This window comes from Lygodium microphyllum, chromosome 10 (assembly GCF_053477565.2).
Source record: "Lygodium microphyllum isolate KBCC chromosome 10, Lygodium_microphyllum_v1.1.10, whole genome shotgun sequence".
In the NCBI taxonomy this organism is placed as follows: domain Eukaryota; kingdom Viridiplantae; phylum Streptophyta; class Polypodiopsida; order Schizaeales; family Lygodiaceae; genus Lygodium; species Lygodium microphyllum.
The window spans coordinates 120338355-120482533 of NC_141144.1; the positions used below are offsets into that span (position 1 = coordinate 120338355).

Here is a 144179-nt window from a genome sequence, read left to right on the forward strand (position 1 = left end):
TCATTGCTGCATTAGAATTCTCCCATGATTCCTTTCTTCTTTGTCTCCCCAAATGTTGCATTGTTTTATTCATTTCAAATATTCTTGGTGCTTCTTTTCTATTAGCTCCATGGACAAGATTTCTATAGGTCCTTTGATGCAATTCTTCTAAATTGTTAGCTTTCTCTACTCCTCCACCATGTCTTGTATGGTTGAAATGGCATGTACAAGCTTAATAGTATTTTTTCTCCATGCCTTGAGTTGACCATACCGATAGACTACCATATTCCTTAGCAAACCAAGGGGTGTGATCATATACAATGTGTTGTCAAATCATTAGAAAGGATGCCAAATTAGTACCACACTTTCAATTAAGTGATGATACTTTATCAAACAATATGGAAACAGCATATCATGTAGTGGATAATGTGCTAATTTTTCCATGCATTGACCATTGACTTTTTAAAATCATTCAATGCTATTTCAAAGCCCTAATAGTCATGTGAGTTCCATACCCGCATTTCAAAAAACTTAAGGATTAAACCGAAAGATTTCCAAACATTGACCGTGCGTGATTATGCTTCACCACTATCAACGTGCTCCACAACCACATTATAGATGCACTTTGACCTATTTAATTGAATTCTTTGAGTGGACTATATTCCTCAATAAGGATTATCTAAGGATAGTATAGATAAAAAACTTTGTGCTTTCACACCTCCAACGGAAAGTTTCTTTGGCATGTCTCTACCATCCTTTGACCTTTTCTCATTCTCTTAACTCTTTATATTTCCACCACGCAAACCAACGTCTAATAATTCCTTCTCAAGTACTACAATTGCCTTGACCTACGTAGACCTAGGTCGTCGCATTGTCCAGGAAAAACATATTGAGAGCTGAAAAGATGAGTGGATTGCCTCTTACCCACCCAGCCTCCAATCCTTATTAAGAGAGCTAAAGAATGGCACCACCTAGCCAAAGGGAGGATAGGCTAGGACATCCCTTTCCTGAGTGAATGAAAACAACCAAAACACAACTTCACAAGACAGAACTTGTAGCCCATCTTAAGGAAAATGAAGATGATGGAATGTTAAGAGAGGTGATGGCTCCTAATTTCTCCCATGAATATATATATATAACATGAGAAAATAAGGATTCCCCACCAATAGAGCATATGGAAAGTCTTACTTAATAAGTTTAAGTATAAATGTAGACGGAGAATTGGAAGAGAGTACATATGATCTGGATACCATATAATATAAACGTCATATTAGAACATGAGAGAGAGAGAGAGAAAGAGATGAGAAGAGAGGGAGACAACAAGAGAAGAGAGAGATGAGAAGAGGTAGAGGAAGCTTGTCATTATGTATTCATGGAAAGCTATATAAAAAAAGAGACTCACTCATAGCTTATCTCAAAGAGATGGACTATCATGAGGGTGTTGCATAATGTGCTCTTAGTGGCTCCCTTTTGGGCTTGGTGATCTAGAGTGCTCTCATATGCTTGTGATTGTCTTTCTTTGCAGCTCCATGGGCACCTTATATAACCTCCATGAGGGATTAGATTAAGCTAATCTTCTTCATTAACATAATCCTAGATTAAATATTGCATCTTTGATAATAATGAGAATAGTGGATGCGACAAGTCCTCACCTCGGTCATCATACAAGAAGCCAAGGGTGGTGGTAGACAAGCTAGAGAAAGGGAGCTAGATTATAAGAGATGGGTGCCCAAAGCACATTATTATAATATATTTACAAGAAGAATAAAATGGAAAGTTGATGTGACAAGGGTGAAAAAGAGAAGAAATTTGCCTGCAACCAACAGTTTATGCCTTTGTACCTTCAAATTGGTGAAGAATCTGAAAAAAGTTTCTTCTGCAACTTTGTAAACCAGATTGAAATCGGTTGGGAAATGCAAAAATTTTCTTGAAATTTTATTTTTCTTGGGATTTATTAAAATTATTAAAAACGGCTTCCAAAAGCTGCTTTGACTTTATATATATATATATATAAACACATATAAGCATGTGATAGAGGGGATCCATGCTTGTAAGCTTTTTTGTAAGATCCAAATGACACCATGATGTAGACATTGACTTGTGTACAAGGGTGAGGTGTCCTCTAATAATGGTGACAGATCTCAAATCTTGGTGATGCAGGTGGAACCCAAGTGTAGTTGGAGGTTAGTCCTTTGAAAAAATCTATGTACTCACTCAACCCTGAGGTGTAATCCATTTCCATCATCACTAAGATAACCTATCCCTTTTACGCTTTACACTGACATCCCTCCTAAGAACTTGTTTCTCCACTTTCTAGAGTTATCATAACTGAGAAGCACTGTAGCATACCTAGTGCTTGAAGAGTAAACTCAAAGTGATAAGATGTAGGGTTTAAGCTATGGGTAAGGCTCTTGATAGGGGTTTTGGCCAAATTTTGTGGTAGAAATCCGATTTGTAAAAAACCCAAATCATTAGCCCTCCCCTTAGGCTAGAGGCATTCATACCTCTAGCTTGCTAATGATGGTCCAATAAAGCAGGAAGAACTACATCCCCTCATTGGTGGCTCTTTGTCAAATGACTACTCTAAAGTGTCCCTAATTCTTTGCAAATAAGGCTTGAGTCGCCATCCATTTACCCTTGTCTTGTGAACCCTCCCATCCATGTCACCTAGCTTATAGCTGCCATTTAGATATCTTCTTATGACCATCAATGGCCCTTCTCACTTGAACACAAGTTTAGCATGCTTTCAAAAGCGGTTATCATAGTGTAGCACAAGTGATCCTTTCCTTATGTGCTTGCTAGCCAGCTTCTTATTAAATGTCTTCCTCCTCTCTTTAGCCTGCGTAGAATAGTGTTGGACTATTGCTTCTCTATCTAACTCCAGTCTCTCTAGATCAAAGATCCTTTCCTCTAACTTCTTATCTTGATTCTTCTCTCGACTAGCTACTAAAACATGTAAGCTGGCCAGTTCTACCTCTATAGGAAGCAAAGCCTCTTGGCCATAAACAAGGTGAAATGGAGTATAGCCAAGTGAGGTCCTAAATGAAGTCCTGTAGGCCCAAAGAGTTACACTCAATTTTTTATCCTAGTGCTTGGGGTGCATGTGTACTTGCTTGGTAATTATCTTACAAATCAGTCCATTCACCTTTTTGACCAAACCATTATACTATGGGTAGTAGGGAGCAGAATGCCTGCGCTTGATTTTTAGCTTTTTCATTAGCTCCCCCACTAGATTAGCCCTAAAACCAAGACCCTGATTAGAGATAATTTCTAAAGGTGTGCCAAACATGCAATAAATATTTTCAAACACAAATTTTTCCACTTCTTGGGTTGTGATCCTACTAGTTGTTGAAGCCTCAACCCACCTTGTCATGTAGTCCACACCCATTATGATGTATTCCTTGCCAGATAGAGTTCATGGGAGTGACCCTATTGCATCAATCCCCCGTTTCTTAAACTGTCCATATGTAGTTATGGGATTTTGTTCCTCATGCACTAGCTTCCTTGGTCTAGCCTTTTGGCAAGCATCACAAGTGCGGCACCAATGTTGCATATCTCGATGCAGACTAGGCCACACAAAACCAACTTGGAGAATCTTTCTGATGGTTATTTCTTGAGCAAAATGTCTGCCACAAACCCCCTCATGGTAACTCTTAATCACATCCATAATCTCCTTTATTGTTGACACCCTTCTAAGCATTGCATCCTTTCCTTTGCAATACAACACATCATTTATCAAGTGGTATTTAGTGGCCTTAGTAGCCAACCACCTTTTCTAACTCTTATTCATATGTGTAGGTGTCTCACCATGCTTAAGAAAATAAAGCACATCTTGTAGTTAAAACTTACCCTGAAACAAGGAGAGCTTTATTGCAATGATACCCACCATTACCTCTTTCAATTTTTAACTACTAGAGCATCTGCGTCGTTGTTTGTGCGCCTTGGCACAAAATAGATTTGGGCTTTCTGTACCTTCCTCGTGAGAGTTTTAGCTTCTCTCATTTTCACGACTAAGTTATCATTTTTACAAGCCCAAATTCCTTTCATTTTCTTAACAATTAGCATAGAATCGCCAAAAACATTAAGTTGAGTGACACCATGTGAGAGACCACCTCAAACCTAAAAGCAAGGCTTGATATTCTGCCTCATTGTTAGAATGGAAATCCTCTAGGCTAATACCTTCTCCATAAAGTTTGTCACCTTTGGGACTAAACACCACTATTCTTGCTGCCACTTTGTCTTTAATACCCTTGTAGGCCCCATCAAAGTAGAGGGCATGGGCATTCTCCACCCGTGGCGGGTCCTCAAGAGGAGGTGTCTCATCTTTTACCTTTCCCTTCTCTTTTTCCTTCTTTTGATGGCATCTATGAGTCAACAAATCAGCTAGGCAGGTCCGAGTAGAGTCCTCCACCTTGAAGGTGTAGTCACACTCTTGGAGTTGTATCACCCACTTAGTGATTTTGGCTGAAACATCCATATGTTGTAAGGCATAGGAAAAATGCTCTTCTGTCGTAATCACTGTGAAAGGCCTAGGGAGAAGATAAGGATTAAACTTACTTACAGCAAACATTAGAGACAAAACCATCACCTCCACCATCTTGTACCCTCATTCTAATGCTGTAATTACTCTGCTGCTAGAAAAGTAAATCGACCTCATCAGGCCAGTTTTAACATCCTTTTGTATTAGTGATGCCCCTAGAGCATCTTCCCCAAAACTCGAGTTGACAAAAAACTCTTGATCTTAGCAAGGCTGTAAAAATTTTGGGAAGGGTACTGAGAGCCTTCTTCACCTTGTGAAAGCGCCTTTCACTTTCGTCACTCCATAGGAGCTCCTTAGAGTGGGTCAACTATTGCAATAGAAACACTAATTGGGAGAGGAGATGAATGAACCGCCCCATATATCACACCTTCTAAATGAAAGAGGTTAGTTGCTTTACAAAAGATGGTGATGGCACTACCAACAGGGCCTTAATTTTATTTGGATCTGCTTCAATGCCCCTCTCACTTACGACATGCCCTAACAAAGTTACACTACTTTCGCCAATACGACACTGCTCATGGTTTCTGCCTCCCCATTTGTGTGAGGCGGTTGAAATCTTCATCTACCTTCCCTAGATGTAGAGCCTTAGAACTATAAATACAAAAATCATCAATAAAGACCCTGATGGACTTACCAAAATATGGCGGAAGACATAATTCATGAATTGCTGGAAGGTAGCTGGGGCATTTGTTAATCCAAATGGCATTACTTTGTAAGCAAAACACCCCCAAGGCATGATGAAGGTGGTCTTCTCTGTTGATCCTCCTCAGCTATTTGGATCTGGAAATAACCTGAATATCCATCACAAACAGTGTATCTCTCATGCACGGCCACCTTATTGAGTATTTCATCCTGAAAGGGAAGAGGGAAATGATCTCTCTTTGTTGCAGCATTTAGGGGCTTGTAGTCCACACAAATCCATCATTTGTCATTCTTCTTAGGTGCCACCACTACAGGTGAAACCTGCTCTAAGTCCCCTACTGGATAGATGAAGCCTATCTTCAAAAGTCACTGCACCTCAATGACTAGAGCGTTTTGTTGAACTACTCCCAACCGTTATAGTCGCTGCACCGCTGGCCTTGCTCCATCTTTTAGATTAATGTGATGTTGTACTACCGTCACACATGTGATATGTTCATAATCAGAAATAAAAAGTGCAGAGTGTTTTATCACCACTTCCATGTAGGCTGTCTTCTCCTCAACTGATAGATCCTTAGCCAACATTTCTTCTAACCCCTCCTTCTTGACCTTTGGAGGCTGTTAAGGAATTTCACTACTAGAAGGCCCTTTCAATGTAATTCCCATCACTTCTAGAGATCTTTTTTCCTCCTCATTAGAAGACTTGCCCTTTGTCATAGATGACCAATCCTCACTGGAACTCCATTCATTAGTGGTGGTTTCTAACGCAAGATCCTCCTATCGGCCCTCATTCATGTTGTAGATAGTGCTCTTTCATTTTTTTTGCAACCCCTTATGTGGCCTTAGCTCTAAAGCCCCTGTCTCCCAATCTTGTCTCGCTTTCATTCCCATTAGCCATGGTCGCCCAAGAATGAGTGAATAGCCATCCCCCTCACTGGCATCACATACATGTCAAGCTCCAATTTCACTCCACACACCTTTACCTTGACTTTCTTTATAGCTCCTAAACAATTTACTACTACATTGTTAGCCATTTTTGTCCCAAATTTAGTAGTTTCACTTGCCTCTAATCCCAAACGATGCATCAACTTTTCCATCATGACACAAATCTATGCACCTCCATTCACATATATCTTTGATACTCTCTGTTCATTGATTGCATTCACGTGTCTTTCGTCTTTCTAGCCTTAATTGCATTCACGTGTCTATTCTTCATGGATCTAATGCTTACCATCTTTGGCCATTGTCGTCGCACTGTTGGAGATAGATGTAATAATTGTGGCCATGAAATTTTTAGCCCTTGATCCCTCACATCAACAAGAAAATCATAAGCTCTAGTATCTTTACCCAGGGAAAAATCATCTAGCTCAATGCGTCGGAGTGAGCAAGCCCTCCTCTTTTTACTACTGCATGTCTTTGAAGCCTTTAAAAACTCTACCTCTTCTTCCCTATTTTCAATCTCCTTTGGTGGTGTAGGCTTCATCTTCTCAATTCTACGGGCTTTCTTCACCAACCTCTGCTGCTTTGGCCTTCCCTTTGACATCACTCTCATCCAAACTGATCATCTTGACGTCACGATTCTCTGGCGGCTAGACAGGCAAGGGTGGCACCTCTGCAAGAGGTTGAGGATATTGGAGAACTTGAACCGGTGGTGGAGACCCTAGATTCAATGGAATAAGCCTCTTACTAGGTGGTGTCACTTGTTGTCCCCTCCTGAGTTGGAACCCATTTCCTAGCAGACTCCTGGGATGAGGGCAAAAGTACATACCATGGCCGATCTCCCCACAATTATAGCAAAAATACTCTCTTTCTTGTCTCCTTGGTCCCCGATTGCCTTCATTTGTTGGGGGAGGAGAGCTGTACTCCTTGCACTAAATTCAACGAAAGGCTTTCAAATTGATTAGTAATGAGTTGTAGGAGCTCTTACTATGGCATTTCTGGTTTGGGTGGAACATCTGCTATTTCTCTAGGCCTTGGCATGGTTGGTAGAACTTGCATAGGCTCAACTCCCTTCTTCAACTGGGCTTGATACTTCAATTTCCTATCTTTCTCCCTAGCATAAGTGACTGATTATTCATAGGATGTGGGAAACTTGCCTTTGACCTTCTCTCTTAGTAGAAGGTAGAGTCCGACCAGAAAAAAATCTTTCTTAAGGCAATCAGGTACTCTCTCTCCCTCGGCTAAGGAGGTTGTCTATATATCCCACAATTTTATTAACATGCATTCATATGCTTGGTACTCCCTTGATAAGGTTTGGTGAAGATCTAGGAGTTGTCTCCAAATATCTTCAGGAGGCTTTGTATCTTAGTACTCGTGCAAGAATGCGGTCTTGAGATCCTCCCAGTTACCCCCTGTAGCCTTCGGGAGAGCTTGATACCACACTCGAGCATCACCCTTTAGAACTAAAGAGAAGGCCCATACTTTGGTTGCTTCATCATCCCGGCCTGTGACTAAAAAGGCCATTTCTAATTCATCTAGAAAGTCTAGAGCTTTCTCCCCTTGGTGCCCAAAAAATCTTCGAAAAGTTATAATATGAAGATGTTGATCTAGCTCAATACAAAACAAAGATGAACACGTCTAGGCCCAAGTCATATCTTATTAAAAGTAGAATAAATGGATTCATAGATGCATTAATCTCAACAAGACGATGAGGGACCAATAAGTCCCTTGTGATATTTTGGAACTTGAGCTTTGTGTTAGCTATTATGTGCACGGTTTGCCTAGCAAGAGGACGGATAGATCCATACAAATCCCTATGGTTCATGGGATGCACTTACAGTAGAATAAATATTATGTGCACATTAAAGGAGATGTTATAGTCCAAAATATGTAATATTATGGGGTCAGGGGACAACAAGATCTCTCTCAACCTCTCAGCTCCAAAATAGAAGACCAACCTTTGCTGAAAATGTATCTTTCTACTAATGTAAACATCCACCCTAATGTTTTGAACCAATTGAAAGTTATAAAAAATAATATTATTCATTTATGCATTAACTACAAATTTCCACTAAAAACTTTCATGAAGCGTGTTGTTGAAGATCTGGCCTCTTAGATCCCATCACTCAAGACATGTGAAGGATTCACCAGTGATTAGCCTAGCTTTCATGTGACCATCATCAACCTTGTAAAGTTCATAAGCTTTGATAGCTACCTTCTTAATTACTTTGAGCCTTCTTACTAGTAATAGTTGAAGCACATCACCATATGTAACCTCTCGCCAATACCGCATACCATTGATGTGTAACTCCCCCTCCAAAAACTTGTTAATTCCTGAATTTAAAAATGCCTTCACCACTTGAAGACCAGGCTCCTTAGGGAGTGTCTTTACACTAGACACAAAGCACTCAACGTAATGCATTGACCTAGAGAGTTGATGAAAGCAAGATTTCTCTTGAAGTAAAGAAGGGTGTGTAGAGTTAACTTGCTTTACCCGCATACGTGCCGTTTGCCGATAAAGATTATTCTTCTCTTGAGCTTATTTTCAAGACCATAGTGATACTCTTGAGCAATAAATCCCTTAAACAAGGTTTGATGAAGATTCCTCCATAGTAATCCCTTGATAAACACTCGTTGAAGACGAGGATAACTTCTTAGATGTTTCTTTCTTCATAGAAATTATAGAGCTTAGCTTGAGAAGTTCCTCATCAGGGGCACCAAAAATGACAAGTGAAAAGATGAGTGGATTGCCTCTTACCCACCCAGCCTCCAATCCTCACTAAGAGAGCTAAATAAGGACACCACCTAGCCAAAGGGAGGATAGGCTAGGACATCCCTTTCCTGAGTGAATGGAAACAACCAAAACACAACTTCACAAGAGAGAACTTGTAGCCCATCTTAAGGAAAATGAAGATGATAGAATGTTAAGAGAGGTGGTGGCTCTTAATTTCTCCCATGAACATATATATAACATGAGAAAATAAGGATTCTCCATTAATAGAGCATATGGAAAGTCTTACTTAATAAGTTTAAGTATGAATGTAGACGGAGAATTAGAAGAGAATGCATATGATCTGGACACCATATAATCTAGACGTCATATTAGAATATGAGAGAAAGGATAAGAGATGAGAAGAGAGAGAGACAACAAGAGAAGAGGTAGAGGAAGCTTGTCATTATGTATTCATGGAATGCTATATAAAAAAAGAGACTCACTCATAGCTTACCTCAAAGAGATGGACTATCATGAGGATGTTGCATAATGTGCTCTTAGTGGCTCCCCTTTGGGCTTGGTGATCTAGAGTGCTCTCATATGCTTATGATTGTTTTTCTTTGCATCTCCATGGACACCATATATAACCTCCATGAGAGATTAAATTAAGCTAATCTTCTTTATTAACATAATCCTAGATTATATATGGCATCTTTGATCATATGGAGAATAGTGGATATTAGGACAAGTCTCCACCTTGGTCATCATGCAAGAAGCCAAGTGTGGTGGTAGACAAGCTAGAGAAATGGAGTTAGATTACAAGAGATGGGTGCCCAAAGTACATTAAGAATCTGAAAAAAGTTTCTTATGTAACTTTGTAGACCAGGTTAAAATCGGTGGGGCAATGCAAAAATTTTCTTAAAATTCGATTTTCCCTGGGACTTATTAAAATTATTAAAAATGGCTTTCAAAATCTACTTTGACTTTAATTTCTTATATATATGTAAACACATATAAGCATGTGATAGAGGGGATCCATGCTTGTAAGCTTTTTCGTAAGATCCAAATGACACCATGATATAGGCATTGACTTGTGTACAAGGGTGAGGTGTCCTCTAATGATGGTGATAGATCCCAAATCTTGGTTATGCAGGTGGAACCCAAGTGTAGTTGGAGATTATTCCTTTGAAAAAATCTATGCACTCACTCAACCCCTAGGTGTAATCCATTTCCATCATCACTAAGATAACACATCCCTTTTACCCTTTACATTGACATCCCTCCTAAGAACTTGTTTTCCCACTTGCTAGAGTTATCATAACACCGAGAGGCACTATAGCATACCTAGTGCTTGAAGAGTAAACCCAAAGTGATAAGATGTAGAGTTTAAGCTATGGGTAAGGCTCTTGATAGGGATTTTGGCCAAATTTTATGGTAGAAATCTGGTTTGTAAAAAACTCGGATCAATATATACAAAAATAATAATTTCTCAATTATTCTGCACAAACCATGCATTGTGCAGATATAGACTCGAGACAAGGGAATATCCAAAATTTCTCTAAAATTTGGATTTTTGAGATGCGTGTCAGGTGCCTTTTTTAATATATGCATGGGCCCTTTGAATTGGCCCCATTTGAGATATTATATATGCACTATAGGATCTTCAGATTACTTGCTAGATATCACTCTTCTTTGAATCTTCCAAAACCTTCCACATCCAAGATTCTTCCATTCCTTTGCTCACTAATGATTTAGGGTATATTTTTCTTATTGAAAAATCCAATGCAAGGTTTTGAAATTCTCGTACATAACCTGGAATACACTCGTATTATAAGCATGTCACACACCTAGACTATTAACACAAGTAAGCTTTCAATATAAATATATTTCTCATCTCAAAGGATCATAGGGAAAATATATTATTCTCTGACTAGACACTAAATCATTTTTGATTGTGCTTTGAAGTTATTGGATCGAGTTTTGTATCCTTCACAATCTCACACTCATTTAGCCTGAGCACAAATTTTAGGACACCATCACATTTATCAATCACCTCAAATAATTAAACAAAGTATGACTATAAGGCCTCCAAGCTGAAAAATATATTGTTATATTTATTATAAACTATTGCCTCCCATGTTGCTCCATAGTACATATCTTTGATATGAAATTGAGCTCCTAGGAGCTATAGAGCTTGATCATTCACTTGTTTTTGCACTCTTTTGAATAATGTTGGGTTTGGCAATATTGATCCATGCAGCTTGCATTCCTTCAACTTTGATTGAAGAGATTGTTAAATAGTTGTGCATCCCTTGCTACCTGCCTCATCTAACAAAGCCTACATATCACATGAGCTAAGTTGGTGCCCTCTCAAAAAGGCCTCAAACTCTTGTTGTGTAAGCTTTTGATACTTTGGATCCTTCATGATCGCTTTGATATCTTCCTTATTAAGAAACATTTTAATGTGTTCGATTGATGCCTCCATGTTTGAAGCCTCTTCTTCATTAGACCATAGAATATCTCTGTATTCAAAATCAAAATGTTTAGTTATCATACGGTATGTTATAAATACTTTATTAGATGGATATGAGATGGAGAAAGAAGTAACGAAGAGCTTACTTACTTCAATGTGTGTATCCTTTTCTTAATGATGCTACTTTGTAACTTCGTATCTTGAATATTTTGAAGTTTCCTACACTGTTTGTGAACCCCCAATACTATTACTTGAAGCCTCAACTGATCTCTTTGTTTCTCTAGCTCTAAAATATTCTTCTTGTTCTACAATAGTTTGTGCTTACATTGATCTAATGTTAGCCTCAAAGAGGCATTCTCCTTCTCTAACAAATCTATTTCTAACTTATGTACATTGCTAATGGCATCCGAATAGTGTGTATAAACTAAAAGGTCATTATAACCATTTCCATCAAAGCTTACTAAGGATGTAATATCCTTGAGGAGAGGCGTGGAGTAATGCAAAGGATGTTTTGGATAAAATTTCCCATCATTCCATAGATTTGTATTTCTCTTTCCTTGTAACCTACACAATTCATTAAAAGTAGAAGAATGAGATAAGGTTTGTTTTTCTTACTCAATGGCGCATACTCACAATCATGCTCGACATGGACATGATATGCCCCTCCCATGTATCTCTTTAATTATAATTTGAGCACCGCCATCTCCATTTGTGATGTTGATTTGGCCCAAGTCATCCATGTTGATTCCACCCTAGCCATCTCTGTTTGTGATGTTGATTTGGCCATGGTCGTCCATGTTTGTGATTGTTTGTGATGTTTGTGAAGTTACTTCCAAAAAAGAGAGAGAACATGGAATGTTTCAAAACATAATGTGGCGAGCAACTCAAGGCTTCATGTTGTCTTTGGTTCATCTTTTCATAAGCAGAGACTATGTTATCAATCCCAATTAATCTTGATACAAGCCATCAAGTACTAAGCATCGGGTACTTAATTCCAAGAACTTACATCTAGACTCTTAATTAAGGCTAATTGAAAACCTAAAGACTATGACCTAATTCGTGTAATTTGAAAAAAAATTGAAATTTTTTACCTTTTGTCATTTTTAATGATTCTTGAACTACATCTCTCTATGCTGAGGTGGAATTTCTTACAAGGCCCAAACTTGAGTCCAAATCTCTCCTAATGACTAAGAGCAATAAGAGACATAGAGCTAGTAACAATGGGTCTATCCCACTGACACCAACAACAATGAGAATGCTATTCAACCTTAAAATACTCTAAGGTTTTTCTGGGATTTTCATTCCACACGTTTTTTGGTGCAAGAAAAACGTGCACTATCGATGCACAATGCACAGGCATTTGCAAATGAAAGTAAAGACTCTAATGGAGCAATGGGAGGATGTGGCACAAAGGTGTGAGGAGAGGGGACTTGTGCTATCTTAGGAACAAGCATGGTTAAAGTGGACCCAATCATGGCTTGCTTATCAATAGATATGTGATTGGGATCATCACATTCCAAATGGGAAGAATAGCTAATGGATTATGACATTCTAGGAGAGGAAGATGGAGGACTTCCACTACTTGAACTTTTGAGCATCACCTACATGATTACATGGAGTGCATATTTGGGTATGAGTGAGTTGTGGACCTCATAGTAGATGTTATAAATGCATCACATCCCCAAGGTTCAGTTTAATGTCTTTATTTTTGTTTTCATGTAGTATTGTATAAATGTAAATTGAAGGTCAATCTACCTAATAAAATGTTTTTGTACAGGTGCTGCGCCTTCTCTAGATCCATTGCAACGCCAATGCTTAAACATATCTACAGGTGTGCCCAAGCACACAAGGAAAAGGCTGCATGAGGTTAATGTTGGCCCAAAATCGACCAGATCAAACATTCTATGAGGAATGGAGCTTCAAATATGAGGATCACGCAAAATTCCATGAGAAGGGTCTAAAGGCAACCAAAGACATAGCTTTACACGCTACTAGTATCATTGCAAGTTCCATTGTTGAGGTCACCAAATCTATTGATAACAATAGCATATAGATTTTAAGAATTCACATTGTATCCATTGGTCTTGCCTCTACCATATTTTAGGCAATCTTCTATACTTTATCTTCCACTATAATGGATATACATTCTTGAATCCATGAAGTTCTTTTGACCATTGAATGCAACTATTTGATTTCCAACCTCTATAATAGTGTTTTCTACAAGTGCAAATTGTTCAAGTGAGTGTAAAATTGTGTCTTAGGGGTTTAATCTAGTGGAAAAATTGTGAACATGTGGATATTCATGCAATGCCTCATGCATCAACCTAAAATAGAAATACTTATTTTCTATATAGTAAGACATGGCAACTACTTCAAAATGTGTGGAAGCAACTATTGAGGAGATAGCATTGAAGAACACATTAGTGCAGGCAAAGAACAACCTCAATAGAATGGTGAATCAAGAAAATGGGTACAATAATGTCACTTTGAAGGAGGCATTATTGTATATTTGGGAAGTGATCTGGATTGTTTAATAAAATGTGACAATGATCTAGATTACACAAATGTAGAGATGTTGGATCTACGCTTACCTATGGTTGTAGGCTACATGGATGCCTTTGACATAATGCCTCTAATATCAAAGAATATGAGATTTGAGAGGCAATTAATATGATCATGATATGTCAACACTTGAATGAAACACCAAGCAACAATACTTAGTTTTTAGTTTGTATGGTTGCATATAGAACATATTGTAATTTGCTAGAATTATGGAAATCAAGAAACATAAATAAGCACATTAAGAAATGTAGCCGCACAGTAGTTGGCCTTATTTTACATTGCAAACCTATCATATTTTGCTTAAATGTTGGTGCAAGTTGGCATCTATTCAACTCCATAGACACAATTTGTACGATAAATATTTTCACATTGTGATCATTGAAGGAAATGTGCTACTTGGTTAGTATTGGAGCTTATAAATTTTCCCAAATTCTTTTCAATGGATGCAACCAAAAATTAATGTGTAGAAGAATGTTTACAATGTTTATGTGAGATTGACAAATGTGCATGGTGCACATAGGATTACAATATCCCTCAAAAGCAAAGCATGGTTGCATTGCACGCTAAACTAGATTGTCCTTTGATTCTTTGCAATTTAACAAAGGGGTATTGATAACCTTTAAAGATTTAGGTAAATGCTAGCATCTTGCTTCTCTTTTGCATCGAACATATTGACCAAATAGTACTGTTGAAGTTTTTGCAACATCTTATACAAAATGGTATGTACTCTGTTCTCAAATGCATCAATTCTAAAGTCTAAACATGCTTCCAAGTCTAATGCATTTTGCTCAAAGAGGTCTGTGCACCAGGCATCTTTGCATAGACCTATATTTGCAATGGTGACTCAACTTTTAGTAGATCATATTAATTTCTATACTTGAAAGGTCCCATCAAACGCTTGCATCTTGCTGAAAGGGATCTTGTAAATTCTAAGATTTTCGGGGCCGAACATGGGGTTGGCAACAGTGGATGTATGAGGCTTAAGCCATGCATGCATTGATAGTACAACAACATGATTATCATAAGCAACAATCATATGGAGTGATGTTTCCCTTATCAATGCAAATGCAAGCACCTCATTCCAACAATAAACTCCACCACATGGTCTTCTCTTGAAGTTAGGGGTTTACTTTCATGGAAGCTCATGCAAATCACATGGTACAATGCACAATACAACTCCATCAAATGTACATTAACTCCCCTCAAGCCTTAATTCAACCCAAATGGAACATCTTTCTAGGGAACAACCTACAGAGTCTAAAAGTGTGTAGCTTTTTTACTTAGAACTCACATCCAATATTTGTTATTCAAAGGTAAGAAACAATGTAGTCAAAAAATTTCCCTGAAGGATGAAAATTTCAATTGTTCAAAAAGGTAAGGGCTCATACATAAACAAACTTATGTAGCTCGTTCATGAATGTGTAGAAATGAAATTGTGTGAACATACTTGTATTTCTCACAAAAACACATGGCGTAAAGCCAGTATTTTCTATGGCATTGGGAAGAACACATGAATCATAGATGTACCTAAAAGATTTGTTATTTCAAATACAAGAATGATTCAATATCTATGCAATCTTTGTTATGTACTTCCTCATTCTTATGCTGCCATGAAGCTCCAACGTGAATCATTGTACGGTTGTTCTACAATCTATTTTTTTGCTATATCAGTGGCAGGAAATAGTTGTTCGCTCATACCTCACACAATCTTACTACACCTTGTGACAATGGTGGTCAAGGTTGCTTAGAAATAATATGTACTATCAAATGCATTAATGATTTATCCCTTCATAAGGTTAAAGCAAATTTTAAAAACATCATCCCACACCATTAGTCTAGAACATGGATGAAAGCTTCCATAACAATATCATATGCACAAGTCTCTTCGAACCTTTCTCTTATGCTTTTTATAGAAATGTTTATGTTTGAAGCAATGTGGCTCCATAGATGGGGATTATTATTGTTAAAATGAAAAGAGAAAGGGGCTTTGGAGTTTTGCAATATCTATAATGAATTATGATGCATCTAAACTTGTCGACCCACATGCAAAGAAGACTAGTTCTCTTAAGGTGGTGTGGGGGGTCCACTAGGGTTTACCTAATGGTACCATGTGAGTGTAAGAGAGGGTGGTTATTTAAGGGAAGGAAGGTACATTTTACAAGGTAAGGTCCCATAAATAGGGGGTAGATAAGGGGTATTTTCATATATTTCTTGCATGCAGGTGATGTCTCATTATTACTACTAGTGAATCCCCCGTGCAAGGTGGAAAATAAGTTGTTTGCGATACAAAAGTCACCATGTAGAAGATGCATGATGAAATCCACAGACAACATAGGCAATTGCATTGACATAATACAAATGCTTTCAAACAAGGCTTTGTTGGATCGGGTGGAATAAAGGCTATATTTTATAAAAAGTATTGTATTTGGGTACGGTCAATAGCATCGAGAAATTTTGAACATGGACAAGGCTAGTTGATACTACTAGCACGTGAGCGCTGGTGTCAATAGCTATGGTTAAAAGCATGTTGGTTAAGGTCTCTTCACCAAAGCGTGGTGTGGCTCTAGGCAACGGGGCAGGTGGTCAAGTGGACTATTTTGATGGACGTAATGAGTGTAGATACGATGGAGTCCTGTGTGCCTTCTAGCGCACTCTTCAGTGCTTTTAACTCCAATTATCCCACAAAAAGTACTAAGAGGCCCCTTCCCACAATGTGTTTCACTAAGGAACAACCAACAAAAAGGTTCAATTTTTTCCATTTCCCACAATGTGTTATAAAACATGCATCCTTGATTTTCAAGGCAAAGCAACAACATCGTGATGAGCAGGTGACTTGGATCAACCAGTGGTAGTGAGTGATGTAATATATTGTACAAAGGCAATCGTAAAACCGACAATGTTATGTTCAGTTCGTCTAGGTACCATGACAAAACTCCTCATGGGAAAGTCCCCCTAAGAGCTTCCCAAAGGGTGCTTTCCAAAGACTACACAACTTGCTTCTTCCCTTACAAAATCCAATCTTCTCCAAACCCTCAAAAGTCAATGCAACTTGCAACCTATAGAAGCTTTTCTCCCTCCCTTATTACTCCATTAAATGTTATTTCGATTCTTTCTTTTCCAACTCATTCAGATCTATAGATCCACCAAATACTCGACTCAACAATATCACTTTAACTATTCTTATTGATTGAATCAACAAAACAAACAGTCAGACCACAACTCTTTTTCCTACTCTAACCATGCATGTTTCCAAGGCAAGCAACATGCACATAAAAAGGCCAATTCCTCACAACTCTTATCTCGTACATTTCCATAAGCTTCCTATTCTTACGCATGGTTATTTCAGGAATATGTTGAAATACCCATGCATAGACATTAGTCACAAATATGTTCTAGCATCCTTATTAGGACACGTAGGTGCACACATTTTAATAGACTTTAAGACATATTCAGACATACAAGTGTTTTTTTATTTTTTAAAAATCATGTGTGTTATGTCAATTATTTATAATCATTTTTGGAAAGGTAAGTTTAGATATCCATACCTAGAGGGACTTTGACATTCTTTCCTTTTTTAGGAAACGTGTTTGGATATCCATACATGGACTTTGGAATTCTTTCATATTTTAGGATGCATCTATGTCATATGTTAATATATCATACTTGGCTATGTATATATGGGTATGTTTTCAATAATCATGAGAAGTGTGGGGTCCATGTTCATTCTAGATCTAAGTCAATTTTCATTAGTATGCCTACTTAGTATTGGCATGATGGCTTCTTGTTAGATTATCAAGCCACTATTATAGCTACTAGTCGATGAAGGCACCAAATGGCATGAGGATATACAAAATTCAAATTTTTTCATTGCCAAGTCCCCTTGATATCAATAGTGAATAAGGGTAGAATGTGCTCATTGTTACAAAATCTCTTTATTGCATTGTCATGAATTCCAAGATCCCTAAGCATGCGCTAGGCTTCTACATATAAGGTTTGTAGGGAACAAGGTAGGATGGCTCTCTCACTAGCACAACATATTTTGGGGCTCTTAAAACACTTTTTCTTGCTCAAATCTTGAGATTCTAATCTTAGAGCTTCCTTTGCAAGTTGATAATGATACTATAGGATTTTTTATTCTCACCAAGTTTTGAAAGTACAAACGTTTGAGATGCAATTGTGGGCGAGGCTCATAAGCAAAGAGGCAAACACCATAACTCCAATTCCCCATCCCCCTTTGTAAAGCCCCCAAATTCAAGAAAAATGATTATCAAACATTTATCCAATCCCTTGGAAAGTGTCTAGCCATGAGACTGGATGGTTGCAAGGTATCATTCATGGAGTTGACAAGCGGTTCATGAGAAAGAGCAATGAAGCTAGCAAAGGGGCAACTCAAGAGCAATCTAATGATACTTAACAATCGTTGGTCAAACACCCACATATTAGAACCCAAACACTATCATTGTCTCCTGCAATATAGGACACTAGATTATATTTACTTCAATGCTTACCCTTCATTTAGCATCTATGTATGATCACTCTAAGATCTTTAGAGCATACAAGCCACTTGCATCTTCAACTTGGTGTATTAATCAAATTACCCCACATCAAACAAACCAATTGATATCTTAAGAGTGCATTGATGGATAGCATTAACTATACTGCTTGTATCTTCAATCTGGTAATCCAAATTTTCCCTGATTCATTTTTATCCCTAACTATGATCAGCAATGCACCACTGTAGTAGCTTCCATATGGACCTTACAAATGTATTCATCATCTTTGTAAAAGACAAGCTTCACATAATAAACACCCTTGGAAAGCTACATCCAATTTCAAAATGATGTTTTCCAAAAAAGGAAGTCACATCATCAAGCATTGAAAGTAACATCCTTTTAACATTGAATTTATCAATAATGTTTATTACTCTCTAATTGTTCCAAAAAATACTGCGCTTCTATCACTTGCATATTATAATGCCCAAACAATGATTACCCAACAATGTATCTACATGAACTATCAATGGTAATAGATATCACACAACTTTTTCTCCTCGTGAACTCGTCAACCTTGATCTACAATATTCCACATATTCATCTTCATTCACAACATTTCCCATTTCCTTGCTGATTCTTTCTACTTCTGCATCAGGAGTCTTGCTAAGTCTCTAAATTGCCTTTTGTTTGCGAGACCTAAGATATGTTTTTGCCCTTTAGACTGAGAAGCGTCAGCATGCAGGGATCTGAAGTGTCGTCTTCCAAAAAGACACAAGCCATTTAGATTATGATGCACTCATGTTTTTCGTAGCTTTTCATCCCTCATATGCCTTCCCCTGCACTTGTGTTTCAGCTAAATAATCACTCATGCCTTGTTTTAGCATTTAGTTTTTCCTCTCTCATATGAGTTCACTTGCAGTTATGTTTTAGCTAAATATTCAGTTGTGCCACATTCTAGCATAAATGTCAGTGATGCATTAGGGGTACACAATGAGTTTGAACTGATCGCACTCAGTATCTTCTTACCACTAGATTGGCATCCCATGTTTTGTGGATCAAGGCCCCATCTAGATCCATTTACAAGCACCACCTCCAAATACATCCCCAAACCCTCTGGCCACAAGGGATGTTGAAGATTGTGAAAGGCTACACTCTCCAAAGAATTCAAGAGTATCATTGCAAGTCTGCATCTCTGAATCCTCATGTATAGGAGGATTTATTTAGATGATTCAGCTGAGACAGTAAATTCTTCCTGCTAAAGACTTCAGTGGAAGTATTCTTAACAAGAAAACTTTAACTCCTGTGTACAGGAAATTAATTTCATTATTCCTATCAGGTCCCATCCAAGCATTGAATCCTACCACATAAAGCACTCGAAAACTAAACTACATATTGCTGTGAACACTTCAGTACTACATAGAATTGCAGTTTTCAGTCTTGTCCAAAGATCTACTTTACCACTAAGTACAAATCAGGAGAAGAAAAGCACCACCATGCTATGTACCAAAATATAGTCCAGAAAAACATCAAGCTTGACAACCAAGCCAAAAAGACTTAACAATATAATGTCATGTCTACAAAGTGAACCGTCATATATAGTCGGGTGGAGTCTTACAGAAGCCAACTCTTCCTTTTGCCTGACACTGGTACTTCGGTTCTTTATATGATATAACCTTCTGAACAGTATTTCAATTGATCTTGCCCTAAAACATGTGCACCAGGTATAAGAATCTCCAGCTAGAGACCAAGGCCAACTGTTCGACCATCTCGCCTCCTCAGACCAGCAGTGAATTGCTTCTCTAGATCTTGCTGAAGTTCTTGTTGCCTCTGTGCCGCAAACAATACAGAGGGTTTCTCTTTGTCTTTTGCTACATCCACTGAAGGATCTCCTTTGACACCCTGCAATTTGTGGGAGGTATGACCAGACACTCAGACTCTAAAAGCATGTTAGCATCAGGTGATGATAATGTACAGAGTCCCAAAAAGAAAAAATCAGCAGCATCGTGCATAAAAGCACAAACAATGGGTTACTTTGTAATATTCAAGCTAACCACGTAATATATTGATAACAGCAAGAGGAGGATACCATGAGCTTGTTGAATTTCTCCTGCCTATCACGATCTGCAAACTGGACTGTGTCCCATCTATTCGTTCCACTTGGTGCTGCAGCTTCCTATTACAAGCAGCAACCAATACTTCATAAGAGTGCTATGACAATAGTCTGCAAAGACTTTTTTTTTAATACCAAACAAAGTTCCTGTGCATTTAAACATAACTGCTAAATTTATATACACATAATGCACATGTGAAGCGGATGGTTAGAAGAAAAAGCTCTCCTCATGAACATCTGCTTGGGGGGCTTAGCTTACTGCGAGATCATAGAGCAAACTAGAAGGGACAGGAAGAAAGGATAATCTTTCTTTGTTTGGATAAAACATAAAAGGGAGATGGGTGAGTGCACCAGTCATGTGCAATCTTGTCTTGTTAAAAGATAGCTTGTTTGCACATGTATGTATCAGCAGCCCAAGGATCAGAATAGTCTAATTTTTGGATATCTGTTAAAACCTTGGACATCCAAGATGCGTGCCCTACATGTGAGCACACCCTCAAAGTTAGGGCAGTTAGGGAGCCTGACAAAAAGCAGGGTCATCTGTGCCACATCTTATATGATCACCACACTAGGACTCTTCCCTTGGACGGTCTAATTATCACAAAGGGATGGTGTTCCTGGTGATATTGGAAACTACTCCAAGTGAACATCCGTATAAAAATTGAGTTTGTGATGGAACCTGTCCAAACATGTTGTTTGTGACCATATGTGAAACAAGTGGCCTACAATCAAGTGCACAAAGAATGAACTAACTCCAGTAACAAATGATCACAATATTCTATAAGATACAATGAGGGTGAAAATGAATGAATTGGTAAAATAACTTAAGCAAGATACAATGCAGTAGTGTATAAACCAACTACAAAAGGCGAAGCAAGAGCGAAGGCTTGACGCAGAAGGTCATAGAAGCTTAACACCACTATTGATAAGCCACATAACTTATCCATGCTTAAAACCACGATTCTTACGCCAGGCTAATTTTATCAGCTCTAAGACAGCCCCAAAACATTATTTTAATCAACTATTTAATGAAACGTGAGATATGAGACACTAGGGCAAAAAGGGGGCCAGTGTGTGACCACCCCTTCTATACCTAACCATAACTTTCATCCACCAGGTATGCTGCCCATTTTTAGTTCCCAGATTGCAGCCTATCTCCACACCCTACAAGTGGTCACACCATGCCCTACTGCCCATCACTTGACTGCCCTATCAACACCTACTACAGCTGCCTTCAGCCCATTGACATCTTTCACACCGTGTCACCACCTGATGCTACCTTCAGCCAGCCTGTTGTCAACAAGCCATTTTCATAGGTCACATCATTGGCTACACATTAATGCCATTTGGTAAATGGATTGGGCAACCTAGCTAGCCAAAATTGTCACTTATGACAATTAGGAAACTTAGGACCCTACTATCTTTAGGGCTAGGGTTTCTTATGACAATTAAGACATTTAATGTTATGGTTATCTATAAAACATTATCATAGTTGTCAGGTACAAAAGGTATGGTACGATAAAATATGGTACTAAATGGTACCTTATGATTTTATCACATACGGCACAATATTAGTACAAAGAAAATTTAGCATGATTTTTTTAAAAACCATAAATCGTTACATGATAGAATACATGTTTAAAGTGGAAATAGCCATTTCATTACAAAATAAGATGAATACATGAGGGTGACCATCGCGGTCACATGGGTTGCGCAAAACATGCGATACAACTACAGTCTAATGTATTATAGTGGTATCATGCATGTGGATACAATGATAGATCATAGTAGATACAAAAAAGAGAGAGACCTATGAATCTATGATGAGTCATCACTATCATTATCGTCATCAAAACCATCTGAGTGCTCATCAAGAGAGTTTGAAGATAACTCCTCGGCACTCGATGATGAGACACACTCATACTCATCCTCATTGATGAGATTACCATCATCATCAGATGATGACTCCCTAGGTGACTACTGTGTAGGCAAGGGGGGAATGTCATCATGAGGCACAGGATGTAAGCTACTAGAGCCCCACCTTCCATATGTCTGCAAGCCACTCGAACCACCCCTCCTCGATGTTGGAGGGCGTCGAATGACCATGCCCCTACTACCACCTACTCGAACTCCTCGCCCACGAGCACGCTGACTGTGAGTGTCACGAGTATCTACTACTATAAGCTCTCTATAGAGCTCTGCAAAAATCATCTCCTCCACCTCCTAATGTACACTTGGAAGAGTGTCGCCCATCAACTTGAATGTATCAACATTCACCTACACAATGCACATAAGATTGTAAATGCTAGAGTCTAAATTGTATAGTATAAACTTCAAAGTTCAAAGTTTAAAACAACAAATTTTAAATTTTATGGTTAAGTGTTTAAACTTTACTTGCTTCAGACTACCCACACTCATCATAGCCCTCATCATGCATAAGTTAGTGCAGCAATAGACTAGCCGATTTAACTGTCATGTGCTAAGCCGATTGCAAATCTTTGTGTGAATGAGAGAATAGACACTCCAGTTTCTCTCACATGCACCCGAAGAGCAATCTTGGGCAAGGACCCTCATGGCTAAGGGCTGAAGGATCTCCAATGCATATCCAAATTTTTGCCACCAAAATAAAGGCTTCACAAGTGACTCTCTCCTCCAACAAGTGGGAGAAGCAAAAGCCATATGCCCTCTCTGATCTCCATAGCATCCTGGCTCCTCCAGCACTGCATTCTGGTCATCCACAAGGACCACACGAGTCAAATAAGTAAGTTGGTTCGAACGAAACTCTCTATCATCCATGACCGTTGGCAACTTGTAGGTCGGATATACCAATGCGCAAAACCATGGATGGGCTTATGCATCCATGCCCATCTTCTCTCTGCTATCTCTAAAACATGTGCACGCTATGTCTCTATGATCACTGTACAAGCACATGCCTCCTCCAATGCCGATCTAAAGAAGTGAATGAGAAGGCCCATGGTAGACCCCTCGTAATCAATCATATGTAACACCCTATAAAAGGAAGTCACGACACGGACTTTTTGCCAAAACTACTCATTAAGACACAAGTGTTGCATGGCTTTTGTCTCCTCTGTCTCATGCTCATCCCACTCGTTTCATAGAGTGAACACCACTGTCTGGGCAGACCGCACCTCATAAAGGTGCTCTAGTAATAACCACATGTAAACAAAGCGAGTTGAAGAAGACTTCTTCAACTCTAGTATGCTATGTCTACGATACATCATGAGCACCTTTACCTTTACCGTGAAGAAGGTGACAACTGATGTAGCTTTGCGGACCACCCTCTTCACCCACTTGAGCTTCCCAATGTTCTCTATTGAGCAAGTCCAAACAATGACTTGCACATGGAGCCCACACAATCGTAGGAGACTCGCACTCAAGCAAACATCCCATACACCGACAATTCAATGCATTGTCGGTAACAACTTCAGCCACATTCGATGGACCCGCCTACAACCACAATTTACAAATTACAAGTATACTAACAATACTTGGAGGTTAGAGAGAGAAAGAAAGAGTTGAGCCTTTCAAGTTTCAACTTTCAAGATTCACGAATAAAGAGAGATGGGGGTTAGGGCCCGAGGGAAAAGAGAGAATCAAGATAGATATTAGAGAGAAATTAGAATAGGGAGATAGATAGTTATACATAAATCAATTATCATAATAAAAGAAAGTGAAACAAATGTGGCGGTAGATGAATGCGCCTATCATTTTCTTCCCCCTCTTGCCAGTATCTACAGCCCACAAAAAGTAGGTGCCGAGCGGACATGAGACAAGTATATTGATGATGCCCCATTTCTTACAATCACTCCATCCGTCAATGAGAATGAAGCAATCATATTTTATCCATGCGGCCCAAATAGGATCAAGGGCTCTATCAATCCTCTTCTCTTCGTCAATCTTTTTTGTCATGTCGTTGTGTGTGACATCGATCCACCCATCCTTCACATGGACCCACATTGGCAATGGCTTTTACCATCTTCTTCCATTGCTCTTGCTTTAGGACATTGAATGCAAGATTGCACTCAATCACCATGTGTGCAATTTCGATGACCGCAAGTCGTTACCTTTCTCTAAGAAAGGCAACCGATCCACATATATGACCGGAGCTTCAGAGGGAGAGAGAGAGAGAGGATTGTCTCTCTAGCGCCGCATAAGCCTCCACTCTTTGTCTTTTACCAGAGGCAGATGCAGATGTGAAGCCCCACCACCAATGGTAGAGGCTTCACTTGCATCAGTTAAGGATATGCCCACCAACTTTCTCGTTAGTAGACATAGGGGTTGGTGCCAATAAGCCACTTCCTCCTCTTGTGGATCCCCTCTCATCTTAGCGTAAATCTCCTCCGGGATGTTTTGAGGGATCTCCTTGCATGGATCAACTTGCTCCCCCGTCTTGGAAGGATGTTGGAGAAGCCGAGTTACACTTGTATAGCGCTTTCTGCAATACTTGCATATCCAATGGTGGGAGTTGAACTTCTTCGTGTCCCTCTCCACATGGATTGCGTGCAAATTGAAGGCCATGTTTTTTAAAAAAATTGCTCCACTAGAATGGCTGTTCCAAACAAGAAACGGCCAGTAAACGAGACAAAACAGGCAAAAACGGAGCATGAAACGAGCTAGAACATTCCGCCAACGTTACATGAGTTCAGTCATCCTAGAACGAGTTAATCCGTTTCTAAGTGTTGGAACGCATGTTCCCTATCTCTATGGCCTAGTGACTTGGGATGTAGACTTATTAGAGCTTTTTAGACAAGCTTTGTCAAATTTCGGCAACACCCAATCTCCTCCTTGTAAAATCAATTGCCTTTTATACTTATCTGCTCCTTCCTTTTGTTTTTCTTGAGATCTTTGGATAGCTAGTCTAACTTGGGCGAAAGTTGTATCCATATCACGCACGAACTCATTGGCATGAAATATCTCCTCCTTGGTTTTGAGAATAGGTAATAAGAATGGTTTTCCATATATGATCTCAAATGATGCTTTACCCGTAGAAGTATGAATTGTGTAGTTATAAGCATACTCTACCAAAGGCAAATATTTTTTTCATTGTTGGTTGGCTTCATGGCAATAGCACTTCAACATATCCAATATTATCAAATTGGCTATCTTATTTTGAGCATTTATTTGAAGATTATAAAAAAAAGAAAAGGTAGGCTTTGTACCTAAATTTTCAAAAAAAGCTCACCAAAAGATACTAATGATTCATTGATCTCTATAACCTACAATGGATTGTGGTAACCCATGACACTTAAAGATTTGTTGAATAAATATTCTGGCCATATGTCGAGACTTGATAGTCTTCGTAACTAGAATAAAATGAGTCTATTTGCTAAAGCTATCAATAATAGTCAATATGTCATCATTGCTATTTGCTGATTTTGACAAGCCAAAAATAAAATCCATCGCAATGCTTTCCCAAGGTTGCCTTGGAATCGGTAATGGTTGCAAAAGTTCTGCAAGCTTTTGGCGATCAAACTTAATCTTTTGGTACACAAGACATTCTTTGATAAATTGCTCATAGTCTCGTCCAAGACTTAACCAAAAGAAATATATTTCAAGTGCCTTGATTGTGGCCAGAATACCACAATGAGCCATATAAAGTGCCGCATGACATTTTTCCATTACTTTAGGCCTGAAATCTTTAGTAACATATAACTTATTCTCCATCATAAAAAACCCATCTTTAATAACATAAGAGTTTATCCTTTTACCAAGTTGCAAATTCTCCCTAATGATTTTAAAATCTTCATCAAAAGCATACATGTTTCTCATACTAGTGAAATCTGTGATGAATCATGGACACTACATGAACCTGAGACCTTCTCGACACGGCATCAGCTACCTTATTTTGTTTTTCAAAAATATGCAATATTTGAAAGTTAAATTGAGCTAAATAATTGGCCCATCGAATATGCTTTTCAAGAATCTTTGAATGGTCAAAAAAATATCTCAAACTGTCATAGTCTGTCTTGAAGAGAAATTCTCCAGCTAAAAGATAGTATCTCTAATCTTTTAAAGCTTGAATGATGGCCATTAACTCCTTTTCATAGGTAGTAGTATTTTTTTCTGCATTTTACAACCTTTCTACTTACATACGCAAATGCATGCCCTTCGTGGATTAAGATTGCACCAATGTAGTCTCCTAAAGCATCACATTCCATAAGAAAGGTTTCAACAAATTCGATATAATCAAAACATATTCTTTGCTGATATAGAACTTTAGAGTTTTTAAAGCTTTCTTTTCTAGTTTGGTCAATCGAAATGCCACCGCTTTCTTAATAAATGATGCAACAGTCTAGCAGCCACTACAATTCATTTAATGAAATCTCCTGTAATAATAGCATAATCCCAAGAAACTTCGAATTTCATGAACACTAGTCAATTTTGGCTGTTCTACAATAGCCTTGACTTTTTCTAGATCCATCTAAATTTTATCTTTGAGTATGGCTCGAGTAGTAAATCTTTTCAAGGAAATTTTCACTCTTTTTGCCATTGGCATAAAGTTTGTGTTGCAGTACTTGAAACACTAATTTCAAGTATTACTTATGCTCTTTTTCATATTTTGAAAGAACCAATATATCATCAAAGAAAGTGCATGTAAAGTTCCAATGTGCAATAGAGATTCTTTTCATCGTTCTATTAAAGATTACAGGAGCATTGGTGAGACCAAATGGTAGCATAAGAATCTCATATAAACCAAAAGTTGTCCTGAAAGCTATTTTATGAATATCTTAAGGAGCAATCATTATCTAATGGTAGTCACTCTTCAAGTCAATCCGGCTGAATACTTTGGATCCATCCAATCTATCCAAGATATCATCAATTCTTAAGACAGGAAATCTATTCTGAATTATAATTTTGTTGAGAGCCCTGTAGTCCACCCATATATGTCAAGATTCATCTTTCTTTTGCACTAAGAGGGCTAAAGAGAAAAAAGGTAAGGAACTAAGTCTTATTAGACCCCTCTTCAAGAGCTCATTCACTTGCTTTATGATCTCTTGTTGTGTTGGACTCACACGATAGGGTGGCCTATTTGGAGGTGGGTTTCCACGAATGAGATCAATGTGATGATCTTCTAGCCAATTTGGTGGTAACTTGTGAGATAAAGTATCTACAAAACAATCTTCATACTCCTTTAAGAAACTCATTCGGTCCTCGTTCATATGTGAGATGGACTCTTCAATTCCAGACTGTTTATTAGAATCTTTGATAAAAATCAAGTACGACTCACAAGGAAATAAACTTTTTCATTGCTTTACAAATTTGTACATGGGATAAGATGGGAATAGAGTTTTCTTCCATCTCCACATCAAAAGATACATTTTTATCCTTAAAAGAAAATCTAAACTTATTTTGATTCAAATCAATGGTTGGATTTATTCTTCTATGCCAAGGTATTCCTAATACAATATCACAATGACCAAGATCTCCCATAACAAAACTCTCATGACCTATATAATCTCCTATTTCAATTCGAAGTTTCCCAATAATGGGAGTAACTTCAGACTCCATTCCTTGAAAAGCAACACATGACACTTCTAGTGTTCCAAACCTCTCCTTTGGTAGATGTAGAGCTTCAACAATCCGAGGATGGATATAATGAAATATAGCCCCTGTATCAAAATGAATAAGAACAAGTTGATTAGCAATTTTATCCCAAGCCATAAAAAGCTTTCTTTTCTCTGACAGAGTTTCATCCTGTCGCAAGGACTCCCTAGGTACAATATTTGCTTGAGATGTCTTTTGGGGCTAATTTTCCTTCTTTGCCTTATTAGGGCATTGAACAACCATGCATCCTTTTTCTCCACAAGAGAAGCATCATCCTTCTCTTGTATATTCTGCTAACTGCTGACATATTAGCTTCTTTTAGAATGGCAAATGTGGTCTGCCTCCATCCTTATGCTTTAATTCTTGTGTATCTACCTTCTTTTAATCAAACATCTTGATCTTCTTTCTTTGTGGTTCTTCTTTTAAGTCTTTACTAAGCATCCATGTGACATTAATGTGACATTAAGGTAAATCAAGGGAAACATGCACGAGGATGACCGTCCGGGGTCTTAGGCGTCCGAACGGGGTTTAGGGGAGCCTAGAACCAAAGAGAGTCCAAGAATAGTAGGACTCACCAAGGTTTGACGGCTGGCAATCGGATCACGATGGGTCTGGCCAGCAATAAAGTAGACAAGGCTGGGAGGTGAAAGGATCGCTCGTGCTCATTAATTTTAACTGCTTTTCCTCTAGCTTTTATGGTCTTCTTCAGAGCCGTCTGACATTGGTATCAGAGCATATGGTTCAAGGGACATGATCCGTCATCCGCCAGGTCGCCCGTCACTTGTCAGGTCGTCTGTCATCCGCTAGGTCATCCGTCACTCGCCAGGTCGTCCGTCATCCGCCAGGTCGCCCGCCATCCGTCAGCCATCGAAGACCTTTATTCGAAGTGGTAACTTGTGGTGTGCCACGTCCCGTAAGTGTGACACTTTGCGGACAAAGGAAAGGCGTAAGGCGGAGCATCAAACGGTGGTTAACTGAGGCGAAACGTAAAAAAAAAAGGGCGCCAGAAATGAGACGCGATTGCTGTGCACCAGAAACGTGAGACGATTTCTGTGCGTGAGGCGACTGCTGTGGGACGGACGGAAAAACGTCATGGGATGGACGGAAAAACGTCAGATGATACACAACTGAAGTCAGGAAACTTCATTTCCAACATGACTGCTTTACTGCTTTAGCCCAGGAAGGTAAAATTTGTTCCTTACTCTTCGGGTTTATTTACAAAACCAGCAACAGTAGCCTGCCATTAAAACCAGGGAAGTATTTTACTTTGTATGCAAATTTCTTATCTTTGCTTTCCAATTCCAGTGTATTAATGGCAGAAAAAGGAAAAGAGGGAGTAATGGAAGGTTCTAGTTCTGGGGACCACCCTATGGTAGATCCCCATGAATCAGAGATGCAAGAAGAACAGTGGGAAGAATTTTTTGCCACACGAGAACAATTTGATGATCTTACTGCTCGTGTGCAGGCTCAGGGGTTTCAAATGGAATTTTTAACTCAAACACTCACTGAAATAAAATCTCAATTAACTTTATTGTTAGAAAGAGATAAAAATAAGATAGAAACCTCGGATGTACCATCCTCATCGAAAGATTTAGATGTGACTATGCAAGACCCTAAGGAACCCCACCACAAGTTGAGGGATAATCCAGTTCTAAAGGATATGAAACCCCCTCAGTTTCACGGGGAGGAAAAAGATAGAAATAAAGATACAATCTTTAATTTCCTCCAAAAATGCGAAGATTTACATAAACTTAAAAATACTCCACCACATCTCCAAGCACTGGAGGCTAGTTTAACTTTGGGGCCCAAAGCATATAAATGGTGGCGAACTTTAAAGGAGGCCAATAAAATACCTAAAACTTGGGCTCAATTTGAATCCGTCTTTTTGAAAGAATTCCTTCCTGAAAATGAAATGGAAAGAAATTGGGAAGATTGGGATTATGTCAAACAAAAGGAAAGACCCCTGCTGACATATCTGGAGGAATATCGTGAGATAATCCTCAAATTGGAAGGAATAGATGAATTTCAAAAAACAAGAGGATTCATTAGGGGACTAGATAAAGCCTGTAAAAAGGAAGTAAAAAGGAGTTCACCTAAGACGCTGGAAGAGGCAATTAAATTTGCATTAATTAATGAAGATAGTATGCGTCCAAGTACACTCACTAGTCTCACTGATACGGAGCCCAAGTCTAAGGAATTGGAAACCTCAAAATTTGTGGGCAAATTTAAAAGAAAAATGCCATTTTTTAAGGGTAAAAAACAACCTTTTGAAAAGAAGCAATATGTGAGGCCAAAGTTAAGTCCTGATGACTTTGATAAGGCTAAAAAAGAAAAGTTGTGTTTCAATTGCCTATCCCCTAACCATGCTGCTTGGAATTGCCCTCAAAAGAAAAAGGGGGAAGACAAAGGAAAGCATAAGGACAAGGGCAAGGGAAAAGAAAAACAAATCCATGTAGTGCAGACCTTAGAATTAAAGGGGCATGAAAGGTATAAATCTTTAGAGGTCTTACACATGGATGTACAACACAAGTGTTGTATGTCAACTTCTATGTGGCAGCCTACTTTTAGGCCACATGATTTAGTTAGAGTACATGGATTGATAGCTGGAAAGAGAGTTAGAGTCATGATTGATGACTCTGCTACACATAATTTTATAAATTATGCACTTGTAAAAAAATTGAAACTTTCCCAACAAAAGAGTGGGCATCAATATGTTGTTCGTATGATGCAAGGCCAAGACAATAAAATATGGGATACAATGGTATCCAATTTGAAAATTGAGATTCAATGATATAAAGATAAACTTCATTTTCAAATTATGAACATGGAAAGAGCGGATATTGCTCTAGGGAGGGAGTGGCTATGGGGATTGGAACCATCCTTAAAACGTAGTTATCACCATAATACACTGGAATTTGAAAGGGATGGTAAGACTTTTGTCATTCAAGTTGAACATGAAGTATCTGATAATCCTTTGCTGTGTTCTACTGAAGTTCAGAAGCTGATAAAGAAGGAAGTTTGTGAGATATATATGTTATGGTCTCTTCCTGTACAGAACACTTTCACTTTCTGTAATATAAAGCAACAATTTTCTTATGTTTGTGAGTTGAATGTAAATAATGAATTAAGTAGTTTGTTAGATGATTTTAAAGATGTGTTTCCTTCTGATTTACCAAGTGGCCTTCCACCAGATAGGGGTGATATAAATCACCCTATTGACACAAATAAGGATACACACCCTATTTCTAAACCACCGTATAGGTTAAGTGAAACACAGCATCAAGAAGTTGAAAGACAAATTAAGGATTACCTTGATAAAGGGTTTATACAACCCAATAATTCACCTTGGGCTTCACCAATTTTATTAGTAAAAAAAAAGATGGTTCTATGCGACTTTGTGTTGACTATAGAGCACTTATTAAAATAACGGTGAAGAATAAATTTCCTATGCCCAGAATGGAAGATCTTTTTGATCAATTACAAGGGGCAAAATTCTTCACAAAGATAGATTTAAGATCAGGTTATCACCAAGTAAGAATTAATACACAAGATGTTCCCAAGACAGCAATTCGTACTAGATACGGGCATTATGATTTTTTGGTGATGCCTTTTGGTCTCACTAATGCACCAGCTACCTTTATGAAGCTCATGAATAGTGTTTTACGGCCCTATCTATGACATTTTGTAGTAGTCTTCTTGGATGATATCTTAATCTTTAGTAAATCAAGAGAAGAACATTTGGAACACTTACAATTAGTATTCCAACTGTTAAGAACACATTCCCTTTATGCGAAGAAAACTAAATGTGAATTCTTTGCACAAGAGGTCAAATATTTGGGGCATATTATCTCGAAAGAGGGAATCAACATGGATCCAGAAAAAGTAAGGGCAATTATTGAATGGCCATCTCCAAGGAACCTGAAAGAGCTACAGATCTTCCTAGGTTTATCTGGATTTTATCGTAGATTCATTCAAGATTATGCCAAAATAGCTGTTCCAATGACAGACCAACTTAAAGGGAAAGGAAAGAGCTTTAATTGGGGAACAGACCAAAATGAAAGTTTTCAAAAACTTAAGGTAGCTATTGCTACAGCTCCAGTATTATTAATAGTGGATCCCAATAAACCATTTGTGGTTGAAGCTGATGCCAGTGATAAGGCGATAGGCGCGGTCTTATTACAAGAAGGTTGACAGTTGCTTTTGAAAGCAAGAAATTAGACCGTGCAAAACAGAATTATTTTGTTTATGAGAGGGAGCTATATGCAATAGTACATGCAATGAAAAAATGGAGGCACTATCTGTACGGTGCCAAACTTTTGATTTTATCGGATCATGAAAGCATTAAGTGGCTTAATGATCAACCGGATTTACACGGGCGTAAAGCCAGATGGGCCGAACTCCTCCAAGAGTTCGACTATGAGATAAGATATAGAAAAGGAAAGTATAATATAGTAGCTGATGCGCTCAGCAGAATGCCCATCATTAATGAATTGAGTTTTACTCAGTTCACTTCCAACTTGCTTGAATCTTTAAAAGGGAAATGCCAGGTTGATCGGCATATTCCAATATATGGGAAGCAATAAAAAATGGGGATCCAAATGAAAGTGCTTCTACTGAGGAAGGAATATCTGAGGATGTTCAACAAGGAAATGGAGCATCAGGGGTTGCTCAAACCGGATTCAAGTGGAAGAATTTTACCATTGATAATGGTTATTTACTCTACAAGGGTAGAGTATTGATGCCAGGAGGCATATTCCACGGTGGATTCCGTGCCACGGTGGATTCTGTGAGGTTTTACGGTGGATTCCGTAAACTTAATGACCGGGGCTCATACACAAAGAGGATTCTTTGTGCGAGAAGTTGATGGGGACGCCTGTCCTTTTCGGGCGTTTCATTAATTTAGTGTGTACATGGGTGATTCCATAGCGGGTGATTCCGCAAAATGCATATTAAATTAATAAACGTTTATGAGTTTAGAGTGCGCACTCGTAATAAATTAAGGTTAGGATTTATTTCTAACCAGTTGATTTATTTATGTAGCTGAAGACTGCTAGGTATTCACTTTTGTCGGTTTAATTGTATTATTTTACTAATGATTGTGAATGCTTCAGTTGATGTGTAGAGATAGCAGCAGTGGCGGAGGAAAGCATTGGAGTCTAGCGGGTATTCGACATTTGGACTATATTTTGATAGGCGCCACGCCTATATTTTGTTATGTCTATTGAGACATTGATTATTGATTATTATTTTGTATGCGCTTATGCGCCCGGATATGTTATTTCTATTTGGACATTGAGATTGGGCGTGCCAGACTCTATGGGCACCGTCCATTAGCTTTATTTTCCTATTTTTGTAGAAAGCAAACTCAAAAGCTAAAAGCTTGTCATATTTTTGTAAATTGGGCTATTATTGAGCATGAAGATTGGAAATATACATTAAATACATGCTTTGTAAAGCGCTCACACAAGGCATGGGGGAGATTGAACCCAATTTGTCTCTTGCCTCTTGTCGTGCATGCTTTTACATTGTTTTTTGTGCAAAAAAGGTAGAGTTCATTGTTCTTGGGGACCTTCAAGGATTCACTACGTGAGCTATCTTCGACCGATCTGCGCACCAGGTATGTGTCCCGAAAGATATAGAAATAAGGCGCCAGATACTCTTTGAGTGTCATGATATCCCCTAGCGCGGGACATCCAGGAGTTAATAAGACTTATAGTCTTATTAAAAGGCAGTTCTATTGGCCTGGAATGAATAAGGACGTCCTTGACTATGTGGTCAAATTATGCCAGGTTAATAAAGCTGAAAGATTGAAAATGGGAGGACTTCTCCATCCACTAGAGATTCCTTCGGGAAAATGGGAGAGTATCTCCATGGACTTTATTATTGCTTTACCCAGAACACAGAGGAGGCACGACTCTGCGTGGGTGATTGTGGATAGGTTAACCAAAATGGCTAGATTCATTCCAACTTTAATTGATGTTAAAACACTAGAATTGGCTAGATTATTCGTAGAGAACATATACCGATTGTATGGCCTTCCGGCAAATATAGTTTCTGATCGGGATAGAAAATTTGATAGTCAATTTTGGCGTGCGGTATTTAGGAAATTGGATACTAAACTTAGCATGAGTACGGCGGATCACCCGGCGGATTACCGGCAAACAGATGGGCAAACTGAAAGGGTTAACCAAATCCTTGAAGATATGCTTAGGGCATATGTAAGTAAAAGGCAAACAAATTGGGAAGAATATTTACCGATAGCAGAGTTTGCATATAATAGTGCCAAGTACTCTTCCACTGGATATAGTCCATTTATGTTAATGTATGGATTTCAGCCCAAAGCTCCTTATGCAGTAGGACTGCATAAGGAAAAGGTTCAAGCAACTAAAGACTTTTTGGAGGATATGATTAGTATGTTAAAATTTGCTCAAAAAAATATTAAAAAAGCTCTAAATCGAGCTAGAGCATATGCAGATCCTCATCGAAGGGACATCTCCTTTAAAGAAGGAGAATTGGTCTATCTTAAAGTGCCTGAACAAACTAAAACTATGAAAAAGGGACAATGTCCAAAGCTTTCACCGAGGTATTGTGGTCCTTTCATAATACTTAAAAAGGTGGGAGAATTGGCTTACAAGCTCCAACTACCTGCTGGTAGTAAAATACATCCAGTTTTTCATGTAAGTAAATTAAGGAAGAAGCTGGGTGATTTGGATAATCTAATCTTAAATGATGACATTGAGGAGCTATTAAATGACCAATCTAATCCACATGAACCAGAAAGAATATTAAATGTTCGTAATAGACGAACAAGGAATACTATTTATCAAGAATGTTTGGTTAAGTGGAAAGATTGTTCAGAAGAAAGCTCAACATGGGAGCGAGTAAGTACTTTAAAGAAAAGGTTTCCCAATTTACAGTTAAACCTTCCAAGTATCGTTTTCGAGGACGAAACCGATTCTTAAGGGGAAGGAAATGTGACATTAATGTGACATTAAATGTGACATTAAGGTAAATCAAGGGAAACATGCACGAGGATGACCGTCCGATGTCTTAGGCGCCCGAACGGGGTTTAGGGAAGTCTAGAACCAAAGAGAGTCCAAGAATAGTAGGACTCACCAAGGTTTGACGGCTGGCAATCGGATCACGATGGGTCTGGCCAGCAATAAACTAGGCAAGGCTGGGAGGTGAAAGGATCGCTCGTGCTCATTAATTTTGACTGCTTTTCCTCTGGCTTTTATGGTCTTCTTCAGAGCCATCTAACAATCCATGGCATATGCAATCCTTTAGCTTCTAAGGCTGCATCTTGGCCTACTTTCTAAGTATCAAGCTTTGTCATCTTGACAGCTCATCATACCGTCCGATGTAATGCATGGATAAACTTTCTCATCTCCATATTGGAAGAAGCTTCATTAAGAGATGTAAACTTAAGAGAAACGGCTGCAAATCTATTGAGATATGTTTCAACATTATATCCATAGCTTTGCTTTAGCTCATCCCATTTTTGTTGCACATTAACTTCAAAGGATGAAGGCAAAAACTTCTTGTTGAACATCTCCTTAAACTCTTTGCAAGACTTAGGTTCCTTTTCCTCTTGAACAACTTCGAGCCACCAATTCAAAGCGACATCCTTTAGGTGCATTTTACCTATTCTAATTTTTTATTTTGCCGTATAATCTTCACCACCAAAAGCAGCATAAAGCTGTCTAGTAAAAGATAGCTTTTTGAGAATCTCTCTTACCATTGAAAACATCAAACTTTACGCTCTTCTCTCCACGATTGAAGTCTCTTGTAGCATCATTTTTCTTTGCTAAAAGCATCTTCGGAGATTCGGCTACCATGGAAATAGCTGATTCTTTGACTTTCTTCATGCCCTTCTCCATGGAGAGATTCTTGGGACAAGAGGAGTCAGCTTGTGTATGATGAGCTTTGAAGTCATCGCTTAGGTGGATCCTCGAATGATAGGTAATATATTACCTTTCGTAGACTTAGTTACATCAATAATATTGATACCTTTCATGCTAAGGTAGGCCTTCGCAACCGTAATACCATTTGTCTCAAGAGCCTTCTTGCTAAGGAAATATTCAAAGACCTTCGCTTCAATGCATGCTTTAGCTCTTCTCTCTATCAAGCCTTGAATTTCTAGATCGGCTTTCAACTCCTTGTATCTTTGTAACTTCTCATAATCAGAGAAGCATACAGATACAGAGTGGCGGGAGCCTTCCGATTGTTCACCAAAATTCTCCTCTTCGTCTATTGATATGGTGAGAAAATTAGGTCCAAAGATATTGTCACTCAAAAAAGTTCTTGCAAAGAAGAAGTCATTGCTCTAATACCAATGTAAATGCGGGGAAGAATGTGAGAATGACAATACTTTGAACTTAACCAACTTGATCAATTATCACCGTGAAAATTAGAGAGAGAGAGAGAGAGAGAGAGAGAGAGAGAGAAGCTAACGCCACGTTGAGAGGGGAACCGACCTCTCCCCCTATTCAAGAATTTGTTGAAACAAAACCAAAGCCACCAAATGCTTGAACCATATACAAAAGAGCTGATTTGCTACAATTCTGAAAATTAGGGTTCTGAAACCTTAATTTTTGCAAACTCTGGGCAGCAAGTTAATTATTTTCTTTAATGCTTGGATTAGATCAAGCTAAGTAAAAAGTGTTTCTTGGATGAGATATAGATAGAAAAGTACAAGATATGCGACAAATTTCAGCATAAGAGCTTGTTCCAAATGAAGGGAGAGACATCCAATATATAGGTGTGGGGCTTGGGTACTCAAAAGTGAAAAGTAGAGGCTATAAGTGACAAGTGTGTTAGAATTTGCCGATTCTATTGGCTTGTGTGGTGTGGACACTTGTTAAAGTGTCAATGTAAGGTGTGTACACCTAGTGTCTTAGAAACTTTAAGTAGTGACACTAGGCTCTAGAGTAACATAAACCTAATAGGTCAACCCTTGACCTAAACATAAGTTGTACTTTCACTCTATCCTTCATTCTAGCAAGTACACTCTTCACTTTTTGCTTCAGCTCACTCTCTTGCTGTCATTGTCTCTCCTCTCTATCTCCATAGCTGGCTGCCATTTTCCAACATTTGGTATTAGAGCAGCTCGTACGCGCGGATTCCATTCAGCCACCATCAGTTGGTGCCATCCCGCCCAAGGTCCTACTACTGCCAGCTTGGTTCTCAGCTCGAGGAAGAGTTTTCAGCCGTTGTGAGGTGCTCCTGAAGTGGAGGAGGAGCTGAGGAGCTGTAGCTGAGATGTCTCTTGTCTACTCCAGATCTGTCCAGTTCGGACATCAGCTCCAAATCTATCCATTTGCTCCAGATCTGTTCAGCTCAATCATTTGCTCCAAATCTGCTGTTTTCAGCCTGCACGCAGTCCAAAGCACAGTCCCACACGCAGCCCAAGGAGCTGCTGTTTTCAGCTCTGCCTGCCATTTTCTCAGTCTTGCCTACCAATTACTGCAAACCCTAAAAACTACAAAAACCCTAATTTTCAGATTTGGGGTTTTCTCGAAATTACTGGAATTTCCAGCCTATTTCAGCCATCTCTTCTCGAATCTCAGCTCGTGCTGCCCAAAAATTTGGGGCTTTTGCTAATTTTTTCTCTCAAAGTTCGAATTGACAACAAATTCGAAAAAATTTCTCAATTTCTTGGACATTCCCACCAAAAATTTGGGGCTTTTGCCCAATTGGAGGCCCTTTGAGCAAATTGTTACTAAACTCATAGACATTGCGCAATTTCTTCCACATTGGCTCAAGAATATTTGGGGCTTTTCAATTTTCTGGATCCGGCACGCATCACAAGGCAGATTTCAGCTGTTGCTCACTATTGGCACGCATCCCGATGCAACATTTCTGCAGAAATTCCAATTGTAAGGTATAAATTTCTTCAATTTCTTTGAAATTTTAGAAAGAAATTTGGGGCTTTGCCCGACTCGCACTCCAAGGCAAGCAACAAGCAGTACAGCAGCATTTAATTGCTGTTATAGTCAGATTGGGCAAAGAATTTTGGGAAATTTTGGTAAGAATCAGCATTAAATTGCTGTATTTTGTGCTTTTGTGGGCACACATTTCGAGGTAGGTGTGGTACAACAGTATAGTGCTGTAATTTACTGGTTCAATGCTGATTTGGGTGGCACTGTGCACACTTTGGCATTTGAGTGACAGTTTGGTACTTGTTTCGTAATCCCATGGGGGATTTTGGTACGCTGGGAAGTATACTCTATACTTCAGCATTGAAGTATTTGGCTACAAATTTTTGTCTAACATTGACAGAATGAGTACGACAGGGGAATAATGATCAGAGCAACATCCTTGGTGTCCTCACTCAGGAGGACAAACTTAATGGCTCAAAACTACCCACTGTGGAGTTTTATGGTCCATAACTTTCTTGTGGCAAAGGACTAGTGGGACTATGTTACAGGTGATTTGCAGTGACCAGGAGGTCTTGCACCTCAAACACCTCAACGTAACACTCGAGGACAGGTTGTTGGTGTTGCTGGTGGTGGTATTGGTGCTACTACTGTTGCTGCCCCTCCTCTCCCTCCTACCGAGGATCAAAGGAAATGGGACTCAAAAAGATGCACATGCACTTTCTTTGATTGCCTTCTCAGTGAAAAGGGCAATTATTCCGCACATTCGGTCTTGTAAGACCTCAAAATCAGCATGGGATATACTTGAGCGTATGTTTGCAACACGCAATGAGGCTAGGATATCCTATCTCTGCAGAGAGTTGGCCAATGTAACCATGGATAAAGGTGATAGCATGACAAAGCACCTTACTCACATACAAGATTTGCGTGAGCAGCTACTCAATGTTGATGAGGTCATTCAGGATGCTGAATTGGTAAACATGGGGGCGCAGCAACCCCTTGCATTTGTGGAGTTGAAAGGCCTCTTGTTGCAACATGAACAAACTCGGAAGAATGTGGCATTGCGTTTAGGTAATGTGGTTATGCTTTCCAAGTTCAAAAGCAAAGGAGAACTCAAGCAAAATGTAAAAAATCAGCAAAAGGGTGATGCCGGACAGCCATCAAATAAGGTTGTCCAATACACAGAAATGACTAAAAAGAAGGGAAAATGCCATTATTGCAAGAAGCCCGGTCACTATATCGATAAATACAAAAAGAGATTGGCCAAAGACAAGAAAAAGAACTCCGGTTTGGCTATCCAAGAAACATCAGCCAGCAAATCTACTGATGATGATACTTTAGCCAACTTTATAGAGGAGAACTATGCATTTCTCACATGTAGTTATGATTCTTCAATGGCTGATTCAGCATTTAATGCTGCTAAAACGCAGCAAACATGGTATTTTGACAGTGGGACGTCAAAGCACATCACTTCCAAGAAATGTTTGTTTACCTCTTTGCATTCATCCCTGCTGGGAAGCATGTTACATGTGCGAACAGTAGCAGTTATGATGTGTGGCATTGGGACAATCACTATTACTGCTTCAAATGGTTGTGATTTCATGCTTCTAGATGTCTTGTTTGTACTTGGCATTACAAAGAACTTGTTGTCTATCCCTGCTTTTAATAAGCATGGCTTTTAGGTCATCTTTAAGGATGACAAATGCATTGTTAGAGACACAGAGATGGATTATGCACTTAAGCTGTTCGGCACCCTACATAAGGGTCTATTTTTGTGGGATACATATGACAGACAGTCTCATGATGCTTTAGCAATTACTACTCTTTCACCCGCTATACAAAATGTGGAGTTATGGCATGCCCACTATGGACACATGAGCTTTGGGAGTTTGATGACCCTTCAAAGGTGTCATATGGTAGATGCATTGCCTCCAGTGGAGATTCCACCTCCTCAAGCATGTGAGGGATGTATTTTGGGCAAGATGCATAGGTTTGCCTTCAAAAAAGATGATGCAGTGCGTGCTATGCGAAAAATGCAGCTTATTCACTCTTATGTTTGTGGTCTCATGAGGACACGTGCACTTGGAGGTCATCAATACTTTGTTCCATTTATTGATGACTACTCACGGTATACATGGGTGTATGGGTTGAAGGCAAAATCCAATGTATTCATGCATTTCAAACATCTTGTTGCAAAGCTTGAAGCTGAAACTAACTTAAAAGTGCAGACACTTCGCACAGATAGAGGGGGAGAGTACATGTCTCGTGCTTTTGAGACATATTTGCTTGATCATGGCATTACGCATCAAGCCACTGTTAGAATGACTCCTCGACAAAATGGTGTTGCTAAAAGGAAGAATCGGACTCTTATGGAGATGACTCGTTATACGTTAAAAAGCAAGGGGGTACCTCATAAATTTTAGCTAAAAGGCCTTCAATGTGCAAATCATGTGTTGAATCGTGCACCCACTACGGCACTGAAGACCATCACACCATTCAAAGCTTGGCATGGCAAGAAACCCAAAGTAGACTACTTTCGGATGTTTGGTTGCATAGCCTATGCACATGTTCCGAAAGAGCTTTGTGGGAAGCTTGATGACAAGGCTGTAAAATGCATATTTATTGGCTACAATTCGGAGAGCAAGGGCTATCACTTGTATGGCCCACGCACGAAGAAAGTCTTTGTCAGTAGGGATGTCCTATTTGCTGAAAATGTTGCATTTTCACATGATCGGTTTCAAATGCCAGCCACCCATGACATTGGTGATGTGTTTGAGGGTCTTTTGCCACTTACTTTGGAGTCTGTGCCTGCTGTAAACGGCAGGACAGACTTAATACAGCAGCTGTTGCTGCACCATATGCTCCCGAATAGCAGGGTATCAATGATGGTTTGCCACATGCAGTGGAAGAAGCAATACAGCATGAAAGGGCTACTGTAAATGCAGTCAAAACAGTCCCAAGATGGTTGTTACAGACTCTCCAGGAGAGTAAAATGGATGCTCCTATACCTCAACACACTAGAAGGGCTGCCAGAAATGCAACAAATGATGCAAGGGGGGGCACATTTGATTGATTTTACGGAAGTAGATGATTGTGATGAGCCTATGTTTATGAGCTTACTACTAGATGATGATGAGCCTCCTTCCTTGGACAAAGCTCAGCAAGATGTACATTGGATGCAGGCCATGCAGGATGAGTTAGACTCTATTGCCACTAACTCTACATGGAATCTTGTGGATTTACCACCTGGCAAGAAGGCCATAGGCACAAATCGGGTTTTTAAACTCAAACGCAAGGCTGATGGTACAGTTGACAAGTACAAAGCACGGTTGGTAGCAAAAGGCTATGCACAGAAGAAGGGCATAGATTATGAAGAAAATTTTGCAACTACATCTCCTATGAGTACGGTGAGATGTGTGATTGCTATGGCTGCAAGTTATGGCTGGAAAATACATCAATTGCACATTAAGACAGCATCCTTAAATGGGGATTTGCATGAGGATGTTTATGTGTCACAACCTCCAAGGTTTGTGGTTAAAGGAAAAGAGCACATGGTATGCAAGCTACATAAAGCTCTTTATGGTCTCAAACACGCTCTTCGTACATGGACTCCAAAATTGATGCTTATTTGGCTAGCAAAGGGTTCAAAAATAGTCCAACAGCTCCCACTCTATACATTATGGGGGGGGGGGGGGGGGGGGGGGAGGGGGGACTTGCTAATTATTATTCTTTATGTAGATGACATGCTGCTCATTGAACCTACAAAAGAAAAAATTGCAGATTTTAAGGCTCAATTAAAACATGCATTTGCTATGTCAGATATGGGCTGCCTACACTACTATTTGGGGATTCAATTCACCCAAAATCAGTATGGTATCATCATGTCACAATCACAATATGTGGATAAGCTGTTACATAGGTTTAGTATGCAAGATTGCAAACCTATGTGCACTCCTATGGAGCTAGGCTTAAAGCTGTCTATGCATGATGGTGAAGAGATGTCTGATGTTGCAATTTACAACCAGGCTTTTGGCTGTCTTATTTATCTTTGCAACATACGCCCTGACATTCAGTATGCAGTATCTCAGGTGAGCAAGTATATGCATAGCCCACGAACCATACATTGGCAAGTTGTTAAGCGGATCTTCAAATATTTGCAAGGTACTCAGTCACATGCATTATTATTTCCTAGGGGGGGAGACTTGCACTTACAAACTTACAGTGATTCAGATTGGGCTGGTGATGTAGACACTAGACAGTCTACTAGTGGACATTGTTTCTTTCTAGGCCGTTCATGCATTTCACGGCTAAGCAAGAAACAGCCTACAATGGCTACCTCATCTTGTGAGGCTGAGTACAGAGCAGCCTTCACGGCAACAGTGGAATGTGTATGGTTGCACAGATTGTTCGTTGATCTACATTTACCATTGGAGGGTCCTACACCCATTCGTCTTTATAGTCAGGGTGCTATTGCATTAGCACAAAATCCTTGTGTTAGGTGCGTTACCATTATGTTAGAGAGAGATGCTATGCAGGAGAGATCAGCTTTATGTATGTACACGCACAGAAAAATGTTGCAGACATTTTCACCAAGGCACTACCACGTGAGAAGTTTGAGGCTTTTCGAAAGTCCTTAAACTTGTTACCCTTTGGTGATTGATCATCCTTGTACTTCATCACATTGGCACTATAGGGGGATGTTAGAATTCGCCAATTCTATGGGCAACGCCTGATGTAATTTGTGTAGTGTGGACCCTTATTAAAGTGTCACTGTAAGGTGTGTACACCTAGTGTCTTAGAAACTTTAAGTAATGACACTAGGCTCTAGAGTAAAATAAACCTAACTCAAGTTAGTTGGTGGAAGGCTGGTTAGGTCAACCCTTGACCTAAACATAAGTTGTATTTTCACTCTTTCTTTCATTCTAGCAAGTACACTCTTTTCTTTTTGCTTCAACTCACTGTCTTACTGTCACTGTCTCTCCTCTCTCTTTCCATAGTTGGCTGTCATTTTTCAGCAAAGTGTTTGCTGAAAATGACAAGCGTAGGGATATTTGTCTCTTCAAAATGACATGTCCTCTTCTAGATGTCACATGTCACTTTTCTAGAGAAAGAACTACTCTAAAAATCTCTCAAATGGTTAAGGATTTGAGATAGCAACTGAAAACAAAAATTGTTCCTCGCAAAATTTCAGAGTCTTTAGCGTGAACAGAATTTCCATTTGAGCAACTTCTAAAAATAGTAACCTTCTAAATTTTAAAAGTTGCTGAATTTCCCTTTTGGAGAGCTTCATTTTATAGGTTCACAGGTTCATGGTTTGTTTCTTCGATCATGAGCATCTAATTTCACTTTCTAAAACCACTTATTATATGTTAAGACAAAGAGCGCGAGGATCGAGACGCGCAATGCTTTCTCATAGAACAAAGAGAGAGAGAGAGTGTGTGTGTGCAAAGTAGAGAGAGAGCGCGAGGATCAAGACACGCAATGGTTTTGTACAACAGAGAGAGAGAGAGAGAGAGAGAGAGTGCAAAGTAGAGAGTGAGAGCGCGAGGATCGAGACACACAATGCTTTCTCGCAGCAAAGAGAGAGAGAGTACAGAGTAGAGAGTGAGAGTGATGCACGACATGATGTTCCGTACAATGACAAGTGTACTACTTTAGGATTTTAGATAGATATATATATATATATATATATATATATATCAAAGTACAAATGTGCTAAGGGTGTATTCACACCCGTGCACATATAAAAGGCACGATGGTCCTTTATTCCCAACAATCTCCCACCTAAAGGCAATGTGTCTTAAGGAGAGAAGAGAATCAACTAAGTCTAGGTATGTACAAGCTGAAATACATATATCTATCCAACTCCCATCATTTGTTGGCTACACACTTTTGTAGCCTGAAGATCCAAGAGACTGCTCCTCCTGTGAAGGTAAACACATATCCAGAAGTGGAGTTTCTGCAGTCCACATGACCAACATAGTTTGCATCCGTAAAGCCAACGATAGATGCCTTTTACTTTCCAAAGCAGATGCACAAATCCTTTGAACTTTTAGGAATCTCATAATACCTTTCATTGCTTCCCAATGCTGTTTACCAGGGTTTGCCATGTATCTGCTAACCACTCTCACTGCAAAGGCAATGTCAGGGCATGTAGCAACCATAGCATACATCAAACTACCAACAGTTGAAGCATATGGTATCTTGGCTATTTCAGCCTTCTCTTCATCAAATGTAGGGTTGTCCTCTGCACTGTGTTTCACATATAGAGGCAATGGAACCCCGATTGTTTCCCCCCTCCATATTGAAACACTGCAAAACTTTGGAGATATACTCCTGCTGAGATAGATAGAGTAATCCTTTTAACCTATCTCTGAGTATTCACATGCCAAGAATGTGATTTGTATCACCAAGATCCTTCGTGTCAAAGCTGCTATGAAGACTTTGCTTCAATGAGTCCAAGGCATAAGTATCCCTACCAGCAATCAGCATGTCATCAACATACAAAACCAAGATAATCAAGCTATCATCTGTTGCCTTCTTAGTGTACAAGCAGTGATCCACTTGACTTCTATGAAAGCCTTAAGACTGCATAAATGTATCAAACTTATGATACCATTCTCTTAGTGCTTGTTTTAGCCCATACAAACTCCTTTTGAGTTTACATACCATCTTCTCTTTCCCTTGTGCCACAAACCCTTCACGCTGCTGCATATATATATCTTCATGCAGATCACCATGTAAGAATACAGTCTTTACATCCATCTGTATCAACTCCATATTCTTAGCTGCAACCAAGCCCAAAATAGTTCTCAATGTAGTCATCTTGACTACAGGAGAGAAGACCTCATCAAAATCAACTCTATATTCCAACTTGTCTCCTTTCGCAACCAATCTTGCTTTTTACTTAGGCGAGGAACCAAAAGTGACCTTCATCTTGTAAACCCATTTGCATGGAAGGGTTTTCTACCCTTTAGGCAACTACACCAAGTTCCAAGTGCCATTTTTCTCAAGAGATTCCATCTCTAACACATGGCTTTATACAATTTCTTACTGTCCAGTCTGTTCATTGCTTCCTTAAAGCAAGACGGTTCACCACAGTCTGTCAACATGACATAATCAGCCACATTGTTTACACCAGGAACGAATCTATCAGGTTGTCTAATAGCCCTAGACGATCTCCTAACCCAATGATCATTATTTACTGGCTATTGAGCCTGCAAATTTCCATTTTCAGCTTGTTGTCCTGGCATTTCAGCCTGCAAATCAGCATTAACAGCTTGTTGTTGTGGTTGTTCCTACACATCCAGCATCTCATTATTACGAGCAATGGCTGGCTGATCATTTCTAGCATTATTTTCTGCATTTACAGGTTCATTTATGGTAGGTATTTGTTGTTGTACAACGGGCACATTTTGCTATCCAAAAGGTATTTCTTTCAAGGATACAACCCTACGGATCTCTGCAATCTTTTCAAGCTGTTTATGCATGCGATCTTCCCAAAAGATAACATCGTTGCGTACTACTTTCATTTTCTCAGGATCCCATAATCTATAACCCATTTCAACTTCATCACCATATCCTACGAAAATACATTACAGGACTTTGGCTCAAGTTTGATGTGTTTTTCCTTACGTATGTGCACAAATGCTTCACAGCCAAACACTTTCAAGTGTGCATATGAAGGTGGCTTGCCTGACCACGCTTCTTGAAGAAACTCCCCCCCCCTCCAAAGACATGTTTGGTGACTAATTAATCAAGTGTACGGCTATTCTAACAGCCTCTACCCAAAAACCATGGCGTAATGCAACATGAGACAACAACGTACAGACCTTATCCTATATGGTCTGATTCATATGCTCTGCAACTCCATTTTGGAGATGGATTATGAGGGGCAGTGAGCTCCCTCTTTATCCCGTTGATCTCACAAAATGCCTGAAAGGCCTTGGACACATATTCCCCATCATTGTCAGAGAGAAGACACTTAAGTATCTTATAAGTCTGATTTTCAACCAATGCCAAGAATTTTTTAAACTTGCCAAGCACCTCCTTGCTACGAATAGGATAAACCCATACCTTCCGTGTAGCATCATCGACAAAGGTGACTAAGGATTTTTTTCCTCCTAAAGATAACCCTAGCATCTAACATGCATCGGAATGAACTAACTCTAGAGGAGAAGATTTCAACGAAAGAGACTTCTTATGAGACGTCTGTGCATGTTTACCATAAACACAATGATCACAATGTTCAAAATCAGCATAACAAAGACAAGGCAAGTAACCCAAACGAGAAAGCATTTTCATTCCAATTTGACTCATGTGTCCCAACCGGCCATGCCACAAAGAAACACTTAGCTGCTCGGTCACGGTAACAACATGGTCACGCACACTAGATACATGGAGAGAATACAATGTATCACTTTTACAACCTCTTGCAATCACTCTAGATCCCTTACAGATATGCCATTTCCCATCACCAAAGGTGGTATGAAATCCATTATCATCTAGCTGTCCTCCTGCGCTAATCAAGCTCTTCTTGAGCTGAGGTACATGTCGTACATGCTGAAGTGTGAAGACAGAACTATGCTGAAACTGCAACTGCACACTGTAAATACCTGCAATGTCACATGCATAGTTGTCCCCAAGATATACAACACCATGTCGACCCCCTGTATAGTCAGAAAACCACTCACGATGAAGGGTGACATGAAAGGAAGCACCTGAATCTAGAATCCAAGTATGCATGTCATCATCTGTATCTGCAAGTAAAGCATGTATAATAAAGTGTAAAGAGACAAAGAATACGTCATTCCCACTATCATTGTCATGAGTGACTACATTCACTTCTTCCATTTCGACACTGCTTTTCTTAGACTGACTCTCTTTCTTCTCTTCCTTGCTATCTTCTATCTTCTTGTCCTTTCCTTTCTCTTTCTTCCATTTGTAGCAATCACATTTAAAGTGACCCTTCTTGCCACAATGATGGCATTCAACATCCTTACCATGTGATTTGCTGCATCCCTTGCTATCAAATTTGCCTTTTTGCTGTGATCTGTCCCTAGTATGCAAAGCACTAGAAGACTCACTAGATGCATTGTTCTGCCAATTCATTTGTTCCATGAGTAGAGCCCTCTCTACATCAACATACAAAAGGATCACATTAGAAATGCTCATAGCAATCCTAAATGTATCCCAACTCTCTGACAGAGTGCAAAGCAAGAAAGTAGCCTTAAATTCCTCATCAATCATGAACTTCAAGGCAACCAGCTGGCTGAAAATGGAGTTAAACTCACTCAAGTGAGTAGACATTGTTGTACCCTCTTTCGTACAAAAATCCATAAGCCTTTTCAGCCAATAAACTTTGCTTGCGGCACTCTTATGGGCATACAATTCTTCCAGTCGAGTCTAAATAGCATAGGCGAAATCCAAACCTTCAATGGTAAACAGCAAGGCATCAGAAATCGATAGCTTGATGGTTGAGCATGCGAGCTCATTTAACTCACCCCGGTCTTCTTGTTCCATGTCTGCGGGCTTTGCCCCTTTGGTCTTAATCGGCTTTGCCTACTTCTTCTGCGCAAGAGGATATTATATCATTGTTTTTGCCAGCCAAAGTTATGTGCTCCTTCAAGCTTGTTAATGTGCATGAGATTATTGATGTCACTGCTTCCAGCCATGATTTTCAGCCCAAATATGACCAAAAAATTCAGCGAATGCAGGCCCAAACTGCACACAAGTGACCAAGGTACAAACAAGTACCAACCAGCAGTAAATAACCACGTACAAGTAGAAATTTCAGATCTGCAGATAAATTTTCAGAAGCACTAAACCTTGTGCTACAGCACTCCACAACTGATTACAGCTGTTTCAAGGGCAAATACATCACATTACATGAGAAGTCCGAAGTTTTAGCTGCAATTTCTGTTGTACATGCACCCACGAGCATAGAATTTGACACGCACGGTCAAAAGCCCAAAATTTTTGTGCTCGAAGCATCAACCATACATCTGCACTGTCTTTGACATGCATAGAATAGGCCAATTTTGCCAAAATAGAGTAATTTCAGTAAAACCCCCAACTTTTCCAAGTGCTAGATGTCCAAATTGCATGGAATTAAACCCGCATTACATAAAATGACCAAATGGCGCACAAAATTTCGCCCAAACAGCAAAAGCCCCAAATTGCACGGGGTCCAATGTGAATCAATGTCGAGAAATTGGGTAAGTTTCAGCCTAATTCTTGCATGTACATGAAAAGCCCCAAATGTCGGAGACGAAATGTCACAAATCCTTGCAATTTCTGAGACAAATATCAATGTTTTGTCTTGCTCACATCAAATGTGGACAAATCCCCATATTTCTGGCACAAATCTACCCAGAATCATGAACTGTGCTTACACGCACGAACGCCTGTAAAGGAAAGGGGGGCAAAACTGATTTTTCTTTTTTAATGTGACAAGGGGGTCCATTCACCCGCCGTGCAGGTCGCCACGCGCTCGTCGGCTGTCCAATTGCCTATCGACTATCGCCTTGCCCACGCCTGCAACGTGTCGTCGCACGACTGCTGCCCCACTGGTCCGTTGCCAGCTCGCATGACCTACCTGACATTTTGACCTGCATGCAGCCCGTCGAATCCAGCCTGGTCCTAGTCGCCCATCGACTAGTTGTCACATAGTCCTGTCGCCCATCACACACGCCTTCATCAATCCGTCCAGCCGCCTATCAAAGGACCCGTCACGCAGGTCGCCCGCTCTCCAGCAGCAACTCTAGCAGTCACAACTGTTGCCCCGTCAACCTGCAACATTTGTCGCCTGTCACACTCTCACCTGTCACACTCTCAACCAGCCCGCCTTCTGCAGCCCACAACCTCACGTCTCGAGAAGCGTATACTCCTTGCCTGCTCAAATACCAATTTGTTAAGACAGAGCGCGAGCATCGAGACACGCAATGCTTTCTTACAGCACAAAGAGAGAGAGAGAGAGAGTGTAGAGTAGAGAGTGAGAGTGATGCACGACACGATGTTCAGTACCACTTTAGGTTTTTAGATAGATATATATATGAAAGTACAAATGTGCTAAGGGTGTGTTCACACCCGTGCACATATAAAAGGCACGATAGCCCTTTATTCCTGACATTATTTAACTATCTGATATAAAAGTCTTTAGTCATCTGAACTTTCTAGTCAATCTAACTATACGACTAAAACTATTAATTTCTCTTGGACATCTTGTCAATGACAACCTAAGTACAACCCGAGTATAATTATAGGGTGTTCTGACCATTGGCCACCCTTGAATAGAAAGATGAACATTTAATCATATTTTGAAATACTTAAATAATACAAATCACCTTTCAAAGTACATAACATCAAATTAATTTGGAATCATTGAGCTAGTATGTCTTGGTAATAATTGATTTACAAAATGTTTGTTATACTATTTGTGAGAGGAACTCTGTGGGACTGCATGGGAACTATGCATGGGAGTTATCTCAATAAATGCTCCGTGGGATTGGGTTCAAATGCTTAATGTCATTTTAGGATTTGGCAAGCTAAAGTGTTCATTTGCAGTTTTAAATACTCTATAGTTGATTGGAGGCAAACAATGAAGGTGTCAAGGCCATTGTGTATCCGTGGATCAGTTATGTTGCGAGAAATCGCTAAAATACAAACATTTGTAACAGATTTCGAGCATATTTTAATAATCTAAAGAAATACCGAAATGGGTGCCAAGCTTTAGGACTAAAAAGTGTCAATGTGTGGTGCAAGAGCACTCTAGCTCCAATTGTGTGTTGAGTTTTCCGTTGAATTTACTATTAACCTGAATTAAGTATTTGTTAAAATGTGGTTTACTACCCTTTGGGCTTTCAAAGGCCAGTTTCATGGTTCTGTTGCTTGGACATCACCAACTTTTTGAAGGAGCTGAGCTTGTGGTCATCTGGAGGAGCAAACACATGCATTCTAGTTTGCTGTAATTCAGTTCGAACAAGGTTTATCCTCACTGAAAACAATGTTCAGCAAGGGGCAAATAGTGAAAGATGTCACACAACATGGTACCAGGAGTGAGAAACAGGAATCCCCTCTTGAAAGGCACTCAACACATGGTTTTGAGTCTCCAAATGCTGAAAATACTTTAGGACAGTGAGTAATAAATGTGATCAGTGAGCATGCAGCTCAATCACATGTAATTCCACGAGTCCAAGGTGCTCAAGAAGCAAATGCAATGTTTACGGCACAATTAGCAAGTGATGTTATGAACTTGCAACAATTAATTCAGCAACCTTGATTTGCTGAATTTATGTGCAAGGAACTCTAGTTCAACAACATGATCATCCATTATGGAATAATGTGTAGCATATTCCTCATGGACAACAAACAATTCCTCTGCCATCAAGTTATTTTGGGGATGGATTAGTGTTTCAAGCTATGGATGCCATTGCACCTACCAAAGTTGGCATGCAAAATGCAGCTAGTTTTCAGCCACCTATGTTAGGTATTCACGGGAACCATCATGGGGCAATGCAGCCCCAAATGCATACCGGCATGTATGGTAACATTGGTATTGCATCCAAGTACGCAAACTAGAATATTTGGTCACTTGGGAGGCACTATTGAGCATATGTCAAATGGAAATGCAGCAATGGCATCACCCAACCACCATTTTTGCAACCACCAGTATATGATAACTTGACTCCTTTGGAAAGAGTTAAAGACTACAAAGAAGGTGGGGCAATAGTCAAATTTGAAACCTTTAATGGTATACAAGAGAGATTGAAGGCTTTGGCATTCATTCAACAATTCGATGCAGCCTACTTTGGGGACAATTTTTCCGAGCCTTCAAAAGTGCGCAAGGCAGCCCCCTTTTTAAAAGGTAATGCACTTCAATGGTGGACAACCCTTTTGATGCAAGGCAAGGTCTCAACAACGTGGGTGCAAATCAAATAGGTTTTCTCTTCTCAATGGCTCACAAACACTTTTGAATGGATGTTACAACAACTTGGCACAAATGGGATGCAATTGATTGTGTTGATTTCGAAGAGTACACAAACGAATTTTAGGCAGCTTTGTTGTGAGTTAGCTCTTTTCGTGATCCTTTAGACTTAGCCACACGTTTTCAAATCTTCTAATGTGTACTTCCTTCTTTCATTCACTTCTATTGCACCTCACTCACACAACATCCAAAGCATCTCAATATGAAACATCCGATATTAGGTTTTGTATTTCGATTTAGGACTAACATTGCAGGTCCTACATAGGCTAAAAGTTTGTTTTTCCAGTTCTTGCCTTAGTGAGTATTGCCTCCCTCAGCATGGAGATGAAGATAGTATCTTCTCTCTCAAGATCAAGTCTTGGGCATCCTTCTTCTCTTGGCATCCAATTTTTCTTTCCTTTTTGTTGAGGCGTTTTTATCATTTAACCATCATTTTCTACACTTCCAGTTCATTTTTTCATGATAGGTAGACTACTACCATGGTGGTTATGCCTTCCTACTCCTAGCTAGCATCAGAGCCATCTCCCGAGGTTGAGTTTTATGCATATCTACGATACTTGGTCAACAATGGAACCCTCTCCCAAGATCAAGTATCGCCTATCCTGATTGCCTTTATGGCTAATTTTTCCCTACTCTTCCAGTTAGGGAGGGTTAGTTTTTCCTCCTCCATCCCTTCAATCTATATGCATAGTGGACTGCTCTCTTGGTACTTCTCAATTAGCATGGAGCTCTCTCCCCACGTTGAGATTTGGGGCTTGCCTATGCCACTTGATCAACATTAGATCTGCATTGGAGCCCTCTCTCGAGATCAAGTACAAGCATATTCTACATACCCAAAGAATTCATTCTCCTTTGGTCATTCCGGCTAAGGGATGTCACATCTACCTTCATCATCAGATTCCACATGGTTCTCAGCAACATATGAAGACCGACATCAAGTTCCTCTTTCTCCTTCGACATCAACATTCATGGTTGGGAGAGAGGGGCTCCTACCCTTCTTGGTATTCTCGAAGTTTTGGCATTTATCTTCAACCTATTTCATGGGTATTCTCATCATGTAGGACACTCCACATCTCATTGTGCAGGGCACACATGGGTGGATCCCGTGTTGTCTCCATTAGTGGTTCTTTATCACCATATCACCATACTTCTATAGCACTCTTTATCCACTCGATGCCTTGGCCTCTTTGGGGTGATCACTTGGGCTCCCTTGGTCCATTGCCTCTGTAGTCTTGGTAGGCCACTGGGCAGCCAACATGCACCCTTTGTCCGATGCCCTAGAACTACTTTGGGGTGGGATGCCTTGGGGTAAAAATGGACTTGAACTTTTCTTCCATTCCCTTCTTAGTTCCAACTTTGGGTCTAAGAGCGCATGTTGAGCTAAAAATGCATTACAAACTAATCAGCTCTTGAAAACATCCCCAAAACATATAAATTACAAAAACATTCATTAAATAGTACGCAATCCTAGAGAGTTTCGATGTCCCATAAGCAAAACTCTAATTTGAGGGTATCCTTCTACATCTATAAATAGATAGGCTGCCCATCATTCAATACATCCTTGTCTTGCAAGTTTCATCCATCAGCCCTCTTCCCCTAGTTGTCTAGCCTTGAGCAACTGCTTCTATGTGGTCTACAATTGTGGCCCAACCAACAAGATAAAGCATAATTTTGATGTCTCCTATAAGCAAGTACGCCGACATAAATTTACTAATAGCATTCAACGTAAGGTTGCTTTGTTGCAATTTCCAATTCGAACCCCAAAGACTACTACATTTTGGTTTCCAGCCTGCTCCCATTCCATTTTCAGTTTCGGCCTTATTTGTGTTTATATCTACACCATATCATTTTTTGTTTGTAGCACTAATTCTTCATCAACCTCTGCTCCAACTCGAGGTTATTGCACTCAAGATTCCTCTCCAGTATACCACATACATCGACCCCTCTCTCAGCCCGCTCCCTTGAGAGCCACCAACTCTTGGATAGCTCTGCCCTTGAGCATTCTGTACATTCTCTCATTCATTTACAGCATTGATTCATTCACTTTAGAGTTCTCTTTCTTCTCTATTTGTGTTTGTTTTTAGCATTTTGTGTTTTGTGTTTAGAGTTTGTATTTATTGCATTATTGTCTAAGTTATTATGTTTCAACCGTATTCGTACATTTTGTGTTTTCTCTATGCATACCCTTGCTACTTCTTAAAGTGCCTCTATGATCAGCCCCTAATCATCATGGCTACAAGGCAAGATAGATGTAGCTTAAGTAGGAACTCAACTCTAAGGTCTGTTATCGAAAGGGCGCAACTAATATGGTTGCTAATACCCTTACTTGGACCCCTGAGTTAATGCATTATCCTTCTCCGAAATTTTGACCAATTTCTATCTTTGTCTCAAATAGCATTGCCAAAATTATCCTCAATTTGGTAAAATCTGGCAATTAGTCCAAGACAGACCAAGTAATCCAAGAAGCTTTGGTGATCCAAACACCTGAAGCTGGTTACTGAGAGAAAGATGGTGGAAAAGTATTCCATTCATGATGGAATACTATTTAAACAAGGCAAAGTGTATGTGTTTGATGACTAGGGTATCTACAAAAAGATTTTAAATAAGTGTCATGATGCATCAAGCACAAGACACTCTTCACACATCAAAATTTTGCATTGGCTACTTGTGCATTACCTTGTACAAATGGTCATGATGCAATCTGGGTCATGGTCAACCAATTGACGAAAATGACTCAATTCATTTGTACAAAGACGACTATCAAAAGCCACAAGATGGTTGGTCTCCTTGTTGAGCATCTTTATAGACTTTGTGGTTTGCTCAATCAAATAAGTCATTGATCAAGATTCTACATTCATTGGCCATTTTTAGTAAACGGTCCTCCAAATTTAGAAACTCAATTATCCATTGTTAGAACTCAATTGACTATTGTTAGAACTCACCAATTCTAGGCAATGCATAATGTTTGAGTGAGTGGTCTGAACAAAACTAAGTAGTTGTGTCACTATCTCTAACGTCAATTTAACTCCCGTTGAGTAGGTATAAGTCTAACTTACTTTAGACCTACAGTACTTTCATTCTATCATTCTAGTACTTGCATCTCTCAATGTGGGAATATTGCCTACCCTTGCTCACTAAATCTCTCTCCCTCCTCCATTTCCAACAATTGGTAGCAAAGCTAGACACGCAAGCTCTATCTTGCCACTGTTGCCGGTACCACCTGCCCAAAGTTCGGCCAACCAAAGGAGCAGGTGCTATTATAGAAGCTACTCCCTTCAAAAGAGGAGTAGCTACGTGCCAATTTAACCTCCACCACAAGCTGCCCTGCAAGCACCACCAACCTACTTGCAATGCTCTACTTTGCCCGCTAGCTAAGGCTTGAGCTCCCCCTATACCTACCCTACCACCTATGCCTACCCTTTTGCATAGCCTACCATTTTCTTGTGCTTACCACCAACACCACCTTTACCACCAACTGCATCAATGCTGCCTTGATCCCATCCTGTCTATCACCGCCCCTACAAAGTTGCTGCCACCTACCTATGAAAATTCACCACTTGTACTACAAGTGCCATGAGCTACAAATGCACCTGCCCATCTGCATCCACCAGCTACACCTATTCCATCCACAGCGCTAGCTATTCTGTCTACACACTATTGTCTTCAACTCCAGCCAGTGCCACCACAGTCATGCCGGAACCAGGGTGCTCCAGCTGTGGTTATGGTGCTCTAAGTGCCACCCAAAGTCTACCAAGCACATCTTTGATCCATCCATATCTTCACACATCTTGAGGACACGAAAATTAGGACCTTTTGCCCAATTCGAGGTCCTTAGCACACGACATTATCAAAATCACTGATACTCTGCAACTTCATTGACATTTGCACAAGAAATTCAAGGGTTTTGCTAAGATCCACTCCAATTTGTGCTACCTCAGGATTCATCATCAACATTAATAATTGCTTGCAAGTATTTTTGAATTTCTGCGATTTTTCAAATTTTAGGTAAAATCTTTGGGGCTTTTTGCTTTTGTGCCTTCAGAGGCATACTACAACTGGTGGTACAAAATTAAATTGCTGTTTTGATCAACATGGGCATGGAAATTAAGGCATTGACAATCATTGTTTGGCTACAAGACAATGATTCAGCACTTAGTTTTGGTACAGCAAGCATACTTGTTTGCATTGGAATCCCAAAGAGGATTTTGTTCGCTTTACACCTCTTCCGTGTTGGAAGTTTTGTTTACAGCTTCCATTCAATCTTTATTAAGCAATGGCAAGGAATAACTCGTGTTCCTCCTAAGTTCTAGAGTGAACGCTCTCTTATCCACATGCACTTTTTACCTTCTAGCTGGAGAAGGGTTTTTTTCCTCATAAGAACACCCATCAATGCACGTGGATTGTACTTTGATATCATTCTCACATAGTGGATGTGACCTTCCAACACTCTCCTCTTGTTGTTCACTTGTTCACTATGAGTGTGAGAGTACATGTGCTGCCAAACCCTAACCTAACAGTGGTACCAAAGCCATACCTCTTCTCAGCCACCACTTGCTCGTCCACTGCCATAATTACTGTTGAGCCTCAAGCATGTCTACTCTCCTTCTCAAACTGCGTGGCACCTTCAGCTCAAGCTCAGCTACAAAGAATCTCTTATCAGACAGGTCATCTCAGGCCGCTTCTCTCTCCTAAAATTTGCTCTGTTTTGAATGCTAGTTGCAGCCACGTTACCCATCGATGAAGTTGTCTACCTGTTAGGGCAACCAACAGTTGATGCGACAGCTCCAAGCATGTCGCAGTCTACCCATCACCATCTTTAGTGAGTCCACTGCCCCCCAACAGACCATGACACCAACATGAAGACCCAATAGCTACACACCCATTGAAACGCAGTTCACAAGCACCTGGACTACACATGCCCTACATGTGTGCTCAACAACTCATAGCAAACAAAGGCTCTCACATCTGCCCCGTCACATTGCCATGTCACGTCTGCACATAAAGGCCCCAACAGCCAACGCAAATCTGCCGATGAGGATGACTTATCAATTGACAATGATGAGCATGTTGAGGATGTGGATCACGAACAGTTTTGTGACCCGGAGGATGGGTTCCTCTTTGACCTGGGCAGTTGTCCATCCCAATCCCTAGAATTGGCATCCCACCTAACTACCACCTCCCTTTGCTCCATCTCCTTGGATACTTGGATGGGTTCTTGGAGCCCCAACACCCTACGTATTCAAGGCAATATTCATGGGAAGTATGTCTTTATCCTTGTGGACAGTGGTAGTACTCATAGCTTTGTCAATAAATCAACCATTGACCAGTTGAAATGCACCCCTATGGAATTACAACACCCCCTGAAAGTTCAAGTAGCAAATGGAGAGGAAGAAATCAGCACACATGTATGTCCTACAGTCCCCCTATGCTTGGCTGAAAATTGTGTGGCATTTATTGACCTAATTGCCTTAGATATGGGCCCCATTGATGTTGTCTTGGGTTGTGATTGGCTAAAACAATTGGGCAAAATTGCTATGGACTTCTCTTAGCTCTATATAGAGTTTTTGATGTATGGACGGCTCATCCGCTTAGAGGGAATTCAAGATAATCCATATTTTCAGCTCATTACAGCAAATTAACTCAAACGGGAGTTTAAGAAATGCTCACAAATCTTTGTCTTGCATTTGAATAAGGAAATTTCATATCAGCCCTCCAAAGCATCTAAGGATTCAGCCTTGCAAACCTTACTTGAGGCATACAATGATTTATTTCAGATGCCTACATCCCTTTCCCCTGAGAAACAAGTGGATCACCCACTTGATTTAGAGCCCCATTCCAAGCCAGTGAAAAAGCCACCTTACAAACCCTGCAAGTGTGAGCATAAAGAGGTTGCAAAGCGAGTCAAGGAGTTGCTTGAGATTGGTTTCATTGAACCGAGTTCTTTCTCTTATGCATTCCCTCTTCTATTAGTCAAAAAGAAAGATGGCTCTTTCCACACGTGCATCAACTACAGAGACGAACAAAATCACAATGAAGAACTGCTATCCCATCCCACGGATTGATGACTTGCTGGATGAGTTAAAAGAGACATGCTTTTTCACTAAGATTGATTTGTGCTCACGCTACCATCAAATCCGTATGACAGAGGGTGATGAGACCAAAAACCGCTTTCGAAACTGATCGTAAACTCTATCATTTTCTAGTGATGCCTTTTGGGTTGACTAATGCCACCTCCACATTTCAGAGCCTCATGAATAAAATTCTTCACCCCTTCCTATTCAAGTTTGTGCTCGTTTTCTTTGACAGCATCCTCATTTACAAAAAGTCACAAAAGGAGCACTTGACACATGTCAAAAGGGTGTTTGATATGCTAAGGAAAGTAAGTGTATCTTCATGATGCAAACATCTATGGAGTACTTGGGACACATTGTTAGTAAAAATGGCAGACAGGCTGATCCCCAAAAGGTGCAATGTGTTAAGGACTGGCCCATTCCATCCACCACTACTTCATTATGTTGGGAATAAAGGGTCATCGTGTCTTTTGTATGTGTTCAGGAGTGAGCACACCCTTAGCACATTCGTACTTTCTTATATATCTATCTAAAACCTAAAGAGGTATACTACTCTTTGTGCCGAATAAGAAAGATGTCGTGCTCTGTGTGTGTGTGTGTGTGTGTGTGTGTGTGTGTGTGTGTGTGTGAAAGCATCGCGTGTCTCGATCCTCGCGCCACTGTCATATCAAACTGATATCAGAGCAGGCAAGGAGTACACGCTTCTCGAGACGTCAAGCGTGAGCTGGGTAAGCAGGCGATTGCCAAGGCAACAATTGCTGTAGGAGAGCAGGCGGGGAGGTACAGTGGTTGTGTGCAAGCAATGACCATGACTAGGCGGCAGATGGCTAGGCAAGCGAGCTGCTGGTTTTGCAGAAGGCAACCGCATGAGTCAAGTGCCAGGGTGGACAATCGACAGGCAACAATGTCGACTGCGTGACGACCAGTCAACGAACGACACCAGACAGGCGCCACATGAGGCTCCAACGAGGAGACAAGTCCAACATGTGGCAACCGCCAGCTGCACGGATGCATCCCACATCGGCGGGTCAACGAAACCCCCCCCCCCCCCCCCCCCGAGCACTTTTTTTTCAAAAAATCAGTTTTTTTTTTACACCCCTTTTCCTTTGCGGCCGTTCGTGCGTGTAAGCACAGTTCACGATTCTGGGCGGATTTGTGCCAAAAATTTAGGGATTTGTCCAATTTAATACGAGCAAGACAGAACAGTGATATTTGTCTTAGAAATTGTAGGGATTTGTTACATTTCGCCTCCGACATTTGGGGCTTTTCATGTACATGCAAGAATAAGGCTGAAACTTACCCAATTTCTCGACATTGATGCACATTGGATCCCGTGCAATTTGGGGCTTTTGCTGTTTGGGCGAAATTTGTGCACCATTTGGTCATTTTATGTATATGCAAGTTTAATTCCATGCAATTTGGACATCTAGCACTTGGAAAAGTTGGGGGTTTTACTGAAACTACTCTATTTTGGCAAAATTGGCCTATTCTATGCATGTCAAAGATAGAGCAGATGTATGGTTGATGCTTCGAGCACAAAAATTTTGGGCTTTTGACCGTGCGTATCAAATTCTATGCCCGTGGGTGCATGTACAATAGAAATTGCAGCTAAAACTTGGGACTTCTCATGTAATGTGATGTATTTGCCCTTGAAACAGTTTTAATCAGTTGTGGCGTGCTGTAGCACAAGGTTTAGTGCTTCTGAAAATTTATCTGTAGATCTGAAATTTCTACTTGTGCGTGGTTATTTATTGCTGGTTGGTACTTGTTTGTACCTTGGTTACTTGTGTGCAGTTTGGGCCTGCATTTGCTGAATTTTTTTGTCACATTTGGGCTGAAAATCATGGCTGGCAGCAGTGACATCAATAATCTCATGCACATTAACAAGCTTGAAGGAGCACATAACTTTGCAGTCTGGCAAAAATAGTGCTATAATATCCTATGGCAGAAGAAGAAGGCAAAGCCGATTAAGACCAAAGGGGCAAAACCCGCAGATATGGAACAGGAAGACTGGGATGAGTTGAATGAGCTTGCACGCTCAACCATCGAGCTATCGATTTTTTATGCCTTGCCGTTTACCATTGAAGGTTTGGATTCTGCCTATGCTATTTGGACTCAACTGGAAGAATTGTATGCCTAGAAGAGTGCCGCAAGCAAAGTTTATTGGCTGAAAAAGCTTATAGATTTTCGTATGAAAGAGGGTACAACAATGTCTACTCACTTGAGTGAGTTTAACTCCATTTTCAGCCAACTAGTTGCCTTGAAGTTCATGATTGATGAGGAATTTAAGGCTACTTTCTTGCTTTGCACTCTATTAGAGAGTTGGGATACCTTCAGGACTGCTATGAGCAATTCTAATGCGATCCTTTTGTATCTTGATATAGAGAGTACTCTACTCATGGAAGAAATGAATCGGCAGAACAATGCATCTAGTAAGTCTTCCAGTGCTTTGCATACTCGGGGCAAATCACAGCAGAAAGGCAAATCTGATAGCGAGGGATGCAGCAAATTACGTGGTAAGGATGTCGAATGCCATCATTGTGGCAAGAAGGGTCACTTTAAACGTGATTGCTACAAATGGAAGAACGAGAAAGGAAAAGATAAGAAGACAAATGATAGTAAGAAAGAGAAGAAAGAGAGTCAGTCTAAGAAAAGCAGTGTCAAAATGGAAGAAGTGAATGTAGTCACTCATGACAATGGTAGTGGGAATGACGTATTCTTTGTCTCTTCACACTTTAGTACACATGCTTTACTTGCAGATACGGATGATGACATGCATACTTGGATTCTAGATTCAGGTGCTTCCTTTTATGTCACCCCTCATTGTGAGTGGTTTTCTGACTATACAGGGGGTTGACATGGTGTTATACATCTTGGGGACAACTATGCATGTGACATTGCAGGTATTGGCAATGTGCAGTTGCAGTTTCAGCATGGTTCTATCTTCACACTTCAGTATGTATGGCATGTACCTCAGCTCAAGAGAAGCTTGATTAGCGCAAGGCAACTAGATGACAATGGATTTCATACCACCTTTGGTGATGGAAAATGGAAGATCTGTAAGGGATCTATAGTGATTGCAAGAGGTTGTAAAAGTGATACCTTGTATCCTCTCCATGTATCTAGTGTGCGTGACCATGTTGTTACCGTGACTGAGCAGCCAAGTGTTTCTTTGTGGCATGGTTGGTTGGGACACATGAATCAAACTGGAATGAAAGTGCTTTCTCATTTGGTTTAACTTGCCTTATCTTCGTTATGCTGATTTTTAGCATTGTGATCATTGTTGACAGATGACTCAGAAGAAGACTATGAAGCCAGAAGAAAACAGTCGAGATGGGTGAGCACGAGTGATCTTTTTTTCCTCCCAGCCTTGCCTAGTATATTGCTGGCCAGACCATCGTGATCCGATTGCCAACCGTCAAACCTTGGTGAGTCCTACTATTCTTGGACTCTCTTTATTTCTAGGCTTCCTTAACCCCGTTCGGGCGCCCAAGAGCCCGGACGGTCATCCTCGTGCGTATTCCCCTTGATTTACCTTAATGTCACTTTAAATGTCACTTTAATGTCACATTCAATGTTTGTGACCTTAATGTCACATTAAATATCACTTTAATGTCACATTAATGTCACATTTCCTTCCCCTTAAGAATCGATTTCGTCCTCGAAAACGATACTTCGAAGGTCTAACTATAAATTGGGAAACCTTTTCTTTAAAGTACTTACTCGCTCCCATGTTGAGCTTTCTTCTGAACAATCTTTCCACTTAACCAAACATTCTTGATAAATAGTATTCCTTGTTCGTCTATTACGAACATTTAATATTCTTTCTCGTTCATGTGGATTAGATTGGTCATTGAACAGCTCCTCAATGTCATCATTTAAGATTAGATTATCCAAATCACCCAGCTTCTTCCTTAATTTACTTACATGAAAAACTGGATGTATTTTACTACCAGCAGGTAGTTGGAGCTTGTAAGCCAATTCTCCCACCTTTTTAAGTATTATGAAAGGACCACAATACCTTGGTGAAAGCTTTGGACATTGTCCCTTTTTCATAGTTTTAGTTTGTTCAGGCACCTTAAGATAGACCAATTCTCCTTCTTTAAAGGAGATGTCTCTTCGGTGAGTATCTGCATATGCTCTAGCTCGATTTTGAGCCTTTTTAATATTTTCTTGAGCAAATTTTAACATACTGTTCATATCCTCCAAAAAGTCTTTAGCTGCCTGAACCTTTTCCTTATGCAGTCCTACTGCAAAAGGAGCTCTGGGCTGAAACCCATACATTAACATAAATGGACTATATCCAGTGGAAGAGTGCTTGGCACTATTATATGCAAACTTTGCTATCGGCAAATACTCTTCTCAATTAGTTTGCCTTTTACTTACATATGCCCTAAGCATATCTTCAAGAATTTGCTTAACCCTTTCAGTTTGCCCATCTGTTTGCGGGTGATCCGCCGTACTCATGCTAAGTTTAGTATCCAATTTCCTAAATACCGCACGCCAAAATTGGCTATCAAATTTTCTGTCCCGATCAGAAACTATATTTGCCGGAAGGCCATAAAATCAGTATATGTTCTCTACGAACAATCTCGCCAATTCTGGTGTTTTAACATCAGTTGAAGTTGGAATGAACCTAGCCATTTTGGTTAACCTATCCACAATCACCCACACAGAGTCGTGCCCCCTCTGTGTTCTGGGTAAAGCAACAATAAAGTCCATGGAGATACTCTCCCATTTTCCCGAAGGAATTTCTAGTGGATGGAGAAGTCCTCCCATTTTTAATCTTTCAGCTTTATTAACCTGGCATTTATTACATTTGACTACATAGTCAAGGACGTCCTTATTCATTCCAGGCCAATAGAACTGCCTTTTAATAAGACTATAAGTCTTATTCACTCCTGGATGTCCCGCGCTAGGGGTATCATGACACTCAAAGAGTATCTGGCGCCTTATTTCTGTATCTTTCGGGACACATACCCTACCCTTGTAGAGTAAATAACCATTATCAATGGTAAAATTCTTCCACTTGAATCGAGTTTGAGCAACCCCTAATACTCCATTTCCTTGTTGAACATCCTCAGATATTCCTTCCTCCGTAGAAGCACTTTTATTTGGATCCCCATTTTTTATTGCTTCCCATATGTTGGAATATGCCGGATCAACCTGGCATTTCCCTTTTAAAGATTCAAGCAAGTTGGAAGTGAACTGAGTAAAACTCAATTCATTAATGATGGGCATTCTGCTGAGTGCATCAGCTACTATATTATACTTTCCTTTTCTATATCTTATCTCATAGTCGGACTCTTGGAGGAGTTCGGCCCATCTGGCTTTACACCCGTGTAAATACGGTTGATCATTAAGCCACTATGCTTTCATGATCCGATAAAATCAAAAGTTTGGCACCGTACAGATAGTGCCTCCATTTCTTCATTGCATGTACTATTGCATACAGCTCCCTCTCATAAACAAAATAATTATGTTTTGCACGATCTAATTTCTTGCTTTCAAAAGCAACTGGTCGACCTTCTTATAATAAGACCGCGCCTATCGCCTTATCACTGGCATCAGCTTCAACCACAAATGGTTTATTGGGATCCACTATTAATAGTACTGGAGCTGTAGCAATAGCTACCTTAAGTTTTTGAAAACTTTCATTTTGGTCTGTTCCCCTATTAAAACTTTTTCCTTTCCCTTTAAGTTGGTCAGTCATTGGAACAGCTATTTTGACATAATCTCAAAAGAACGAATCAACATGGATCCAGAAAAAGTAAGGGCAATTATTGAATGGCCACCTCCAAGGAACCTGGAAGAGCTGCAGATCTTCCTAGGTTTATCTGGATTTTATCCTGATACCAATGACAGATGACTCAGAAGAAGCCTATGAAGCCAAAAGAAAACAGTCGGGATGGGTGAGCACGAGTGATCATTTTTTCCTCCCAGCCTTGCCTAGTATATTGCTGGCCAAACCATCGTGATCCGATTGCCAACCGTCAAACCTTGGTGAGTCCTACTATTCTTGGACTCTCTTTATTTCTAGGCTCCCCTTAACCCCGTTCGGGCGCCCAAGAGCCCGGACGGTCATCCTCGTACATGTTCCCCTTGATTTACCTTAATGTCACATTAAATGTCACTTCAATGTCACATTCAATGTTTATGACCTTAATGTCACATTAAATATCACTTTAATGTCACATTAATGTCACAATTGTGTTTATGGTAAACATGCACAAACGACTCATAAGGAGTCTCTTTCGCTAAAATCTTCTCCTCTAGAGTTAGTACATTCCGATGTATGTCAGATGCCAGGGTTATCTTTAGGGGCAAAGAAATACTTAGTCACCTTTGTCGATGATGCTACACGGAAGGTATGGGTTTACCCTATTCGTTGCAATGACGAAGTGCTTGACAAGTTTCAAAAATTCTTGGCATTGGTTGAGAATCACACTGATAAGACACTTAAATGTCTTCACTCTGACAATGGTGGGGAATATGTGTCCAAGGCCTTTCAAGCATTTTGTGACAACAAAGGAATAAAGAGGGAGCTCACTACCCCTCATAATCCACCTCCAAAATGGAGTTGCAGAGCGTATGAATCGAACCATATAGGATAAGGTCCGTACGATGTTGTCTCATGCTGCATTACCCCATGGTTTTTGGGTAGAGGCTGTTATGACAGCCGTACACTTGATTAATCGGTCACCAAACAGGTCTTTGGGGTGGGTGGGATAGGGGAGGGGGGAGTTTCCCAAGAAACGTGGTCGGGCAAGCCACTTTCGTATGCACACTTGAAACTGTTTGACTGAGAAGCATTTGTGCACATACGTAAAGAAAAACGCATCAAACTTGAGCCAAAGTCCTATAATGTATTTTTGTAGGATATGGTGATGAAGGTGAAATGGAATATAGATTATGGGATCCCGAGAAAAGGAAAGTAGTACGCAGCAATGATGTTATCTTCTAGAAAGTTCACAAGCATAAACAGCCCGAAAAGACTGTGGAGGTCCATAGGGTTGTATTCCGGGAAAAAATACCTTTTGGACAGCAAAATGTGCCCGTTGTACAACAGCAAATACCTACTATAAATGAACCTACAAATGCAGAAAATAATGCTGAAAATGATCAGCCAGCCATTGCCCGTAATGAGGAGCCATTGGATGTGTAGGAACAGCCAGGATAGCAAGCTGTGAATGCTGATTTGTAGGCTGAAATGCCAAGACAACAAGCTAAAAATGGAAATTTGCAAGCTTAACAACCAGCAAACAATGATCATTGGGTTAGGAGATCGTCTAGGGCTACTAGACAACCTAATAGATTCGTTCCTGGTGCAAACAATGTGGCTGATTATGTCATGTTGGCAGACTGTGGTGAACCGTCTTGTTTCAAGGAAGCAATGGATAGACAGGACAGTAAGAAATGGTATAAAGCCATGTTGTCAGAGATGGAATCTCTTGAGAAAAATGGCACTTGGGACTTAGTGCAGTTGCCTTAAAGGATAGAAAACCCTTCCATGCAAATGGGTTTACAAGATGAAGGTCACTTTTGGTTCCTCGTCAAAGTACAAAGCAAGATTGGTTGCAAAGGGGTACAAGCAAGAACATGGAGTTGACTTTTATGAGATCTTCTCTCCTGTAGTCAAGATGACTACATTGAGAACCATTTTGGGCTTGGTCGCAGCTGAAGATATGGAGCTCATACAGATGGATGTAAAGACTGTATTCTTAAATAGTGATCTACATAAAGACATATATATGCAGCAGCTTGAAGAGTTTGTGGCAAAAGGAAAAGAGAAGATGGTATGTAAACTCAAAAGGAGTTTGTATGGACTGAAACAAGCACCAAGAGAATGCTGATTGCTGGCAGGGATACCCATGCCTTGGACTCACTGAAGCAAAGTCTTCATGGCAGCTTTGACATGAAGGATGTTGGTGATGCAAATCACATTCTTGGCATGCAAATACTCAAAGATAGGACAAAAGGATTACTCTATCTATCTCAGCAGGAGTATATCTCCAAGGTTTTGCAGCGTTTCAATATGGAGGGGGGGAAAACAATTGGGGTTCCATTGCCTCCACATGTGAAACACGGTGCACAGGACAACCCTACATCTGATGATGAGAAGGCTGAAATGGCCAAGATACCATATTCAGCTGTTGGCAGTTTGATGTATGCTATGGTTGTTACACGTCCTAACATTGCCTTTGCAGTGGGTGTGGTTAGCAAATACAGGGCAAACCTTGGTAAAAAGTATTGGGAAGCAGTAAAAGATATTATGAGATACCTCAAAGGCACAAAGGATTTGTGCATCTGCTTTGGAAAGCAAAAGCACACTGTCGTTGGCTTTACGGATGCAGACTATGCTGGTTATGCGGACTACAAAAAGTCCACTTCTGGGTATGTGTTTATCTTCACAAGAGGAGCAGTCTCTTGGACCTCCAGGCTACAAAAGTGTGTTGCATTGTCTACTGTAGAGGCAGAGTATGTGGCTGCCACTGAGGCATGCAAGGAAGCTTCATCGCTTTCACATCTAGTGGGAGAGCTTGGTATTATAGAGTTACCTGTTCTCCATTGTGATAGTCAGAGTGCTATCATGCTAGCACGGAATCTCGTCTTTGTTGCAAAGACGAAGCACATACAAGTGAAGTATCACTTCATTAGAGATGTACTTGACAATAAGAGCATTGAGCTTGTCAAAGTGTATACAGATGATAATCCTACAAATCTTCTCACGAAGGGTCTTCTAGTAGAGTCGTTTGCTCATTGTCGACAGATGATGGGAGTTGGATAGGTATATGTATTTCAGCTTTATACATACCTAGACTTAGTTGATTCTTTTCTCCTCTTAAGGCACATTGCCTTTAGGTGGGAGGTTGTTGGGAATAAAGGGCCATCGTGCCTTTTATGTGTGCTTGGGTGTGAACACACCCTTAGCACATTTGTACTTTCTTATATATCTATCTAAAACCTAAAGAGGTACACTAGTCTTTGTACTGAACAAAAAAGGTGTCGTGCTCACTCTCCTCTCTCCACTGCTCTCTCTCTCTCTCTCTCTCTCTCTCTCTCTCTCTCTCTCTCTCTCTCTCTGTGTACTGTGAGAAAGCATTGTGTCTCGATCCTCACGCTCTCTATCATATCACATTACGCGGTTTTCTTGGTCTCTCCTCATTTTATAGACGCTTCATTACGCATTATGCCACCATTGCAGCACTTTTGACTAATCGACTAAAAAAGGAATCCTTCTTTTGGGATACCACTGTTGATCATAGCTTCAAACAATTCAAGGAAATGATAACTTCAGCCCCATCCTCATATGCCTTGATTTCTCCAAGATGTTTACCATTCAGTGGTGATGCCAATGGCAAGGGTATTGGTGTAGTCTTGCTACAAGAGCATGGTGTGATTGCTTTTGCGAGCTGCAAGCTTGATGACAAGGAGATACAAATGAATGTGTATGACTAGGAGATATTGGCCATTCTCCATGCTATTAAGAAATGGCACCACTATTTGTATGGCAGCCACTTTCAAGTAAAGAGTGACCATCGAGTCCTCCAATACTTCTTGGCTCAGTCTACTGTAACTTCTAAGCAAAGGAGATGGGTGGCGACATTGCAAAACTATGATTTTGACATTTCTCACACTCGGGGCAAAGATAATACCGTGGCTCATTAACTCTCTTGGATGTAGGCATGCAAAGTATCCTCTATTTCAGAGTTGTATAGTGATTGGATTGAGAATCTTCAAGAAGCCTATATGTTGGATGAGGACTGCAACCACATCTTCCAGAAATTACAACATGGGGTAATGGCTGAAAACTCCCAATATCAGCTCATGCATGGCCTTATTTGGTCCCATAGCAAGATTTTCATCCCCCACACTTCTCCTTTCACACAGAAGATCATGGAAGAAATGCATTCTTGCCCCACTGCTGGTCAATTGGGTGTTTTCAAAACATATGATAGGATTGTCAAGAGCTTTCACTAGAAAGGCTTATGGAGGGATGTCAAGGATTTTGTGACCAAATGTGTTCCATGCCAGCAGAACAAGGACAATACGCTTAGGTCCACTCGCCTCTTACAACCCCTTCCTATTCCTAAACGAAAGTAGACACATATCACCATGGACTTTATCACGAGCCTCCCCGTTACCAAGAAAGGTTGGAACATTAGATACATAGTAGTTGATCGCCTCACCAAAGCAGCCCACTTTATCCCCACTAAGACACAATACACTACCTCTCAAGTGGCCACTCAGTTTATGGAGTATGTCTTCAAGTTGCATGGCTTGCCACTAGTTATAATGCACAATAGGAATGCTAAGTTTATTAGCAACTTTTAATAGACAATTTTCACATCTATGGGCACTAAGTTTGCTCCATCCACTACATACCACCCCCAGACAGATGGCCAGCAGACTAAAAGAGTAAATAAATGGCTTGAGATGTACTTGTGGCACTTTTACCAAGATGTACAACATAGTTAGGATACATGGCTCCACTTGGCTGAGTTTATATATAAGAACTCCACCCAGTCTAGCATTGGGGTTTCCCTTTTTGAGGTATTATACGGGTATAAGGTTTCCCTCCCTACAGTCTTATTCAATGATAATATCAACCCTTAGAGCAACGCCGAGTTGGATCGCATGCAAGCCCTGCTTCAGCAATACAAAGTGAATCTTCAAAAGATACAAACTCACATGAAACTCTATGCTGATGAGAAAAAAAGGCATTTGGAATTCCAAGAAGGGGAGCTGGTCCTCTTGAAAGTGCCTAGTTATCGTTACTCCACTCTCAAAGAGGGCAGCAGTAACAAGCTGGCCCATGTTTCTATGGCCCCTATTGGATCCTTAAGAGAGTTTGTGAATTAGCCTATCGATCAGAGCTTCCCCCTACCACCAAGATTCACAATGTGTTTCATATCAGCCAGCTGAAGCCCTTCATTGGCACCTTAGTGGACTATATGGAAGAATTTCCCCCCCATAGACGAAGAAGGTATCATTCAATATATCCCTGAGGCAATCATTGGGCAACGAGATAAGTACTTAAGATCTCGATCCATCAAGGAGTACCTTATCAAATGGCAAGGCCTACCCCTAGAAGAAGCCTCCTGGTGCTCAGACACCCTTGTCAATGAATTTCCCCACCTCCAAGAGGCCCACAGGCTAAAGACTAGCCAATTATACCCTCTTTTGACCACACCCTGCATGTAGACTGCACACTGATTTAGAACAGTTTTGTACTTGCCCAAATCTCAGCAATGTGCTTCCTACATGGACTGAAAGTTCTGCATCTTTTGCCCGTGCAATGGCTGGTTAATGTACAAACAGCAGATATTTATTTTTGGTTGAGAAAAAACAGCAGGGTATTTTGCTGGTTCAGCTTGTGCTTCCGCAGATTAGTGCATTTACTCTTGTGTTCGTGATAAAATGGCTGCAACTTATTCCAGTTCAGACATCAAGAGTTTGATGGAGATTAAATGGTTTGATGGTCATGGATTTGACCTTTGGAAAGACCGTATGTAGGGCATTTTGTTCCTAAAGGATTGTGAAGATGCTTTGCAAGAAGATAAACCCGCACTAATGTCCGATGTAGATTGGGCCAGAGTAAATAAAAAGGTTGTGGCTTACATAAAGATGGGTGCCACTGATGACATTCTAACAGACATTAAGGGTTTAGACACAGGTTATACAATATAGGAGAAGCTGAAAACTACTTATGAGATCACCACACCTGTTAATCAAGTACATTTAATGCGCAAGTTGGTGAATATGCTATTGGATGAGTCAAAGCCTGCAGCTGAGCACTTGAGTGCATTTACAGGGATTCTAAATCAGCTCAAAGATGCAAACTTAGACTTTGATGATAAGTTGAGGGCGATCTTTTTGATCATGACATTGCCTGACTCTTGGGAAACCTTGGTGGTTTCACTCAGCAATAACCCCAATCTCTCATATGATGGGGTGAGGGGTTCTATCTTGAATGAAGAAATTAGATGTATGTCTAGTGGAGAAGGCAGCAACTCAGCTTATAATGTAAGAGGCAGGGCTGAAAAGAAAAATGCAAATGCAAGACAGAGAAATAGGAGCAAGAGCAAAGGAAAGGATAAGAGTGACATTACTTACTATCACTGTGGTCGGAAGGGCCACAAGAAACCTGATTGCAGGTATTACAAGAAGGAACAAGAGAGAAAGAAGAAGGAAGAAAAGACAGATGCATTGGAGACATCCAAAGACAAAGAAAAGGCCAATGTGGCCTCTAGTGTGGTCATAGAGGAGCTTTCAGATACAGAGGCTGATGTATTATGTGCAGTTGATTATGATGCCCTTGTATGTCACATGTAGGACATGCAGATTACCAAGGCTGATGTGATTGATGCACTCTTATCAGTTGATGATGGTGTCACTCAGACTTGGATTGTAGACTCTGGTGCCTCTTTCCATGTAACTCCTTGTTTGGAGTATTTTGCTATGTTCAATGCAGGCAGTTATGGAAAAGTGTATCTTGGAAATAACCATGCTTGTAGCATTGATGGGATTGGCACAGTACACTTGTCTTTAGACAATGGTCAAGAGCTTGTGTTAAAAGATGTTGATATGTGTCTGGCATTAAAAAGAGTTTACTATATGTTGGTCAGCTTGACTTGCATGGCTACACCACACTGTTTGGTGGTGGTTTCTGGAAAGTGAAAAAGGGTTCCATGCTGATTGCAAAAGGAACCAAGAAGGGCACTTTGTATTGTTTGCACTGTAAAGCCTTGAATGGCAAGTTTCTTGCAATTGCTGAAATTTGCAGCCACTTGGAGTTATGGCATAAGAGATTAGGCCATATGAGCCAAAAAGGACTTGATGTCCTTACCTCTTTGAAGAGGGTTGATGGAAAAGGCTCTAAACTTGATTTTTGTAATGAGTGTCAGTTTGGAAAGCAAATAAAATTTTATTTTTACTCTGGTGTCTCACGTAAGTCCAATGTCTTGGACTTAGTGCATTCTGATGTATGTAGTATGCCCGTGAAATCATTGGGTGGTGCTGCATATTTTGTCTCCTTTATTGATTATTGTTCCAAGAAGATTTGGGTGTACTTGTTGAAAAAGAAAAGTGAAGTGTTTGTTGTTTTTAAAACTTTTCGTGCATTTGTGACCACTCAGATAGGTAGAAAGTTGAAATGCTTGAGAACTGATAATGGGGGTGAGTTCACATCGACTGAATTCAAGTCCTTTTGTGACTTGCATGGTTTTAAGAGAGAGCTTACAGCCCCTTACAGCCCTTCTTCAAATGGGGTGGCTGAAAGGTATAACAAGACTTTATGTGAAAGAGTGCGGTGCATGCTATCCACTACTAATCTCCCTCATACATTTTGGGAAGAGGCACTCAAAACCGCGATTCACATTTGCAACCACTCTCCAAACAGGTCCTTAAATAATGGCATCCCTGAGGAGGTTTGGTCTGGCAAATCGGCCTCATATCACCATTTATGCATATTTGGCTGTGATGCTTTTGTGCATGTTAGGAATGAGCTGAGGAATAAACTTGACCCAAAATCCACCAAAGGCATTTTCATGGGCTATGGTGATGAGAGTGAATTTGGCTATAGAGTGTGGTTACCTCAATCCAAGAAAATTATTTGCAGCCATAATGTTGTGTTCAATGAGGCAAAATTGTTGAAAGCCACTTAAGCCTCTAATGAAGATCTGAAAAATGTGAAATTTCAAAGTTTGCAGCCACCCATTACTTCAGAAAATGAGCCTCAAGGTGCTGTATCACAGGCTGAAACTGATGATCAGCCGGTTACTTTTGAGCCAGATGATGATGGATGGCAAATAGAAGCACAAGGAGGTCATGGACAGCAAGATAGGGTTGCTGATTATGAAAATGCAGGTACTAGAAATGAAAATGAAGGTGTTGTACAGCATGAACAACATGCTGAAAATGGTTTACAGCAGCCAATAAGTGCTGAAAATAATATACCTCCAGATGTAGACCCAATTCCTAAAAATGTTGATCATTGGGTACACAGGTCTACACACGTAAGAAGGCAACCACATAGGTTTGACCCCTCTTTGCATTATGTGATACTTACAAATGAGGGTGAGCCTCTTATATACAAAGAGGCCAAGTCACGTGAGTTCAACAATAAGTGGGAGCTAGCTATGCAGGAAGAGATTAAATCTCTATATGCAAATGATACTTGGGATCTTGTGTCATTGCCAAAGGAAAGGAAGCCACTTCCAAACAAATGCGTGTACAAAGTCAAGACAGTTGATGGGAAACCCAAGTACAAGGCAAGGCTAGTTGCCAAAGGTTATGCACAAAAGGAAGGGATTGACTTCCAAGAGGTCTTCTCACCTGTTGTGAAAATGACCACTCTACGTGTGCTTTTTGCTCTTATTGCTGTTTTGGATTTAGAGCTGTATCAAATGGATGTAAAAACAGCTTTCTTGCATGGTGGCATTGATAAGGAAATCTACATGAAACAGCCCGAGGGCTTTGTAGTTCCTGGAAAAGAGCAAATGGTGTGTAAGCTAAAACGCAGCCTGTATGGGCTGAAACAAGCACCACGGCACTGGTACAAAAAGTTTGACAATTTTATGCTATCCCATGAGTTTACACGCAGCCATTTCTCATAAAGTCCCTAAATATGACCAAACATCTTAACAGCTAGTATTTTTTTGAATACATTACCAACTTTACTTCTTTCTGAGTATTACAAATATACATCCAATCATTCAAAGCTAATTATATATGCTACAATGAATGATCAATCTCATCTTCAATGAGATCGGCCCTTGCTAGACTATCTACTTCTAGGTCTATGTTACCAATAGGCAATGAAACAAATAATTCTATCCCACTGTCAGATGTATTGCTATGCTCAATTTCTTCATCATCATCTGCAACCATATTGTTATCCTCTTCTGCGCTCCTCAAAAATCAGCTGAAATCAGCTTTCTCCATGAAAGATTTGGGAAATGCAGAGCATATTTGGGCATGAGGATTCGTAGAGATAGAATGCAGAAATTGTTGTTTTTATCTCAAGAAAAGTACATTGGAAAGGTACTGGACAGATTTAGCATGGCTAAAGCTAAGCCTTTTGGGGTACCCTTACCTCCTTATCTCAAGCTTAGCAAAGCCAACAGCCTGAAAGATGGCGTGGAAGTAAATGCTATGAAGGGAGTTCCTTATGCATCAGCTTGTGGTTCTCTTATGTATGCTATGGTTGCTACTCGTCTAGACATTGCTCATGCAATGGGAGTTGTTAGCAAGTTTATATCAAATCCTGGCAAAGCACATTGGGAGGCTGTCAAGTGTATTCTTCGATACCTTAAGGGTACACAAAGAAAAAGTATTTGCTATGGGCAGGGTGCACTTAGTTTGCAGGGTTATTGTAATGCAAACATGGCAGGTGACTTGGACACTCATAGGTCCACCAGCGAGTATGTCTTTACAGTTGTTGGTGGGGCTATTTCTTGGTGTTCCAGGTTGCAGAATATTGTTGCACTGAGTACAACTGAAACTGAATACATATCAGCTATTGAAGCTTCTAAGTAAGCTATATGGTTGAGCAGACTTGCAGATGATCTCGGCAATGTCTATGGGTACTGCAGTTTTGGGATGTGATAGCCAGTGTTGTGTATCTCGCTAAGAATGCCGTGTATCATTCACGCACAAAGCATATAGATGTGCGATATCACTTCATCAGACAGATTCTGGAAGATGGTCAAATCATATTGACCAAGATTAAAACACAAGATAACCCTGCAAATGTTCTCACTAAAAGTCTAAGCAAAGCTCAGCACGAGCACTGCATTCGACTAGTGGGAGTTGATTAGCTAGAGGTTCATATCGGACCTTTAAGTGGAAGGTTGTTGGGATATAAAGGCCCGATAACCTCCGTGTATAGTACACGCACATTGTACATGTGAATGCACCCTTTACATGCCCTAAGTATAAATACATTTTATTATTTGTGTACCAACACATTCTTAGTACACTCTTATCGTCTCGTACTTTCACTCTGCTAAAACTCTCTCAAGCCGTCACACTCACTCATCCACTCCTGCTCGAGCTACGTCCCTATCGCTTCCAACAAAGGGAGATCTTGTAATTCTAATATCTTGTATCCATACTTACGGTCCCGGGTTGTGGGATCCTTCATATCCTATCGATTCTTGTTGTCTATACCTATGGTCCCAAATTATGGAATTTTCCATATCTTGTTAAGTTATAATTGTACCTTATGCCCCTACGTAGAATTATTTTGTAATCAGAATTCTTGTAACAAATCTTACGTCTAGTCTCTCGAGCACAGTCTAGTGCTCTCATAACAGTTTGGCAAGACTACTTTCTAGCCCTACTAAGCACCATAGAGACCACTCTTGAAAGAATCGTGGCCTCTCTTCAAAACCTTCAACAACAAATTCAAGACTTGAATGAACAACAAGTGCAACTTCAAATAGAACACCCTATGCATCTAGGCCCTACACCAACCCCAACAAGAGAACCCAAGATCAACATGCTAGAGAAGTTCAATGGTGACCGTTCGAAGTTCAAGGGGTTCTTGCAACAAGTAAAGCTTTATATCCGCATGCAACCGGATAGGTATCTAGATGATGCTTCAAAGGTGGGATTCATTGGGACTTTGCTTTGTAGTCAAGCTTTGTCATGATTTGCCCCAATCTTGAAAAAGAATATGCCAGTACTTCACAACTATGAAGCAAAAACATTGATGAGAACTTAACCAAGGGGTTCAATGGGCACTTGAAGTCTCCTGCTGGAGTCCCAATTTTGTTTGTGAAGAATAAAGTGTTATACTATAAGGATCTACTTTACATCCCTCCAGGAAAGCCAAGACTCCAGGCACTCCAACAACGCCATGACACCCCAGCAGCAGGATACTTTGGAGTTAATAAGACCTTAGAGCTTATTTCAAGAGATTTTTGGTGACCCCAAATATGGAAAGAAGTTAAGGAATATATAAAATCATGTGATACCTGCAACAGGGCCAAGATACCTCGTCACAAACCACATGGCCTCCTGCAACCCTTGCCCATTCCAGCGCGACCCTAGTTTTCTCTATGCATGGATTTCATAACAGATCTTTTCAAATCAAACAAATATGACTCTATTCTTGTTGTGGTAGATAGGTTCACAAAAATGACACATTTTATCCCTACCACCAAGATCGTCACAAGCGTAGCAATCGCTAGACTCTTCCTCAGATAAATTTTCAGATTACATGGACTCCCAAACGACATCATCAACGATTAGGGTCCCCAATTCATATTTGGCCTCCTGCAACCCTTGCCCATTCCACCACGACCCTAGTTTTCTCTGTCCATGGATTTCATAACAAATCTTTTTAAATTAGACAAATATAACTCTATTCTTGTTGTGGTAGATAGGTTCACAAAAATGACACATTTTATCCCTACCACCAAGATCGTCACAAGCGCAACTATCGCTAGACTCTTCCTCAGATACATTTTCATATTGCATGGGCTCCCAGATGACATCATCGACAATCAATGTCTCCAATTCATATCTAGTTTTTGGAAGAGCCTTTGCAACCTCCTTGAAGTCCAAGTTAAGTTGTCCATAGACTGATGGTTAAACAAAACAGGTAAATCAAGTCTTGGAACAATATCTCTGCTGCACCATCAACTACCATCAGAATGATTGGTTTGAGCTCTTGCCCTTTGTAGAGTTTACTCATAATAATAGTATCTATGTACCTACCAAGCAAACCCCTTTCTTTGCAAACTATGGCCAGCATCCAAGGATGGATATACATCTCCCAATCAAGTAAAGAACCCTACCGCCCGAGATAAAGCTCAACACCTAGCAAATATACACCAAGAACTCAAGCAACAAATCCAAAAGGCTCAAAATCAATACAAACACTATGCGGACCAATATCGTCTCCAACACATCCAGCATACAAAGTTGATGATAAAGTATGGTTACTCAGGCATAACCTCTAGACAACAAGGCCCTCCACCAAGCTAGGCCACCAAAGATTTGGACCCTTCACCTAGCAAATATACACCAAGAACTCAAGCAACAAATCCAAAAGGCTCAAAATCAATACAAACACTATGCGGACCAATATCGTCTCCAACGTCCAGCATACAAAGTCGATGATAAAGTATGGTTACTCAGGCATAACCTCTAGACAACAAGGCCCTCCACCAAGCTAGGCCACCAAAGATTTGGACCCTTCACTATCATAGCCCAGATCAACCCAGTTGCTTACCGACTCCAACTCCCCAGCACCATGAAGATCCACCCAATCTTCCATGTTTCCTTGCTCGAGCAATACCATAGCTCACCACTGAGGGGGGAGAGATCTAATCCCCCACCACTTGTCCAGATTGAAGATCATGAATAATTTGAGGTGGAGCATTTCTTAGATTCGAGGATCTCCTGAGGTTGATTGGAATACCTTGTTCACTGGAAAGAATATGACATCAATGATTGCACTTGGGAACCTATAGAATATCTCCAAGGAGCACCTCTCAAAGTTAAAGAATTTCACAAGAGGAATCCAACGAAACTTGGACCAAACCATCGAGCCGCTCCTCGTGGAACTTGTTGCTAGAGAAGGAGGTAATGTCACGGACAGTCATGATCAAGTGTACGGATTAATTTTTGCTTATGCCGTATGAATCCACACCCCATGAGAACGCACCCTTAACAAGACATCCTCGAGTCAACCATGCGAACGCATCCTTGCCATGTCATCATAGAACCTTCTAGAAGATATGCCATGTCACTGTCTATATCATCAATGATGTCATCATGAAACATTCTAGAATATCTTTAGCTGCCCTCCAACACCTATAAAAGGAGGGGCTCACCATAGAGCTCCTCAGTCTTATCAATGTCAATCTTGGGAGCTCAAGGAATCAAGACCTCCAAGTAAGTAACTTCAAGTTCCAGTTCTAGTTCTTGTCTAGTCATGATATCTGCTCTTGCCTTGTCTTCCATTATACTCCTATTGTCATGTGACCTTGTAATCTTGTAGTACGAGATCTTATCTAGTATTGTCTTGTATCTTGTTCGTCCCCATTGAGAAAAATCTTGTAATTCTAATATCTTGTATCCATGCCTTCAGTCCCATGTGGGATCTTCCATATCTTGTTAAGTTATCATTCTATATTGTGCCCCTACGTAAAATTATTTTGTAATCAAAATTCTTGCAACAAATCTTGCATCTAGTCTAATCTCTCGAGCACAGTCTAGTGCTCCCATAACAGTTTGCTTCGCCTACAAAGTAAAAATATTATGCTTGATCTCCCTCCATTAAAAGCATCTATTCACATTATATGTGAAAGATGTGTACTTGGCAAAATGCATCGTGCTTTGTTTTCCAAAGGTGGATCTATACGTGCTGGTCAAAATTTACAACTTGTGCATAGTGATATTTGTGGACCCATACATGTTAAATCCATCAAAGAATACTTGTATTTTGTTATCTTCATTGATGATATGACTTATGTCATAAGGACATGTATCTTTGAAACCTCACTTAACATGAGGATTAATTTTTAATCACATGGTTAAGTAAATGTTGCACATGTAATATGTAACTGGGATTAGAGTAAATTTACAAGCCCGGAACCCGAGGAAATCATGAAATATCAAAGGCAAAAGTTACTATAAGTTATGTTGCACAGATACTTGGTGGCATCTGGTACCAATTGTTGACCTAGATCATTCATTTGGCCATAAGTATTAGTTGATAACACTAGAGAAGGGGCGTTTAATGGTACCTAACGCCAATTGATAGTCAAAGATGGAGCAAAGACACTTGGAAAAGGAATTTGCCTAGCCAATATAATTATTGGCCAATCATATTATTTTTCTAGGCACTAAAATAATTATTTGATGAATTTTCACTATTTAAAGACTAAAAATTAATATTTAATAGACTGGATAATACTGAAAATGGGATTAGAAGGCTGCCATTAGGCAAAACTTGCCAATGCAAGTGGGAAAAACGTTTTTAGGGGCTGGTGGAGTCTATGCCAACCATCGTGAGAGCGAAGACTATTAGAGAGCAAGAAGAGGTTACTAATGTGATTTGCAACCACCACGGATCAATCCTACAACATGTGACAGTAATTTGGATCCCTCCAGGAGCAAGTGACACCAGTCCAAGGTCCTTCTAGCGCAAATGATAGCATATAGGACGGGGCAACCATCTGTCTAGTGGTCCTAAGCTATACATGACAACTTCCATGGCTATTCGACAAGACAGCAACAGTAAATGACCGATTTTCTTCAGTTCTTCGCAAAGAAAGTCTAAATTTTCTCTCTCCTCAACATTCTCTCTCATCTCCTAACCTTTCCACATCCTTGCTTTGAAGATTACAGCATTGAGATCACTAGAGGCCAAGAAATTTCAGATTTCTCTTATATAAATCCTAATCTGCAGTACAAATTAGGGTTTAGCAACAGACTCAGAAAGCGTGCCAAAAAGTGGAAGCTACAAGACTTGGATTCAATAGGACTAAAGCTGTTTTCAATCAAATTCAAGTAGAAGGACCAGCAAATCAATGAATTTTGGGTATTTTCCATCTCCATCAAAGCGGATGAAGGCCAATTGATTACCCGAATCAAGAGGCAACTCTAGTTGAAGACTTGCTAGTCATTTTGAACAAGAAGGGAAATTGAAATATTGAAAGGGATTGGGAGAATCCCATTGTACATCAACTTCTTCTTCAATTAAGATAAAGAAATACCAAAAGGGGCACCAATTTTGGGACCAACAAGGTATCCATTGTCCAAGATTGGGATACTGAAAGAAATTGGGAGAATCCCATTGTATATCAACTTCTTCTTCAATTAAATTAAAGAAATACCGAAAGGGACACCAGTTTTGGGGCCAACAAGATGTCCATTGTCGAAGATTGTAAGTTATTTTATATTTCTCAATTTTGTAATAAATGTTACTGCTGTAACTAAGTTGTAATCAAGGAATTACCACCCATCCATGGAAGGAAGGCTGGTTTCATGGTTCCGTTGCCAAGACACCACTCAATCCCTTAATTTGGTGGGCCTAAGGCACCTAATTGCAAGCCAAAGCTTTATGCTAGTACTGATTTTTACACTCAGCTCAGAAATTATAGCAATATGTCTTCATACAATGAGATGGACTCAAGCAATGATGATGCCTATCAGTATGAACATTCACATGGGAATGAAGGAAATACAATGTCTAAATTGGACAAGGCTCGAACCATGGACACCAAGCTCAAGATATTGTTGTTGGGCACGATACACACCTTCAAGGCATAAGGAGACTGATGACCAATAAAGTGAAGAGGAATTTGATAACCACTTCAAGAATCGGACGAGGAAAGCAACAAATCTCTTTGTTGAATTGGCAAAGGATCCTCAATTTACCCAATTTTTGAATGCTCCAAAGAAGGTTAGCAAAGGCAAGAAGAAGAAGATGTCTTCTACACCTTTGAGACAACAAGATGAATCGAAGATCATGCCAAACCCTTCAATTGAAGCTTCCAACGATGCTAATGAAACAAAATAGTTGGTACCTATGGGGCAAGGAATGCAAATGCAAAGCCATCACAAAAGTGCTAATCCAATGGATTTTGGACAGCCAGGCACGCATGCTATGAAGGGGCAGCCAATGTATTTTGGTGGAAGCACGATTTTTCATGCTATGGTTGGACAAGGACCACATGCAGGAATGTATGGCACAAAATCCCTATTGTATGCAGCAACCAATGCATGGTATGCAAGGGCCAATGTATCCGAGTATGGCTGAAAATATGCAAAACCTATGTATGGCAGCATTGCCTTGATACTTGGGGCACAAAGTAGCACGTTTGGTACTGCATCTGCATTCCTGAATGCTTATGGGGAAGGTATAACTTAGGTTAGAGTAAATTTATGAACCCGGAACCTGAGGAAATCACGAGATATCAAAGACAAAAGCTGTCGTAAGTTATGCCGCATACGTACTTGGTGGTATCTGATGGCAATTATTGGCCTAAGTCATTCATTTGGTCATAAGTGCTAGTTGGTGATACTAGAGAAGTGGCGTTTAATGGCACCTAACGCAATCTGATGGTCACAGATAACGTGGAGACACTCGAGAATGAAAGTTGCCTAGTCAATTTAATTATTGACCAGTCATATTATTTTTCTAGGCACCGAAATAATTATTAGATTAATTTTCAGTATTTAAAGACTGAAAATTGATATTTAATTATAGATAATACTGGAAAAACCATTTGGGAAGGCTGCCACTTGTTGTCAAAAATACCCATGAAAGACTGAAAAACGTCTTTAGAAGCTAGAGAGGCATTTTTAGTGCATTTGGCTGAGAGGGAGGAGATGCTGCCGATTTGATTTGCAACCATTGGAGGACATTCTAAGGCAACCAATGGCAAGAGAAAACCAATCAACAGCAAGTGACAGCCTCTACACATTGTTGAGACAAGGCAGCAGTAATAAATTATTGATTTTCTTCAGTTCTTTACATCTACAAGCTGTTGAGACAAGGCAACAACAAAGAATGACTAATTTTCTTCAATTCTTCATGAAGAAAGTCTGAATTTTCTCTCTCCTCAGCATTCTCTCTTATCTCACAGCCTTTCCATAGCCTTGCTCCGAAGATTACAGCATTGAGATCACCAGAGGCAAAGAAATTTTCAAATTTCTCTGCAATAAACTCTAATCTACAATAGAAATCACGGTTTAGCAACAGCCTACGGAAGCATGCCAAGAATTGGAAGCTGCAAGACTTGGATTCAATAGGGCTAAAGCTATTTCAGTCAAATTCAAGTGGAGGACTAGCAAATCAATGAATTTGCGGCATTTTCCATCTCCATCAAAGCCGGTGAATGCCAATTGACTGGCCGAATCAAGGGGCAAATTTGGTTGAAGACTTGCTAGTCATTTTGGACAACAAGGAGGGTTGGAATACCGAAAGGGATTGGGAGAATCCCATTGTACATCAACTTCTTCTTTAATTAAATTAAAGAAATGCCGAAAGGGGCGCTAATTTTGAGGCCAACAAGGTGTCCATTATCCAAGATTGTAAGTGATTTTGCATTTCTCAGCTTTGTAGTAAATATTACTACTATAACTAAGTTGTAATCAAGAAATTACCACCATCCACGAAAGGAAGGCTGGTTTCAACTTGTCATTGTTAGGCATATGCTTTGAGGCACAAATCCGAAGTGTTTACATGTTCTAAATCTTCTTGCCTCAACTGAAAATGGCAGTGGATACAAGCTGATTACACTATGTACCAATCGAGGGGGGGGAAATATATGTCATAGGAGTTCAACTCTTTTTTGGTTGAAAAGGGCATTATCCAATTGTGTACTACGCCTTACACACCTTAACAAAATAGTGGGACTGAAAGGAAAAACTGCACTTTGATAGAAATGGCACGTTGTATGTTGTCACACAATAAGCTACCCCCAAAGTTTTGGCTTAATGCTATCATGTGTGCAATGTATGTCCTAAATCGCAAGCCAACTATAGCATTGGCTAAATGTACACCTTACGAGGCTTAGAATAGACAGAAACCTATGGTGTCATATCTTCATGTCTTTGGTTGATTGGCATATACTTTGGTGCCACAGCCACAAATACAAACTACAAGACAAGGTTATCAAATGCATTTTTGGTTATAGTGCAGAAAGTAAAGAGCACCGCTTCTACCAACCCTCCACCAACAAGATTTTTGTTAGTAGAGATGTGGTATTCGCTGAACATGTTGGTCAGTCATTCATGGATTGCAAAAATCGGCCCAATGTGGTACCTATGGACATATTTAATAGTTTGTTACCATTGTTTCGATAAAATGCACCTGATTTTGATCAATTTCAGCAACCTATTGAGGGTCTACAGCAACAAAATCAGTAGCAAATACATATTAAACAGCAGCCTATTTCAGCAACAATCTAGGAGTTGTTTTAGCTTCTTAAATAGCAGCCCTCTCATCACCCACTTCATAATCAGTAATACCTTGATCAATGGGTTTGCCTACTGGTAAGTGTGCTATAGGCACAAAGTGGGTTTACAAATAAAACACAAATCTGATGGTAGCATTGATCGTTACAAGGCACATCTTATTGCCAAAGGGTATGCCCAACAGTACAGGATTGACTATGATGAGACGTTTGTACCCGCTTCACGTATGACCACCATTCACAATGGCATCGCTTGGCTACTCATTATGATTGGCATGTACATCAATTGGATATGAAGACTACTTTCCTAAATGGTGAGCTTCATGAGGAGGTTTATGTCATACAACCTCCTGGCTTTGTTCAAAAAGGGTAGAATGCAAAGTATGCCAGTTGCATAAGGCCATCTATGATTTACAGCAGGCACCTAGGGCATGGTATGAGAAGATACGTGCATACTTGATTGCTCTTGGCTTCAATAATTCACACACTGAAAACACATTTTATGTCCGCTAACATGCAGATAGCCCATAGTTGTCAAATACAACAGGTACGATACCTTATGGTACAATTAAAAACAGCACTAAATGTTACCTTAAGATTTTATAAGGTACGGTACGATATTAGTATGAAAAAAAAAATCATCTTGGGTATTTTGGACTAAAGATGATAGAATAAGTGTGTAAGTCTAAAGAGCAATGCTATTAGAGTATATAAGATGAATACTTGAGAGTAACATACCAAAACCTCTATGGTATATGCCTCATGCGCAATGTGCACTACAACATATAAGTTACAAGTAAATAAATACGATTGGATACATCATACATAAATGATCATACAAATAAGAGAAGTGCAAGCTTGGGAGGGGGGAGAGAGAGACGTGTGAAGCTTGATCATGAGAGAGAGGGTGTAGAGAGACTTGATCGTGAGAGAGAGAGAGAGAGAGAGGCCTTTTTTTTGTTGGGAGGAGATTGATGCTTGAAAAAAAGAGGTTGGGGGGTGTGACCAAAAGTACCTTGTTTTTTCGTATGAAATCGTACTAATACGTATCATATGGATCATATCGTACTACATGCAGGGACAACTATGGGATAGCCTCTTGATTCTCATTCTTTTATGTGGATGACATGTTGTTGACTGGACCTCGCAAACCACATTTCAGCCTTAAAAGTTGAATTGTAACATACATTTGATGTGATAGATCTTGGCCACTTGCACTACTATCTTTGCATACACTTTACTGCAATTGAAGGGGGCATTATTTTGCAACAGTCTAAGTACATTGGGCATCTTCTTGAGCATTTTCACATGCAAGACTACAAGCTTGTCTCTACTCCCATTGAGACAAGCTGGAGTAGAGACAAGCCACAAGTTTACACTTGAGGATGCAAGAGAACCATTTGATGCTTCTCTTTATCAGCAGGCTGTTGTTTGTTTATTGTATTTGTGTAATACACCGCTGGGTATTTAGTTTGGGGTCTCTCAATTGACACACTTTATGCACAACCCTAGTACTATACATTGGCAAGTAGTTAAACATGTCTTTCGTTATCTCAAAGGTACTCATGGATTGGAATTTTTTAATCCTAGAGGCACTACTCTTTGCTTGCATGCATTCACAAATAGTGATTGGACTAGTTTTGACACAAGGGTGTCCACCAATGGTAATTGTTTCATACTTGGTGATTCATGCATTTCTTGGTTGAGCAAGAAGAAGTCTACAGTGGCCATATCTAGCTGTGAAGCAAAAAACACAGCCACATTTACATCTACATTGGAATGTGTATGGCTCAAGGACCTTTTGGTCAATCTTAGTATGGGACAACAATCACCCATTCCTATCCATAATGACAATCAGAGTGCCACGGCAATTGTGAGGAATCTAGCTGGCAAATGTGTTTACGAAAGCTCTCTCTAGAGAGAAATTTGAGGCCTTTCCCAAGACTCTACGCTTGATACCATTTGGGGATTGATCTGCCTATTCCCTGTATACGTTCACACCATTCACCCGAGGGGGGTTTGTTACACTTATCATGTTCCTCCTAAGTTCTGGTATAGGGATTGTACTTCGTTATCATTCTTACATAGTGGATGTGACCTTCCAACACTCTCCTCTCTTGCTATTCACTTGTTCACTATCAGTGTGTGTGAGTGTACGCATGCTGCTAAACCCTGACCTAGCACCACTTGCTGTTAGACAGCTCTCCCCTTGAGCATCTTGAACACTCCTAAATTCTTTTACAGCATTCATTCACTTTAGAGTTCTCTTTCTTCCCTATTTGTATTTTTGTGTTTTTCCTTTTTACATTTGTGTTTGAGTTCTCTATGTTTCAATCATGGTCATACAGTCAATGTTTTCTTTTGCAAACCCTAGCATGTCTCGACACATTCTGCCCTCTTGAACCATTCCCTCAAACTCACACCATCCCCACTCATGATCTCTGGCCACTATTCTTTCACAAAGACTAATGAACCCCATAGTATGTAATAAATAAGTCCATAAGTGCGTAATGACACCTTAGAGAGTCCCTTTGAAGGCAGCATAATAAGAAGGTCCATCAACATATGAGTTTGTGAGCTGGAGTCCAAAAGAAGATAGAGAATCTCAAATTTCCATTTCCCCCCACATCACATGGACAAGATTCTTGCCTTTGCTGAGCAACAATATTGTTTTTATACCAGATGGACACAAGATCACCAGCCACCTTACAGCTGGTGGAACTTATTGTCAGATTGAAAGAGAGCATTTCCAGCAATAAACTTAGGGGCCTGCTAAGAAGATGCTGTGTGATGTGTCTCACATAATAGTATACGACATCCCCTTTAAAGGGCATGCCCTAGAAAGATGAAGTAAGGTATCCCCTAAAGAATATGAGACTTGATGCTAATTTCAATTATCTGCTCATAACCCACAATGCCAATTTCCAAGCATTATCAAATTGCACAACAGTTGATAGTAAAGGCAGTGTTTCAGACACTGGTGTTTCTAAAGTCCGCAGAGTGATAAAACAAATCTAGGAAATACAGCATACAAACATGCAGAAAGCTACACCCAAATTAGAAAAAACCACAAAGTGAATAGAACATTCCCCTGGCATGATGATGATCTGGCACCCTAGTTCCAAGTACATACAATATAGATTCAAGATTCAAGTATGCAGCCAAGTCTGGCTGCAGAAATTACCTGGTTTTTGCTACCCCATAGTAGCCTCTTTTTTTGGTCAGCAGACAGGAAGTTGCCGAGACTTTTAGTTGCTACCAAACACATCCAAATTCATGTATCAACAAATGCACACAGAAATGCACAATAAGTTTGTAACCAATATTGCACAGAGTACTAACCAGCCTCTGCAGCTCTCATTGCTGCCAGAGTCGCATTACTTTTGACATCCACACCCTCTCCCTGAACTGCTGGACTTGAGGACAATGAGTTCGAAAGCATTTCTGATTCAGGACCCCACTTTGACCCCTTGAGAGATTTCTCATCTCCAGTGAGCACAGGCTTCCCTGGCTCATGTGCATGATCATTATCAGAATTTATACTTTCCACTTTAGTTGATTTCTCAAAGCTTGAGTGGTCTAACTTTCTATGATCTGAATGTCGGGTTTCTGCCTTTTGGCTGCCCTTCCCTGCATTGTGGAAATGAACCTCATCTGCATCTTTCCCAGACCTCGCAACTTTTTCCTTCTTTGTTTCAGGGGAATGACCAGACTTCTGGTTTTCACCTGCTCCCTTTCTCCTTGGCTCATCCCTTATTGCATAATCATCTTCTGCATTGCCACTTTCCTTTTCCTTCCACCTGTCTTTGCTCTTCTGTTGACTTGACTCTTTAGAACTTTCCTTTGATCTTTCACTATCTAACCTTGAAGCATGCCTTTCTCTGACTTCATATTTATCCTCCTTGTTCCAGCTTCTTCCTTCAGAATCATGCCAATAGTTACCAGAACGTTTAGTTCTTGCTGTTTCTCTCTCTTTAAAATGCAAATTCTCATCATCCAAATCCCTATCTTTGGCAGCATACTTTTCCCTTCCGTAACCAACTTCCTGGTCTTTGCTTCTGTATCGATCTCTGAGCTCAGTTCTGTCTACTCTGTCCTTATCTTTATCACTTGTCCTGCTTTCTTTTCTTTTGTGTCTATTCTCATCATTTTCCCTCTCTCTCCTTTCAGGAGTCCTATGGTCACTTCTGGAATATCTGCCATCATCGCGTCGACGATAATCAGAATCATAACTTCTTCCTGAAGAGTTGGAGAAATGGCTGTGATGGCTCCGATCATGATGATTAGCATATTTCCGACCATCACTATGATCATACCCATCTCTTCCATAGCGATCACGATGTGAACTTCGATGCTCATAAGGCACTACATCTGCTCCTCTCCTACTGCGTCCAGTATCCCCTCGTTCGTTATCGTTTTTAGCATCCATCCTCTTTTCCCTCCTCAATACACCATCATCATGACTAAGCTGAGATGGACTTCTCTCGCGCTTCCAACCACCTAATCAAAAAATGTAATGTTTTAGCATTAAAAATGACAACCTATACATAGCCCCTTTCCTTCTGCAAGCATGCAGGGCAAGCATGAGGGGGAAACAACCACAAATTCACTTTACTACCTCCGTTTCACTTTCCCTTATCCTAACCCACCTGCAGGTCGAAGTATCTACAACAAATAACTAGCCAAGTTTCATCAATAGCCAAAGTTTGAGCAATCTCGCACAAAGCAGATGAGAAGGCCACCCAGAAACAGAAACAATATTAATAACTGTAACAACAGAATTCCACAAGCAGATGCTGCAGACACAGCAGCAGTAGCAACGTAGTGCAAGCCTCAAGCAGGATAAATAAGCAATAGCATTGCACATCTTGGATGTGTTTCACTGATTTAGTTCTAGTCAAATTTCCTTATTTGAGTGGCTATATTGCTAATATACCCCCCAAACTCGAAAATCAGAAAATCTAGCCCAAAAAGAAAAAAAAGGAATGCGTCAATGGAGGCTGCACCTGGGGGTGGAGGTGTTGGAGAGCGTGAAGATGAGGGAGAATGTCGACGGTAATTTCTCCGAGATGTGTCAATTGCTGGCTTGTGAAATGAAGGCCCTGATTCCCGAACATCAGGTGAATGTGCAGATGGACTTGTATCCATTCTTGATGTTTAGCCAAATCAAATTCTGTTGGACCGGATGCAACAGGAAAAAAAAACCAATCATCATCTCACGTCGATTCTTGAACCGAGAATCATGTATGTGGACAAACAGAACTCCTGAATTTCACGATGAAGAGAATCTGAACCAGCCGAGACTCCCAAAAGGCAGAGAAAACCATACATCGAAACATATGTCCTAATACAGTACTGAAAGAGCAAACTGTTGATAACTAGACACGAACTGAGTAAACAGGGGAAATTCTATCATTAATGCTTAAAAGAGTACCAGTATTTCCGCCAGCCGCCTTCAAGGAGTCCACTCACAGACAAATCGACTCGAGACATTACAACAACTGACTGAAGATAGTCCCTGCAAATGTTCAGCAAAACCTATTCTCGCGAGTGAACAACCGAGCTGCGTTTCTCAAACCGTCCATGGCTGACGAAGGGGAGACGGCGGCAGGTCAGAGACAGATTTGGCCTAGAGGATTGTCGAAAGCCTCTCGATCAGTTTTCTATGTGACAGGTTACAGAAGTGTTAACTCACTCATTAGCCTTCTTCACTGCTTTTGCTCAGATTTCTTTAAAGGCATTGTGTTCTAACGATGTAAAGCCATGCTTCTTTCCACCATTATTCATTTTGTAGCAAACTTGGTAAAATATCTGACTTCACCTAACACCTCCATGATTCCTTGATTACTAGAAGCGAGGCTTAAATAGTTGGACCCAAGTTAAATATTAGGGCCTGAATGTTCCATGGAAGAATTCTAATGATGATGAATGCAAGTAGGAAACTTGTGCTCACCCCCAATGTGAGAAAGCACTAAGGACCTATATTGTGGGCCAAGTAGCATGCCCAATCTTTCATCACCTGGTGCATAGGAATAAGTGGGCCTATCAAGCCAAGTTGGAGCATGAATTTATTGATTACTTTTTGAACAAAATAATAATGTGAGCACGGAAGCTCTTCCAAGAACCTAAAGCCCAAACCCATTTTACTATTGAGAGTGGTTATTACACGAGTTCTACAAAATTGATGTATGATAGCCTACCAAGGTTAAGGAAACAAACATTACAAAGCCTAGAGAAGACCCACGGCTCATGTAAGTACACATCTTAAACCAGAAGAAGAGGCGTAATCAATAGCTTTGCATAAAGAGTTTAGAGATGCCTTTGCCTAAGACATATGCTAACATGAAATGAGTTTTGTCCAACCTGCTATAAAAGGAGGGAGCATGGCCACAATGCTTTAGTCATCTACCTTGTATTTGCTAATTCTTAGTGTGATGATAGGGAGTTTATGGAGTGTGTGAGTTAACACTCAACCATTATACTCTTTGATTATCACAATGGATCATGTTCCCATTTACAAGTTGTTCATTGTCTCATTGTCAATTATGAGTCTTCTAACATGGTACTCAATTTGAGATTTGTTATGGTTAAGATTTGCTTTTTCACATAGTCTACAAATTTGCATTAGTCATAATTGTTTGTTGCATGTGATGACTTGCATTTGTCATTATGGTCAAAGGGTATTTGTGTCTTGACATTGTTGGCAAGCTAGCTTGCATTTGTCAACATGCCATCTAGCATCAACGTGTCTATGTTGATTGTATGTTAGTATATCAATGCCCATTAGTCGGTGAGTGGATTGCTTATGGCATATTGTATGGTACTTTATGCTTTAGTGCTAATCATGCTTGTCTTGGTATCTGGGGCATTAACCTACTCTTGCATTTGAAACATGCATGTTGACTATTATCAATAACATGTGTTTGTGCATGCATTGTTATTGATGTTGCATGGAAGTTGTTCCCAAAGTTTAGAGTCCAAATCCTATCATCTCTCTAGAGAATGGCACGTACATGACTAGGTACCTAGACAACCCCATCCCCCTCAACCACCAAAGAGCACACTACCCTCCTCCACCTTCTTGCTACACATACACTTTTGGTCACCATTAGAAGACTATTAAACGGTTGACAAGTACATGAATATGACGTACTAGTAGAAAAGCACATCTCTCATGGGAGGGGTGTGATATCACTGCCCTTAAGCCCACTTATTCAATAATGCCCTTTACAATGGCTTCCATGCCAATTGTTCAACTAATACTTTTCTACCAATCCTAAAAGTTGGAGATCTTATGATTTCTAGTTTTTATAGGGTTGTCATGATTGGCTACGTGCTAACCAGGCCTTAAGGACCCATACTAAGCACATGTTGACCAAATTATCAAAGACACACATTGGGCATGCGGATAAGTGGGCTCAAGTGAGGGTATTTTCTCAACTATGTCCAAAATCAAAGCTATCATCGAGGAGGGCCAAGCATATGGGAGGTGGACGTTGAAGTGCATGGATCTGAGCATGGCTATGGTGGCTTGAAGACATAGAGTTGAAGATAGAATGTCACACAAGTGAATTAGGTTCCAAGATGAAAGCTTGGACTCATAAACACAATCTTGTGTGTGTAGATAATGACATAGACACTTGAGTGGAAGGACAAAAGTACTATGACATTGCATTCAAAATGAAAGGAAAGTACAATGCTTTATAGCTTTAGGATAGGTAGCACTATTCACCACTGTGCATATGGGATCTAGTAAGCCTGCATGTCCTTGGCCCAACTGCTCCATACAAAGAGGCACACTATATGTGATTGCCTAAATCTCAACACCCCTCCTCAATCACAACCAGAAAGGCACAAAGTGTGTAGAGGCTTTAGTGAGTCACCACCTACAAAGTGTGGGCACACCACAAACATTGTAGACACTAGAGGCTATCACAAACCAAAGCTAAGTGTGGGTACCAAAAACATGGTGGACATCCAGAGGCTATAACAAGGACCTCACAAATTGTAGAAAGGCTGTAATGCCAGGTTACATGAAGAGTTTACAAAGCTTATGATAGAGGCATTAGGGCAAGGTTATACGAGCCTTCAAAAAAATCTATTTGGAAAATTGGGAATAGAAGGAATGGTGAGGCTTGTCCTTCTACTCCTAATGGTCTTCTTCCTTTGCTCCATGATCTTCTTCTTCTTTTACAGATGCAAGATAGGCCTTTTGAGACCTCTTTCTAACATGACAGAACTTCTCAGTGTGTCCAATCCTTCTGCAGAAGCCGCAAAATTGCTGGTCCTTTTTTCCTTTGTTTGTGTTACTGACATATACAACATTTATTCATCCTTAGAAGTACTTGACTCTTTTTTATTTTTTATTTTCTTTTATTCTTCCAATAGAGAGGCCTTAATATCAACCAATTTAGGGTTTGGCATGTTGATTAAAGTGGTTGAAACATTATCGTAATTAGAATGCAAACTTTTAGCAAAACACCAATACAAATATCTTCATCCATTTTGAGATTTATTCCTACAAGTTGGGTTAGGATACTTTTCATGTAGTTTAGATGAGATGCCAAGGATGTATGATGCTTCATGTCTAGTCTAAAGAATTCAATTAGCAATGCATATTTAGAAGACTTTGATTGGGCACCAACCAATGTGTCCAATCTATCCTAGGTGTCATGAGATGTGTCACAGGCATCCATATGATGAATGTAGATGTCATCCAACTCAAGGTTTATGATGGCTTGAGCCTTGTCATCATTTTTTTGCCAAATTGCTACAAGGGCAGCATCTTGGGGCTTCTTTTCTTGTCCATTGGTAATGGCCCATAAGCCCTTCTTCATTAGGATGAGCTTGATACGAGTTTGCCAGGTGTGAAACCCGACTCCTTTGAATTGACATGTCAATGAATCTTTGCCCATGTTGGATGGCTAGAGCAATAGCAAATCAGCATCAAATTCTCAAATTTGAGTAGCAAAAAAGTTGATTGTGTCAAAAGACACAAGTGCTAAGAGCACTAGATGAGTGTGAATAGACACTGTGTTTGTATCTGCTTCCTTGAGTCTTCCAAACCTTCAAAATCCTTCAAGATCTTCCAAAATTGAATCTTCCTCTCCTTGATTTGATGCTGGGAACTTCATATTTGAGTGACAAGAACTTCAAAGTGCTGGAACTAGTGGGAAGATGAAGTGCAAAAAAATCTTTGAAGAAATTTGGCTATGGAGAACTGAGAATTAGGGTTTCTGACTGACTAGTTTTTCTCAGATTACAATAGCCACAATAAAACATTTGGGCTCAAAATTTATTAGGAGGAAGCTCATGTGATAGGCTTCAAATGCCATATAGGCGCAGAGTGAATCACAATATGTAGATGCAGATCCAAACATATGACAGCACACATGTGCAAACAGGACAATGACCACGAATTTTTGAAATGCTGAACTCTAGCTAGGACAATGTTGGTGTTTGATCTACCATAGAGAAGCTTTGGGAGTCAATAAACACTTTCCTAGAAGGAAGCATTGGAAGATATGGCCTATAGAGAGAGATCTAGAAGCTCCAACTGAGGTATGTCCTACTGGCTATGGCTACCATGGAAGGTCAACTGGAGATAGAGGTGGAAACTGAGGTCATGAGCCGACAATGTGCTAACCAAAAGTGAAGAGGAGCTGAGAGAGCAGAGAAGGGAGTTGAGCCATGCTCACCATGGCTTTGATACCATGTTGAAAAGCATGGATCTGAGCATGGCTATGGTGGCTTGAAGACATAGAGTGAACTCATGAAGACATGGAGTTGAAGATAGAATGTCACACAAGTGAATTAGGTTCCAAGATGGAAGCTTGGACTCATAAACAAAATCTTGTGTATGTAGATAATGACACAGACACTTGAGTGGAAGGTCAAAAATACTATGACATTGCATTCAAAATGAAAGGAAAGTACAATTCTTTATAGCTTTAGGATAGGTAGCACTATTCACCACTATGCTTATGGGATCTAGTAAACTTGCATGTCCTTGGCCCACCACTCCATACAAAGAGGACACTCGCCGTGATTGCCTAAATCTCAATAGTGGATGTATTGTTGCTTTGTGGATTTTTGTAATACATTTGGCACAATGTCACAAGCTAGGATCATGTGGAGACTACATAAGCCTAAGCTCCCTATATTGAGATGTAGTGCAACGTGTTGGCATTGTACAATGGATCCAATCTCTAGAAGTGATATTGGAGGAGATTATTAATACCAATGAAATGAGGTAAGTATCCATTGTCACCCATTCTTTTTCAATTGTACACATAAATGAGATATCATACTCTATTAATAGACTAGGAGCCTTAGTATTACGCTTGTCTCAAAACACTCCTAAGGAGTTGCAATGACATATAAATGCATTGCATGTATTTTTCCATGACAAAGAATTTATTGTGACATTTGGGAGACCAAGGTTATGGTACTTAATTCCAACACCAAGTGGATTGGACAATCAATGGCTTAATTTATATAAGGTGGGGAGATTGTGGAGTGAGTCTATAGATATATCTACACGGGTTTTACTTTTGCAATTCTAAGATTCACTATGAGGAGAGAAACATAGGACAAGTTGGTCCAATGCTATGTTGCATTATAAGCCATGGAGAACAAGTGTGCATATTAGTTTCAAGAGCCCAAATGAAACCTTAACTCTTTGACACATTGGTTACACTGGCACTCTTATATGGAGCTCCTAATTGGGGATGGAGCCTCTATACAAGAGGAGGAGACCCACAACAAAGTAGCCACCACCAAATAGATGGGAGGACTATGATGACCGATAGTAGATGGAGAAGTCCCTATTGATGAAGTTATCCCAAATGATTATGATTAATTCATTCGTGCTACATGAGATCATCAAAACAAAGATAGGAGCACAACCTATTATAATTAAGGCACTTTTCTAAACAATGACTTTCATGCACAAAACTTTGGAGCCTCCCTAAACAAAAATACTCTAGACTTGCTATAGACTCATCTTAACAACTAGCACAATAAGGTGATGCTTGGTATTGGCATGCTCAAGTAAGCACATGGTTGTAGCTATGAGGGCTACACTACACAATCTATTGCCTCTATGATATAGCATAGAATCCATTTTCCTACTATAGCTTAATTGAGAGAAGCTCATCATGGTCATTAGGATGGATATCATTCAAATATGCATGGCCAATAGATGGGTTACACTCTCGAGGGTTAAAGATTGCATGTGCTTAGCCACCTACATGAAATTTGTATACAAAGACCGCACACTTGTACACTATAAGTGGTGGTTACCCATCACTATCGCTTTATTCTTTATTTTTTCTATAATAATAGAACAAGGGAAGGTATGTCACACATTATGATTATTGGAGTTTCCACATATCGTCTTGTTGTCTCTTGCTTGAATCTCCATACTTTTGCTTTTGCTTGTGCTCTCACTCTTGCTCCACCTTTCAATTGGTATCAAGGTGAGCATTCAAGGAGCTTCATGACATTCACTTTAGCCTAGGAAGAGAGCTTCATTCTCGGCTTCCATGGAAGCCACTAATTGAGGTATACATCAGTCTCATTGCTCTCAAATCAGCTCCCCACCTTCTCAACTTATTTCATTGCCTCTCGCAAGTCATTTGTGAGTATTAGAAACTCTAGCTTAGTCAACGGTAGTTAGTAGAGAGAGTAAGGAACAACTCACAATGTTTGGTGCAATTTTAGGGTACTTCCTACCTGTTTTACCTCAGGCTTCTCACCTCATAGCTCTAGTTGGTCATTTTGTGGCACCTAGTAATATTTTTTGACTTCCTTTGCATTTTGATCAGTCATTGCTCCATAGTTCAGAACAAACTAATGTTCATTGTTTGGGTAGTAAGTATAGATTGGTTAACGCTCTATCGATGCATATGGGGCAAGTTTGTAATACCCAAATGATGCCTTGATGCTTGGAAAAGATATTCAAATCTATTAGAGCTTTGCTATAATACCTTGTGGGCAGCAAATATACATAATGAATGCTTATGTATTGAATGCCTACAAGCACTACGGGGATGTTACATGGATGTCCTAATGATTGACATTGATTATTATGCTTGGATATGCTTATGTTGAGCTCTAAGTCTTAGATTCGAGATCTGTTGAATATATATTTGTAGTGGTTATTTGCTTCAATTGTTTACTACAGCACAAGAAAATGCGAAAAAAGTGAAAAAGCGCAAGTCGAGACCTAAAAGAGGTGGCCCAGAATGAAATTGGACACAATGAAAGAAGTAGGAAGGGAAACGACCGAAAGTGCAAGGGTGGTCTCAAAAGCTAAGGCAAAGGACAAAGCACACTTTTAAATGTGAGACGCCCCTAAAACTTTTTGTAAAAGAGTGCCAAGCTCTTTCCTGTACAAACTGTAAAGGTAAATGGGCGGTAGGAAGGAAGCTAGAAAGATAGGAGGACAATGGAAAAAAAGGCCGGCCATGTAAAAAAGGGGATAAGGGGATAACTGCCCAAAAGGGATATAGGGTTTTGTATATAAAGTTGAAAAGTGAATGAGGAGCTCATTCTTTGGTGTGTGCAAAGTGGATTCATCTTCTTCTCTCCTTCTTGCTTGCTTGTGTGTGCTTGAGAGAGGGAGTGTGAGAGTGTGAGGGTGAGGGATCAAGGAGAAGAAATCTCTCCACCATCTCCTCTCTTCTTCTCTTCTCTTTTCTCACGTGCAACTATGGAGGATGGAGCTTGAAGGTAGAGGCTTGAGGTTGCTTGAGCTTGCATCACGAATCGTGGAGCTATCGGTGTGCTTGAGGAGGGAGGCAACTTGTTTGGGCATCAAGGTAAGCTCACTACACCCCAGTAGGATCAAAGGTGTCTTGGCTAGGTGAGAGATAGCCATAGGTGTTCGCTTGAAATGCTTGAACAATAAGCGGTCCATGGGTCTTGGCAGTTGAGCATGAGCTCACCTCTACATTTTGGTTCCATTGTCGAGACCAAAAAGATTCAAGCTTGAGCACTTGTGCACCTCAAATTGATCGATGAATTAAGGGTTTCATCCCCGAACTGAAGCTTGAGATAGGTAGGAGATGTTAGGTCTTTAATCTCTGTAACAAGTAAGTATTTTGGTTTTTTTATGATTAAGCAAGTAGGAGGATTCATTTCAGTGTTTTGCTTTTAATTTTTGTTGCATTTAGAGTAGGTTAGGACCAAGAAATCAAGGGAAAAAACTTTAGGATTTTTGATATTAAATCGGCCCAAACAGGGCACAAACAGGGAGAAAAATGGGAAAAAAGAGTGCTTAGAGGTGTTAGAATCACACGGGGAGTGATCGGGTAGATTAAGGTTGAGTCCAACAAGGGTTTAAGACCTTGGGAGGCAAGGGAGACCTCATTTTCAGGTTCTGTAGTAGAGAGAGAGAGAGAGAGAGAGAGAGAGAGAGAGAGAGAGAGAGAGAGAGAGAGAGAGAGAGAGAGAGAGAGAGAGAGAGAGAGAGAGAGAGAGAGCTTGTGCAAGACTTGGTGCTTCCAACGAATCAATCTAAGGCCACATGAGTTTTGTGCTTGGATTAGGTGTGTAGAAACCTTCATGTGCATCTAACCTTGGATATCCTGGTGAATCTTGCTAGCGTGTGTGGCCAAAAATCGTTGTTGCGAAGAGATTTTTGTTCCCGCTATTTACGTGGTAGCAGAATCAGACACGATCCACAGGTGTCTGATTCCCAAAATCAGACGCCTGGATGCCCTACACCTGTCTGATTTCAAGAATCATATGGCCAACACTTGGACCAACCTAACTAGTCTAATTGGACTCAGGAAAATCGGCCTTGGACAATCGGGCGCACTAGACTCAAGGTGCCACTAATTCTATTGCACATATGAGGAATGCCATGCATAAGGTCCTTCGTGAGTACATATATGAGCGTACCATGCCTTTCTTGGATGATGTGCCCATTAAGGGATGTGCAGAAGAAGAGAAGAATGAGAGTCTAAATGAGCAGGGATGCAGATACTTTGTGGCTAATCGTATTTCAGCTTGTGAAAAGATTTTGGCCAGGTTAGAAGAAGTGTACTTGACACTATCAGCGCAAAAATCTATTTTTGGAGTAAATGAGGTTGTCATTGTTGGACATATGTGTGGGTATTATGGCAGAAAACCATCACCTGAGAAGGTGGATGCTATAGGCAAGATTACGGAGTATTGTTCTACCACTTCAGAGGTACGGAGATTCATTGGAGCCTGTGTGTTTTATATGATTTGGATACCCCATTTTGCATACATAGCAGATTGTTTATATCAACTGCTTTGAAAGGGGCAAAATTTTTATTGGGATGAGAGCCACACTAGAGCCATGTGAAAATTGAAGAAGTTATTGCAGATTGCTCCAACTCTCAGGAAAGCGGATTATAATCACAGAAGGCCTATTGTATTCACAATTGACACTAGTCCAATTGGCATAGGTTGGGCTATGGGTCAAGATGATGCAGATGGAAATAGATACGCTATTCGGTTTGGGGCGAAAGTCCTAAACGAGAGACAAAGGAGGTATCCGCACATCAAGAGGGAATTACTGGGAATTGTTACGACTCTCAAATGTGACAAGGAGTACTTTATTGGAGCCTCAGTTGTGGTAGATATAGATTGCTTGCCATTGATAGGTATGATTACAAGTTGCTCTACTCTGGATATAGCTATGCTGAGATGGATTACATACATCAAGTCATTAAATCCAGAATTTAAACACATAGCAGGGAAGGACAATCCAGTGACGGATATGCTGTCTAGAGCCAGATATGATGATGAGGAGGCACTACTTGTGGAAGAGGATGATGAAAAAATTTCAGCCGCTATGGTCGACCATGTTTGCCATGTCTATGATATTGTGGCTTTCATAGAAGAACTCTATGTTGGAGATTGGTTGTAGATTGGCAAGTACCTTAGTACACTAAGCAAAAGAGATGAATGGACAGATGAAGAGTTCAAGAAGATCACAAGAAAAGCCTATGGTTATTTTCTCAAGGACGGATTTATTTGGAAGCACCCAAAGAAAAGAGGAGGATTACCCTTGCGGGTTGTCTGCGATAAAGAGACCCAATTACAGGTGATGAGGGAGTTTCATGAGAGTCCTTGGGCTGGTCATAGAGGAGTGTGGGCTACTTATGAGAAAATCAAGGAAAAATATTGGTGGAAAGGCATGTACAGAGATGTTTCTCGCTTTGTAGAGACTTGCATAGATTGTCAGATGTATTTTGTAGTGCGTCATCGAGATGAGCTTCATCCGAACTATCCGCTATGCATTCATTATAAGTGGGTAGTTGACTTGGTTACTATGCCTATGGGTCTATGGCAGATGAGATATATTGTTTTGGCTAGAGAGGTTCTTACCAATCATGTTGAGGGCAGACCCTTGAGAACGAAGACCGCTAGTGCAGTGTGTAAGTTCTTATTGGAAGAAATTTTCTGCAGGTATGGCTGTGTGGGTAAGATCACTACAGATCACGGTGAATTGGATGCAGATGAAGCTAGGGAGTTTTTCTCTCAACTAGGAATCAAGTTGGCTCTAACCACAGCATACAATCCAGAGGGAAATGGGAAGAGTGAAAGAGGGCATCCGCCGATAGTGAAAGCATTAGCCAAAGCATGCAAAGGACGGATTGGAGAATGGCTGAGACTTCTACCATTTACTTTGTGGACTGATCGTACAACTCACAGTGTTACCACAGGATATATGCCCGCAGAGTTGATATATGGTCAGAAACCGGTTATGCCAACTGAGACTTGTGCTTTGATTGGTCAGTTTTACCTTGGCAAGAGGATTTGACAAGAGAGGAGCTCTTAGCTCTTCGGATCTAGCAGTTGGAGAGAAAACCAAAGGATATTCAGCTAGCTATTGACAGGTTGAAGGTTGCTAGACTAAGAAAATAGGACAGGTTTGATAGCAGGCATCGCTTGCGGCCTAGAGCAATAGAAGAGGGAGACTGGGTATTAGTCTTTGATAGCAGCCTTGAAAATCAGCATACTACACTTCGAAAGATGGTGAAAAGATGGTTTGGGCCATACATAATCAGACATGTCTTTGACAATGCAACATATAAGCTGACAGAATTGGATGGGACAGTGCTTAGAGTGCCTATTGCAAGAAAAAGAATCAAGATTTTCAAGAAAAGAGATGATGAGGATTATGCATTAGAAGAATTTGCAAGAGAAGAGCAACGAGAAGAAACTTCAGTAGAAGAGACAGATGATATGACAGATAATCTTGTTGATATACCGGAAATACACAATGAAGAGATTGATCTATTCGTGGATCTTGACGACAATGATCATGGGTAGTTGGCCCATCCGGAGGATGCGTAGGATCAGAGGGGATGGATGTCCCACTGCTGCGCATCCGAGGTGTGGAATCCACCAAAAAGTTGTGTGTGTGACATTTGTTACTTTGTACATACTTAGTCATTATGTTTGCATTTTTATTCTGCATGGGCAGTATAGTAGAGAGAGAGGTCTTTTGCTGCCTTTCCTTTCAGCTGAGGTTGCACCTGCTGATAGATCCTCCTTCAGCAATGGTGGGCATGATGGGATGCTTTCAGCCTATGTTGAGCAGGGTCAAGTGGAAAGCAGTTTATGGTGCTACAAACAAATGCAAGAAGAAGGTTGTATTCCTTGCAAGGCAATATTTGTCATTAGCCTTTAGGCATGCAACACCCTTTTTGAAGAAAGGTGAGCCATATCCTGACCAAAAAGCCATGGATGTATTGGAGATTGGAAGGGCATTGCATGCTGATGCCTTAGGATGGGTTATAGTGTAGACAATTGATTCTGTAGTGGTCTTCTGACTATATATGGTATGTATGGAGATATGGCAGAAGCAGAGAATATGTTTACTGGGCTATTAGAGCATGATACTCTGTCTTGGCGGTTGATGCTTTCAGCATATGTTGAGCATAGTGAGGGCGACAAGCAGTTTTTGGTTGATATAAGTATGTCAAGCTGAGAGTCTAGAAGAGGCACCTGCACCTAAACCACAATGATGCCTGGTGCTGTGTGGGCTGTAGCAAGCTTTGCTCCCTGAATTTTGAGGATGAATTAAACATCAACCAAAAAGGAAGGTTTAATCTTCTAGGTCGTGTGTCTCTAAAGAACACCATGCACAACGATCATCTCATTAAAGAGGATGTAAATCATTGGTAGAATTCTTTGGAAACAACTGTTGGTGTTTGCTCTACATTGACTATACCGATTTACAGACTTGTGTCAAGAGCCTCTCTGAGTGAAGCGATATCGTGATTGCATTAGTGATTTACTTGTTGGGAGTGCTCAATTGGGAGAAGGCCACTTTTCTGGAAAAAGGGGAGCACAGTGTATCAGGAGTGAGGAAGAAAAAGCAACGAACGGAAAAAACGGGGGAAGGAGGCTCGAATGGGGGAGAAGAACGGTACTTTGCCTGCGATCAGAGAGAAGTACATGCAATTCAAGAACGTAAATAGGCAATTAAGGGAGGAGGAGGACCATGTGTGGAACATTGGATTACCTTTCGCCTGAAATGGTATCAGTTGAGAAGGGAGATTGAAATTCAAAGCCACCTCAGACATCCAAACAGACTGCGCCTCTATGGATACTTCTATGATCAGAACGGAGTTTACTTGATTCTTGAGTATGCTCACAAGGGTGAGCTTTACAAGGAATTGTAACAATTCAAGGTTTTCAGTGAGAGAAGGGATGCCACGTACATTGCTTCTTTAGCTCGCGCACTGATGTATTGCCATGAAAAGCATGTCATGCATCGGGACATCAAGCCAGAGAACCTGTTGATGGGAATGAACGGAGAGCTTAAAATAGCAGACTTCGGGTGGTCAGTCCATACCTTTGACAAGAGGAGGACATAGTTGACTCTTGCACAGCTGCTGAATATATGCTAGGCCGAGTGGCCAATATGATCATTGAGGAACTTGAAGAAATTAATACAGCTCCAATTTCTGGGACACAAAGTCAGGGGTTGTCAAAAATTTGATACGATTGTTGATTGGCCGCTCTCAAACTGGTTGTTTAATTGGGAAGGGAGGTTTGGCCATTAAGGAAATCAGAGAGAAGACTGGAACAGGTGTTCGAATTTTACCTCCTGACCAGATGCCTTTTAGTTCTTGCATATTTGATACTGATCAACTTGTGCAGAAAGGTGAAGATCGTGTAATTATGATTTCTTCAAAAGAGGAGGATTGATTGGGTGGAGTCTGTTTCTATACCTGTTGTGGAACAATGTACACATAGGTGCAAACTGGAAGCATAGATGGTTGTGCCTTTGCACCCCACTCAAGTTTTGGCTTTCTTACCATGCTAAGCAGATGTTAGGAACTCATATGCATTGGACAGAAGTGTTTCTGTCGTTGTGATGTGGAGATATGGTATTTGCTGCAAGCAAAGCAGATGAGGGGCATCTAGATTTTATCCATACCTGCAGAGGTTGATAAGGATGTGTATTGAAGATAAACACCATGGTTTTCACCAAGGTTTGCCATTTGATTACTAGCAGTTACTAATTATGGACAACATGGAATGTTGAGGCTTTTCTGGACTTTGACTGGATGCAATAAGCTTCTGGTTCTGCACATTCAAGTTACTGTTAAGCTAGACACGGTTTCTATGCCTGTTGTAAGGGCAATCTTAGATTGGCTAGTTAAGCAGAGTCAAGTTAAAGAACTGGCTGTTTGAATGCAGAGATTGGGATCTTTTCTTCCCTCATAGGCACCAACAAAGATAATGCATTGAATAATAATGTGGAATGCGTATGTTGGGAATGCCCGTCCTCTTCGCATATCTGGTAATGCTGTCAACAACAATTACGACTATATCTGTAGAGCTGATTGAATAGTGGATTCTGCAGATTTTTTTGGCACAGTATTAGTGCTTTTGCTGCTCACAAATCCTCTCATCTTGCTTATTTGTATGATTGATCTTCTATCTTGAAATTAGTCAAGGTCCTCTGTGGTCGCGACTTTGCTTTTGAAAACCCTTCGACAACGACGAATGCACTGTTGACCAACTTAGCTACCAACCGACAAAGAATGAGGTCATTTTGTGAGTTGTCAACATTGATGTTTATTAATTTATTAGTTTATTTTTAAGTAATATTAGCTAATTAGTTTGACTTATTAATAGTATTAGTATTAGTTTATTAGCAGTATTAGTTAGCTAGACTTATTAGTAGTATTTATAGTAGTTAATAGTTAATTATTAGTTGTAGTATTAGTAGTTAGACTTATTAGTAGTATTAATAGTTGTAGTATTATTAGTTAGTTAGTTAGACGTATGTAGTACTAGCAATATTTGTAGTAGTTAATAGTTAATCAGTAGTGAAATGAAATTAAAAAAATGATATTTTGAATGTATGGAAAAAAAGTCTAATGATCTTTCAAGCGTACTGAAAAAATGAAATTATATTTATTTTGAATAAAAAACATATTTTAAATGGATCGAAATGACACCTTTCCCCATAATTATTTAAATATGAAGAGACTTGTGCCAACTCTTTGGTATGCTATATAGAATTTTTTTCATTATATTTGTTTTTGGAAGTATTATTAATGTTTATTTATTTAAATATTTATTAATTTTATTTACTTATTTGAATTATTATTAAGCACAAAATGTAAAAATCATCATCCTCTTGTGTAAAAGAGAAAAACTAGCTTTTTTATTTTTCAAAATATGTAATTACAAAGTATAGCATGTTATTTTCATGAACAAGTGTAGTGTAGTTGAATGATAAAAATGTAGTGTTCTCACCAGGATCAATGAGACTATGCAAAACCCATAGGGCATCCTTCAAAGACTTCTAGAAAAAGTAAAACTATGGTTCTTGTATAAAAACATCATTAAAACCCTTGGCTACAACTTGGTATAACATAGAAAAATTCAAATCATCTTGGGCAGCAGAATGTGAAAGCATCATTGGAACATTAACAATGTATGCATCCTATGGTATAGTCACAACGCAACATCATGCTATCATCTCACACATTGCATCTACAAAAGAAATACAAGTGACAATGGCTTTGCCAAGCATATTTTCATCATTGTATGCCAACAATACTAATGATAATGAAATGGCGATCATGTCTTACAAACAAAGAGAGAAACAAATACGTGGTCTCACTATTACCAAACTACACAAAATGAATTCTCAATGCAAAGCTATTACAACTTCAACTTTTAAGCATCATTGATACATCCATCTCGGTCTCCAAAATGGCAACAATGATTATGAATGGAACCTTGGACAATGGATCAATTATTGACAACACCCTACTCTCTTGGAATGGTGCATTGCTGACTTAAGTACATTTGATATTGCGAATGTGTTCACTTTTAATATGCTATATTGTCCACTAATCCATAAGTACTTGGCTATAGCAGAACATCCACATCCAAGGACATGGCTTTGCGTCCTCAGCAAACAATCCATTAAAAGGACTCTAGAGCTCCATCATGAAAGCTCTCCATTCGACCAATGCTTCAAGAAGAACACGAAAATGAGAGAGATTATCGCTTACTCAACAATATAGTCAACTGAACCAAGTCAAGGCATTCCAAAGAGCCGATCAACACGAGTTTTCATGCATCATATTACAAAATAATAATCGTCTCATAGAAAGAATAGTAATGTTTTTAGGATAGACCACTTGCCTACAAGAAGCTTACCCTACCTAGATATCACCTTGGAAAATGTAGTGTTTCCATCCCTATTCCCACTTGGCTGTGGCACCTACAATGGCAACATCTATCTTAGTGAATACATCAAGGTGCAAGAATCAATCATGTTCTCTGTGTAGACCTTACACAAGACTTATATCTAGATTTTATACCAACTAGAATAGATTGCCTTGATTGTCAAGAGCACAAGTAGAACTTGCCTACAAAGGGACATCGACAAGTACTATAGGCACACAAACAAGAACAGTTTCAATGAGGAGGTTGTCAGAAGTACATCCTCTGCTAGAGTATTCTCACTTCAATACCAAGATCTCCATCTTGGCACATGCATAACTTGAAGGACCTTATCGTAATAGTCAATGTATGGGGCATACCTCATTTATTCCTTACATTCACTACAGATGAGGTCACCAATACAAGGTGGGCCACGATTAACAGTTGGAATGTATTGCAAAGTAGTTCAATCTTGAATTCTCATGGAAGGATTGCCCCATCGAGTGCAGCATTCTTTTCCACAACAACAAGTTCCACCTTTTCTTCAACAACTACATTCTTGGAAGAGCTACTTGTGTTGGGCGCATCTAGCACCATGTCATTAGGTATGAGATCCAACATAGGGACTCCTTACATGCACATGTGATCCTATTGTTACATGAGGCAGATGTTGCAAATACGAAAAATGAGATATGTGCATAAATTCCATCCAACGATGATTGGTGTACTTCATCAACGAAAAAACTAAGAGCCCTCGTCATGGCAACAAAAATTTATAGTTACTGTCATGCTTGCTACATAAGCAAAAGTAACGGCCACAGTAAATGCAAGTACAGATTTCTATACATTGTCTCATGTGACTATCCAAAACCAACAATAAACCTTGAAATTCAATGGTTCATCTACTACCATCTTTGAGACAAGTACCAAAATATTATGCCATGTCACCCAACAATACTACTCCTCTAGGAAGTGCACATGAATATTCAACGAGTAACAAACTCTTCTATCTCTTACTACTTGCTGAAGTACGTAGTGGAGGTAGAGCCAATTAAAAAGTTAAACATCCAAAAAGAAGATGCTAAGAGACTCGGACTACAAGACTGAGACTCAAACAAGTAAAAAGTAATTTTTGATGCAATATTATGCAAGCTAATGTCACCTACCAAAGCAATGTTAAATTGTATGCCCATCACGATAGTCACATGAAGTGAGTTTATCGAGTACATCGATATCTCCCCTACATAAATACGATAGTAGAAGCTCATAAGGACAAGGAATATCATGATGCACCATGTAGACCTTTACTATGCCCGGTCACCAAGCTTAGAGCATGTAACATTCTATCACCACTAGAAAAACAACATCATGACCAAAATCATCACTGCATCTAATTTTGAACTAGCTCTCCATGATGCTTATGGCAATATCTTGGAGTAGCATACTAGACTAGTACGATTCACCAATTTTAACCCATGCCACCAAACTGAAGGTTTCTTCTTCAACACATTACTACAATGAATAAGCTTTAGGTCAAAGAGTGAACTAATAACTGTTGAGAACTTCGCACAATCATACTACATTGAGTGCCAACTCGTTATCTCATAGCCAATGAGGAAGACCTCAAATTGTTCATCATATGGACTATGTCCAAAGAAACTTGCTCAAACCCACCAACTAATGAGCATGATCATTCGAAAGATCCCTTTCATCAAAGATAACCCAATGATATTCATAGTACCTCTAGTAGCTTTTAACTACAAAAGTAGCCTTGCATCAAAACAGATAAAGATGTTGTAGCTCACAAAAGAGTTCAGAACAATTCCTAACAGTAATTTAACAACAGAATAACAAGCTATCTACAACCATCTCATGAATGCAATATACAACCTATACATCGTCAATGGCACACTAAACATTGGAAATAGATATTTTATACATTACTATAGTTACAACCTCATTGCTAGGAACAAGAGCATATTGTTGATAGTAAGCACAAGAGTAGTTGCAACAAGACTATGCAAAGCCTATCCACCAAAGTCCACTACCAGTTTAAGATACTAGTACATGCACATCAACATCCAGCACAATTACAAGAGATGGATGAATTCTGCATTGCAATAAGAGAAGCTAATGCAATCATCATCGATGAGATATGCATGTTAAGGAGGACAACCTTTGATATAATAGTGTGCTAGATAGTGAACATTTGTTAAGACTCGCAGTTTATCCATTCACTACAAAGCTCGTGATACTATTTAGTAATCTTCCATAGCTATGGCCTATCTACAACTATCAAACTGAGTTCTATGGCGAACAATATCACATCACCTCCTCATTCTACTAGGCACATGGAAAGCAATACACTCTTCAAACCTCAGTTCGATACACACACGATCTACCATTCCTAGAGTTTCTACAAGTGATTAGGTGTTGTTGTCCAACAAAGTAAGAGATACATGAATGCTTACATCAATGCATGATCAATGAGAATGACGTCCTAGATTTTGTGGATAAATGCACACACAAGAAAGATGCTCACAACTACAACAAGTAGATTCTACACAAATACTACATATTCGAACATATCAATATTGTCCGACTTCAAACAAATGCAAACAACAAGCCAACATTGCATACCTAGCTACATGACAAGAATTTCTATGAGATAGAGGAGATAGCAATTGGAGAAATAGTAATAATAACTGAGAACATTGACCTCACCATCATAGGTGTGGAAAATAGTGTGATGTGTAATATCAACTGTATCAACACATCAAAGGACAAAATGATATCAACAATCTAGTTCATGATTTAGTAAACAAACCAACAACTCACCATGCGGCGCGGGAAGCACCATTGCAAGACATTGAATAGCAAGTGGCATCATAAATCCATGTTCTCATTGAAACTCACATATATGATCACTGGTCACAAATTACAAGGAGCCATAGTCAACCAAAAAACACTTCTACACATTTAGAAAAATACATAGAATTGTAGGTTTGTAATGAAAAACCAGATAAGAATGACAAACGTTGCTAAGGAAAGGCCATTAACATACATCAACGGATTTACAACATATAACTGTTGAAAGATAAGCATAGGAACTATCCTTACACTAGAGAGGATAAGGGTAGCTAGGTGTAAAAGGACTGGAGGAATGGGAAAACCCTAACCCTAACTCCTCCAATGGCTATATAAACAATCTAAAGTACACACTCATGTAGAGGAGAGTGTACTAGTTCTTTGAGCAATTGACTAAACAAGATCTTGTTCTTGTACTTTAGCTCTCTCTCTCTCCCTCTTGTGCACACTCTGTCATGCCCTCAACTCTAATTTTCAACATGGATCAGAGCCATCTCTGGTCCTTTAGCTTCACTCAGCCTCTTTACACATCTAAGTGCATAAGAAGTACTCTTGCCATCTTAGTTACCTTCCTTTCCACCATAGCCAACCAAACCCACCTCTAATGGAGGACTTGGGGAGAACAAAGGAGAAGGTTTCAGCTCAAGGGTCCTTCTAAGGAACTCTTCCTCAGCTCAAGGCGCAGTAGCCCAGCACCACAAATCCCCACATTAGCCACACATAACGATGACTTTGCATAAAACAAAGATTTGGTGTAGTTTTTGTAGGCAGGCTGATTCAAGCTGAAGCAGGACCAATACAAGGCACAATCATGGCGGCTATCTTAGGGCTATTGTAGCCTCTATAGTGGACCATCGTCACTTAAGAGAATTTGTTCTAATTCATCTCCTAAAACCTACTCTAATCAAAACCCTAGCTGTGGATCTCCTGGTAGCCATAGCCAGGAAGCTTCAAGCTTCTTCCATCTTCAAATTTTTTCAATGTTTGGTCATTAACAGTGATTTTAATCATTGAGTCAACTCTTGTAGATTTTGTTACTAATCTGGGAACTTCATTTCAGAGGTTCTTTTACTCAGAAGGTCATCATCAAGCTCATCAATTATAATCACATATACCATCCTACCCTAAACTTGTATTGCATATCTTGTGTGACTCTATCACATATATCATCAAGCTCATCAATCTTGAGAAGTATGCTTCATTTAGATGAATCTTTAATTCATTTCGAGCTCGAAAGTCTCTACGGTGCTATAGGGAAGAATTCCAAGATATTTCTCAAGATTGAGTTTTTTAGCTTGGAATACAAACAAGGAGAAGATCTAAGCAATTTCATTTCACACATGAAGGGGCTTATGGCACAGCTTGCCTCCGTTCAAGCATCTATCCATGATAGAGGGTAATGCGACAATCGTTGATCTCGACGTTGTTATTTTTTCATGCTCATGGATTCAAAAAGTGAGCCATGTATGCTGGCATTGATTTTTTACACCTATGGGATAGGCGACATGTGGCACTGTTTTATTGGCTAGGGTTTGTGCGTGCCATCCACGTGGCTTTCCACATGGCAAATATTTGTCAGTCTATATAAACAAGTAATTAGATATTTTTTATTTTCTTGGAAAATTATCAAGCCTAGCTAGAGTTGAGGTCCACTTTTAGTGTTTCATATGTCAATTTGCGCCATTTCGTGTACCCCTATCGTTCTTGAGATTGCTTGCCCACTTTCGCACCGTATCGTAGATTCACAAATATGAAGCAAGAAGGCATTGTTTGTGAGGTCGGGTGCATACTTTTGCATTGTATCATGCTTTCACTTATGTCTGAACCTAAGGATGTTGCATTCTCCTAAGAGCAGGTAACCCCTAATAAGAAAAGAAGAAGATTTTCATCAAGGTCAACAAGGGCTTTTGGTTGTGCTGCCTTCTCTCCTGAAATTCTCACAACTTCCTCCCCTTGTTCGCAATAAGTGTGGGAATGCCTAGAAACTCTCCAGTCAAAGGCAAGTCACCATTGAGGATTTTTGGATTGTCTTAGATCACAGAGGTTTCCCCATTAGAAAGGCTCCTAGATTTTCTTCTTCAGAATGGCAAGGAGTTATCTTATTATGGAACTACAAAGGATATTTTCAACCCTAGTTGGGATATTGACCATGTATTGAACTCATGCAATAAGTTTTTCTTGGAGGAGTTTGTTGAGTTTGAAAGTCTTGCATTTTCGGTAGTTGAAAATGATGCAATGGAATATGTCTCGAATATGTTCACATACCTATTGGGAGCTTACCTTCAGAGAAGGCTTTGTTTTCAAGAAAGTGTACATTTCATTCTGTTGACCAGTTTTGTACCTCAGAATTTTTTTTGTTCTGCTCATTTTAGAAAATGCAAGCTAATATCCAAAATAGCTGCATTCATTGTATATACTCTTGTTAAATATCCTGTTAAATTTTATGAACAAGAATTAGAGGGTCCAAAATGCTCCAACTTTTGCCTTTTGGACGAGGTAGAAAATGACAAGGATGTAGAGAAATGTTTGGACCCTGAGTAAGAAGCATATATTGCTGGAAAACTAGATGTTTCCCAATTCAAAGCTGAGACCATTATTGAGGAAAACCATGCAAATGCAGATCTTGTATGTGACTCTTCTTTTTGTATTGTTGCTTCACTTCCAATTTTCCCTATCAAGGACAAGGAATACATACTACTAGCAGACATCCAAAGGCTCTTCAATCTTAGGGAGGATTATTATATAGCCATCATTGTAGGGGCTTCTGATGTTGCAAATGGCATTGTTGACGTCGAAAATGAATCGAAAGAAGAGTTACTTAAACTTGACACCAAATTTACAGATGACAAGTTTATTAAAGGAGGGGATTCCCTTTCTCTTTGTTTTTGTAAGGCAAAGAATGCTGAGAAAGAGTATGGAATTAGTGAAGTCTAGGACTTCCATAGCCTTCAAGATTGACTTGGAATTTCCCATTTTGGAAGAGAAGAGTCGCAATATGTTAAAGAATTGGAAGATACCAATGAGGCACAATCATCAATTAATATATGGAATCCAACTAAGCTAGAGAATGATGAAAATCAATTGGTACTGTTATCTCGAATCCTGTAAGATATACATTAATATGTTTGATTTCAACATTTATTTGACATTTATCTCTTTTTATAGTTGGAGATTGAAGATTTCGATAACTTCTTGGGACGCGGTAAAGGGACAAGAGTTGGTATTAGTTCACTGAAAGATGTTGCACTTGGCCATTACTTAGCAAGGATTGATCCACATGTTTTCTTGGTATTTCATAACATCTTCTCAAAGGAAGCAACATGGCCTATACTATGTATCAAGGCACTTACAAGGCTACTTGGTTTCTCTGGTTATAGTACAATGCACACAAGGTGATGTTTTTGGAGAAGACTGCAACAATTAGGATTTTTGGTTATGGTCCTAGTTTCTCTGCTCATAGAGCATGATACTTTTTGGCCCTCTCATCTTATGTTTTGGCAACAAACCGAACTGATATAAAATCAATAGTTGGCAACAAGAGAAGAAAATTTATGCGTTATAGAGGAAATATCACGGAGGGGGAGGATGATGTAAAGGCTCTTGAGAGCTAGCTTTGTAATTTTCTCTCTTGAAAGATACTATGAATTCTCAAGTTGAAGTATTCATTCTTTGAAGCTCTCATCGAAAAAACCAATTGAATATCTCCTCAAGAGCATTGCTTTTTGTAACTCCTCCTCCATGTCTTGTGCTTTGAAATAAACTTGTGCATGCTAGATAGTGAGATTTTTCCATGCCTTGGCCACTATAAGTTGCTAGGGGGCCTTGCTCCTCCACAAAGTAAGGCCAATGGATATGAAGGATATGATGCAAATTCATAAGAGTAAGGATAATTTTATGCCAATGGAAATTTTATCAAAGAAATCTTGGATTAAATATTCTCTCTTACCAAATAAAATGTGATATCTTTTTCTCCCCATTCCTCCTTTATTGCTTGAACAAGATTTTTAATTGAATATTTGAACTCTTTTGGATACATGTAGGCTTTTGTTTGTTGCTTGAGGAGCTTTAGGAAGACATTGAGGTGTCTCCAAACCTCCATCCTTAGAAATGCAAGTCGTGGTGTGGTTGCAATATTTGTTGTCATTCCACACAGCTCTCTCCAATGCTCTCAAGTAATGCTCACCTGTTTTTCTGTATGGTTACCTAAAAAATGTCTAGCTTTTGAGTCTCCCATTGAGACATTAGCCAAGACATCTCTTGTTTTCCCTAAAAGTGTTGGATCTTTTCTTAAGTGAACTTAACCTCCATGAAAACCCATTTTGGAGAGCAGTGCCTCACATTTGTTAATACACTCATTCGATAAAGACAAATGCTTAATTGAGTAAGCATAGTCAAGATGCAACCTGATAAGTTTATCAATAATTCTAATCTCTGTATACAAAGTACACATATGAACATTTGTAAGAGGAATTAAAAGAATTGGATTCCATATATCTTCCTTGTTTTTTTTTTCTTAGATCTATAGAGTCTCTAGTTGGGGCTCTTCTAATAGGGTGGAAGTTGCTCCAATCTTTAGACCCAACACTTTCCATGCAATAAATACAAGGATATTTTACATTTTCCCCATTACATATTCCAAGCATACATTTGATAGTTTTCAAGTCAGTGCTCATATGCCATTCCACATTAAAATTACCAACCCCATGAACAACCGACATTTCTCCTTTACTTTGAGACTTAATAATGTTTGGAATATCTATATGAGTAAACAACCATTTCAGTGTTTGATGATTCTCAATTGGTACTTGAGTTGCACCAACCCACCAAGTCTCTATCTCAGACTGGAACTTATGCACTGGTGCTTGACCCCCACCATTGTTGTATTCCAATACCCTGTTCATGATGCAAATGCTAACTCTTTCCATCTTTTGTCCTTTTTGAATCTTTGCTTCATCTAGCTTCAAGGCAAACTTCAAAACACCATGACATTCCTCTACCGTGAGTCTATACATGTGAACCATTGCAATATGCACTCTTTTTAAATCAACCCATATATTGTTAAATACATTGTATTCAAAACTAGATTTTCTTTTTGACTTTTCATATGGCATAGATGCTTCAATATGAATGTATTTCATGAAAACTTGTGGAATCTTACAATTCATGGTTGTCCTTGCAATCAATACTCTTAGGGCTCGAGGTAACCCAAATGCACTTATTCTATTACATTTTAGATTTTTAAACCATAATCTTGAGATATCCTGATAACCTTTTCGACTAATGCCCACAATATCACATGTCTCTGTAATTTCGTTTGGTTTTACTGTGTTCTTTAAGTCATTCACCAATTCTTTGAGAGTTGGGTCTCTCAAATCCATATTCTAAGGTGACCTAAGAATCCTAAAAATATCATTCTTATTCATGGTCTCTTTTAAAAAATTGATTCTCTCCTCACTCTCTCAAATATTAATACTTGACATGTTAGAGACATATTTCTTTGCAAGATTCAATCTTTTTTTCTTTACTCTCACACACAAGCTAGTTATATTTTTTAACGGTCTCTTTCTCTCTCTTAATCCTATTGGAGTTTTCTTTAAGTGTGCTAGCTTATCTTGTAATGACTTACTAGCATTTTCCAAAATGTCAATCTTATTTGTAAGCTCAAAAATTCTTGTCCGTGCAATAAATAATGCTTCTCTCATTTCATTCATCTAAGGCATGTATGTGTAAGATGTAGAGTATAACATTTTACAATAGCCAAGCATCCCATTCCCCAACAGATCTCACGTAGTCATGAATATTAAAAAAATTAGGAGGTTTTTTAACATGTTGAAGGATCCTTGGGATAAATATTTCCATCCACCCACAAATCTATATGTTTCTTTCCTTGAGTTCGCAATCTATTGGCCTCCATCTCATTTGTTAGTACTCGATGATGTATACTTCTCCACGATGAATAAATTGGATGGCAAGTTTGTATTTGCATGTGCTCACATTTTTATTACTTGTAGAGGTATTGCAAAACATTTTAGCAGATCAACAATCACAACGATAAGAAAGTGAGCAGAAAGAAGAGAATGGCAAAAGAGAATGGAGAAAGAGCGTGGATAAAGAGCGTGTGAAAAGAAGACACGGGAGTAGACAAACCACGATATAGGTGGACATTTCTTGAAAATACAAATTCTTCCAAGTTCCAAGATAAAAAACGGCCGAAAAGGTGACCCTAACATAAATTAAAGATGAGGGACAATTAATGGCTACTCTCTTTAATGAATTCAATATTCTCTCATTAATCACATCTGAGCAACCAAATTTGGCGTTTTTATTCTTCCAAAATCTCAACTAATTAACAACTTAATCATTTTCTTACAAGTGCCTATTTTGAAGCGTTTTTTGCCCTAATGAGAGAGGAGCTCCAGTACATATATTGGGAGATATGACTTCTCAACAACAAGTAATGTAGGAGTTTCATGAAAGCTTATGGGTTCGACATAGAGGAGTTTGGGGCACATTTGCCAAGATCAAAGAGAATTATTAGTAGCAAAACATGTATAAAGATGTGGAGCATTATGTGGTATCAAAGAGAATTATTGCCAAGTAATGTAGGAGTTTCATGAAAGCTTATGGGTTCGACATAGAGGAGTTTGGGGCACATTTGCCAAGATTAAAGAGAATTATTGGTAGCAAAACATGTATAAAGATGTGGAGCATTATGTGGAATCATGTAGTGCTTTGTCAGATGTATTCCATGGTAAAGCATAGAGATGGGTTGCAATCGACCTATTCATTGTCTATGCATTATAAGTGGGTAGTTGATTTGGTTACTATGCCTATAGGTTTATGGAATATGAGATATCTTGTGCTTGCACAAGAAGACTTGACAAATTAAGTGGAAGGTCGAGCTCTTAGTACAAAGACTACTCAAGCAATTTACAGGTTCTTATTAGAAGAAGTCTTTTGCAGGTATGGTTGTGTTGGTAAAGTGATTGCAAATAGAAGAGAATTTCATGCAAATGACGCTCGTGACTTCTTTTCACCATTGGGTATCATGTTGGATTTAGCTTTGGCCTATAATCCTGAAGAAAATGGCAAAAGTAAAAGAGGTCATCAACCTATCATTAAGGCATTAGCAAAGTCATGCAAGGGCAAGATTAAAGATTGGCCAAGAATGTTACCCTTTGCTTTATGGGCTAATAGGACCACTCATAGTGCAATTACAGGGTATATGCCTTCTGAATTAATGTATAATCATGCGTATTGAGGAGACTATTGCTTCTAGAGTGTTCTACCATGGGAAGAGGGTTTGAATAGACAAGGGTTGCTGACCCTACACATTAGATAGTTAGAAAGAAGGCCTCAAGACATTGAGATAGCCATGAAAAAGTTGAAGACTACAAGGATCAAGAACAAGAAGAGGTTTGACAAGCAACACAAACTTCAACCACGAGCTATACAAGAAGGGGATTGGGTGCTGGTTTATGAGAGTAGCTTGGAAAATCAACACAGTGCTAGTTGAAAGATTGCAAAGCGGCGGTTTGGTCCATATGTGGTAAGGTTTGTTTTTTATAATGCTACCTATGCATTAAATGGATGGGATAGCTCTAAGGATTCCAATGGCTAGAAAATATATCAAGCTCTTTAAACATAGGGATTCTTCAGTATATGAGTTGAAGGAGTTGGATACTGAGCATGAACATGAGAATATGGAAGAAGAAGAGGTAGAAGATGAAGACATTGACATGGCAGAAGACCAAACTGGGAGATGAAAAAGGAGCGATCTAGTAGAATTTTGGCCATGTGTGTTGGTATTTTACCCCCTTTTAGAGCCAATGGAAGCATCAAATTAGAAATTTGAACAGCATAGAGAAAGGTATTGTTTTATTCACTTTTTTTTTGCCTACAAGTTATCTTCTCATAATGCAAAAATAAAGTGACAAGCTTCATCTCTGTGAGTATTCTTCTGCATCTTCTCCTTCTTTCAACCCCTTCTCTTCTGTCTACTCCTCTCCCTGAATCTCCCTTCACACTGCTATCTCTTACCCCCACGGTAGACTTTCGACCCCAAACACTCTGACACCACATGTGAAGATCTCCATGCCCTCAAGCTTGTTAGGTACTAATCTCATCCAATCTAGCGTATAAGGAACCACCACAAGTCATAAAGTTGCGCTTAGCCACTAACGTTGCTGGATCATGTGATGGATAGCTCCCATATCCAAAAACCATGTGTCTTGGAGAAGTATGGAACTGTTGTGATTGGTTGTGCAAAAATATGAACAAGAGTTCAATCCCCTTCATAATTATCAACTACTATGATATGTGATTGGGCTTTATCATCAAAAGCTTTGTGGGGGCCAAATTTTAGCCAATGATGTTGTGACTATTGTTGCTGCAACAAATAATACTTCTTGGCACAACACTCTTTTTCTTGATGGTTTTGCCTCTTCTAATAAGAGAAAATAATATAGGAGTTAGATATATTGATGTTGGATGGGGGAGAACGGCTCTTTTGTTGTTGGGATGGATGAGGCTTGGGCCTAGGGAAAGAAGATAGAGTGAAAGTTAATTATGCTAATGATTGCCATTCTTCTTATATAGATATTTAATGGAAGTAGCTAGAGCCATTGATTTGAAGAATTTTCCAATGAGAAGCTCCTCTCTTTAGATTTTTGCAACCCATTTGTAGACTAAAAAACAATATCTGGAATATGTTCTTATGAAATCATACTAAGAAGATATTATGGAGGAGAGAAGAAGGGTGGTTAGGATTTTCTTGTAAGAAGTTGAGAAGAGATATTATTTTAGATGGTTTTATTAAAAATACCTTGTCACATTGGTATAGGTGTATAAGGTATTGAAACTTGTAAATTTTTATTGCTTGACAGTAATACAATCATAGTCTCTTCATGTTACCTTCTTGTTTAGAGCTTTCATGGCTTCTCTATCTTCTCTTCTATCTTTCTAGTCTTTCTCTCTACTTGTCACTTATTGATCTCTCTCATCTATACTCTCTTCTCTCACCTCTTAGTCCTCTTCTTGACAAGTGGTACCAAAGCCATTGGTCTTTGATCCATTTGGTCACAATCTTACTTTAGATTTCCTTTTCATATACCAGTTACATTCAAGTTTCTCAAGGGTGTCCAGCACTTGAAGAGGACAACTGTAGAGACCAAGGAGCTTTCAACTGTAGAGGATAGCCTAGGTAAAGCTAAATGGAGGACATGGAGATCAAGTTAAAGGCACAATGGAAAAAATGGCAAGTTGTGGTTAAGAAATAGATAATTTTGGATATAAAATGATTAAAAAAGGGAAATGAGAGTTAGTCAGGGTTGGAAGTCTAGTTACTTTTTGCAACATAAGCTTTCTCTCTCTTCTTCCCTTCAAGATCTTTAAAACGACTACAAAATACATGCCTCATGCCGACATTCAAAGTGATGAAAAAGTTCATTAAAAAAATTACCCCTGTCATCATTAAATGTGTCGGTATTAGTGTCTACATGAAACCATCGCAATTTGCTTCAGTATTTGTGTTAGAAAAGAGCAACGCAAATCGTGACGCGTATTGCGGTGACAATAATGATGCGTGTAGTAAATTTGCAACACTAATAGCAACGGTTATAGAGAAAAGAAAATTGTGGCAGGGCAGCAAGATATCCTGCCACATATAGCACTATGTGTTGTATTTATATTCTACAAATGGATTACATGTTAATATGCAATGGTCGTCAAGATGAGCACAAAATGTACTTGAACCTACAAGACTGATACATAGAATAAGTACAAGATCGCTGATGAAAACTCATGGAATTATGGCAAGATATAAAGGATGATAAAAACATAGTACATAGAAGATGCATGCATAAATCACAGGACCAAAAAGGAAGAGGATGTACACTCCATGAATCCAAGTGTGAGCTATAGATCCTCGCCATTCAAAAGCTTGTCTTGACACAAAGGGGCATCAAATCAAGTCTACAAAATGAACAACTACACATTAGTCTACCATAAATAATGAATTTTAATAGAAATAATAACTATGGACAAGAAATATGAGTAACTTATTGGGCTACCATGTGCATAGAATATATGGATCAATGCAGTGAGACAATGTCTCTCTGCATATCAAGTCTCCAGGTTGATGGAATCGCGATTTGTAATGGAGTGCTGCAAAGAAAACAGAATACAACAGTTAGAAATAGGATTATCAGTATAAGCAATATTGCAAATAAGAAAGTGGGAAGAACAAAAGAAAAACCTACAAAGTCCTCCAGATAAGTTATGTGGCTGTCACTCCCAAGATGATGGACCACCCCTACCTCCAGCTATTCCCTCGATGCCTCCTGTTATTGTCACCAATGTCCTAGAGAATCTATAACCTCCTCCCCAAGTCTTTGCCAATCATATATATCTAGCCACTCGAGCTTTGAGATACCACTCTTGAGTGCCTTGTGTGCATCTAATCATATGTGTGATATGTACACACACATGCACTCCATCATCCACCCTATGGAAAACCTCTCTGCCGTGGTGGCTACTGGAAATTGTTCCAAAAAACTTGTTGGCACAACTCTCTCATACATGAGACATCACCCTCCTCCCCTCATCATTCATGATCACGGCTATTGTCCTATCATCTCAAGGGTATCCATATCCCTCTGGGGTATGTCTAAGGTGTGTTCTCTCCCACCTACAACCGCGCTTCCCTTGGGCATAATCAGGAGATCCCTTTACATTTGGTATACCCATGAGGGTGGTATCTCTTGAAGTAGCACCCATAAGGGTACCACATGCAGATGGGTGAGCAAAAGCTAGAGTCATTGGACTAGATGTCCCTACAAGTATGAAAAATCCTACAGGTGACACAACTCCACTAGAACAACGAGACAAAGATACTGCATCGGTGCCTCCATAACAACCACCTGAGCCACCCTCTCTTGAACCTATATGAGAGCTAGGAGTAGCATATGTATCTCAAGCCGACTACAAGATCATAGCATCCACATCTCTGCAACACCCCTCCATAACCACTCCCTGTTGAGATAGCAAGCTCAACATATGCAGACATTGATGATGGACCGCCTGGCTAGATGAGTCCGCACGTCTACACTTAGCACGTTGGTGGTCATTATGATACCCACATGGCCATTCACTTATCACTTATTATATTTAGTTTGTTACACCTACCTATAACTGGCAAAGATATAACACCAGTCGATTAGTGTAGTCAGTTATGCACTATTTGACTTAGAGGCCACTTTCCTTTATATTGTATCTTATCTATACTTTGTGTACATTGTATAGTGTATGGAAGAAGAAGAAGAAACTAGCAAGAAAACGTTTTGATCTCCATCTCTCTTCTTGTGTTCTTGAGTGAGCTCCCTCTTGTGTATACAATGTGTGTTTGACGCAGCAGCTCAAGCACATCCCCCCATCACGTGATTCTTGACATGGTATCAGAGCCGTGCCACTAAGAGAGGTTGATTTTGAAGGCTGAAGTGAAGGAGAAGAAGCAAGGTTTGAGCAAGCAAGCAATGGGTAAGAAGCTCTCCCATTCTTCCACTCTCTCGCTTGGATAGTGCTTGTGGATGCACCGGAAGTAGGGTTGAGAAAAAATCTCAGATTGCTGTGAGATTTGGTGTGCGAGCACATCACTGTATATTCTACAAAAACGCCCTTAATGACTTTTCCACAGTTATTTTGGGCGTTTGAGGCCGTTTCGGGCCCCGTTTTAGAGCCCCAAGGTTACAGACAACAGTTTCAGGGTACACTGTGATTTCGATTGTATTGGCCGAAAGTGGATGCGCAAGTTACAGATTGTGAATCTGTAATTTTTGAGGTGTTTGCAGGAAGTAAACATAAGGTTTATCTGCAAACAGGTTGCACATTACATATACTATTGAGCAATCAATGAAAAAGGTTACTTGGTGTATTGATGTGCACGTGTTGTGAAAGATTGCAAAACACTAGCTTACTGTGTTGTATCCTTGTTTGTGATAATGGTAGAGAACATTGGAAATCCCATTATTGAGAAGCTCGATAAGAACAACTACCCTTCATGGAAGTTTCGTGTGACGAACTTCCTCATTGGAAAGAGCCTTTATGAGTTTGTTTCAGGTGAAGAAAAGGAGCCAGAGCTAGGTATCCCTCTGACTGTAGATGAGTTAAAAGCATGGAAAGAGTGGAACGAGAAAGACAAAAAGATAATGTATTGGCTATTTGTAGTCATTGATAATGCTATGTTGCTGGGACACATTAGGAATGCAGAAACTTCACATGTAGATTGGACAATTTTTGAGAGTATGTTTTCAGTAAATACAAAGGCACAAAAGATCCAACTCAAGCAAGAGTTGAATGCCTTGAAGAAAGGGAAAATGTTTGTCAATGAGTATGTGTTTAAGGTGAGGAGAATTGTAGATGTTTAGCAGCGATTGATGCAACACCAGATGATGATGATTCGGTTTCATCCAGTCTGAGTGGCCTTAACAATGAGAAGGCATGGAAATCATTTGTTACTTTAGTATATGTACGGAAGCCATTTCTAGATTTTGATGAGCTAATCTCTCTCATGATTACTGAAGAGATCAATATGCAGGGTGATTTGTCTAAGAAATGGTGAACATGTCCAAGCATTTTACTCGAGTTCAGGAAGGGGACGTGGTAGACCCTCTTCGAGAGGCCATGGTATGGGACGTGCTGGTCGATAACCAGTAAAACTGGTTCAATCAACAGTTTGGTGAAATGTAGGTTTCTGGAGACAAAGGAAACTTTAGAGGAAAGGGGAGCTTTAGAGGAAGAGGTGGATGAAAGAATAGAGGCTTTGGAAATTTTGTTATTGTTTGCCATTATTGTGGCAAAACAGGACATATTGCAACCAATTGTTATGCTAAGAAGGATGATATTCACAGTGGTAAATTGCAGCAAGGAAACTTTAGAGGCAAGGGGAGCTTTAGAGGTGGATGGAAGAACAGAGGCTTTGGAAATTTTGTTATTGTTTGCCATTATTGTGGCAAAACAGGACATATTGCAACCAATTATTATGCTAAGAAGGATGATATTCGCAGTGGTAAATTGCAGCAAGGAAACTATGCATCGTCTTCATGACAGAATGAAGATAAAAATGAGCATCTATTTATTATGCAGCATATGATGAATGTGGTTACAGGAAAGGGGACACATGATGATGTATGATATGTCAATTCAGGTGCATCTAATCATATGACCAGTAATGTTGAATGGTTTGGAGAGATGCATGACTTACAAAACCCAGGTTATGTGCAAACGGGTGATGATTCATGCCACCCAATTTCACACATTGGAAAGGTTCCCTTGTCCTTGTATGATGGCCAAACAAAGAGTCTGATAGATGTATTACATGTGCCATCAATTACAAAGAATCTAGTGTCTGTTGGCCAAATGGTAGAGCAGGGGTTGTAGGTCTGATTCAATGCAAAAGGTTGTTTTGTAGAAGACTTTAATGATAAGTGCAGGTTGGTCACAAAAGGAAGTAGAGTTGGCCAAATGTTCACTTTAGATGCTGGAATTGCTGCAATGGATGCTGCTATGTATGCTAAAGAAAAAGGATTAGTTGCAGATATTGAAATATGGCATAAACATATTGGACATGCAAATGTGCAAAGGCTGAAATTAATGCAGTCCAGAAAATTGGTTACAGGGTTGCCTTCATTTAGAGTTGCAAAATTGCATAAAGTCTGTGAAGCATGCCAGTTTGGTAAGTAGGCAAGGCTACCCTTCTTGCATGATAGAGAAGTGAGTAGAAAAATACTTGATGTAGTGCATACAGATGTTTGGGGGCCTACACAGAATGTATCTCTTGGTGGTAGTAAATACTTTGTCACATTTATTGACGACTGTTCAAGGGAGTTATGGGTATACTTCATGAAGGAAAAGAGTGATGTGTTTGAGCACTTCAAATCTTTTAAGGCAGCTGTTGAAACAAAAACACGCTTAAAAGTGAAGTGCTTGAGATCAGATGGAGGGGGAGAGTACCTCTCTAATGAGTTCAATGGCTTCTTGAGGACTCATGGGATAAAGAGGCAATTTACTTGCAGGTATACCCCATAGCAAAATGGTGTTGCAGAAAGAAAAAACATGCATATTACAAAAGTTACATAGGCATTAATGGCTGAAAAGAATATGACCAAACATTTTTGGTCTGACGCTATCCATACTACTGTCTACATTATGAAGAAAACTCCCATAGCTACAGTTCATGGGATGACTCTTGAAGAATGCTTTACTAGCAAGAAGCCTGATGTATTGCACTTGAATGTATTTGGTTGTGTTGCATATGTTCATGTACCAGATGAGCTACGGAAGAAGCTTGATCCAAAGGTAGAAATTTTTTGTATTATTGGATACTCGTTAGAGCACAAAGGGTATCGTTGTTATAACCTTGTCACAGGTGAGTTCAGAGTGAGCATGGATGTTATCTTTGATGAGATGCGAAGTTGATATACACCTGTTGGTGATGTTTTAAATGATGATAATGATCTAGACAGCTATGTGCAGAAAGATAAACAAGAATCACAGAGTCTTAGTGAACCGGAAATATCATCTGGTACTACACCTACAGTGAGCCCTTGGTCTGGGAGACTAAGGAGTAGCCCCACATCTTCAGATGGATCTATAAGTGTTGCAGGGAATGACAAAGAAAAGAAGAAAGTGCTAGATGGTAATGATGCATCTACCAGTCACTTGGGATTTGATGGATATTCTAGTGATTTGGAGAGTTTGGATGATGAGCTTGGCATTCCTTCAGTCAGAACACCAGGTGTACAGAGAGCTCATAGTAATGTAAAGGCTCCATTGAGTCATCCGATGGTATGCAGATCTAGCAGGGTCAGATACCCTATTAAAAGATTTGGTTTTGAAGGTTATGCAGCTCACCATTATGCTTATATGGTGAAACTAGTTGAGGATATTGAGTCCACTTGTTTTGAGGATGTTGTTGATCATGCTTATTGGGATGAAGCAATGGATAAGAAGATGGCTGCATTAGAAGCCAATAAGACTTGGGATTTGGTACCCTTACCTAAGGGTAAGAAAGCTATTGGCTATAAGTGGGTTTACAAAGTCAAGCATAATGCAGACTATTCAGTTAGCAGCTATAAAGCTAGGCTAGTTGCAAAAGGCTATGCTCAAACATATGGCATAGATTATGAAGAGACATTCACTCCAGTTTACTGGGATGGCAACGGTTAGGTGTGTGATTGCCTTGGTAGAACCAAAGGTTGGAATTTGTAGCAAATGGATGTTAAGAATGCCTTATTGCACGGTGAATTGCAAGAAGAAGTGTATATGGAGCAGCCAGCAGGTTATGAGGATTTAGAGTATCCCACATATTTGTGCAGGTTAAAGAAGGCGCTCTATGGACTGAAGCAAGCACCTAGAGCATGGTCTGACAAGATTGGAGAGTATCTTGTCAATGTTGGATTTTGTATTTCTGATGCTGATCACTCACTTTATGTGAGAAAGGGAGATGCAGGTTTGGTCATCATAGTCATCTATGTGGATGACTTGATTAGTACAGGTGATAGTGACAATGGGATTGCTGAAGTTAAGGAATTTTTGAAGAAGAAGTTTGAGATGAAAGATTTGGGTGGGCTGAGATACTTTCTTGGTATTGAGGTGATCAGATGTGATGATGGGATATGGTTGTCCCAAAGGTGGTATGGCTTGGATATGTTATCCAAGTATGGTATGACAACATATAAGCCTCTTTCAATACCATTGGAGAAAAATGTGAAGTTGAGTGTTGACGTTGGGGATGAGATAGAAGACCCTACTATGTTCAGGAGGATAGTGGGGAGTTTGATTTACATGACTATCACAAGGCCAGACTTGAGCTATGCTATTGGTCTTGTCAGTCAGTTTATGCAGATGGCTAGAAAGCCTCATTTGGATGCAGTTAGACATATATTGAGGTATGTGAAGTCCACTTTACATTATGGACTTTTTTATGAGGCAGGTAAGGATGTACATTTCTTTGGATACACAGATGCAGATTGGGCTGGTAGCATGTCAAATTGTCATGAAGGAGACCTAAGAGAGAGAAGGAGAGAAGGGAGAGACTGCAGAGAGAAAGACAAGAAGAGAGAGAAATGGCTGGCAGCCATGGAAGGACAGGGAAGAAGGTGAAGAAGGAGAAAGAACATATGTATATTTATCAAAATGGTACCCTAACCAGGTCCTTGTACACCTTAAATACCCCATCCGTGTAACTGGGTATTCACATGTGCTATCCTCGTGTTAACCCCGTGCAAGACCCTCTAATCCCATTCTTTACATTCCATCCTGACCCGGAAGGTTTTTGCCCTCAAAAACAAAAAGAGGACGTATTGGTATGGTTGGGTGGGGGGAGGGGTGGAAATCTTTTGGAACGGTGGCCTATGAGCATGTATGCAGTGTGAGCATGAGGGAAGAAGGTAACTCAGTACAAAGATACGCACCAATTCCAAACAAGAAGGGCTGGACAACACCAGACAGCATGTTGTCCCGAACAGGCATGCAGTGGAAAACTAATCATAACTTGCCATGGGCAACTCCAAACGAGACGTTCCACATGTCAAAACAAAGCTCATTGAGTATACTTTCAGCCCAAGTAGGTCATGCATGGGTGCAATTAATGCAGGCCCAAAACTGTTCGAAAACAGATGGTTGTCTACTGCAAAACATGCCCAAATTGAGTTGTCCTTCAGCCAAGGTTGCCGCCTCAAGGTGAGGGGACTGCACCGGGGGAGTGCTTAAGTAGATAGAGCTTTTTAAGTAAAAAAACCCCGAGATCAAATGGTTAACCTGCATGGTAAGCATCACCAACATACATGTCATCCATGCAAGTGTGGGTCTCTGCATTGCCACCGGGATCAAATGGAAACTGGTTATCCTTTCCATGCATTGGGTTACCTTCCACAAGTAAAGCTAGAATGGTCAAGACCACTAGCTGTTGCGTCGAGTCTGCCATAAGCATCATATGATTAAGCTTGGTCTATGCTTGGATGTTGTCAATAACACATGGGGTTGCATAAGCTAAAAAGTCTACTGCATCAGCCCTTAAGTGCTGCATATTCATGGACCCTGCATTCTTAGTGATGTCCAAGCATTCAAACTATAGGTCTGTGGACTGAACGGGCTCCCGCACGGGGTCATGATCATCCAAATCCACATGCTGCCCATGATCTTCTTTCTTGAACTGAAGTTCTTGTTGTGGACTCATACCAAAATGGTCTTCAACAAGATCTTCTCTATCCTTTGCATCATAATACTCTAATACCAAGAGTATTTTGGCAGTCCTTGCCCTGCATGTGGCTTGATGATTACAAGATATTGGCTTAGCACATCAATAGCATAAGCCCGCAACATGAAATTCCTGTATCGTATCACTAGTAAGGTGTCTAATGCATTTAGCCTTAGATAGCAATTGACACACATACTCATCACCATCGGTCAGCTCAGTAATAGTTCTGACATGCTGCTCATAGTCATCTTGCTGCTCATGTACAACAGATGGCTGTCCATGCTCATGACCATAATGCTCATGCTGTCCATATTGATGGTCATACCAATGTGGCTGCTGCTCATAATGATATTCATGCTGTCCATACTGCATATGGTGATAATAGCCCTACTGCTCATATACATCTATTTGCTGCTGACTATTACCAAAACTTTGGCCATATTGTTGCCCATAAACATGCTGTCCAAGATTGCATGATGACTGTCCAACATGACTACAATGGTGTCCTTGCATCCTAGGCTGACCATAAGTATGATAAGTGGCAAGTCCATGAGCATAGGTAACGGCATGATGCTGGTCATAATCACTGGCTTGCTGCTCCTGCATTGCATAAGAATCTCCATATGCATGTTGTTGACTAATGATGTATGAGCTACCATTTACATGTCCATGATCATGACTCGCATAAGAACTATGTTGCTGCATAAAGGAATGCTTGTAAGCATAATCATGCTGTCCATGATAGCCATACTGTTGATCAAGGAGTATGATCCACCCTCATGACAAGGTATGTATCCTAAGTGTTGCTCAAAGTCATATTGTACAATACTTTGGTTATCAAAATCGCCCATATGTGATTTAGCTTAGCACCAGAAACAACTGACCTCACAGCGCATCTCTAAGTAACTGCAGTTCCATCAAAGTGTTCAATTAAGTAAACCTACCAATGGGGTTACAGACTCCAGAATGGACCTCCTTGTGGCATTAATTATGTTGCAGATGTCTGCAAGAGTTGCACCACCAGTTGATCAACAAGGAAGTCAAGATGGTCACTGTCTGACACACAACATCTACTTCTTTATCAAGCTCTCAAAGATCTTAGTAGTAGTGTCTACCAGCAGCTGCTTTTACACACATCAATAAGCAGCCTCAATTCTGAAATGCAACAGGCATTACACTTTCTTGTCATGCCATCTCTAACTCCATTGCATATGCCAATACAATAAATTCATCATCTACAGTCAAATCCACTCCATTGCATGTGCCAATGTCATCTGCTCTTCCCTGCAACCAGTTTGGTTCAGCCAGTTACTCAACCTGCCTTTGACATAATTTCTGCTCTTGTATTCTCATCTATCTCACAAGCAACATCTGAAGCACATGCGATATTTGGTCACTTGCTCAAACAAGAAGAGCAGCCTGCAAAAGTGCCATAGCTGGCATAGAAAACCATACAATTCCAAGCTTGTGTATCTAAAGCATTGTTCTAGAACTAATCCTGATTATGGGAGAGCAGATCCAAATTATGTCATGAATACTCCAAGCAAAGAGTGTTTTGCGAAACGAATGCCATGAAAAGAAGTAGGCCCAGAGAACCCCCTCTTCTCTTTTGTTGCGTATTGACGGGGAAAGCTTCTCTTGGTGAGCATCAGAAGATTCAGCTCGATACGTGGTGGAGAACAATTAACTTATGCTTGCTAAACTCGCACATTCGGGCTACTATCAGATATTGATTTGTCATACAAAACCAAAGACATCACATTTATCTAAACTTAACCTGCAATTGAGTTCAAATAGCTCTGCTCCATATTCAATTTAGTGTGGTAGGCCTTTCCCAAGTTTTAAGAGGTCATATAAGATGGGCTCTTTACCAGAGGTATTGAAAACTATCAAATACCCTGCTTTCAAAAGAGATGAATCTGTGCTTGATGATTATGATGGAGTACTAATTGCTAATCCTTACTGCTGCTTGGAAGATGCAGGGACACAAGATGTGAAGGATTATATTGAGAAGCAGAGATCATTGACTAACACTGTGTCAAATACTTGTGATTTGAGGGCCAAGCTGAAGGATCGGATCACAGAGCTATTTGACTATCCAAAATATGATTGCCCTTTTAAAAGAGGGAACAAATACTTCTACTTCTACAACACAGGATTGCAAGCTCAAAGCGTGATGTACATGCATGACGACTTAAAAGAAGACAGAAAAAATTGGGATACAATAGGCCACATGTAAAAGAGTCAGCAGCAACTATGGTGGATAACATGAGGCCAGCTGGTGCATCTACATGAAGTTTGGTATCCATGTGGGATTTCCATGTGATACATCACAAGGGAGAGTGCATAGTCCAACACGGGGAGCACCATCTTTGGCTATTCCATCTCCAAGGATGATAAGATGGCAAAGAAGCTTGACATCATCTATGCGGAGCAAAGGAGAAGGACGATCTCCCAAGGTTCATGTTCTTGGATATGCTACGCATGACAGCACTAACCTTCTTTCCCCATTTCCCTTCACCCGCATGACTACTGGTCCAAGCGATGTTACATTCAAGGTGCTTGGCTTGGAGAAGCCTCGATCGGACTTCAGATATGATTTAACAATGGATGGGAAGATCCCTTGTACCTTCTCTGCCAGAGCTCCCTTCCCCAGGCCAAGACCATGGCCTTGCAGCTGCTGGTTTATGACCTAATTAGTGATATTGGAGAGCTATTTCCGTTCGGTGAGAGGTGGCTGCTGCTGTTGTGGCTGGGATTGTTGTTGCGACTTCAGCCCTAAACCCAGCCTTGGCCCTTGGTGCGGCGTGTAAATCCTTTTCCTGAGAGGAGGCCATGCTGCACGTTTTCGTCTTGAAGGAGGCGTCGGGGTTTGCTTGTTCCGAGAATTTTGATGACCAAATGAAATGGTTGGATCACAACCAACTAGTTCGTTCCGAGGATTTTGATGACCAGATGAAGGGGCTAGAAAGCATCTGCAACCCCACCACCTCCACCCTATCTTGACTCTCCTGCTTATGCTTGTGAGCTTCCATGGCGTCCTGGCCAGAGTGGACGACTTTCCCGGATGGAGAGGGGAGTAGAAAATCGAGTCAATAACGCACAGAAAATCCACCTCTGCTCACAATTTTGTGGTCGATCCTACCAAGGTCATCAACCTTTCATGGAAACCCAGAGCCTTTCTTTACAAGGGTTTCTTGATGGACAAGGAGTGTGATCATTTAATTAGCTTGGCCAAGAAAACTTTGCAGAGGTCTACAATTGCAGACAATGAGACAGGGAAAAGTGTTCTGAGTCAGGTTCGGATGAGCTCGATGTGAAAAAAGGTGGAGAAACTGTATTTCCCAAAGCTGAGAGGGCTCGTCATCTCATCAAAGATGATACACTATCAGATTGTGGGAAACATGGTGTTGTGGATGGCCCGAATAAGGTTTCTGTGAGCTTTGAAACGTTAAGCAGGCATGGATACTCCAGCAGCCCCTCTGTTCTTTACGTGCCTCCTCCGAAGTCCAAAGATTTTCTTGGACTGAATCCTGAGCAGTCGTTTGTTTCTTGAAGTCTCTTGGCACATCAGGACGCTCCCAAGCAAGCTATGGCTGCTGCGAAGGTTGCTTCTGTTCCTGCGGACAAGAAGACCAAGAAGGCCAAGAAGCTTGCCGCCACTCCGAAGGAGGCCAAGAAGGCCAAGAAGGACAAGAAGCTTGCTGCCACTCAGAAGAAGGCCAAGATCGTTGCTACCAAGAAGCCTTTGAGGTAGGGAAGCAAAGATCCAGGGGAGAAATGAAGGTCTAGGAAGTATACTCCATGGAAACCACAGGAAAGCTTAGGAGAAGAAGAAGAAGACTTCTTTTACAAAAAGTAACTGCAACTGAAGCCTTCACTAACTCTTGTAACACCCTCTTTTGACATTGGTCCCTTCAAAATAGCCTATGAATAAAAACGACCTGTTAATTTTAGTGATTGGCCTCCATTTTACCTCCAACTTCTAAGAATGCCTTCAATGCAGCATGTCTTCTCCTTGGGAATGTCCACTGGTTAATGCACTACTACTACATGTAAGTTTGTACCCCAAGTACTTGTTTGCCATAGATGACCTGATTAAAGAAATAGAAAAAATTAGTTGAAATGTAACCAAACTGGGATCAAGAAGCCTAAGCTCTGATACCAACTGTCATGAAGGAGACCTAAGAGAGAGAAGGAGAGAAGGGAGAGACTGCAGAGAGGAGAGAGAAAGAGAGAGAAAGAGGGTGATGAGGAGAGAGAAAGACTAGGAGTAGAGAGAGAAAGACAAGAAGAGGAGAGAGAAATGGCTGGCAGCCATGGAAGGATAGGGAAGAAGGTGAAGAAGGAGAAAGAACAGATGTATATTTATCAAAATGGTACCCTAACCAGGTCCTTGTACACCTTAAATACCCCATCCGTGTAACCGGGTATTCTCATGTGCTATCCTCATGTTAACCCCGTGTAAGACCCTCTAATCCCATTCTTTACACAGACAGAAGATCTACGAGTGAATTCATGTTTTCCCTTGGTAGTGCAGTAGTTACATGGAGCAGCAAAAAGCAACCTATAGTTGCTTTATCGAGTACATAGGCTGAGTATAGAGGTGTTGCTATGGCAGCATGTGAGGTGGTATGGCTGCAAAAGTTATTAGGTGATTTGGACATGCAGGGAGATGGTCTAATTGTCATTCATTGTGACAACATGAGCAGCATACAACTAGCTAGGAATCCATGTTCCATGCAAAGACAAAACACATTGAGGTGCACTACCACTTTGTGAGAGAGAAGGTACTTGCAGGGGAGATTGACTTGATATATATCAGCACACAGAATTAGATAGCTGACATTTTCACAAAGGCATTGGGTGCAGAGAAACTTTGAAAGTTTCGAAGCTTACTTGGAGTTGCAGAGATAGAATTGAGCTTGAGGGGGAGTTTTGAGATGGCAAGCTCAACACGTGCAGAAATTGATGAAACCGCCTGGCTAGATGAGTCTGCATGTCTACACTTAGCACTTTGGTGGTCATTATGATACTCACATGGCCACTGACTTATCACTTATTATATTTAGTTTGTTACACCTACCTATAGTTGGCAAAGATATAACGCCAGTCGATTAGTGTAGTCGGTTATGCATTGTTTGACTTAGAAGGCCACTTTCCTTTATGTTGTATCTTATCTATACTTTGTGTATATTGTACAGTGTGTGGAAAAAGAAGAAGAAACCAGCAAGAAAACGTTTTGGCCTCCATCTCTCTTCTTCTGTTCTTGAGTGAGCTTCCTCTTGTATATACAATGTGTGTTTGGCGCAGCAACTCAAGCACATCCCCCCATCACGTGATTCTTGACACTCCCTTTGTCTAGGCCCAATCTGGAGCATCAACCTTGTCTACTAGAAACCAAAGCATCAAAGCATGCCGAAATAGATCTAGCGGAACAACCTGATGGTGTCCAAGACATCTCCTGGTGGTCCGCCAATTGAGCCATCTAATCTAGAGACATACATGTGAATATCTCTTGCAACTCCTCATCGCTCATCCCTCGACTGATCTTGCTCTCCAAATATCGTCAAAGGTCACTTGCACAGATAGAAAGTGATGTTAGGATAATCAATATAAAGATTCAAGAAAATCACGATAATATAACTCTTTAAAAAATGATGTTACTTAAAATGCATATTCTAGAGTATCCTTATAAGCAATTCATCAACAAATTGAGTAGGCGGATGCTGCAAGTATGATGTAGCCTATGGTCCCATATCAATCTCCTAGCACAAATTTGCATACACTTGAAGGTTGATAGATAGGTCACCACAAAAGGATGATCCCACCTTGTTCTCAAAGAATTCATGCCCTCTTATCTTTTCTTCATGCTTACCCGATTCTGTCTCCTCTACAAGCTTGACCTCCATTCCTTGCAATATCAACCCCTCCATCTGCATATTGTCCTCATCTATGTTGGGAACATTGTTTTCATCATACACTCTCCCACTCTGGGGAGATGAAGGTACAACATAACACTATCAAGGTTGTCAAGGGTTTGGATAGAAAATTACATGTTCAAAATCACATATAAGAGAGATTCAACATTTGTGACATATCTGTGTCATGAAAAAAAAATTAAAAACAATTCATGCACCTATTCACAATGGGCCGGCAAGACAAATGTGTCGCGCAAATCCGACCATCTTTTCTCGGAATCTATTTCAAGAAATCCAGATGGACCTCAGCAAACGGTAACCTCGGCTCCTTCCAATACCACTTTGAACCACTACACATCGAATATGATCATGAAGAAGCTATGGTAATCCACTGAGAAAATACTTTGTAATTTTTCAAAATACTTCATCTCATTTATAATGATATGTGGATCTGTAGCTCGCCATTGGCTCTCTTGCTCGAACTTTGCCATGACACCACAATCCATTATGGAGCACACTTTGTCGATGTGCTTAATGTGGAACTATTGCATGCGCAACCACACCACATGGTATATTTTGTACTATACATTGAAACGATTAGACTAGTTGTCACATGTAAAATCTAGATATGACATCTTATAAAACATGTGGTCACCTTTGGACTACATCCCCTCAAGAATTTCCACTCCTCATAGAGACCTCCACCCCTTCGCAAGAGGCTATGATCAAAGCTTCGTGTAACCATCACATAGACATAAACCGCAACATCTCCTCCATGCCCTCAGGATATAAAATTGGTCGATGGTGTATACTGCATCGAAATTTTGATCGCGTTTCTTATCCGTCTTTCCCTAGCTTGCTCGTACCTAGCGAGCCATGTCTCCATGAATGCATGGTGCAAAATTAAAAAAAGATTCACTTTCTCTTTAGCCACATCTCCGGTCAGTCTATCATCATCCTTTAGTGACCATAGCATACAGTTGTCTAAATACACCATTGTGAAATATGCACTAATGCCTCCGACACCAGCATATCTTGAGCCATGCTACCTTTTATGTCGAGCTTGTTGTTGCACAAAACCTTTCAGGGTTTTCATGAGGCACTCCAAGAAGAACATCCATCATGTATGGATAGGTCCCGCAATCTCCACTTCATCTACAAGATGCACGAGGCAGTGGGTTTGTATCATGAGCATACTAGTGGGCAAGTACTTCTCAAAGAGACACAATGTCTCCACTACTCCTCCCTGCCTTGCAGATTCAATAGAGGATGTTTTGATCTCCTTCTATGAGATCCATTGCACTAAATTTGATAACCTGTAAATCACCCCATATATTTCTAAAGTGAGGCATCCTCCGATCGCAGTCGGTAGTACAAACTGCCACAAATGAAGAAGCATTAGGAACACCGACTATACTCTAAATAGCAAAATATGCATGCCACTTACAATCGAGGCAAGTACAAACCTAACATGTCTTATGCCAATCATAGGATTTTATCTCCAATAGTTGGTCGTCTTTGGAAAAAGTGGATCTAAGAGTATATATCACGCCCGTCCGGGTGCAAATAGACATGATAATTTGCTTCACAATGCACTCTTCTTTAGTGGACAAAACCCAAGGAGCACGAGGTAGTTGTAAGCAACCATTAGCACTCAAGTGTGGCTAAAGCACCTCCATCTTGTCTGCCTTCTTCAAATCCATTCGTACCCCTGCAATGTCTCTCTTTTTTGTGATGTGGTCCCATAGTAAGCTGCCCACACTCTTGAAAATATGCATGGGATCCAACAAGTGGTTTATCTTTAAGTGGGTCCAATACAACAACTCGTAGAAAATCGAGAACCGTCACATTCCATTTGGATGTGACTCTATGTGGACCATTTTTAACTTATACCATCTTTGGGCATTCATTCGTGCTAGAGGTTGTCCAAGAAAACCTTTCCTCAGTTCATGACCCTCCGACAAGAAAGTGGTATGTCCTTGATATACCATCTTCTTCATGGTTAGTGACCTTCAAGAGTCTAATTGTGGCCCACACAATGAACATGCATGATAACTTGAGGTAACCAGACCTATCCCAACACCCCTATTTAGTGAACACAAACTTGAACGAGCTATGATAGATATCACCAACGAGAACAAAAGCCTACTTACTTGAGCACTCCTTGAATCTTGGAAAGTCATGTATGGTCCACATGAGAATGACTCGTATATTAGTGGACTGTCGACATTGTGCTTGCTCACATCTTCCATGGTGACCCCCTCCTCTCCCACAAAATCTTAAGCTCATCGAGTAATGGATGGAGATAGAAGCCCATATGAGAGCGGAATTTAGGTGATGGGAAGTGCTTAAAAATAGCTAAAAATTATGAATATCAAGGGAAAAATATTCACCGTCAAAGGCGGCGGTTCGATCTAGGACGATTTTAAGCGTCAAGCAATCGACGGGCGCCCAAGTGACACATCCGGATTTTTAGTAATTTTTTTGTCAGTTGGGACGGGATACGGGAGCTGCAGGCCTGTCCAGGATGCCGAGACGGACGCCCAGAATTTTACAGCACGACAATCGGAGCCCGGACGAGGTAGATAGCCAAAAACCGACCGGGACGCCCAAGAGAGTGGCCAAATTGGAGAAGTGAAGAGGCATGGTTAGTGGGGGGGTGCCCTTTGGCTCCGCACCCCCCCCAATTTTTTGTGAGGGGCAAGGAAGTGCCGTGAACAGACCCGCGTGAAACCCCCCCCCCCCCCCCCCCCCCCCCCCCCCTAAAATCGAGATGCATGCTATCAAATAAGCCATGGGTTCAATCATAGCAGGCAACAAGATTCAAACTTCGCTCCGCATCGCTCGAATTCACGCGAGGAATGGCAGCCTATAGAGGGAGAGAGAAAATCAGTCTTTCTCTCTCCTCCCTCTCTCTCCTCTAAGAGGGAATTCATGTCAGAAGAAGAAGGAAGAAAAAAGAGTGATGGAGGCTTGTCCGGCATGGATCGGATTGCTCCACGGGCTGGAAATGGTGACTTGTGATCGTCATGAGCATGAAGTGCTGCTGATTTTCAGATTTGCAGCCATGGACATGAAACCCGAAACACGCAAATAAGCGGTAATTCAATTTCTTCAAAGGAAATTTGAGATTTCATGGCTTTTGATTGATAAAATGTTGTTCATGTGGGCTAAAAATTGTTTATATTGCTGTTTTCCATGAGTACTTGTTGATCATAATCAAAAAATCAGAAAAATATGCATCTTGTGGTCCAAAATAATACAATAAAATACGTAAAATATGGAAAATCAAGGAAAAATGGTGTTTTGGGCATAAAAATGGGAAAATGAATAGGAACACTAACTAAATTTTCAATTTTGTTGCAAGAAGGAACTAAGGGCCACAGCCTATAACCTATTTTGAATTTTCAATAATTAAATAATGCAAAAAACAAGGGAAAATATAAGGAAAATAGAGGAAAATCACTAAAAATAGGGGAAAAAATGCATTTTGGGTGCGAAAAATTAATGAAAATTGAGAACAATGTTTGTGAATGGTTGTGGGGACTGAAGCATGAGGATTTGCCTCAGTTCAACCCCACCTTCTTGTTCTAGTGTGTTTTCCCCGCTTGTTACACATAAAATGATGGCAAAATGCCTCATAAATCTATGCAACGATGCAATATTTAAACGGGGAAGGGTAGGGAAGTTGAAATATGTCTAAATGCCGTGTGAGATGATGGAAAAGTTGCTTATTTTTATGCATATCATTTAGGATGGATAATGATTAAAACTAAGAGCTTAGTAGCACGAGGATCACCTCGGTGCTAGGCCCGTGCAACGAAGCACGAACGCTAGAGAAAGAAAACCATTAAAAGAATGTTTTTGCACTTGTGCACGATACTGTTTTGCTAAATGTTTGAGCACTAGGCATCCACCAAATGCATAGAGCATGAAAAGAATTTAAAGGTATCAGGGACCAGCTCCTGGACATGCATTGCAATTGTTTTATTAGGACATGACCTACGTTGAGAGGCAGTGAGGTACCCATGCTGTGGGTAGATGCGGGTCCCAAAGGGGAAAGCAAGTGAGGAGAAAATGGTACACTCCTGGACACGCTTATTTGGCACCTTGAGCGACTTTTGTGCGAGGTGTCTATTTGTTGAGCGACGCACTGAGGGGCCAATCCCCAGGGTGTAGGAGAGTCGCAGAGGGTGGACGGCATTGAGCCGTAGGAGGAACCCCATGTGTATGTGATTCGAGTCTTTTGGCTATGTGAAAGGGACTCCCTCTGAGGAGTAGTGGGTGAGAGAAAAGTGGACTACAAACAACGTAATACAAACGCAATGTTTAGGAAGGCAGAGATTTTGATAGACGCTCCTGGCCGCGAGGCCAAGGGGTTGTCTTGTGCGTAGTGACGAGGCCCGACTAGTGCATGAGCCAGTGCCGGCCGGTTTTTAGGTCCATCAGTGGTGCGTCTGCCGGGAGCCGCTTAAAAGTGGCGGTCCTCGAATCCTGGTTGTCTAGGGACCAACTAGCAGTTTATGCCAAAGGATACTGAGATTGATCCGTTATTTATTGATAAGCATCATCTAGCAAAAATCCAAAAGCAAGAGAGAGACGAAAGAGCTAGGCGACATGCTGAAATTTTTAGGAGATATTCCCCTAAGCGTAGCGGTGCTGAACCCTTACGAGGGAGTGGATCTAGTGGTCTTGGGGCCACACGCAGTAAGTTAGGAGAAGGTGGAAGCTCTAGTGCTCCCCTTTCTTCCATAAGCCAGTCTATATCAAGTGCGGGAGGTGTGACCCCCCCGTCCCCTATTCCTAGTGCAAATCCAATCCTCGTCATGGCGCAGCCTATTGCAATTCCAGCAGGAACGACGGATTTGCCGGCTCTAGGTTACCCGCTACCCATTTTTAATGGGCTAGTTGAGGAAGATGCAGAACTCCACATTAGGGAGTTTCAAAAGCTGATGTTTAACTGTTGCACATAAGAAGAAGGACATTTAATGATGTTCTTCAACATGACTCTCAAAGGAAGAGCCGCTATATGGTATCATGGTTTAGAAGCCGGAACCATATTGAATATTGATTCATTTTATGGAGCTTTTTGAAGGGAGTTTGCCCCTGAAAGGGGTGGGCAATATTGGTTGCGTGTACTCAACGTGACCCGCCAAGAACCACACGAGGATATTCGTGCTTATGTGAAGAAAATAAAAGAGGTTTTCCGTAAGTTGGACACCTCTATTCCTATCCCCGCAGCTGCCCAATTGCAATATTTCCTACATGGTTTGGACTTTAATATCCAATTGCAGTTGAGTAGTGTCCCCTTGGGGGATATAGATACTGCCATTACACGAGCACAAGAGGTGGAATCCCGACTACAAGCAGCCTATGCTTCTTGAGGCAATTCGAATATGGGTATAGTATTGGGAAACAATATGGCATTCCATATTAGGATTCACAACTTGCTTTCCCCTAGCATCTTGCTTAAGGTTTCCCTCAACAGGTTTTACAGTTCCTTTATCACCCTATTTAATCTTAAGACATCTTATTACGACTCGTAGATTAGAAGTTTCACCATCATTGACACATATGGTCTCAATAAGACTGACTTCACTATCATAAGGTAACTTCTCTAAAATGGCCTTTCCTCTTTGCAATATTTCTCTTGGTCCCTCATCTTGGAGGAGATTATTCCCTTGTGCGCGATGGTTAACTGGACTCGGTAGTTTACTCCCTTTTTGGAGAGAATTATTCTTACTCCAATCGGTAGCAGCTAAGTGGCTAGAGTTTCCACAAAGATGCCTACGAGCAGTCAAATGGCTCCAAGTGGTGGAGGCCAGGCGGTCAATTCTAATGCTATGCCTGTGGCTCAACAACCAGTGCCTAATCAAATGGTTAGGTCGATGGAACGACATGGTAATGACCAAGGCTATGAGTCGAGCGCTTCCAATGTTCTTGGTGAGGTTAAGGACATGATGAAGCATTATACTGACATGATTACGGAGCAGTATCGGCAAATAGCCGTTGATGTCAACTTCCTTAAAAAACAACAAAATTTGATAGGAAGTAGATACCCGGATGAGGGCGCACCTTCAAGGTTTAGTTGCAAATGGTGTGGTGGGCAGCACTATCCAAGAAATTTCCCAAATGTTAAGTGCGACATCTGTGGGAAATCCGGCCATTTAGCAGCTACTTGCTGGAGTAAGATCAGTTCCCTCCAGCGCAGTAGTCGGCAACCACGGCCTGTTAATCATCGTGCGCAAGGAAGTGATTCCCAACGAGAAGATGGGCCTAAACAAATACTTCAACGACCAAAGACTACAGTGGAGGAGCTACCTAGTGGTAGTGGGGTTAGTTTGATTGAGGCTATACGCGTTAATGATGCTGAAACCTCTAATTTACGAGCTGTTCTTACAAGAGGTCAAAAGGGTAGAGAAGCCAACAAGGATAAGCCTGTCGACGGAAACCCTAAACAAGGCGACAAAGGAACGCAAGTTTTGGATCCTGCCATGGAAGGGGGACCTTTGAAGCCCGTGGAAAGTAAAGCCGATAAGGAATCACCAAAGAAGAAGGTGAAAGTTAAGAAAGAGGCAATAAAGCCGGTTCAGCGACCTAAAGAGCGGATGGTTTGGCGTGAAAAGCGAGCTCTATCGAACTATCATGAATTCGATTTGGCGAGCTCTCTTTGCGAAGTCAAGCCGGATGTGAATTTTTTACAGCTTATTAAGCTTTCCCCAGGAGTACGCAAGGAATTTAGAAAGATCCTACGTACTGGGTATATCGTAGAACCTTTGGGTATTGCGCGAGTCGGTGATGACTAGTTCGAGCATGCTGAGAAGCATTGCCCAAGGGTTGCAGCCTATGTCGATGGGATATTCGTAGATTATGCCATTGTCGACACGGGATCATCTGTTAACATTATGAGTTCTGAACTGATGGAAAGGTTGGGTCTTGCGATCCAGAAAGATACCTCCACAATTCTCAGAATGGCAGATGATAGTTTGAGACAGCCGGAAGGCTGCATTACTAAGGTCCATGTCACTGTTGCAAATGTAGAATGCCTGTTGGACTTTAGGGTGATTCGTTTTGCAGGCCGGCCAAGTTACCAAGTATTACTCGGACGACCTTGGATCTTGCAAGCGAACTGCCAAGTAGATATACCTGCCGGTCGACTGATATTCGGCAGAGGTGCCCAGCGTGTGGTGGTTGATGCTTATCCAGAGTCCCCGCAGAGTGAGAGAGCTCCTCTATCTTCTACAGAATTGGAGACACTAGAAGATTTATCTGTCAGTGAGACATCATCGAGTGATGAGTCCAAAGAGGGATCCACCACGGAGGACATCTATCAGATCACTTTGAACGAGCCGATAGAGGGCCAAGATCGTATAAGAGATGCAGATGTTATCGAGCTAGACCTTGGTACGCCTGATGATTCGCGGCCAATCAAATTAGGTTCTATGCTCAGCACAGCAGAAAGGGAGGACTATGTATCCTTGATTTAGGAATTCCGTGATATCTTTGCCTGGAGTTATGATGAGTTGAGGGGCATTCCTCCTAGTCTTGCTGTCCATACAATTCCGTTGAAAGAGGGCAGTCGTCCTGTACGACAGAAAGTAAGGCGTATGCCTTTCGAACTGAGGGACGGGCTATTTGAAGAGTTACAGAAGCTTTGGAAAGCGGGTTTGATTTTTCCTGTGCAACACACGGAATGGTGTTCGCCGGTTGTGATCAGAAAGAAGAAGAATAATCAAATCCGATTATGTGTAGACTTTAGGGAGCTGAATAAGCAGACAGTTAAGGACTACTACCCGTTGCCATTTATTGACCAGATTTTGGATCAATTAGCGGGTAGGGAGATATATTCATTCATGGATTGCTTTGCAGGATATAACCAGATGGCAATTGCAGAAGAGGACAAGTTGAAAACAACTTTTATTACTGTATTTGGTACTTTTGCATACCATGTGATGGCCTTTGGTTTATGCAATGCGCCTGGTTCGTGGCAACGAACAACAGATAAGACATTCGGTGACATATCCCCTGAAGAGTTGAAGGTGTTTATTGATGACTTAGGGGCCGCCACCATGAGAGAAAGGCAGTTGATCATTTTAAGAAAATGCTTTGAGCGTTGTAGACAAATTTTCATCGTCCTAAACCCACGGAAGTGTGTTTTTGGAGTACCTTATGGGCTATTGCTGGGTCATGTAGTCAGTTCGGTAGGAATTGTGACAGACCCTGAGAAAGTCAAAGTTATAGTTGCCATGGGTCCACCACGCACTCCGAAGGAAGTTCATAGCTTTCTGTCTTCGGTTGGCTATTACCGTAGATTCATAAACGCGTTGGCAGAAAGAACGTTGCCACTTACAAATTTATTGTCCTTTAGCTGTTCGTTTATATGGGGTGACCCTTGTAAGATAGCATTCGAGGATGTGAAACAGGAGCTAGCAAGAGCGCCCGTTTTAAAAGCACCTAAAAGAGGTGAGGTGTTCTATATATTCTCAGCAGCCACCATGTATAGTATCAGCTGCTGTTTAGCCCAAATTTGGGAAGAGAAGTGGTACCACCCGATTGCTTTTGCTAGCCGGAAGCTGGGGGTATCCGAAATCAATTATACTTACATGGAGAAGTTGTGTCTAGCGATGGTCTTTGGGACCAAGAAATTCAGGCATTATATTCTCTATGAGAAAGTCGTGCTTTATACGAAGGCGGAGGGGCTTCGATTATTGATGAATAAGCTACAGCCGCCTGATCGTCTAGCAAAGTGGTTGATCACTTTTTAGGAATTTGATTATGAAATCCGTAGTAAGCCACCAAGGTTGCAAGGCATCGTGGAATGTCTTGTGGACTTTGGGGAGTCGAAAGAATCTGTGGCTGAAGGTAGTGACATAGAGTTGTTATTTAAAATAGATACGGCATCTATTCCCTCCTGGTATGCTGCAATAACACATTATTTATCAACGGGAGAGGCGGGATCCGAATTATCTAAAGCTGAGAGAAGGAAAATTAAGCAACAAGCGTTAAAGTTTGCTTTGATCGCAGGTACATTATATCGGCAAGGGGTTGATGACATCTATCGCCGATGTGTGATGCCTGACGAGGTGCCATTCATTTTGGAAGAGTGCCATGATTTTGCTTGCGGTGGCCATTTTGCTGGACGGCTTACAGCACAAAAGGCTCTAAGAGCAGGTTATTGGTAGCCGGCCATCTTCCAGGATGCGTTTGCGTATGTTAAGAGATGCGATATTTGTCAACGACATGATAGTCGAGAGAATAGGAAACGACCACTCAACCCTATTATGGCGATACTTCCATTTGAGAAGTGGGGAATAGACTTTGTGGGTCCTATTACTCCGTCGTCGACTGCGCAAAAGAGGTATATCATTGTAGCAACTGACTACTTCACAAAGTGGTCAGAAGCACGTGCAACAAGGAAAGATGATGCTAAAGAAACTGCTAGTTTCCTTTTAGAGCAGATAATATGCGGTTTTGGTCCACCAAAAGAATTAGTGTCGGACCGCGGAACCCATTTCCTGAATAAGGTGATCAAAGGTTTGACAGAGATGTGGAAAATCAAGCATAACAAGACAACCCCATATAATCCGCAAGCCAATGGGCAAGTTGAAAGCACCAACAAGCAGCTTGTGGGCATCCTGTCCAAAATTGTATCGGAAAAGAAACGGGATTGGGATAAAAAGTTATACGTGGCAGTGTGGGCCTACAATACGACTTTCAAACGAGCCACTGGCCATACCCCGTTCAAGTTAGTATATGGGGAGGAGTGTGTCTTGCCTTTAGAGATTGAGCTGCCGACTATTCGGTTTGCCATCAATCATTCTTTGAGCGATGAAGATGCACTTTTTGAGCGCTTGACGACACTGGCACATTTAGATGAGCTTAAACTGCAGAGCTTATTGCACCAAGAAGTGGCAAAGCGCTGAATGAAGCAGCTACACGACCTTAAAGCCAAGAAATACACCTTCAAGAAAGGGCAACTTGTTCTGTATTATGATGCACGACGTGAATTATTTCCAGGCAAGCTAGAGCCCAAATGGGATGGGCCCTATAGGATCATTAGAATAGGAAAGAATAAATCCACAATTTTGTTAGCTGACCTTGAGGGGATAGAATTTAAAAATAAGGTTAATCTTAATAAGATAAAACCTTATTATTTCTGATTGCACTAATGCTATGACTGCCTTGCAGGTCTAGGCGCGATCGATCAAATATTTGTAAGGAAATCGTGATAGAGGTTGATGGGTCGTTTGATCCCTTATTTAGAACACCCATATTTAGAACATAGGTATCATCAGGGAAAGCTCATTTGGTGGAGCAAAGGATACAAGGTGATTGAGCAAGAAGGCGGGACATTTATTTGGGAGATCAAGGTCTTCTGCCATCACTGCCTACAAATTTTGACGAGCATCCCTGTTGAATTCAATGATGATGGTGGGATGGAGCCTACAGTCCACCCATTGAATATGCTGCATTTCGATTACCATAATTACGAGTAGAGTTTTGGATGGCGGGATATGTAAACCCTTTATGGGCGTACACTTTGTACTTTGATGGGGCGTCCAGGGGTGCATGCAAAAAAGGAAGTGTAGGAGTTGTCATCCGAGACCCCCGACGATGCATTGTCATGAAGTTAGCCGCTTATCTCGGGGTGAATTTCACCAATAACATGGGGGCATACATGGTACGAAACCCCATCCTTTGCATGTATCATCATACTGCCATAGCCCTGCTAGATGAATTTGATAGAGTGTCTTTTCAGCTGATTCCACGGAATTGGAATCAGTTTGTCGATTCATTGGCTAATTTCGCGTATGAAGAAGACCTCTTCTTTAATTGTGGCCCTTGTCCCGATATATCTATTGATGGTGAGACATGACCTGGTCGTTTGTGGGGTATGCTTTCTGAACATGCCCTCTTTGGCAGATGATGGTTGATCTGGGTGATGCAGAGGGTAAGTGAGACTCATCTACCTTTATTATCTTGGACCCATAGACTGATTAGACGACATGTGATGCGATCACCTCTTGCGATATAGGCAGGAGGGATGGGTCATAATCTAATGCACCTAGTTTAGGGCTACGAGCCTCTGTTCCCCTGGGCATGGTATGCTTTGATGTCTATCATGGTTGTTTCCAGGTGGATGTTATGCATAGTATTGTTTGATTTCATTAGGCCAAGAGGGCCGATTCAGTTTTGTAGCAAAGTCAAGTTTCATTTCATTAGGCCAAGAGGGCCGATTTAGTTTTGTAGCAAAGTCAAGTTTCATTTCATTAGGCCAAGAGGGCCATTTCCCTGTCTAGTGCGGGTGCGTTTAATTGGGTTTTTGTTTTAAGTGTTGTGCTGGACAGGTTTCGTGGTTAGTGGAATTTGGTGGAGCCTGGAGGAGCCTTTGCTGCGATGGAAGCTTCTTGTGGCCAATCCAGGTGATATTTCTCCTTTATGAGTACTTTTCTTTCCTGTTATATGTGTCTTTGTACTTGTCAACGGGATACATTTTTGTTGGGGACCAGCAACCAAGGCATGAAGTCCCAGGTTTAGGCTATGTATGTTTGAGGGAGGTCGGAGTAGTCATTGCCTCCTGTAAAGACATTGTCAGGCATCGAAAGACCTGTTTTAGAAGGAAGTCCTAGTGGCCCTGTTCTACTAGCCTGCTAGGCAGCCGTTCTAGGAGTTCTTGTTAGTAGTGAGGCAGTTAGAGAAGCCTGCCAGAAGATAATAATAATGATGCCAAGAAATCCTGAACATCCTACAAGATGACTATAAATACGAAGGTGTGTAAAAAGGGGTTCTAACCCCTATCCCAAGAAAAGAAAAGGGATGAAAATGTGTAAGCAGTTGATCATTGCCTTGTGAAGGCCTGGTAGGTTCCTGGGGACGAATCAGACCCGGGGCCGATACCTTGTCTTCCTAGGGGTGGCTTCTTGCCAAATATAATACCAAAACAAGGAAGGTTGGAGCGAAAATAAAAGTGAGCGTTAGAAAAGGATTAAGTGTCGCCTTGCGAGGGCTTGGTAGGTTCTTGGGTGCCGAGACAGGTCCTGAGGCCGATGCCCTGTTCTCCTTGGGTCACTACGCTTAGCTCCCTCCTTTTTACATGCCCAAGTATGTTACTAAAATAAAAACCCTAAAAGAAGAAATGTACTGGAAGAAAATACTCCTTGATCAGGCTATAGGAGTCCTCGCCTAGTAGGAGCTCCTCGTTGTGTTGTCTTTAGTTGGTAAGTAGTTCAGCCTACCACTTACGGCAACCTCTTTGACAGGTTTTTTAGTTTGGCTGTGTTGGAGCAGTTGGTTAGCGACTCACTTCGGATCTTCTATTAGATGATGCTAGGCCTACTCCTTGTGGATGTCATGCCTTGGTTCTGTCCAGGGGTAGGGGAAGCATTGTGCTGAGTTTTATTATATATTTGTTTTGTATCAGTTTGATGCTTCTTTGGTTGTTTATGTGCAGATATGTTCGTGGATTCGACGGGCTGAGTCGCCCTATCCCGTGGTCACCAATGAGAGCGGAATTTAGGTGATGGGAAGTGCTTAAAAATAGCTAAAAATTATGAATATCAAGGGAAAAATATTCACCGTCAAAGGCGGCGGTTCGATCTAGGACGATTTTAAGCGTCAAGCAGTCGACAGGCGCCCAAGTGACACGTCCGGATTTTTAGTAATTATTTTGTCAATTGGGACGGGGTACAGGAGCTGCAGGCTTGTCCGGGATGCCGAGACGCACGCCCAGAATTTCACAGCACGACAATCGGAGCCCGGATGAGGTAGATAGCCAAAAACCGCCCGGGACGCCCAAGAGAGTGGCCAAATTGGAGAAGTGAAGAGGCATGGTTAGTGGGGGGGGGGGGGGGGTGCCCTTTGGCTCCCCACCCCCCCAATTTTTTCGTGAGGGGCAAGGAACTGCCGTGAACAGACCCGCGCGAAAAAAACGGCGCCCCCCTCTCCCCAAAATCGAGATGCAGGCTATCAAATAAGCCATGGATTCAATCATAGCAGGCAACAAGATTCAATCTTCGCTCCGCATCGCTCCAATTCACGCGAGGAATGGCAGCCTGTAGAGGGAGAGAGAAAATCAGGCTTTCTCTCTCCTCCCTCTCTCTCCTCTAAGAGGGAATTCATGTGGGAAGAAGAAGGAAGAAGAAAGAGTGATGGAGGCTTGTCCGGCATGGATCGGATTGCTCCACGGGCTGGAAATGGTGACTTGTGATCATCATGAGCATGAAGTGCTGCTGATTTTCAGATTTGCAGCCATGGACATGAAACCCGAAACACGCAAATAAGCGGTAATTCAATTTCTTCAAAGGAAATTTGAGATTTTATGGCTTTTGATTGATAAAATATTGTTCATGTGGGCTAAAAATTGTTTACATTGCTGTTTTCCATGAGTACTTGTTGATCATAATCAAAAAATCAGAAAAATATGCATGTTGTGGTCCAAAATAATACACTAAAATACGTAAAATATGGAAAATCAAGGGAAAATGGTGTTTTGGGCATAAAAATGGGAAAATGAATAGGAACACTAACTAAATTTTCAATTTTGCTGCAAGAAGGAACTAAGGGCCACAACCCATAACCTATTTTGAATTTTTAGTAATTAAATAATGCAGAAAACAAGCGAAAATACAAGGAAAATAGAGAAAAATCACTAAAAATAGGGGAAAAAATGCATTTTGGGTGCGGAAAATTAATGAAAATTGAGAACAATGTTTGTGAATGGTTGTGGGGACTGAAGCATGAGGATTTGCCTCAGTTCAACCCCACCTTCTTGTTCTAGTGTGTTTTCCCCGCTTGTTACACATAAAATGATGGCAAAATGCCTCATAAATCTATGCAATAATGCAATATTTAAACGGGGAAGGGTAGGGAAGTTGAAATATGTCTAAATGCCATGTGAGATGATGGAAAAGTTGCTTATTTTTATGCATAGCATTTAGGACGGATAATGATTAAAACTAAGAGCTTAGTAGCACGAGGATCACCTCGGTGCTAGGCCCATGCAACAAAGCACGAACGCTAGAGAAAGAAAACCATTAAAAGAATGTTTTTGCACTTGTGCACGATACTATTTTGCTAAATGTTTGAGCACTAGGCATCCACCAAATGCATAGAGCATGAAAAGAATTTAAAGGTATCAGGGACCAGCTCCTGGACATGCATTGCAATTGTTTTATTAGGACATGACCTACGTTGAGAGGCAGTGAGGTACCCATGCTGTGGGTAGATGCGGGTCCCAAAGGGGAAAGCAAGTGAGGAGAAAATGGTACACTCCTGGACATGCTTATTTGGTACCTTGAGCAACTTTTGTGCGAGGTGTCTATTTGTTGAGCGACGCACTGAGGGGCCAATCCCCAAGGTGTAGGAGAGTCGCAGAGTGTGGACGACATTCAGCCGTAGGAGGAATCCCATGTGTATGTGATTCGATCCTTTTGGCTATGTGAAAGGGACTCCCTTTGAGGAGTAGTGGGTGAGAGAAAAGTGGACTACAAACAACGTAATACAAACGCAATGTTTAGGAAGGCAGAGATTTTGATAGACGCTCCTAGCCGTGAGGCCGAGGAGTTGTCTTGTGCATAGTGACGAGGACCGGCTAGTGCATGAGCCAGTGCCGGCCCGTTTTTAGGTCCATCACCATATTCTTAACTTTCTAGTGACTAAGAGCAAGAAAGGTAAGACTCAAGTATTTATTCAAGGCATCTTCTACCTCAACTGACAATCCTTTCACCTTGAAGGGTGACTCAAAGCCTAAGCTCAATCTATCTCTTGTTGATGAGATTTACAAAATAGAGCTTCTTGTTGCATCAAGGAGCAAGTCTACTCCATTGCAAAGGGTCATGGTATTGGAGATTAGTCAGTACTTGGAGAATTTCCTATCGCCTAATTTTTATGCTGACATGTCTACATTGGAACACCGCATGTCAATCATACTTATGGTGAATGAAAAGTTACGTGAAAATGTGCCTGCATGGAGGTGCTTTCATGACACAAAAGGAAAATTTGAACTTTTCTTCAAGCGCATCCTTATCTTGAAAGACCAAGAACGAGGGTTGAGATTGGCCAAAAAAACAAACTACTTATTGTCCATAATTCATTGTTTTCAAAGCTTAGAGGATGAGATGGTTCAAGGTCCTATCCTCTGCGACTTGTCTCTTTGCAATTATGGCATTACCTTTCTTCTGGGGCCAGCTTCAACTTTGAGCTCTCTATTCATTCCGAGTTGATTGAGCATTGTAAGAAAATAATAAAGAAAGAGGCTCCATGAGCAGTTAGTGGGGACATCCAAAACTTTGAACTTGAATTGGCTACATTGTTAAGGATTAGTGGAAGAGCTAATTGGATGACCTTCGAATGAGACATCATGGCTAAAATGGATTCGGTTATAGGTCATACGAAAAAAAACTTCTTCTATTAGCTATTGCAGTTGCCGTTGCCTATGTTTGCTATCAAGCTCTCAAGGCTCATTATGGCAAACACATTGAAATTGAGGAAAGAGGACTAACCATGTCTGTCTTTCAAAAAATTCAACAATGTGTCGAGTATCAGTTGCAACATCATCTTTAGAATATACAATAAATTTCAGACGGAACTACTTTACCATCCATTTTACATTCTCTAAAAAGCCAACTTTTTGATAAGTTAGATATTTCAACTATAACTGAAATGTTGGCACAAGGAAGAGAGAGTTCTCAGGTAGAAAAGCTCAAACTATGGCAGGAATTTAAGATTCTACGTTTTACAAGTGGAGCTTGTTCGATGTGGGCACTCACATTGCTTGTTCTTTTTGTCCGTGTTCAAATCAACATTTTAGGGAGACATATCTATTTGGATATAGCCCGATATATTTCCACTGTAGATCCAAGGGATCTAAACTTACAAGATCAAAGAGGGGTACTTTCAAAGAGCTTCCAACAAGAGTACATTGCGTATGTTGACTTTTTCTCCAATAGAGGCCTGGATGGACTTATTTTGGCTAGAAGATCAGTAGTGGAGCAAACTATTGGAAGCCTATCATTCCAGAGAAGAACTTGGATGAGAAGACAGCATTTTGTGATTGGAGGACTGAACGGTGATGTTGGTCTTATGAGGAAAATTTCAAAGCTTAAGGAATTCAAGAACTATATTGGATTGCTGTGTATGGCAAGCCTTCGAACAATCAAGAGGTGAGTTGGTCAGCTAGTTAGTCATCATGCTCATGTGTCATTTGGGTATTTTATTGAACCATTTGCTCAACCACGTAATCTAACTTTGCAACAAGATCATTATGTCTTATAGAATGCATAGCCTCATGTTGACAAAGTGTGGTATTTAATATACTATATACACAATATTCCTATGATTCCTCTTCATCATGATGTGGCTTAGATATTGCTTCATATTCCTTTTTGGGTTTTTGCTAGACATCTTCATTGCCTTTATTCTTTCCCTTATTTTCAATCATTTTTTCTCACTATCAAAGTGTAGTCCAAGTAAACCTCTTGTCCCAAAAATGGCTATAAATTTTCATCAGAATATCTGAATGAGGAAAATTTTGGTTTTAAAAAAAGCTAATAAATAACTCTTC

General features: G+C 40.3%; 1 protein-coding gene across 3 annotated transcripts; it reads right to left on the reverse strand.

The window, feature by feature from the left end:
• Window positions 1–19716: 19716 nt before the first annotated feature.
• Window positions 19717–86659, reverse strand: LOC148030500 (uncharacterized). Of its 3 annotated transcripts, none has more exons than XM_087686842.1 (6): window positions 86325–86659; window positions 85897–86155; window positions 84233–85390; window positions 84075–84145; window positions 20425–20511; window positions 19717–20274 (listed from the first exon to the last, which is right to left on the reverse strand). In XM_087686842.1, the coding sequence occupies exons 2-6, from the start codon at window positions 86036–86038 to the stop codon at window positions 19810–19812; spliced, it is 1923 nt and encodes a 640-aa protein (XP_087542968.1). In that variant the 5' UTR covers window positions 86039–86155; window positions 86325–86659; the 3' UTR covers window positions 19717–19809. The 3 variants fall into 3 exon arrangements, with proteins under 3 accessions (XP_087542968.1, XP_087542967.1, XP_087542969.1); XM_087686841.1 differs by having other exon boundaries at window positions 19718–20274; window positions 85897–86063; XM_087686843.1 differs by having other exon boundaries at window positions 19852–20237; window positions 85897–86063; window positions 86325–86657.
• Between the last annotated feature and the right edge of the window lie 57520 nt (window positions 86660–144179).

Bases quoted from the DNA above. Each gene is read 5' to 3' on its own strand.
- LOC148030500 (XM_087686842.1), bottom strand. From the start codon at position 86,038: ATGGATACAAGTCCATCTGCACATTCACCTGATGTTCGGGAATCAGGG. The intron at 84,146-84,232 runs GTTAGTACTCTG...TGTGTTTGGTAG, and splicing joins AATGAGAGCTGCAGAGGCTG to CAACTAAAAGTCTCGGCAAC. The intron at 20,275-20,424 runs GTATCCTCCTCT...ACATGCTTTTAG, and splicing joins AGAAATTCAACAAGCTCATG to AGTCTGAGTGTCTGGTCATA.